Below are 121,896 nucleotides of genomic sequence, written 5' to 3'. Positions count from 1 at the left end.
GAGGGGAGGGGGAGGAGGGAGGGGGAGGAGCGGGAGCCGGAGCCGGAGCCGCCACCGCCACTGCCGCCGAGCGCCGCCGGGCCCGCCGCCCAGCGCACAGGGACCGTGTCACGGTGACGGGCGCCGGCTGAGCGAGCGAGCGGCGCGGAGCTGCGGCGTCGGCCCCGCCTCCTGGAGGAGCCGCGCAGCCGAGCGCGGCCCGGCCCGGCCCGGCCCCGATCCCTCCTCCTCCTCTCCTCCTCCTCCTCCCTCTCTCCTTCCTCCTCCTCCTCCTCCTCCTCCTCCTCCTCCTCCTCCTCCTCCTCCTCCTCCTCCTCCTCCTCCTCCTCGCCGCCGCGGCGGAGCCAGCGCTGCCCCCGCCGCCGCCGCCGTCGCCGCCGCCGAGCCCACTCCGCCCCCGCGGCCGGCCGGGACCCCGGAGCCGCCGGAGCCCGAGCCGCCGGAGCCGGAGGCAGGGCGCCCGCCTGCCCGCCGCCGCCGGCCGCTCCTTGGCCGGGCCGCTCGGTCGGTGCGGGCAGCGCCGGGGCCCCCGCGGGGACTCTGCGTGCAGCCGGAGCCCGGGAGGGGCCGCGCCGCCACCGTCTGAACTAGGATGTCCCGACATGAAGGTGAGAGGCCGGGCCGCGCCCGCCCGCCCGCCAGCCGGCCGGCGCTCTGAAGGGGGGAGGACGGGCGGGCCCGGCCCGAGGCTTTGCACTGTCATGGGGTGGCGGGGGGAGGCCGCGGCGGGGCCCGTTAGCGGAGGGGTCCGGGCCCGGCGGCCGATACCGGCCGGACGCGGAGGCCTGGGCCTGGCGGGCGCGGCCTAGCGCCGTGCAGAGCCCGCGGGCCCCGGCGGGACGGGACCAGACGGACCGGAGCCTGAGCCGCCTCCGTTGCCCCCGGGGGCCAAGCCCCGACACCGCGCTGGTCGCTGGGGAGACGCCGCCGGCTTCGTCTCGCCTCCGGGAGGGCCCGGGAAACCCCGAAGCGGCCCTCCTGACTTAGGCCGCGCCGCGTCCCGGGGCTCGGGTAACTAGCTCCCCCGGGGGACTCGGAGCCCGGCGCGGCCCTGGGCCGCTCGAGCTGCCGAGGGGGAAGCCGGCCGGCCTCCAGGTACGGCCCAGCCGAATTCGGGGCCATATGGTCGGGACGGGCTAGCAGGGAGGCCGGGCTGTCTTTGTTCGTCCACTTTGTGGCATCCCGGGGGGCCGGGGGGGCCGGGGCCCGCGTTGGGCTCTGCCCCTGGCCCGTACCCCCGGGCCCAGGCTGGCAGGCTGGTGGCGCCGGGGCCTCTGCCCGCCGGGGACCCCCCCCCCCCCCGAATTAAGGAGGGAGTAGACTGGAGGTTTCTGACCGGGCTAGGGAGGGGTCTCTTTCCCTTTGAAACTCGGATCGATTATTGCTGGGTCAGTTTGAATTTTATTTCTAGTAAGTTTCAAAAAATAACATGGGCCCAGTGCCAGTTGTTAGGTGGGCCAGGGAGCACTTTGGACCCAAGAGTCATGCTCTTCGAAAGTTTAAATTTAAAAAAGAGGGAGAGAAGATGAGGACGAACACAATCCTTTTTTTCACCCTCAGTCGATACTTACTGAGTACCTGCTGAGCATTGTGCTGGGTGCTGAGAGGATAGGATAGGAAGAGGGCCTTGGCCCCCGCCATGGTTGTGATTTCTGCTGAAGTGAACTCCCTTGACTTAAGCAGATTCAACCTTCTCTGCAACTTGTTTTATGGAGGTGTCTAGAGCCCTGAGAGGTTAAGGGATTTCCCAGAGTGACACAGCCAGAAGCAGAACTCCAGGCGGAGACCTACTGGTTTGAAGGCCAGCACCCTGTCCACTGCACCACGCTGCCTCTCAAGGGGCTGGTAACAATATTTAAGAGGTTCCTGCCATTGCAACATAGTAACATTTAGAAGTTACACTTATTTCATCAACTTCATGAAATTTTGCCTCTCAGGTCTTAGTAATTTAAAGATGGGCTATAATAAGTATTGGATTTATAATCAAATTTTAGTTGTCACCTTAAGCTTCATTTCAGACTGCAAATTTTAGCTGTATCCTAGCTATGTCAAAGAGAGCAACCATATGACATTCTCCTCACACAGCAGGCCTGTAAGTTAAAATCACGTAATCATAGCCTTGAAAGGGACCTTGAGAGGTCAAATAGTCCATTCCCCTTGCTTGGGGCAGAACTATTTTTAAAGATATTTCAAGAGAAGATTGATCTCAAATCCCCCAGTAACCTTTTCTTACCACTAAAGAGTTAGACTTAGACATTTTGTCTTATGCCTAAACTAAATACTTTGAGATCGGCAACTTAAACCTGTTTTCCAACACTTAGTCTTTTCCTGAAGAATGAGTTATAAAAATGTGTAGTAACTTTTGATTTACTTTAATAACCTGGTGTCTTAAAAGACTAAAGCTGATTATTCTGGCAGCATATGTTTCAAAATTAGCTAATACCACATACTCTTAAGAAAGATGCCATCCCTATTAATTTTGTCCATTGGTACATTATAAAAGAAAAATACCTTCCTGCTTCTTGGGATCATATTCATGTCCCAAAGTCTGAGTGTTAAGCCTATAGCTACAAAATATTTTTAAACTTGACACTCATTAAAAATCATCATTCAGTTTATGGATTTATGTTTTGTGAAATATTCAGCCTGAGCTAGTATTCTCATAAGAATTTTAGTCCATTAGTAAATTTAAGTATGATGCTCTCACTCTAATGCAGCTGCTTAAAGTTACCTCCTCCCACAATTCTTTAGACCAAATCCATTTTCTTTCATTGTTTCTCACTGCTGTAATTTTTCAAACTATTAATCAAATCCATTGCTGTTATCTGAATACTTTCTGACTCTCCTGTTCCTATAAAGTTGTGAAGCTCAGAACTGGATATAAAGATCTCAACGTTGCCAATTGTAATGAGTCTGTTAGGCTTTATTTTTCACTTATGTACATCTCTCTGCTTCCTTTTTGGCTTGGGTCACTGTATGCATTTACTGACATCCTTCTGACCATTTGTCCTAATGCCCATTCTATAAACATTTTGCTGAATGTGAGACTTCACAGTGAAACCATTTACCTTTGGTAAATAAGGAAGCTTGGAGTACTAAGACAGACCTCTCTACCTGTCAAGTCTGTCTACATACCATACCTCTTAAAAGCAGTATGTTCTCTTTCATGAAACAACAAAGGGGAGAGTTCACTGTAGCAGGAATGACTTTGAATGGCTAGTGAGAATGAAACTGCATGGCCCTGTGAAGGAAGGTGAGCTTGGCGGAGGCAGGTGATACTCCTGGTTAGGATGTTATTGCCCAGTCTCCTGCTATGGTGTCATTGACTGGGGAGCATAGAAAGTAGAAGCTCTTGGATGCTGCTGAAGGGTGAACCATTTCCTTTGAGAGAGAAGAGGCTGAGTCTTGAGGCTGACTCTCTAGGGCAGTAGTTGCTAATTCAGTTCACGGATGCTTTGTACGAGTTGGGACAGGAGGTAGACAGACAGCCTGTTCCTTTTCCTTCAAGGAGCCTCTTGAAGAGCAGTTTGTCTTTCCATCCTCCTAGTATGTAAGATGAAAGGGCTAGACTATGTGGCTGACCTCTGAGTCCCTTACAGCCCCAAATCTGTGAGCCTGAGGAATCCTGGACCTGAGCAGAACTGTCATTACAGAGACATGTGACTTCCACGATCTGCAGAGCTTGGGAGAAGAGTGAGGAAACATGTTTTCTAGTGATGCTCTTGTCTCTTTTTATGACTTAGGCACGAGTAGTGGCGGAAAACATTTTCTTTGAAGCTGACATGAGACTTTGCCTGTAATCTGTATATGTAGTATCATCAGTCCTTGGACTGTTGATTTGGAGTTGGAAGGGGCTGTCCAGGCATCTTGTCCTAGTCCCTGACAAGAAACTGAGGTCCAGAAAGTGAAGTAACTTGCAAAGTCATCTCTGTCCCAAGTAAGAGAAAGCCAGTTCCCCCACTCACTGCACTGCCCTGCCTCCCAAGCTGGTCACTTTCTTTATTCTTTTTGTATTTATCACTATTAAACTCTCAGTTGAATACATTTGAAAGAGATAAGAAGAAGGACATTTTTCACATTTCACATGAATCTCATTTCATTGTAGATTGGTAAGTGAATGAATTATTTTAAAATCATTTAAATATTTTTTACTAGACCAAATGAAATTATCGTGTATCATACTTGGATTAGTCAGCATCATCTTCATCATAACTTGACATTTAGTGGTAATAGATTGTTCAAAAGTATCTGATTTGAAGCACTTTTAGGATATAAAAATAAACAGGTCATTTATTACACCATTGATTCCCAGTGTTTTTTAAATTGTGATGTTCTCTTTGGTTACTTTTTTCATTTCATAGATTAGACCTGGCATCTAGTCGACTAAGTTCATTAGGCATAGACAGGTTAAATGCCTTGCCCAGGGTCACTTAGCCTTTAAGTATGAGGTAGAATTTGAACTCAGCCCTTCTTGATTCCAAAACTAGCACTACTACATTCTCTTCCCTCCCCCTTCCATGGGGGAGACAATATATGCTCTCCTCCCTCTCTTTCCTTTTCTCCTTCACTCATGTGTACACTCCACCCATAAACATACACTCACACAAATTAGGGATAGAAACTAGACCTATAATTTCATTGTTACAAGAACTCTCAGGTAAGAAAATGCCTCTACCAGGTTGCCTCTTTATAGTCTTACAAGAGTTTAAATGATTTGGCCCAGAGTCACAGAGTCTGTGTGTGTGTGCGTGTGTGTGTGTGTGTGTGTGTGTGTGTGTGGTCGACTTGAACCCAGAATTTCTTGGCCTCAGGGCAGTCCAATATGTCACACGACTTCAAATTTATGTTACAATTAAAATAAATTTTGTTTTGAAAACTTAGGTATTGCAAGATCAAGCTTAGAAATCAGTTTCTTCTGATGATTCCTGTTTTCCTTTTAGCATTGTAAATTGGCGCTCCCACAAAAGTTTTTCCAGCTATGTATAACAAGTTTTTAAATGTATACTTAACATTTTAGAAAAATTAACTTTGTATTAAAGCATTGTTTCCCCCTTCAACTGAGTCCTCAACTTAAAAAAAAAAAAAAGGCTGTACCAAACTCTTATCTAAGCTCAGTTACTGATGATGTATTCATACTTAGGATACTGACATTTATCAAATTAAGGCTCAGATTTAAGTTGACACTTGAAATGTCTTAAATATGATTGCAAGGGGGGAACATCAGGTTCTAATTTCATACTACTTCAGGTTTAGTCTGAGGACTAGAAGCCTCCTGTGGAAGCGGTGACTCTGTGTGTGTCACCCTGAGTGTGACTGGCAGAGCTTTGACTCCTGACTTCCCAAGCCTTTCTTAGCAACTGAGCTCAAAGCTCTCAAACAAGTCAGGGCTCAACTTTGAGGGGAAAAACAATTGTTCTATGTCTTTAGAGGCAAAGTCAGGACATGCTAAGAACTTTGTTCGGGTATAGCCACTAGTTTCACAATATAGAAGCTCAGCAGTGTAGCTTTTGCTTTGGAAGGGTCTTTGAGAAGCTTTGTATCAGCACCATCACTGTTTTTAAGCTAGGTAAATGATTCCTTAATCTCTTAGTTAAAGTGTTATTAAATTGGTAGCACAGATTTGCCAAATTTGAGGGGCTAAATTTCCACAACTATTTTGAATGGATGTTTAAGTAGTCTGGACATTGAATCTCTTCTGATTCATGTAGCAATAAATGTCCTATTTATACTGGAAATATCAGTGTTACAGAAAAGACAGTCACATGTACTTCAGTTCTTATAGACATTAGTTCTCATGCTGTTTACAAAAGGCAGGTTGTGGAGTGTTAGACCCTAAATAAAATTACTCACTCTTTAAGAAGTGAGTTGTGCCATGATTTTATTTCTTAAATTTGCAACTATATATTCCCTTTAGTCATCAGATTTACTTATAATATGAAATGGGAAAGCAGAGTAGTCTTTGTGAAGGATTACAATCATGAATACTTGTCACAATTGTTTTTATAATTTTAGGGACACTTAGAGATAATGTAGAGATTATCAGGTCTAGCAGCTGACCATAACCCAGAATTCCTCTGTAGAATGAGGGTTTACCAAAAAGCAGTTTCCCAAGAGAATGTATGCAAATGGGAAGGGAGTGAATATGCCCAGAGTATTCTGAGAAAGGTGTTCAGATTCTAGTGTTAGAGATGAGGTAGGAGAAATGGAGAAATAGGGAGGGCAGGTGCCCCCCCAGGTGAATTAATTGTAGATGCAAGTCGTTAGAAATTGGAGGTGCATAGGTTTGATGAAGTGTTGTGGGGATGAGTTTCTTATGAGCAGCTGTCTTGGATCGGGTTCTTGAGTGGAAATGTTTTTTTGGGGGGGGGGAGGTGGAATTATCTGAGATAAAAGCACTTCCAACATCCCTTTAGACAGGAATCCTTAGTCTTTTTTGTGTCCCTTTGGCAGACTAGTGAAGCCTGTGGACCCCTTCAGAAAATATTTTTAAATACATAAAATGAAATACATAGAATTGCAAAGAAAACCAATTATAACAATACTGTTATCAAAATATTAAAATAAACAAACCTTCAGAGAGCCCAAGTAAAGGAACGCCCCCTCCCCCAGAAGTTGTTGAGGTATTCCTGAGAGGATGCTTGGTATTGAGGAAACTGGCCCACTCACCTTTGCTCCCTTTTGCATTCTGGCCATCAGTGAGTTATTTAACTTTTCATATTTATCAAATGAAGATGGTTGAGTAAGATACCTAAATCCCTTCTAGCTAAAATGCAGCAAGACTGAAGTAATGTTTCAATGTTTCCATGTCTTTGAATGCCCAAGGTCCAGCAATGTTCTGCACATATGCTAGGTGCTCCTACTTCTTTGTTTGAGGGGAGCTATTAAGGGAGTGGTCCAGAACTGTGATTTAATTAGTTTGGGAACTTATGATGCAAATTATTCCTTCTATTCTTAAAGTTGCCCTCTTGACTGGCCAGCGACCACATAGCTACTATATGTTAAAGGCAAGTACTTAAATCCAGGTTTTACTGACTTCAGGGCTACTACTCTGCTATAGTGGGTTACTGACAATTTTGATTTCATTTTAGCAATTACATGCATACTATTTGCAAAAGTACTACCATAGAAACTTAGGGGACTGTAAAGAGGTGGCATATTGGAATCAGAATTTGAGTTCAGATCTGAACTCATCATTTCACCTGTGTGGGCCTCAGTTTCCACATCTGTATTATACTAGAGTTTTCAGTCTATAAACTTCTCTGATCTTAGATCTTACGGGTCTCTGCCCCTGTGACACTTAAGATTGCATTTGGAGGATGTGCCACGTGTACACATAAAATAAGGAGAGTGGTATTTGCCTTAGGTATTGTGCCAGTGAGCAGTATATGAGGAAGCCAGAGCTGTGGGTACAGGCTTTTATGTGAGATTAGCTGATTTTACTGTTCCCCAGGTGCAAACTAGACCCCTAACCCCAGCCAGCTTATCAAATGCATGCCATTTGTCTTAAGGTAAATTAGGAGAGAAGATGTGAGTGGACTGGCCCTGATTGATCACTTGTACTGGAAAAAACAATGTCTCCTGATGATTGGAGGTCAGTGGTACCGTTTTCTGACAGAACAAAAGCTCAAGTGACAACATTCAACAAAATATTTATTGTTCCATCTACTCAATGCTAGAAAGAATATGTAGTAAATATGTAGTAAACAGTCCCTGCTCATTTCAGGCTTCTCTGGGCTTGGGCCCTAATCTACCTTTCCAACCTGAAGGGGACACTAAGGAATCTGCATTTTATTTGTGGATGATGGGGACTCTCTTAAAGATATTTGAGTAGCAGTTGCTCATTGAAGCTGTGATTTAAGATTACTCAGACATGCCTAGTTTGTAGGATACACTGGGAAGGAGACACCCAGGACCCTACTGCTGCTGTACCAGGCAGAGGTAGTAAGGGTGGAGACTAGGGTGGGGGAAATGAAAATGGAGAAGAGGGAAGGAATGCTTTGGAGAGCTTTCCTGGGTGTACTAGACATTATTTTGGTGCCTGGCTAGGAGAGAGAGAGGAGTCCAAGGTTTTCACATTACAATTTGCCTGAATTGTGGGCTTTTTTTCCATTTGTATCTGCTCAGAGTAGGTGAACTCTTGTATAACATGATATAGTAAGAGAACTTTAATTAGAAGGCAGTCAAATGCTGAGCTAATGAGAGAGCTTTTAGGGCAGTCTTTGACAGGTGTTTTCCACTAAAATTTCTTGTTTGGATCTATTTTTATCTTACTATAATTCTAAGCTAGAGATCAGCAACCTTTCCTAAGTGACATGTTCAAAGCTTCATTTCTTCTCTGTTTTAAAGTTTTGTGTGCTAGTAATAACTTTTAAAAATCCGTTTTGAATTAAGAAGCTTCGTATCTGTCTACCTGGAAGGGCAGGTGAGTTGAAGTGTCATTTAGATATATTCATATTTAATGTTTACCAGAGACAACAGTGAAACCTTGTCTTTTGTGATCCAGGTGGGCCAGCAGGCCTGGGAAGTGAGGTTTGTGAGGAGAGCTTTTAGAAAAACTGAATTCAGGAGGAGAGGAGAAGCAAGAACATTTTATGTGAGCTAAATGTGGAGAAGGTACTGGAAAAAAAAAAAACCTCTTCTTTTAGAATGGAACAGAATGTGACCTTCTCTCTTTGGGGCTCTACTTTCCCATTGACCTATACCTTTCTTTCTTCAGTACTTTTACTACCATAAGATCCTAGGTCTAGAGCTGGAAAGCACTTCAGAGACCATCTGTTTCAGGCCCCTGGTTTTACAGAGGAAGAAGCTGAGTAGTGACGTGGCCAGGGTCACCCACATCGAGTCAGGAAGCTGCCAGTTAGAACTTGGGCCGTTTGCCCCCTGAGCTGCTGCTTGTTATACTGTACCATGCTTTCCTTACTTGCTAAATTGGACCAGCATTCATTCATTCAGCAAATACTCAAGTGTCACAGAAAGTTGTTTCTGATATTTGTCAGATATTTTCACCTCATGCTCCAAGACTATGATACTCAGTGTTTTTGAAATTACATTTGCTGCTTCAAAAAGTTTATTTGCAACCTTTCCCTTAACCTTTCAAGCTGTTCCTTTACCTTACATTTAAGAGTTTGTTAGAAAGTTTGTATTTTTGATAGGAAAATAAATCATCCTGATGAATATCTGGTCACTGGATTCACATGGCTCTGGAGGAGAAGTGAGGCTGGTGACCTGTAAAGCCCTCCCTCACTTAAAACAAAGTCAAGTGCAAGTCATGTCATCATTTCTCTGAGGGCATGGTCTTTTTCGGCAATGGACGAACACATTTAAGACATTTAAATAATAAATAGGGGTTTTAAGCTTTTGGGGGATCATGGACCCCTTTATCAGTTTGGTGAAGCCTCTGAACTCCTGAGATTGTTTTTAAATTCATAAAATACATAGGCTTACAAAGGAAATCAACTATATTGAAATATACTTATGAAATATATATCTATATATTTTTAAAGCAAGATTTCAAACCTCAGACTTTAATCAGTTACCCTAACATTTAGGACACGTAAGTCAATTTCATGTGTGTGTATACAAACATACATACATACTTATAAGCTTTATATATAATGTAAAAAGTGCTTATTATCATTAGTGTTTCCCATTTACTCTGCTTAGCATTCTGCTTAATTATACATTTCTTGCCTTAAATAATATCTTAGGCTATTGTTTCTGTTATCTGAAATCTCAGAGTACTTATGCATACAGAATTATGGAATTTTTTAATGCTGAGTTGGACCTTAGAGATGATCTCATCTATTGTTACAGAAGAGGAAACTGAGGTCTTGAGAGGGGAAATAACTTGCCCTAGATCACCTACCTCCTTAAAAACAAGGCAAGACTGGATCCCAGATATTGACTCTTTTTCTGCTACCTGTGGTAGAACATCTTTGGTCTTATTTATGTACTTTTATTGATGCTTAGGGGAAAAAAAGAGCAATTTTAGTGTTCATTTTGTTGTTGTTTAGTTGTTTTTCAGTTGTTGACTCTTTATGACCCCTTTGGGGTTTTCTTGGCAGAGATACTGGAGTGGTTTGCCATTTCCTTTTCATGAATGAGAAAACTGGGGCAAACAGGGGTAAGTGACCTACCCAGGATCACATAGCTAGTAAGTGTCTGAGGCTGGATTTGAACTCAGGAAGATGAATCTTTCTGACTCCAGGCCTAGCACTCTATCTCCACTGCTCCACCTGGCTTCCTCTTCTGTGGTTAGCTAGCTATATCTACTGTTAATATGGAGAAGTTCATATAAAAGTTCTGCCATGTTCTGCTAACACTCTCTTATAATGCATGGATCAGTCCAAGTATTTGTATAAAAATTCACTTACGTGCTTACCCTCTTGCCACTTTTAAACTAGGTGTGAGTACTAGAGATGCAAGTTAAACAGCATTGATAGAGAGGCAGGATTGTTGCAACCATACTTTCCCTGGAAGATTGACAAGATACAGCCTTGGAAAGCTACGGATGACTGTAGAAGGAAACCATAACCTGATTTGCTATTTTAGTAAGGCAGTAAATTTTTAATCTCCCCTGCCCCAATCATTTTAACATTTATTAAGTCTTATTAACAGCAATATACAGCTAATTCCTTCTGAGATACATGTGACATATGAAATAAGTTTTATATATATATATATATATATATATATATATATGTAGAGATGGGAAAAAATTTCATTTATTATCAGAGAAAATGGTAATCAGAACCATTTCACTAGTGACGAACACCCAACTCCTGGTCTAACTTTTTATTGGGTTATGCTGAAATTGAATTAGAGATCAGTGTACCCTTCAGTTACTTTGTTTCTTTATGCAGGCAGCTCCACCTTTCTGAGTTTCTCCGTTTGCTCCTGTGGAGAATGAGTTGGGTGCTTTTAATTAAAAAACAGTTCAGTTTCACAAACAGTGAATTGAATCGCATCTCTTAATATTCTTCTAGCTCTATGATCCTTTCTGTTCCTGTGTGGAAATATTTGTAAAATCATTTGTCTGCCCTGCCAAGTGTTAATCATATTTACGTAGCTCTGGCTTCAATTTTAATCTCAATTTGTTGATTTGCTGTTCACCTAGACCAGTCATCCTGTATGCCTTTTAAAAGGGAAAAATAAAATGTCATGAAAGCATATGTTAGAATTTTTGGCAAATTTTCATATTTAACCAGAAATATAGAAAGAAATGAAATGTGCTTCTATTAAGCTGGAAGCTGCCAGAGACAAGGAGGCCTCAGAAATCTGCATTTAAAACCGATGGGGATATCTGAGTCACCTGTTCAGACAGTTGACTGTTGTCTTTGGGAATGAAGGTACACAAAACAAAATCATCAGGTATAGGTCAATTTTAGGTCACCTAAATTTTATTTTATTTGAACAAATTTATTCTGGTAAACAGATGTCCTTGGCTTTTCTAGCAAGTCGTGTCCTCTTCATTGTACTGTTGTTTGAGGGCGATAGGAGGTGGCGTGGTGAGAGTGTGCTGGCTTGGAGTCTTTGTATCCTTTTTTTGCTACTTATGTATCCTAATCTGAGTGTAGCGATTGATCTGCACTTCCAGGGTTGTATAAAGATCTGGCTGCTCACTTTTGTTCCTCTTTGTATCTATCTGCTTGATTAAAGTTGGTATTGTGCCTTGTACATGGGTTTAACTGGCTGGTCACCACTACCTTTCTTATCGTGTCTTCTTATTGAGTTTTTCCTCTTGAGGATTTAGGATCGAACTTTTACACTATTTTCCCCAAAGGTATTTGGGCAGCTTATTTTTACTTTAATAAAACAGAATCTAAACATGCAAACAGCCATCCATCTGCATGTGTTTCCTACTTCCTCATAAAGATGTAGGAGCTAGCAGCCTGTGCGACAGAAAGATTTTTGAGGGGAGTTTGGGTTTGTTTTCCCTAAGTGTTCCATCCTTAGAGAAGTAGGACTTGTAGAGAATATCTCTGTCTTATTTCAGTCAGTATAATCAGCCCTTCTCCCTTCTGATCACATCACATTTAGCCTTATTGTCTCATTCCTGCCGGCTTCTCCTGCTTTTCTCTCCTTCCTTCTCTCCTGGATCTTTCCCATCTTCTTCCAAACTCAGGTGTCTAGAACGTTCAGAAAGCTTTCCCATGATCCTCCTAGCCCATCTCTTGCTCCTCTCCTCAGCTCTGAAGCTTTTTGAAAAAGCTTCGGGAACAACACCATTGTCTCTACCTAAAACCTTCTCTGCTCGATACTAAAGCTGTTCTTTCAGAAGTCACTGCTGACTTGTTCATCAGATCTTGCCAGGTTTTGTCTGTCTTCTCCTTGACCTCATTACTGTTGCTGAGCCCTGCTACTACTCTTGCCCTTCCTTGGCTTTAGAAACTCAGCTCTCTCTTCTCCAGCTCCAGATGTTCCTTTATTTCTTTTTCTCCTTTCCCCCTTCCCAAGGCCAAATGCTTGAAAATAGCAATCAAGTTTACCCTAAGTCTTCTCTTCAAGATCATCATTTTGTCTTTTCCTTTATCTGATTCCCTTCTCTCTTTACACTTCCTGCCTAATAAGAGCTGATACTTATAGTGTTTTAAGGTTTGCAAAATATACATACATCTTCTCATTTTAGCCCATAATTACCTTGTGAGGTATTAAAGATGTTATTATCATCCCCATTTTAGAGATGAGGACAGTGAGGGAACAGAGAAAGTGAATTATCCATGGACGCACAGCTAATCTGTGTCATAGATGGGGTTTGAACCAAAATGTTTCTCATTCCAAGCTCAGCCCTCTCTACTATGCCATGTTGCTTTCATGTTCTTGTGGCCTGGTCATTCCCATCACTTTAATGACCACCCCTAAGCCAATGATCCTGCAATCTGTCCTCACTGTTGACCTCTTCTGCTTTTCAGATCCTTCTGGGACATTTTTATCAGAAAAACTCTGCCTTGGTTATAGCTGATCATTGCTCTGAGAATGGGGGAGACGGGGGGCAGTTTAGAGAACTGACAGCAGTGAGCCAGCCGTGTCCTACTGTCTGGCAGTCAAGAAAGCCAGTGCCATGTTAGGCTGCATTTAGTGGCACAATGCCCAGGAATAGGGAGGTGTAGGTGCCCCTGTACTCTGCCTTGCTCAGATCACATAGAGAGTGCCATGTTCAGTTTATAGCCCCAGCATTTAGAAAAGACATTGATAAGCTGTAGAATTTCTAGAGAAGGCAGCCAGGTTGGGGAAAGACCATCTCAGGATCAAGATGACTGACTGGAAATGTTTATCTTGGAGAAGGCAAGAGCCCTGATAGCTTTCTTAAAGCCTGGAACAAAGATGAGGCTTGTTCTGCTTGACCTCTGAGGACAGAAGTAGGAACCGTGGGTGTGAGTTTCAGAGAGGCAAGTTGAGCTTTTTGTAAAGAGAAATGTCCACATGATGCACTGCCTCAGGAATGAGCGGGTTTTCTCTCTTTGAGGCTCTTCTGCAGATCCAGGTTGAACTAAATAGTCTCTGAAGTCCCTTCTAATTTTGAGCCACTGAAATGGTTCTCTTGGCAGGCATTCCCTTCCCTCTCCCCCCACTCTTCCCAGTTTTTGTTTTGCAGTTACAGACCATGAGAGTCAGAGTAGGCAGTGAACTAAGAGGGTTGTCACCCCTAGGTATTTGTCCTGTCTTTGACTGAATAGCTTTATGACAGCAGACAAGTTACTAAACCAGAGTCCTGTGCCCCTTCACCCCAAAACCACCTGTTTTAGGATATTTGCATCCCTGTGTTAGTGGAGAGAGTCTCCATACTAGAAGTTCCCTATGCAGATGAAATCATAGGTGTAGAGAGCTAATAGCCTATCGTTTATGCAAAGTTTGCAGCATAAGTTACAAATATCTCATTTTCACCTCAGAACAGCCCTGGGAGGTAGGTGCTCTTATTATCCCTGGGAGTACTGAGATGGTGTGATTTTTTCAGAGCTGATCCAGTCATGCAGGAAGAAGAGTTACAGGATGGAATTATAAAGGCAGTTTTGGAGGCAAGATTTGAACACTGTATATATTGGACCACTTAGATGCGTCTTCCTCCCAAATATACTCACTATATAATATGTGCATTATAGTTGTGTTTGGTCCATGAAGGCAAGGAATCTTTTCTAAATCTCTGTTTTCAGTACTGAGATAATAGCTGTCATAAGTATGTATGTATACATACATATAGATATATACATACACACACACATACACAGGTAGATTTTGCAGAGTGCTTTACCTATATTATCTCATTTGATCCTCATCAATAATCCCATGAAATAGGTGCTGTTATCTTTATTTTACATATGAGGAAACTGAGGCTTAAAATCATCATATAGTCAGGGTCATGGAGCTATATCAGGGGCAGAATTTGAACTCAGGCCTTCCTCTTTCCAGGGCCAGTGCTCCAAGCCTCCAAGCTGCCACTCTGTACACAGCAGACCCTTAATTAAATTGTTTATGAATGAGTGAATGACTATGAATGGTGAAGCACATGGGATAGTTCATCATCTCTGGTCATATTAGAATTTTGGTTCCTTGAAATAAATAAATTGAAGATGAGGATATTTTAAATGTGGTTTAATTTAAAGATCACGGTGTCACTAGTACTTATCTTACAGTGATAAACATGCCTCCTCACTGTAGGAAGTCAGATTGGCTGCTGATGTGGCATACTCTGGGACTGAAAGTGGTTTTAGAAAGCCTTGGGAAACATTGTAGATCAGCTTAAGCCGAACTGTCAACAACATCAGTTCCTTACTGGGGACTCTTTTCTTTTACCCATTGGCCTTGTTATGCTCTGTAACCAGTTTGAATTAGATTTACAATGAATTCTTTGAGACATTTGAACCTTTTGGAAGGGTGGTGCTTTAGAAATACAAAGTATAGTATTTTGCTGCACTTCTGCAAACACATGTTGCTTTGAATTATCAATTTGTACTTCACCTTCCTTGCCTCCAAAACAAACAAAATTCTAGTGGGGGACTTCAGACACAGTCATGGTTCTTCCATTTGATTGTATGACTTTAAGCAAATTACTTAACCTTTTGGGGTCCGTTTCCTAAAATTAGCTGGTGGACTAAATTCAACAGCAATTCTATTAAAAAAAAAATTGAATTGTATTGAATTGTATCTCTTACAGTCCCTTCTAGCTCTGTGATCTCTTCTATGTGCATAAGTATTTTGTAGGACTTCTTTTCCTGTTAAACGGAAAAATGTTAATCAGATTTAGAAGTCTAACCTTTTTTGATATACTAAATACTCTTTGACTTTTCAAATCATAATTCTTAAAATGAAGTTCTCAAAATTAAGGCCGAGGAGAGCTTCCTAGAGGCCTGATCTCATCTATTTTCTCTGGTAAACTGTGTCTATCCAATTTTCCTTATTACATATTTATTATAAAAGATAAGACTCAGTGATAGCAGATGAAAAGAAATAAAAAAGACAAATCAATAAAGATACCTTTTAGATAATAAAATTTGAAAATCACCGAAGACTGTACAAATTATATGCACTCAATATTAAAGGCATATAAATGTATGAGTACTTCTTAGTTCATATATATATATTTATGTATATATATATATATATGTGTATATATATATATATATATATATATATATATATATATATATATATATATATATATATATATATATATATATATATATATACATGTTGTGTTTTCTCCCCAATAGATTCTGCTGAGTGTAGACTGACCAAGTGATACACTGCTTTCTTATTACTCCTTGTTAGAAATGTCATGTACTTTTGAGATGATTGGGCTTACAGATGCATTCCTTGGCCGAGGGACAGTTTTTTTTGATGTGACACTAACCTCAATCCATGGAGCCTTGACTTCACTAGCCAAATGCTTTGAGCTCAGGCAGAGAGAGATAGAGACAGAGATAGTGACAGAGACAGCATATAATAAGTTTTCATTGAAGTATTTTTGGCCCACTACCTCCCCCTCCCACCTCGTCCTACTCCCAGAGAGCCATCCCATATAACAGTATTTTTTAAAGACAAAAAAAGGAAGCTAAAAATTAATATAACTGATCAATATATCCAAAAAGTCTGAAATATGTTCAGTGTATCCCACTTTTGGACCCCCCCCCCACCTCTGCAGAGGGATAAAGTAGGTTATCTTCTCATATTTCTTTGGAGCATGCTTGTTCTTTGTAATTTTGTAACATTTTCTTTTAAATTTTTTTGTGGTTCTTTCTGTTTACATTGTTGTAGTCCTGTATGTTTTCTTGGCTCTGCTTCCTGACCTCTGTGTCAGTTCACATACCTCTTTCCATGCTTCGTTCATCTCCTCCGTCATTTCTCACAGCACAATAGTACTCCATTACATTCATGTGCCACCGTTGGTTTAGCCATTCTCCAGTTGATGGGCATCTACTTTGTTTCTGATTTTTTTGAATCAAAAAAGTACTCCTGTAAATATTTGGTGACTATGAGAACTTCCTTAGTGTAGAAGCCTAATAGTGGAATCTCTGGGTCAAAGTGTATGTGCATTTTGGTCACTTTTTTGCATAGTCCCAAATTGCTTTCTGAAATGGTTGTACTTATTCACAACCTCATTAACAGTACATCAACATGACTGTCTTCCACAAGCCCTCCAACCTTGACCGTTCTCATCATTTTTCATCATTGCCAGTTTGCAGACTATGAGAGGCTGCTTAGATTTGTATTTCTCTTATTATTTGTGATTAGAGTATTTTTTCATATGGTTGCTAATAATTTGTGATTCTTCTTTTGAGAATTGTCAGTTCCTATCCTTTGATCATTTATCTATTGCTTAGGCACAGTAGTTTTATTTTGGCACATTTTTTATAGCAGGTTATACAATTTGCTCTTCATCTAGGATGGTCTTTTGTATTCTTTTCTTTTTACTCTGTAAATTTTGCCTTCCCTCAGCACATGTGATTTAAAAAAAAAAAAAACTTTGGGATTTTAGGTAAATGTCATCTGTCCCTGGTTTCCATGACTGTCACAGGGAGAGTTAGTTGTATAATTAACTCTTGATTATCTACAGCAAATTTTTTAATGAATGTATGTTCTCTTTATCATGTAGCAAGTTTCTGGACTCTGTCCCTCAACTGTAGACTTGATCTGGGAATCAAAGCTACTTTTAATGTTTAGGTTGAGGCAAGGATCCCCCAAGTGTCAGTCTAGGTCAACATCGTTTATTACAGTGTTGGCATTATCATACTACATTTTCCATAGTGCTTCTGTATTTCTTTTGGAGAGAAGCTGGGAGATGCCAGCATGCCCATTTGCTTATGACAATCAAGTTAGTGGCAGCTTACTGCGTATCTGGCAGTGTCTGTATTCTCCTCATTTGGGGTGGGGTATGTAGGATCTTTTTACTTTGGGGAAATGAAAAATAAATTCTCCCTTGGAAAACTTTGGGGCCTTCCTTGGAAGGCAGCATGAAATGATAGATCTCAAAATATTTGGCTCAAAGATTTATCTGCTGTGGAAATTTTCCTCACTGATGCCATTCTGTACTACCCACTTTTCTGCCTGGCTTTCCTCAGTATACCTATAGTGTCTTTAAGAGGCAGCCAAGTGGCACAGTGGGGAGAACATTGGGCCTAGAATCAGGAAGACTTGCATTCAAATTCTGCCTTAGACACGTTATTAGCTGTGTGATACTTCACCACTGTCTGCCTCAGTTTACTATAAATTGAAGATAATAATAGCACTTACACAGGGTTATTGTGAAAGTTGTATGAGATGATATTTGTAAAGTACTTAACACAGTGCTTGGAACATAGTAGGAACTTAACAAATAAACGCTTGTTCCCTTCCTCTGAATGTCAGTTAGTATTCTGAACCGATTAATGAGTCAATAGCTATCTTATTGAGCATCTACAACATGCAAGTCATTATGCCTGCCAGGCATTATAAAGGAGAAGAAACTATGCCATGGACCTTGCCCTCCAGTTGTTTACAGTATAGTTGAGGCAGTAAGATGTAGATACATTAAATATTAACTATTGGGATAGAATTATATAAGTAGTACAGACTGGTTGAGCTTAAGGTGTTCAGAGTATGGTAAGGAGGGAAGGCATTAGGAAGGAAATGAGATTTAAGGTGATCTTTAATGGCTGTCTGATTTGTGTATTCAGAGACAAAGTATGAACATTCCAGGCTGGAGGAATGGGATGAACATTGGCATGGAAATTGGAAATTAGAAGACTTTATGGAATACTGAATCAGGCAAAGTTTTATTGGAGAGAAGAATGTATCGGATTAAAGTGTAAGGGAGTAGCAAGGGAAAAGTAAATTTTAGGAGATCTGGAATGCTAGACAAAATTCTAGGATAGATTACTGACTGAGTATTGGAGGGATGTTTAGGAAAGGGTTATTCATTGTGATTCGTTGGATTTTTGTAAGAATAGATCTTTCCAAATTGACTTTATTGCCCCCCTCCCTTTTTTTTTTATTGGACTAACTGGTGATTGGAATAGAGGAATGCCATATATTATATGCTATTTTCTCCACATCATTTGACATATCTTTTAAGATAAGAATATAACATAATATAGGATTATAGATGAGACGTAGAAATGAGGGGTAAATGTTAGTTCACTTATGGAGACTCATAATTGAACTACTATCCAGAATATTAGTGAATGAATTATGTTAACCTGGAGAGAGGCCTTTGATGGCTCATTTGTATGACTTGTCATTCTGTCCTCAGCCTTGCCCTGTCCAACATTTTTTCAAACTACCAACTTAGTGGAAGGCATCTTGTCTTCCTAGAAGACCTAATTCGTGTGTCCCCTGTTCATGAGACCTCTGAGCTAAAACTGAATCCCTCCCTGAATCTCTAGTCCTTTTATGTTTGACTTTTCCTTTGCATTTCTATATGTGTTCCTACTTGGGTTGTACTAATTGGAATATCATTTCACTTTCTTCTCAGTTTGCAGGCTCATCTTTGTTTTTTTGTCCCCTTGTAAAGTGCTTTGCCAGTGGTTAATTCTGGATAATTATTTCCTGAATTGAAATAAATTGAAGTGACAAAAGGGCCTATAATTGCATTTTCTTTCTTTTTAAAAACAATTTTAAACATTTGTATTTAAAGTTTTGAGTTCCAAATTCTATCCTTCTCTCTCCTCCCCCCTCTCTAGACATGTATAGGTTATACATGTGCAATTATGTAAAACATTTCCATATTAGCAATTTTGTACAAGAAGACTCAAATAAAAGGAAAAAAATGAAAGGAAGGAAGGAAGAAAAAGAGAAAAATAGCATGCTTTAGTCTGTATTCAGTCAATATCAATTCCTTCTCTGGAAGGCAGATATCATGCTTCATCATGAGTCCTTTGGGATTGTCTTGGATCACTGTATTGATGAGAATAGCTAAGTCATTTACAGTTCATCATATAATATTGCTGTTACTGTGTGAAACATTCTTCTGGTTCTGTTCACTTTACTATGCATCGGTTCATGCAAGTCTTTCCAGGTTTTTCTGAAATCATCCTCCTTGTCATTTCTTATAGCACAATAATATTCCATTGCAATCATATACTACAGCTTGTTTAACCTTTCCTCAATTGATGGGCATCCCCTCAATTTCTAATTCTTTGCCAGCACAAAAAAGAGCTGCTATAAATATTTTTGTACAAATAGGTTCTTTTCCCTTTTTTTTTTTTTTGGATGTCTCTGAGATATAGACCTAGCAGTGGTATTGCTGGATCAAAGGGTATGCAGTTTATACAGCCCTTTGGACGTAGTTCCAAATTGCTCTCCAAAAGCCATTGGATCAGTTTGTGATTCATTTTCAGATAGCACCAAGTTGAGTATGTTCACTAATAGGTCAGATGGAAGAATCAGAACCCTAAATTATCTTAGCTTGGATGAAATGCCTGTATTTAAAGCCCCACAGCATTTAACTTTGAAAGATCAATTAGAGAAGGCAATGAGGGGGGCCTTGGCTTAGCATTTAATGTAGAAGACTTAGGAATTTGAGCTTGATATGAATGAGCAGTCATTTGGAGCTGGGAAAAACTGTGCTTTGAGAGAGGGTGCTGTATTCTTTGGGAGTCCTTATCTGGAGCATTATGTGCAGTGCTGGGGGCTCCAGGCTTGTCATGAGATGGGTCACAGGGTTATGATTTTTTTCCCACAGCAGTTTATTAAAGACTTATGTCCCAGAGAAGTTGTTTTACGTGTTGCTTTTGGAGAGTGCTCACATGGATTCAGTCATAGCTCATGGACAAACTAGAGAGTAGGAAGGTCCTGAGACTGATGTCTGAAGAATTGTTAAGGGCATTGGGGGCATCTGTTTTCTTTTAATAGGGGGTGAGTGTGGAGCACATTTTAATTATGTTATATTTGATGGGCTTTCTTATGGAAAAGGGAATAGATTTACTATGTGCTCATTATGTTCAGAGTTCTGTACCAGGATCTTGAATTGAGTATTATTATGGGGATAGCAGTTCATTTTAATGAAGAACTGTTACACATACTAAACACAGAGGTGGTCCACAGTGGGATAGACCACTTCAGAATGGCTCCTTGTCTCTGACATAGTCCAAGTAGCCCTCTGGGGGGGAATGTGGTAAAGGGATTCTGCACTGGGAAAGAAGTTGTAAGACCTTTGGAGTTGGGAACTCTTGGGATTAAAAAGGAGTTGCTTTCTTCCCTCCTACTTTAATCTGTGTCAAACACTACACCTCTCTCCTTAACTTTCCTAGGGACTCTGTACTCTAAGATTCAGTAAAGAGAATCCTTTATTTCTTGAGAAGGGTATATAAGTTGTCAGGAGGAACCCCCAGGATTCAGAGGGACATGCAAGGTTTCTTCTTCCCTGTCTCTTGCATGTTCTAAGCCTGGGGATCATATTCCTGGATTTTTAGAACTTTAAAACTAAAACAGACCTCAGACCTTGTCTAAGTTAACAATCATTTTACTAATGAGGAAGCAGAGAACTCAGGTGACTTATCCAGGATCATATATGGTCAGGATTAGAACCCAAGTGTCTTAACTGCCTAGTTTTATGCATTCCCCTCTGTTAGCACACTGAATGTCCAGGCATGTTGGGACCTCCATTAATGCCAAGGCTCCTACCCTTCTCCATGTGCTGACCCTAGAAGAGCAGTGATCTGACCCTGGCCTTCCAGCCACATATTTGAGCTCCTTTGGCCTTTTTCATGGGCAGCTAACAGATACAATGGGTGGAACTTTGGATTTATAGTCAGAAAGTCCTCTGTTCAGTCTGTTCTCAGATGTTAGCTATGTGACCCTGGGCAAATCACTTAACCTCTTTGAACCTCAGTTTCCCTCAGAGTTATTGTGAGGATCAAATGAAATAATATTTATATAGCGCTTTGCAAATTTTAAAGTGCTGTATCAGTGCTAGTTGTGAGGGCTGGGAGGGGCTGGGAAACCTCAACAAAGACTGGGGTACAGGGGCAGGTCTTCTGGAATTCACGGACTCAAGCCTTGTGGAGGTCAAGGTAAAGATCTGTGGCGCTTTTTAGTGGGCAAGGCTTCCTAGGGAGCTTGCAGCCTTAGAGGGGTACAGGGAAAGTTTACATAGGATATTCTGTAGTATCACTTGTGCCAAATATGCTAACTAGGTGTTTTGGGGTGGGATTAGGGAGTGGTCAGTTCTTAAAGTAATATGTACTTTTGGTATCTACTGCTCAGGTATTTTACCCAAAATTCATTGGAAAATAGCCCAAGGCGGGGCTACCTGCAGGTGTGGTTTTAGATCTGAAAGTCACTAAGTCAGACAGTGGTCAGGGCTGGCTCAAAAGTACCAAGTTGCTCTCATCAAAGTCTTGTTAGGCAAGATAAATGTAAGGGAGTATACATATGTCTAAATCTAGGATACATATGATTGGTCAGTGAGTGGTAAATGTCGTTGTGGCCCAGTACATAGCCTGTTAAGCCGGTACACAGCTGGTTCAAACTAATGAGTACTATAGGTGCAGCTGGCTACCATAGCAGGAATGGAAATAACAGTTGTTAGTGCAGGCTGTGTCCTTGGACTGGGAAGATGCTGCCTGGGATAGTGTTTTGAGGCTAGGGAGAAATGCGATTTTTAAAGAGAAATATGATTTTAGAATTGGGGCCCAAGCACATGCACCCAAGCACCCCATCACTAGCTATTATTAGGAGGTAGATAAGTGGCTCAGTGGATAGCACTCTGGGTCTGGAGTCAGAAAGACCTATGTTTAATTCTTGCCTTAGACACTTCCTAGCTGCGACCCTGGACAAGTGACTTCATTTCTTTCTACCATAATTTCCCGCAACTGAAAAATGAGGATAAAAATAACACCTGCTCTTGTGAGGATTAAATAAGAGAGAATTTATAATGTGCTTAGCATAGTGCCTGCCACATAGTAGGTACTTAATAAATGCTGGTTCCCTCCCCCTTCTCTTCATTGAACCATCTGAAAAAATAACAACAAACTCCTACCTCCCTTTATCTCTGTTTGAATCACTGTCAACACCAGTCCCCTGCACCACAACACAACACCCAGCACTTTCTCGTTCCTCTCCACTCCTATGCTGTTCTGCTCTGTTCTTTCATTGGGCCCTTCTTCAACTAATTTTATTCTATATTGGATGTGTTCCCCTCATACTCCTTCCATCTTCTTCAACTCAAAGAAAACTGGCTCTCTCTGGAGACACTCTATCTCTGGTCACGCTCTCCATTACTCAGTGTGTTTTCTCATGTCCTTTATAAACTGAGCCAGAAAGAGTCAAGGCAAGTCAACATTTTTTTTAAATACAATATTTAAATTTTTCCCCAATTACATATTAAAAACAAGTTTTAAAAACTTTTTTTTTTTAAAGTTTTGAGTTCCAAAGTCTGTCCTTCCTTTCCCCTCTCGCTGAAACAGTAAGCAATCCTGTATAGGTTATACATGTGCAGTCATGTAAAACATTTCCATATTAGTCAATTTTGTACAAGAAGACTTGATTTAAAAAAAGTGAAAAATAGCAGCCTGTATTTGGACAGCATCAGTTCTTTATCTGGAGGTGGATAGCGTGCTTTATCGTGAGTCCTTTGGGATGGTCTTGGATAATTGTATTGCTGAGAATAGCTAAGTCATTGATGGTTTATCATACTATATTGCTATTACTATGTCCAATGTTCTCCTGGTTCTGCTCACTTTCCTTTGCGTCAGTTCATGTAAAAGTCTTTCCAGGCTTCTCTAAAGTCATCCTGCTTGTCATTTCTTACAGTGCAATAATATTCCACCATAATCACATTGCCACAGCGTGTTCAGCCATTCCCCAATTGATGGACATCCTCTCAATTTCCAATTCTTAGCTACCACAAAAAAGCCGCTGTAAATGTTTTTGTACAGATAGGTACTTTTCCCCTTTTTAAAATCTCTTTGTGATACAGACCTAGTAGTAGTATTGCTGGATTAAAAGGTACGCACAGTTTGATAGCTCTTTGGCAGAGTTCCAAACTGCATCAGGACGGTTGGATCAGTCCACAACTGCACTGACAGTGCATTAGTGGCCCAGTTTTCCCGCATCTTCTCCAGCATTTTTCATTTTTCTTTTTTGTCATATTAGCCAAACTGATAGGTGTGAGGTGGCACCTCAGAGTTGTTCTAATTTGCATATCTCTAATCAGTAGTACCCATCAAAATTCATTAAATTTTTGCTGTGTACTAGACACTGTGCTGAGCACTGGGCATATAAATACTAGCAAAAAGAAAGACAGTCCCTGACCTCAAGCAGTTTATTCTCTAACTGAGGCAGTGAGAGCCCTGGGCCTGGAGTTAAGAGGACTGGTTCTGATCAGCCCTTAGGAACTTATGCACAAGTCACTTGACCTCTGTTTGCCTCAGTTACCTCCACTGTGAAATGGAGATCATGATAATAACCCAGGTATGTCCTCTTTGGCATTTATCTTAATTTTACCTGAGCTCTGACCAATTTTTCAAAAGTTATTTTTATTGTTGCCCCCTTTCTGCTGTTAAAATTCATTTGCATCTGTTTTAGTGAGACTGTCAAATCAGAGGAGAAGCCAGTGTTACTTTATAAGATGGGAATCCTTTCTCTCTTGTTAAACTGCTGCATAGCAGTGATCACAGCTCCATTAAATCCAACATCCTGGTGGAAGACAGAAGTCAGAGAACTCTGTTCGGCTTTGAGATTGGAAAAGGCAAAATGTAATTGTTGGAGGATAAATGGAGAGGTCCAGTTAAAACTGGTGGCCCGTAGGACCCTTTGAAACCAGTTGGAAACAGAGTTTTCACCTTTTTTGTGTTATGGGCCTAGTTGGCAGTCTGGTGAAGTCTCTGGACCCTTTCCCAGAATGTTTTTAGTGCTGAAAATTAAAAGGATTAAAAAGGAAACCAGTTATATTGAAATGTAGTTGTCAATTTTTTTTTAAAGTTCATGGACCACAGGTTGTAAACTTTTGTTTTAAAATATAGTATTAGAAGACCAGGATAGATATGTGCAAAGTATTTTTGAATGCCATTTTTAGCTTAACTTATGAATTTTATCATTTCTGCCTTCACAACATGTCTCATATGAGGAGGTGCTTCTCCCACTCACACAGCCACCCTGTTTAGCTCTTATCATCTCTAGCCTGGACTAGTTCAGTAAATTTCTAACCAGTTTCCCTGCCTTATCCACTCGCCTACTCAAGTGATTTAACTAAAGCATGAGTCTGACCACATTACCCTCCTTCTCCTGCTTAACACACTGCAGTAGCATTACTTCCAGGATCAGATAGAAAGTCCTTTGTTTGACATTTAAAACTCTTCACAATCTAGGCCCTTCCTACCTTTCCAGCCTTTTTCATACTTCACTCCCTACAATCCAACAATGCTGGCCCATTTTGCATATTTTGTTAACTGTATTTCACCATAATTGGTTTTCCTTATACTTCTATTTATTTATTTATTTTATTTTTTGTATTAAAAAGTCTTGTGAGATGGGATCTGTAGACTCTACCAGGTCACTGGAGGAGTGTGTGTCAGGAAGGCTATGACGCTTTGAGGTTACCTCTCCTTTCCTTGGTCTGGATCTTGTATGTGCAGGTCTCTCCCTCATTAGAATGGGAGCTTGGGGGCACTGCCCCTGTTTTGCTTTTCTCTGTGCCCTCCAAGTTTAGCTCAATGCCTGGGTCACACTAAGAGTTTAGTAAGTGCTTTGTGTTGTATTGATTAAGAAAAAAGTCTCAAAGAGCTGCAAGGTAGCCCAAGAGAGATCAGAGGACACATTCATCTTGGTAGGCAGAGATAAGCTGTCTGGAGGTTTAGAAAAACCTGAGGAGCATCTTGGAAAGGACTCAGACCTAGGAAGGGTAAGCTCTCTGGTGATTTAAATCTGTCCAAGGAGGGAAACCAGTCTGAGGATCAATGAGGCACCTAGGTTCCAAAAGGATTCCATGCAGTCAGGGCCTTGGTCTCAGGGTAGTTCAGTAACTCTAGAGACTGCTCAGTGGTAGATTGTCAATGGAGAATTTGTGGGAAAACAAAAAGTATTTGCTATTTACATCCTATGACCTTTATTGATTTTTCCCCCTTGTGAATAATATAAGTTCCTTACAGAAATGGCTTTGTACCCTGAAGTAAAGGTTTAAATACATAGGCAATATTTTTGTGAAATTTGAAGATAGGCACCGGTTATTTTGTTTCATAGTACCTTGATAAATGCCTAGCTTTTGTTATAGATATTTCTGTAAATTAAAATTTTGTAAATTGATTTCTACTTTCTCTCCTTAACTTTCATTGCCCTATCTCTATCTTATTGATTGTTCAACAACCATTTATTAAGCTAAGCTTTTTACCTCGTGTCATAGGGAATGTGAAGGAGATAGAAGATATATTGGCCTTTTGATGAAATTTCTTACAGCTTTCTAGAAAAGGCAAGCTAAGTGCAATAAGCAAAATCTAGTAAATTAAACCGAATTAAAAAGCATGCAACGCAAACCAGAACCATGGATAAACATCTCTTTGGGTCCCGTTGGCAGTCTGGGCAGGGCGGTGTCTACAGAGGGAGCTGGCGGGGTTTGGCTCCAGTCTCTCCTAAAGCCAGCTGCTTCCAGTTTTCTAGATTGCTTGTGTGTGACCCCATGAGCACTGCAGTGGTTTGTAAATGGGCAGATTCATTTCTTGTTAATGTGCTTGTCAGAACTATGCACAAGAGCGAAAGCTGGTTTGAGTGCCTTCTGACTTGAGGAAGTATGTATAGTTAGAACTTGGGGTACTGTTCTTTGTACTGAAGTTGTTTTTCAATGTGATTCAAGGTGTTGAATGAGAACCGTAGAATTTTAGAATGAGGAGAGCCCATAGAAGCCTTTTAAGGAGAAGAAAGGATGCGTTTGCCTTGCTAGTTTTTGTTTTTACTTCACCTAGATTTCTCATTCTGTGTTTCTCACACCTACTCTCATAAAAACCATTTCTTATAAAGAATTTTTTAAAAAGATGAAAATGAAATTCATCAAAACTAAACAGCAAAGGACAAAAAGTCTGAGGTTATAATGTATTGTTCGTCCCCCATGATCTTTCACTTCTATAAAAGAAGCAGGGAAAGATGTCTTCTTTTCTCTCATATTTGGGGCCAAGTTTGTTTATTATAATTTCAGTGTATTCGGGGTTGTTTTTTTGTTTTGTTTTGTTTTTCTTCTGTAACCTTTATTCAAAGAAAAATAGGAGGAGGAAAATTATTATTTCAAAAGTGAAATTATTTTTATTTCAAAGTCATTTGATGTGTTTGGTCCTTCTAGTGTTTAACTAAGCTCCTCTGACCCCAAAGCAGTGCTTTCTTTACTGTTGTGTAGATAAGTCAGTTCATTTCAGCAAACATTTATGAGGTTCCAACTATATGCAAAGTCCCAGGGTTGGAAGTCTCTCCCAGGGAGAGAATTTTCCAATTGTAAGCCACATACTAAATCTAGCATTCCACTTCACTTTAATCTATTCATTACTGTATTAAAGTAACAAGATGTGCTAAGAGATTTCAGGGGACCATACTTTTGGAAATAAGTGTTTTCTCAAATTCATATCGAGTGGGTAGTAATATAGTGTACTGGAATTAGCCCTTGGACTTGAACTTGAGTTCTGGAAGTTGTAGTTACTGCAGACATTGTGATCTCCACTTTTTGGATGAGGAAACAGGCTCTGGATATACCCATGTACACAGGGCCTGAGAGTGCTAGAGGCAGGATTTGTGGTTAGATCCTTTTCCCAATTCCAGCATTCTATTCAGTTTGCCCTGTTTTCTCTGTGGATGCATGAAGTCTTTAAAGGTACTGAATTTTCATTGCAAAAATGAACAGATACAATGTGCAACTGTTAGCTATGTGTCACTTCTTCATCTGCTCGAACATTTCCAGTTGTAGAATATTTACTAGTTTGGGAAGCAACTTATTCTGCTGTTGGACATCTCTAATTATTAGTGATTTCTTCCTTATGTTTAGCTGAAATCTGCTGCTGAGGTCCTTACCCTATGGATAAGCATACAGTAAATGTAATCTCATTTCATTGTGAAAACCCATGGAGTACTTTAAAGATATCATATTTGACCTTCCCCAGACTACCCTTCCCTTCTCTAGGCAAAATATTCTTAGTTCTTTCAGCTTTTTCTCATGACACCTGATTTTCAGACCCTTCATCATCCTGGTTGTTTCTCATCAAGTTTATAAATATCCTCTAATGTGGCACCCCCAAATAGTACGTAATGTCCTTAGTGTAGTTTGGCCAATGCAGTTTATATTGGGACTATTATTTCGATTTGGAAACTATACCTATCATTACTAGTTTGTGAGGGAATTTGTTAGCAGTGAAGTCAGATTGTAGTTTCATTGAGCTTATAGTAAAATAAAATTCCCAAATCTTTCACATGAAGTGAAGGTCGCACCTCTCTGATTCATACTTAGGTTTTTGAACCTGTAATTCCAGTTTGCTGATCTGCTCTCTCTCTCTCTCTCTCTCTCTCTCTCTCTCTCTCTCTCTCTCACACACACACACACACACACACACACACACACGCCCAGATTTGATGATGCCGCAAAACTGAACTAATATGTTGAGTAACAGAGTTTAGATTAATAACAATCTTGACAGGGTGCACTACTAGATGACAGCTAACAAGATGAAATGTAACAGAAGCATTTGTTGACTTGAGTCTCTCTTATTATCTATTAGCTATTGTCCTACAGTCCTGTCTGACTCTTGGTGACCTTGTGAACCACAGCATGCCATTGCTGTCCATACAGTGCTGTCTAGTATGTTTTTTTTACTTTTTGGAAAAGATACTGGAATAATTTTCCATTTCCTTTTCCAGCAGATTAAGGCAAACAAGGTTAAGTGACTTCCCCAGGGTCACCCAGCTAATAAGTGTCAGTCAGATTTGAACTCAGGCCTTCCTGACTCCAGGACTATCCACTGAGCCACCTAGCTGTCTCTAGCTGTTAGTTAGAAAATGTATCAAAACTTGCTAGTTTTCTGTCATAATCTACGTTGATAAGCATTCCTTCTCTGTCTTCATTTGAAATTGTTTGGTAAAAGCATTAAATAGGAAACTACTTCAGCATAAGTTCCTACTTGGTTTGCCAAAAAATATATGGAACTCAACATTTTATATGGAATGTGTCTTAGTGAGCCAGGCTTCCTCATGCCAAAGAAAAATACTTGCCATGAGCCAAAGCTCAAGAAGCCTTGCTAGATAGATTTCCTACTCAAATGGATCTGTGATCTCATTGATTTGGGAGTTCCCTCCAATAAAGCAGATTGCAAACCATCCTTACTTGCCAATCCTCTGCTCCTCTGGTCCATGGCCTCCCATTCATTTGTCACCAAGATCCTCTAATGTGCTGGAGGTGAGAGACCTTCTGACACCCTGGGTGGCTCCTGTCAGCTCTCATCCACCTTCTGTCCTACAAGTATTTGATGGCACATTGTATTCCTGATCCTCAGAATGACTCAGGGGTTGTCTTCTGCAGCCTGCTCAGGCTCAGATAGCTAGAAAGATTGACCAATGGACAGAAACATATCCCGGAATATCAGGAATTGGAGAGGAAGTTGGCAGCCACCTGGTTCATTTCTCACCTAGACAGGAATGCCATCTAACTGCCATTGCTGACAGTGTCATGAGGAGGTCTAGAGAGAAATCACCCATTCTCTTTCAAGGTAGTCTGCTCCAATTTGGAGTGCCTCTAATTACTAATAAAGTTTTATTTTCCTTACATCAAGCAGAAATCTGTTTTTCTTCTAATTCTGTGTATTGCACATAGAACAAATCTAATCCTTCTTCCACATGAGAGTTACCATGTGCTCCTAAGCATTCTCCTCTCCAAACTAAACATCCCCAGGTCCTTCCACCTGGCTTTGGTTATGTAACTTAAAAGAAAAAAAATCATGAATTTTTATGAATTCAGTGGATTTTCATGAAGTTCACTTCCGTTATGTCTTTTTTATGACTAGCACTGGCAGTTTCTAGATGCTTGAGATATGTTCCTTTTTTTTTTCTTCACGAAGAATGAATTTTCCCACACATAGGTTTCTAATTTCTGAAATCCCTTAAGGCATTATTTTTCAACTATCTGGTTTTTATTCTTCTTCTGAGGTTAGTAGTCAGATAATGGAAACAGCAGCCTACTGTCAGGAGATCTGAGTTCTAATACTGCTACTCTAGCTGATTTAGCTGTATGCATTCGGGCAAACGAAGTCATGTCTTTGGAGGTTGATTTCTTCATCTTTCAAATGAGAAAACTCAATTTTGGATGATGTGGTCATTTCAAGAATGCTCTAAAGGACTTTCTGAATAAAGTGTAAATGATAGATTCTAGCATTTAGGGTCTCTTCCCATCCTGGCTTCCACCTACCTTTTCAAACTTTTCTCATACTATTTCCTCATGTATTCAGCTTTCTAGAAAAACTGGCCTGCTCTCTGCCTCCTGTTCTTGGTACATCGTCTCTCTTTGGAATACTTGCCCAGACTGTTTTCCTCTGCCTTTAATTTATCACTTCCCTTCTCCTAGATCAAGTGATTTCTCCCTTGTACTTCATTTTTTCTTCCTCACACCATAGGTGTCTATGTCCTTGTCATTCCTGATTGTAGGCTCCTGAGATCAAGTTTTGTATAGTAGCCATTTAATAAATGTTGATGGAGTGAAATTCTGAGCATCACAGAAGGCACTGTGACTGGAGGAAGAGCTGGTTTGGGGGGGGGGTAGTTGTAAATTTTTTTTTAATTTCAAACTTAAATACAAAATAAGAAAAGAAAAAAGAAACATACAGAATAAGAAAAAAATATTGCCACATATGTGCACAGCAGAACGTGAAAGGATTCAAAATATAAAGCAATAAATTTACATTTCAAGAAAGCCTATGTAATAAATATTACACATTGTGTTGAAAGCTGTCCATCTTTTCTTTATTTTCCTGTAGGTTTTTTTTTGTTCTCTGCTGTGTACTTTTTACTTTGTTCTTATTTCCCCTTTCCCCACCAAGACTGAAATTAAGCTCAGATATAGGTATATAGATATAGATACCCATACATACACACACACACATATACACACACACACACACACACACACACATATAAAATACACACACACAGGAAGAGCTGTTCTTGAAACAGCATTTTGAGTTTTATTTTTGAGTCTTTAAATCTACTTTAAACTTAAATACAAAATATGAAAAGAAAAAACCATTGCTGTGTACATAGCAAAACATAAGAGACGATTCAGTATAAAGGAATAAATATCCATTTCAAAAAAACCTATATAATAAATACCATACATTATTTTCAAAGTTGTCCACCTATGCTTCCTTGTATATTTTCTTTTGTCTTTTGCGTGTACTTTTTACTTTATTTTTTCCTTTCTCCCCCTACCCCCAAGGCTATAATTAAGCACAAAGATACATGCACAGGCACGCATGCCCTCAGGGAGAAATACATAGATATCCATAAACATAAACATATATACACACACCCTCAAACGCATATGCGTAAGACTGTATTATGCCCATTTCCTCTTGTCATCTGTTTCTCTGAGGGTGGAGAGGATCTTCCATCATTAAGTCCAAATCCGTATTTTTCTAAATCCACCAGCTCATCATTTCCTAGACCACAACAATATTCTGACCTAATCACACTCTATCTGAGAGATGGTCTGTGAGAGTTTTTTCCCCCAGTTTTCTGCATTCTCTCTGTTCTTGGCTAAATAGGTTTTATTTATACAGGAAAATTTTAATTTATAATAATCAAAATTATCACTTTCATACCTCAACATTGTTCTCACCTTATAATATGATTTAAGGTCTGATACTAGTTCCTTCACATCTTTTTGAAGTTCCTGAACCTCTGCTCTTCAAATGAACCCTATTATTATTTTTCTGACTCAATAAGATAATTTTTTAGTAATTTAATTGGGATATCATTACATAAATAGATTAGTAAGGTAAAATTGTCATTTTTTTTCAGTATTTTGAGTTCCTAAGAAAATTGGGCCTAACTTTCCTTTCTTCATCAAATGGTAAAAGTAGGTTATTTGTATATATATTGTTAACACTTTTTACCATTAGGAGAAATTACGTTATGGTTATGCAAATTTTTCACAGAAATATTTGAGTACCTGCTTGAAAGTAAATAGTTTTATAATGATTTTCAGCCTCCAGGTTACACTCTCGTGTCAATAGCTTAATTTATTTGTTTATAGTGGGCATTTAGCTTTTGTTTCAATTTGAAAAAATGATAAATGAGGTTGGTGGTAGAGCATTGTGTTAAAAGGATGGTTGTATCCAATTCTGGGCATCCGAACTGCTAAGTATTTCCCTGCTAGTTTGCTTTGGTTCTAGTGTAACATAGGTAGGGGAATAGAAGACTTTGGGCTGGGCTGGGATTCCCATGTTCAGGTCCTGGGCGCAAGAGTGGAGAGTAAAGGGTGCACAGGGTGGAGATTGTGTAAATTCATTGGTATCTAGAACTTGAGGAAACTGCCTCTAACAATGCAAATCAGTACTTCCTCTTGGAGAGTAGTTGGAGGCATAGTCAGGTTCACTTAGGTGGTGGGTGTGTCAGACAGAGACTACTAAAACCTGGGACTTTCTGATTTTGAGGAAAGAATCCACTAAGCCATAGTGTCCTTCTTTTTGGAGGACTGATACCACCAGAGTACCACAGAGAATAAATCTTTCCTGTGACATTTGGGAGATTGCGGGAACATGAACTTGACTCTTGGTGGTTGGAGCAGCCATTTAAGGGAAAATGGGGAGGTGGACTTTTTCCTGGGTCTCCCTAATAAATGCATGTTTCTGTCATTACTTCTGTCACTGCTTTGTACCTCAAAACATTGTGGACCCTAGAAAAGAAAAAGCAAATTATGTTCTTAAGAATGTTTTGGACTAGATGATTGATGTCTGTTTGTTCCGATATTTCCCAGTTCTTCTCCCTTGGGAAAGAGAGAGAGAGGAACCAGATGATCAGTCATAGGGTTATGGATTTAGAGCTGGAAGAGATATTAGAGGTCATGCAGTTCATCTCCTTCAGTTTATCCAGGCTCATAGGTAACAGATAGCATTTATAGAGCACTTTAACATTTGCAAAGCACTTTTCACATGTTATCTCATTTTCTGCTCACAAGAACCTTGTGAGGTAAGTTCTATTATTATTCCCATTTTATAGATGAGGAGATTGGGGCTGAGAGAAATGACTTGTTCTGGGTCACATAGCTGATTAAGTACCTGAGGCTAGATTTGAATTCAGGTCCACCTAGCTTCCTGATGATAGATCCTAGGATCCCTAGGTGTGGAGCTGAAAGGGACTTGAGGGGTCATCAGTTCCAATTCTTTTGTTTTACAGATGAAGAAACTGAATGGCCAAATTGGGATTTGAGCCTAAGTCCTCAGACTTTCCATTGTATAAGACAGGAATTATGTAGATAATTACTGAATATTTTCATGTATGGTATGTGAATTACATTGTTGCTTCAGTAAATATTCAGTATTCAATATTCAATATTCAATCACATACTGTGATATCTTCCCCTTCAGGAGGAGCATCACTTCTACTGGGAAAGGTAGTATGCACATGATTTAGTAAGTAAAGCTTAATTTGAGAGATCATTAAAAACCAGGGGAATAAAGGAAAGGCATCCTGGAGGAGGCAGCACCAAATCTGAGTCCTGAGGGAGTCAAGGACTCTTAGCATTGGAGATCAGTCACTAAGCAATTATTAAGCACCTACTATGTGCCAGGCACTGGGCTAAACATTGGAAATGCAAAAATAAAGCCCCCTCCCCCTCAAAAATCCACCTTACTCCAAAAGAGCTCATAGTTTAATGGGGGAGACAGTGTACAAACAAAATATGGACCGGATGAATTGGAGCTAAGGCACTAAGATTAAGGATGACTGAAAAAAGCTTCTTGTAGAGAAGGTGAGGGTTTAGCTGAAACTTGAAAGAACCAGGAGGTGGAGATCAGGAGAGACATAATTCCAGGTATGGGGAATAAATCAGGAGATCCCATGTTTGTGTGAGGAGAAGCACAAAAGCCCATGTCACTCGTGAGGGCAGGAGAGAGTATGTTGTCCCCACTGGGGATGGCTTATGTGAATGCGCAGGCGGGGAGAGAGAATGTTGGGTTCAGGGAAGAGCTATCCATATTTGGAATGCAGAATACATGAAGGGGATTAATATATGAAATCTGCCTGGACCAGGTAGATGTGAGTCTTAAAAGCCAAGCTGAGGAGTTTTTATTTTAACTGAGGAACCATGACAAACTATTTCAGGGTTTTCATGTAAGGAAGTGATAGAGAATTACAAGTTATTTTGACAACTCATGGGAGACTGGGATAGAGAGGGAAGATATTGAATGCTAGGGGATCAGTTATTAGGAAATGATTATGATAGCCCAGAAGAGAGGCAATGAGGGCCTGGCCTAGGGTGCAGGAATGAAGAAAAAGAAACAGATGGAAGAGGTGTGGTAGAGTTGACAAGGCTTGGTAACTAAGTGTATATATAAAGTGGAGGGTGAGAGGAGAGTCAAAGTTAACAAACTTGGGTGATTGGGCATATCGTAGAACCATGGGTCCTGAGCTGGGAGAGGATATCTACTACATAGCCTTGTTTTTCACACAAAGAAGCTGTGACCCAGAAAAGTAAAATAATTTCCCCACTGTTTCACAGGTAGTAGATGGCAGAGCAGATGGGAATGTGGCATATAGAGGCCATAGGCTGGGATTCTGCCCCAGCACTTAACTCTGTGTCCTTGGACAAGATAGTTGATGTCTCTGGGCTTTGGTTCTTTCATCTCTAAAAGGGAGTGAATGGGCAGACTAGGAGCCTCTGAGGTCCCTTCCAGCCCATGATCAACAGAAGTCAGAAAGTTTAGAGAAGGGTGAATTTAGAAGGAGAAATGGGGGCGGAGCCAAGATGGCGGAGTAGAAACACACAAATACGCTAGCTCCGAACCCACAGCCCATGAAATATCCGTAGTAAAGAGCCGCCAATAAATTCGAGAGCAGGAGAAGCCACATAATAGTGGAGCGGATAAGATTTCTGTTCCAGAGGGACCTGCAAACCTCTTGCAAAAGGTCCGTCGCGCTGCGGACGCGGAGCCCAGCCCAGCCCTGCATCGGCCCCAGCACCGAGAGAGATCCGAGCAGACTTCAGGGACAGGATCTCCAGCAGCCGCGCGGGTCCCTCCACCCACAGGTGACGGGGGTCGGTGAGAAGGTCTCTTTGGTGGGTCGAGGGGGGAGTGGGGTGCCCCCATACTCAGACCCCCTCGGAAGGCAACAGCGGAGGCGGGAGCAGACTGGGGCTCCCCAAGCAGGCAGGAGCCCCAATCCATTGTTGAAGGTCTCTGCATAAACCCCCTGAGGGAACTGAGCCTGTGAGGCGGCCCTGCCCCCCACCTGAGCACCTGAACTTAATCTCACACTGAATAGCAGCCCTGCCCCCACCCAAAGCACTGAGGCTGGGAAGCAGCATTTGATTCTCAGACCCCAAGCTCGGGCTGGGAGGATCCGGAGGTGAGGTGGGTGTGAGGAGAATATTCAGAGCTCAAGTCACTGGCTGGGAAAATGCCCAGAAAAGGGAAAAAAACCAAGACTATTGAGGGTTACTTTCTTGGTGATCAGGTTTCTCCTCCCCTCCCTTCTGATGAGGAAGAGCGGTGCTCACCATCAGGGGAAGACACGGAAGTCAGTGCTTCTACATCCCAGCCCACTCAATGGTATCAGTTCTGGGAAAAGGTCTTAAAGAGCCCAAACAATTTTCAAAATCATGATAGAGAGGTGGAGGAAAAACTGGGAAGAGTAATAAAAGACTTGCAAGCAAAGTATGAACAACAAATCAGCACCCTGCTAAAGGAGACCCAAAAAAATGCGGAAGAAAAGAACACCCTGAAAAATAGGCTAACTCAATTGGCAAAGGAGGTTCAAGAAGCCAATGAGGAGAAGAATGCTTTCAAAAGCAGAATTAGCCAAATGGAAAAGGAGATTCAAAAGCTCACTGAAGAAAATAGTTATTTCAAAATTAGAATGGAACAGATGGAGGCTAAAGACTTTGTGAGAAAGCAAGAAATCACAAAACAAAACCAAAAGAATGAAAAAATGGAAGATAATGTGAAATATCTTATTGGAAAAACAACTGACCTGGAAAATAGATCCAGGAGAGACAATTTAAAAATTATGGGCCTACCTGAAAGCCATGATCAAAAAAAGAGCCTAGACATCATCTTTCATGAAATTATCAAGGAAAACTGCCCTGATATTCTAGAACCAGAAGGCAAAATAAATATTGAAAGAATCCACCGATCACCACCTGAAAAAGATCCAAAAAGAGAAACTCCTAGGAATATTGTGGCCAAATTCCAGAATTCCCAGGTCAAGGAGAAAATATTGCAAGCAGCTAGAAAGAAACAATTCAAGTACAGTGGAAATACCATCAGGATAACACAAGATCTAGCAGCCTCTACATTAAGGGATCGAAGGGCATGGAATAGGATATTCCAGAAGTCAAAGGAATTAGGACTAAAACCAAGAATGACCTACCCAGCAAAACTGAGTATAGTACTTCAGGGGAAAAATTGGTCTTTCAATGAAATAGAGGACTTTCAAGCATTCTTGATGAAAAGACCAGAGCTGAAAAGAAAATTTGACTTTCAAACACAAGAATGAAGAGAAGGATGAAAAGGTAAACAGCAAAGAGAAGTCATAAGGGATTTATAAAAGTTGAACTGTTTACATCCCTACGTGGAAAGACAATATTAGTAACTCTTGAAACTATTCAGTATCTGGGTACTTGGGGGGATTACACACACACACATGCACACACACACTCATAGAGACAGAGTGCGCAGAGTGAATTGAATAGGATGGGATCATATCTTAGAAGGAGAAATGAGTTCTCTTGGGGATTTGTTTAGTTTGCTATGCCATTGGAACAATCACTTAGAAATGTCCCAAAGGCAGTTTGGGGTGTGAGACTATAGTTTGGAAAAGAAATTCTGCTTATGGAGCTATGGTATTTAAACCAAGATAAGAAATAATCATATAGTCTGGGAGACAGTGTGCAGGAATCCTGGGAAGAACCTGACAGGACAGGTCTGCTTAATTGGCCAATCAGTCCATTTATTTATTTGTTTATTTTAAGTTCAATTTTCTTTTTAGTTCCAAATTCTCTCTCTCTGCCTCCCCTCTACCCATTGAGAAGGCTGGAAAAACAAAACCACTACAAATGTGTAGCTATACAAAACAAATTCCTGTGTTAATCAAAGCATTTATTTATCAGGTATTTACTTTGTGTTAGACTCTGTGCTACAAAGCATTTACCATTTTGCTGGGCACTGTGGTTACAAAGGAAAAGAAAATGGTGTTAATGCCCTTGGTGTTGAGGAGTTTCCTTTCTAATGGGGAAACCAGCATATGTATACGTAAGTTAGATACATGCCAGGTGGATAAAAGATAAGAACCCTAGAAGCTGGAAAAGATTGACAAAGACTTCTTGCAGAAGGTGGCACTTAAACTGAGCCTGAAGTAAAAATCTGGCCTTCTAAGAGGCAGATGTGAGGAAGAAGAGTGTTCCAAGTATTGGGATGGAAACTGGGAGTACTATTGTGTGAGGAACCATGAGTAGGCCAGCTTGGTAGAACTTTAGAGTGTACGAAGGGGATCTACCTATATATACAAAGATTGGAAGGATGACAAAGAATTCCAAAAAGAGTGGTTGATGTTTGGTCTTAGAGGTAATAGGAAATCACTGGAGTTTGAGTGGGATGCAGTGCTATTCGTGTATTTATTTTTGCAGGCCCTTATAATCTGTCCCTCCCACAGCCTCTCTTCCTGCCTTGAACAACACCAACAAACAATGACAGCAGTGATATATAACAAAACAAAAAACTCATCATAAACATGTATGTATAGTATGGCAAAGAATTCCTGCATTAATCATGCTTGAAAATGTCTGTCTGCATTTTAGTCATCACCTCTCTACCAAGGAAGTGAGTGGTGTGCTGCATCTAGACTAGTGGTTCATTTGTTGCATTGATTAGAGTTCTAAAGTCTTTTAAAGTTTTTCTCTATAATGTTATTAAAATTGTTCTAGTTTGGTATGTTTTTCTATGTATCAGTTCACAGGCATCTTCACAGCTTCCTCTGAAACAATCCATTTCTTATGAAATGTAATATTCCCTTGTATTCATATGCCATAATCTGTTTAGCCATTCTTCAGTAGGAAGACTTCCACCACCATCCAGTTTCCAGTTTGGGGATATTACAAAAAGAGCCACCATAAATATTTTTCTCTACGTAGAATTTTCTCCCCTTTCTTAGATCTCTGAGGGATAGCTAGGTCCAAGCGTTTGTGCAGTGGAATAAACTCTTTGGACATAGTGAAAAGGAGCAAAAATATAAGACCCTTCCAGATTGTTTTCCAAATGCCTTAACTAATTCACAGCTCCATCAGCAATGCGCTAGCAGGCCTGTTAATTTGCTCAATTCTGCACTTTAGGAAAATCACTTTGGCAGCTGAGTGGAGGATAGATTGAAGTAGGGAGAGACTTAAGGCGTGAAGACCAATTAGAAGGCTATTGGAATAATCAAGCTTATTGCATATGTGGATCTGAACTGGGGTGCAGCTATGTACGTGGAGAGAAGGGGGATAGACATGAGAGATGCTGTGGAGAGAGAAACAATGAGATTTGGTAACTAAATGGATATGTGAGGTGAGTGATAGAGAAGAATCACAGATGACAGTTAGATTTTGCATCTGGATAATTGAAAGGATGGTGGGTCCATTAATAGGAATATAGTAGGTGATTAATAAAAGTTTATTGTATTCTAACAATAAAAGAGGGTTAGTTTTGGGGGGTGAAAAATGGATGGTGAACCAGTAAAAGACATTCTGGGAAAGATTTCAGAGGAGAGGTAGGTAGGATCCCATGGAGTAAAATACTGTAAAGGAAGTCAAACCAAGAGGAATGGGAAACTCCTAATAAAGTTTTGGATACCCAAAGGAGATTAGTTCCAATGAGAAGGTAAAATGAGTTACCTGAAGAGACAGATATAAATATAGAGAAAGCTAACCACTTAGATTTTTAAACTATATCTGCAGAAGACAGAAGCTATTAAAAAATATCCCACGCAACCCTAAGGATTATGTCAGGTGATGTAGCTCAAAATGAGCTGAGTTTGGTGAGAAATGCAGAAGGAGAGGGGCACACTAGATATGTGGGGAAGAGAGGACAAGCCCTGTTGCTCAGAGTGGATGGAATGGTGATAACTGATGACAGAGGAACCTAATTTTGCTTTTGATTTCTTTGCTAAGGAGAATGACCTTTGCAATGGAAAAGAACAGAACAAAAAAATGGATAATAGGGAGTCAATACCCAAGACAAAAAAAGAGTAAAAGAACACTTAGCTGCCTAGATGGATTTAAGTCACCTGGCCCTAGTGAACTACCTCCTTGGGTACTGGAAGAACATTGATGTGATGCTTGTGCCACTGTCAATGAGATTGGAATGATCATGGAGAATAGGAGAGGTGATGCAGGAGTGGAGAAAGACAAATTTTCTTCATTTCAAAGAAGGAAAGATAATACAGTTATATTATAAACTAGTGGATTTGACTTTGATCGTTGGCACAATTCTGATATATTGTTAGAGAGACAGTCAACATCTAGAAAAGGAAGAGCTCACAAAAAAGCATTATGGCTTCATCAAGAGCAACACATATGAGAATAACTTTTTTTATTTGACAGGAATACTAAGTCAGGGGAATGAAGCAGGTCTGGCTTACCTAGATTTTAGTAAAGCGTTCTATATAGTATCTCAAAATTCTCATGAGAGAGATGGACATGGGCTAGATGATAATATAATTCGATGGATTTAGAACTGGTTGGTTGGACAAATTCAAAGTAGTTGTTAAACATTCCATATCAGCTTGGAAGGAGTTCTCAAGCGGTAGTACCCCCAGGGATCTGTGGTTGGTTGTCTGTGTGCCTTTTTTTGCCAGTGATTTGGATTGACCAATGACCAGGGCATAGATGGTCTGCTGATCAGATTCGAAGGTAGCACACAGCTCGGAGGGATACTGTATGATAGTCAGGACCTTGAAAGGATCTTAACAGGATCTTAACCTTGGACTGATTAATATGCTGAAATTTAGTAAGGATGAAGGTAAAGTATTAACACGAGTTAAAAAAAAGCTACATAATATATTAGAGGGCATTTTGAAAACGAGCTCAGGTTTTTAGTGTATTACAAGATCAATAAGAACCATTAGTGAGATGGGACAGTCAAAAAAGGCTAATACTATCTTGGGCTACACTAAGCTTCCAGGAGTAAAGGAGGTTGAAAGTCCCACATCAGTCTGTCCTTCTGTAGTCTATCGTGGTCAGATCAGATCTGGAATATTATGTTCCGTTCTGGGCACCACAGTTTAGGAAGGGCATTCAGAACATGGAAATGAACATCTTCTGACAGTGATAGAGAAAGGCAACCAGTATAATGAAGGACCTCAAATGCCACGTTTGAGGATTGGTTGAAAAAACTGGCTCTGTTTATCCCAGAGAAGAGAAGACCTAGGGGGGTGTGATAGCTGTTTTCAGATATTTGACAGACTGTCATATGTGAGAGGGATTAGATTTATTCTGTTTGGCCCCAGGGGGACTGAACTACTATCAATGACTACAAGTTGTATTGAAGTAAATTAATGTCAGAGGGAAGACTTTCTAACAATTACAGCTATCCAGAAAGTAGAATGGGCTCATTTGGAGAGGTAGTAGGATTCTGAACCCTTTATTAGAGGTGGTCAGGCTGGGACTCATCAGGTGTATTGTAGAGGGATTTTTTTTTTCCAGGATTGGGGTTAGATTAGATGAGATAATAGGGAATAGTAGTTTGGAGTGCTGGTCTTGGAGTCAGACCTGATTCAGACCCTGCCTGGGACTATTATTAGCTATGACTCGTCACGCAGTTCATTTGATTTCTCTCTAAAATGAGGGGAGTTTGATTTGAAGTCCTCTAAGGTCTCCTCCATCTCTAAATCTATGATTTCTGATCCCAGATGGTCATTCAGGTCATTTCTGGTTCTAAAATTCTGTGAAAAAGGTGGGTTTAGATTGCATGACAACCAGAACAGAGCAATATCAATGAAGTGAATGAATGAGAACATATCTAAGAGGGACTGACAGTGTCATTTAACAGAAAAGCACTAGAATAGTCAGAGGTTTGGGGTTTGAATTTGGCCCCTGCTATTTGCTACCATTTTGATCTTGGGCAAGTCAGTTAACTCTTGGTGCTTCGATTTCCTTATCTGCAAAAAGTAGGACTGCATGATTTCTAAGGTTCATTCTTATTCTAAAATTCTGTGATTTGAAGACCCTAACAGTAGTTTCAAAAGCTAGAGAACAATTGAGGATAGATTGAGGACTGAGAAAAAACTTTTAGCTCTAGCAGTTAAGAAATTGTTGGCATCCTTGAGAGAGCAGCTTTAGTAGTGTGGTGAGTTGGGAAGCCTTATTGTAAGGAATTGAAAAGTGAGCTCCGAGAAGTGAGTGGGGGTTGAAGAAGAGGCAGGGAGAGTAAACAGCTCTTTGTAGGAGCTTGGCAGTGAAAGGGAACAGAGAGGTAAAGTATAATAGTTTGAGTAGATGGTAAGGCCAAGTAAAGAGCTTTTTAAAGAGGAGAAAGACCCGGGAATGTTCATATTTGCCAAGGAAGGAACCAGCAGAAAAGTGAAAGCTGGAAGGTATGAAAGGGAGAGAATGGTTGAGGAGGATTTCCTGAAGAGAAGGGAGAGAATAGATCAAGGACACAAGTAAAGAAGTTGGTGCTGCCATTGACAGGAAAAAGGGTCGCCTGGAGGAAAGAAGGAAGGTGATATCGAGATGTTTTAAGACCGGACATAGAAGAAATGAAGGGACTGATAAATGTCTGCCTCATTTTCCCCCTCATTGTAATTCCTTATTTTATCAATCTCCTTTAGTCATCCTAATGAAGGCTAAAGAGTCATGGCCTGGAGTTACCTTATTAAGGTTCTCAAAGAAGGAAATTGAGGCTGCCTTGCCTTATACCTCTATCCTTATTCTCCCCAATACTCTTAATATGCATATATAACCATCCTAACTGAAACTTATATTTCAAGAACTCAGCACGTAGGCAGGTAATGCCTCCTTCAAAGCACAAGACAGTGGGGAATACAAAGACACAAAAGAGGGAGAGATAGAACACTTGGTGAAATATCATTGGAGGAATGAGAAAGGGCTTGGGATGGCACTGAGGAGGGGGGAGGGTGCTAGATAGCAAAAAGATGGCCCGAGTTTCTTAGGAAGATAAGGATTCAGAGAGGGGCAGATGAGGAAGGAACACACTCCAAACTGGAAGGATGGAATGCTCCTCTGCACTGAAGAGCGGATATGCCAAGTTAATTTTTGGTAACAGCTAGTCTAGTTTGAATGGAAGATGGAATAGGCATATGGAGGCGAAATGAAATAAGGTTGGAAGGGAGCCAGATTGTGGAGGGGCTATAAATGCCAAACTGAAGTGTTTTATCTGAGAGACATTAGGGAACAGCCACTGAAGATCTTTGAGCCAGAGAGTGACATGGTTGGATCTGAGCCAGAGAAGCCTTTTAAATGTCACCAACATTTTGCATTGTATACACATTCAAATATAATTGCTACGTATTTATACTTTATACCTCTATTTAAAATGACATTTTTATTAGATATTTTAGCAATAAATGGACAAAGACTTGTTAAAATACCTTTTATACAGAATTTCTCCTTAAACTTCTCTGTGTCCTCTTTAGCAGAATGTTTTTAAAATAGATTAGAGGCTAGGACATGGGAAAACCTTGTTACTTCAAGCTATATATTATCTTGATGTTCATTGTGTCTATAGTAGTAGTCTCAGTGATAAGAAATGAACTGTCTGTTCACTTTGATGAGCTATTTCTCAAAATTTATACTAATGTAAAATTGCAGGGTTTTGTATTAGCAAATGTGTGCAATGGAAAGAGAACTGATTTTGGCATTCAGTAGAGTTCAGTAGACCTGGGTTCTAACCCTGACTCGACTGGGCTGGTTTTGTCAAATCACATAGTCTTTCATTTCCTCATCTGCAAATTAAGGAAGTTAGCTAGAATGATCTCAAAAGTCTACCCCAGCTCTAAATTCTATCATGCCAGTGTTGGTACAGATCACTTGAAATGAAAGGGTGGAGGAGGGGGAGAGGGAAGGACGGAGGGGTTACTCAATAACTTAAGAGATATCAAACATGCAGCCCTCAACATTGTCAGGTGCTCTGGAATCAGTTTAAAATGTAATTGGGAGATACAAAATAAACAAAAATGCAATAAAACATAGATAATATGAACATTGTAAAAACCCAAAGACCCTCAGGAATCCTTATGTATGAATTAGTGGCCTTGGTTCTATTAGCCTTTGACACCACTGACCTAGACTGATGGCTGTGTTAGGGATTTTCTTCAAGATGTAAAATTCTTTGGCCTTATTTGGAGGATCAGAGTTATTGTATTGCATAATGGGTCCATGCGTGGAAATGGATTAATATTATCAAAGTTGTTACACTCCCGGTATGAGACAGGAATGCTTCCGTGTACCCTACTAATTTTGATTGGTTCCTGTACAAAGTTGTGAAGTAATGGTTTGAGCATTAGTGAGATATTACATGTGTGTACGGGCTTTTTTATATTCATTGTCTCATAGTTGTATGGCTGGAAGGTCAAAACCACATATCTGTGACAGTTTTTCAGAGTGTTTTCACTTCTGTTGTTTTATTTCATCTTTACAACAACTATGTGAGGTAAATTACTGTCATCCTCATTTGAAAGATAAAGATGCAAAAGTGACCTGCTCATGGTGCCCCAGCTCATTAGTGGCCATAGTGAAATTAAGGGTTTGGGCTTCTAATTCCAGCCCATGACTCTTTAGCCTTCATTAGGATGACTAAGGGAGATTGATGAAACAGAGATTTACATTTTTTTACAAATTATCTGAAATAATGTAGGCTTGAGATTGAGTTTGCAGACTGGAATTTTCTCTGTGTTACAAATAGAAGGATGAAGACTGTCTTGATAGTGAGACCAAGGGGTAGTTCTTTGTCACCCTGGTGGCTTTACTCTGATGGTTGTTCAACAGAAACCAGTACTTAGAAGCTGAACCAGGAGGGACCTTAGCAATCATTCAATCCATCCCCGTCATTTTATGGGGTAAGTAGCCTGGCTGGCTGCAGAGATGGGATGTGCCCTAGGTCCCTACACAATCCCCTTCCTAACACTACCTCTTTCTTAGGTCCATTCTTTATTAGAAGTGAGGAAATAGCCCTGCCTCAGTTATATCACAAGGGGAGGGTAGCAGAGGCGTGGTTAATATTAGAATGTATATGTTTGTTTGGGGCATGTATATTTTTATGTTGATGTTTAAATAGATCTATTTGATGTCCTCATCATACTACATATTGAAGCCTATGATTTGGGAGTAAGAAAGTTTCATGAGTTCCCCATCTCATCAGCTTCATCAAACTCCTTCCTGCATCTCACTCTGGTCCGGGAATTGTCAGCAACATGGTGACTTGCCTTCTTACAAACCCTCTGTGGAACACCCTTGAAGGAACAGGGATTCTAAAAGGTGGCGATGAGAAAGGAGGGCATTCTAGGAAAAGGGGAGTGTCTTGGGCCAGTCAGCAAGCATGTATTGAGCCCTTTATATGTCAGGTACTGTGGGCTGCTGGGCAGAGAACAGTCCTTCCTCTCGAAATGCTTACATTCTATGGTAGAGACATGTCCATGTGTAAGTATGTATAGAATAAATATCAAAGAAATCCAGGTTGGTGGAAGGAAGGACACAGGGTTCCTGTAGGTGATTCTGGAGCTGCCTCCTTGAGAGAAAGAGGAATGCTTTCCAAGACCTATAATTGAGGAAACAGTGTATTTCATCACGCCAGACTGCCATTGCAAAGGCCAGAGGTGAATGCCGTGTCCAGAGACCTGTACAACTGGACTGAATGTTAGGATGCAGGAAGGGGACCCATGTGTAAGAAGTCTGGAAAGGTAAGTTTGCACCAAGTGATAAAAAGATTTAAATTCCTAGGAATTTCTGTTTGATCCTAGAGGTGATAGGAGCACTTGGAATTTATTGAGTAGGGCATTAACATTATCAGAACTGTGCTTTGGGAGTTCTGTGAACAACGCGTTGTAGTCTGGAAAGCCTTGAGGCTTCAGAGACCATTAGAAGACTATTGTAATAGTCCTGGTGTGGGCAAAGGCCTTGATTTAGGGTAGTGGCTGTTTGAATGGAAAGGAAGGGTCAGACACGAGGGAATTCTGTGCTTGAAAACTTCAGTTAGTACTTCCTGCCTCCAGAAGCAAATCCTTAGCCTGGCGTTTGAGATTGTATAAAAACTGGCCCCAATTTACTGTTCTTAGAACCCTGTGCTCCCTAACGTGAACTTTCTGCTCTAATCCAGCTGGTGACTCACTGTCCCTGCCCTGCCTGCCCACCCAGCCTTCCCTTCGACTCTGCTCTGAAGTCTTCTACTCTCTTAACTGACGTCCATCCCCTGAGAATACTAATGGGGCAGTGGGGCATGCTTTGCTTATACTATTGTTTGATACTTAAAGACTTCCTTGTCTCCTTGGTTATCTCAGTTGTTTATTGGTGTCTTGTTTAAACAGATCTCTTCTTGAGTGAGACAGGAACTGTTATATACTGTTTTCTATCATCTCTTACTTTCTCCCTACTAGCCTTATGCATAATGGGTGCTCAGTAAATATTTATTAACTATTCAAAGGGCTTTTCTTAGTAAAGGAGAAATCAGAAAAACCTCAATGGATTGGTTGCCAGAAATAGTACAGACATCCCCCCAATACTTTCCATCCTGGCTCCTATTTTTCTATACGTAGAGTTGGGCAATAGCACAATACACCACTTAGATTAAATAGTAGTATGCAAAAAGTCTAAAAGAAAATTTGTGTCCTAGTACAACTTTTCTACATCGATAAAGGTAAACAAAGGCAAAGAGAATGGTAAACTGCAGATAGTTTGTTTCCCATGTGGTAGCTGTATATATGAAAACTGTTATGAACCCCCAAATCTTCAAATTTGAGTGTAATTAATTGGAATCCTTCTAAAAAATATGTGTATATATATATATATATATATATATACATATATATATACACACACACGTACACATACATACATATATATGTATGTATATATTAGAAATGTGATTTTTTTTTTTTTACTGTTAAAGCATCTAGCAGCATTACTTTAATTTTTTTAGCAATCCTGGATATTTCCAGAAATTGTTGACTGATAATATTCCTTGAAGTGTTTTGGGGCATCTCTTTGGATTGCTTTGTATGTGAAATGATGACAAAGTTTATCCATTCTCTGAGATCACTATACACTAACCTTCTTGTACTGCTAGGTTCCTGTTTTTAGGAATTGTGCTATAGTCTCCAAATGCCCAATGGTCTTGCAGTGTTCTACTGTGGACAGTTGGTGTAGGTGGTGGCCTTTATGAAGGAATGTATGGTGTTAGCAGAGGTGGAACCTCATCTGTTGGAGGTTTCCTCTTGCCAAGATGAGTAATGGGAGTCTGATCACATACTATTGCCTTTGAGCCTAATACCCTTTTATACTAGTGAACTTTCAACTCAGCTACAAGTTTTCTGGGACATTTACTAGTTTGATATAAGATTTAGAAACCTCTTTAGTCCTCAGTGACATATGTAATAACTAGGCTCTAGTTGTCACTGGATAGCACAAAATATAACAGAAGAAAAAAGTTCATAGGATCATAATTGGAGTTGGAAGGGACATCAGAAGCCATGTGGTCCAATACCTTTATTTTACACTTGAGAATACTTAAACCTACGAATCTCCCCAAGTCTATACAGGTAGTAAGCATCAGAAATAGGCTTGACTCCAGATTCAGTAAGAAGGATGGAGGGAAAATTAAAGGAATGAGAATAAATCATAGTAGTAAAACTGATGGTCACTATCTGTTATCACTAATGCCACAAGTTGCCTTAGTAGTTGCATAGTAAGTAGTAAGCAATTAAACTTATTTTGAATTTATTGTAATGATGAAACAGAAAACATAAGTAAACATATAGTACACATTGTTTTACATGACTTACTGCTATTAGCATACTGCTACAATGAAAACTACATTTGGTTTTGAGTAGGTCCACTATAAATTTGTGTCACATGCCTCAACTGGGCCCTCACACCTTCTAGGCAATCTGACCATGCCTCCTTTATCAACTCACTATCCTACTTTTCAGAGCAACTCCTCCAGACCTTTTTATCCCTCCTTAAAGCTCCCATGGCTCTTTCCTCACCCCCCAAACTCTCTGAACTGAGAACCTTGCCTCATTTTACAGAAAAAATTAAGGACATCCTCTGTGAACTCCCTCTACCCCATTTCCTGTCTGGTATCTTATGCCATTATCTTCTCCTTCACCCTTGTCTTATTTGATGTAGTGACTTTACTCCTTAACCTCTATATTTGTCCATACTATCCCATTCTATCCTATCTCTTCTGTCATCTTTTTTCACTTATTTTCAATTTGTCCCTCTCTGTTATCCTCTATCTCTTCTGCTCTCTGTAGCTAAACTAGAAAAGGTCATCTACGATAAGTACCCCTGCTTTCTCTCCTCTCATTTTCTTAACCTCCTACAGTCTGGTTTCTGACCTTATCATTCCACTGAAGCTGCTCCCTCCTGAATTACCAATGATCCCTAACTTGCCAAATCCAATGGTCATTTCTCATCTCATTCTCCTTGACCTCTGTGACCTTTGACACTCTTCTATTTTGATTCTCTCATCTTTCTGGGTTTTCAGAACAGCGCTTTCTCCTAGTTCACTTTGTGCCTTCTGATTGCTCTTTTTCTGTCTTCTTTGCTGGATCTTCCCCCAGGTCAGGTCCTCTAACCATAGGTGAGGGGCACCTAGGTGGTACAGTGGTTAGAGTGCCAGACTCAGAGTCAGGAAGACCTGAGTTCAGATATTTTACCAGGCACTTATACAAGCTGTGTGACTTTGGGCAAATCACTTAACTCTGTTTGCCTCAATTTCCTCATCTGTCAAATGAACTGGAGAAGGAAATGGCATATGACTCCGGTATCTCTGCCAGGAAAACCCCAAATGGGGTCATGAAGAGTCAGATGTGACTGAAACAGCTGGACAACAACAAACAAATCAGTGCCCTCAGGATTCTGTCCTGGGTCCCCTTCTTGTCCCTCTATACTACTACTTCACTTGGTGATTGCATCAACCCCCATGGATTTAATTGCAATCTCCACATGGATGGTCCTTAAATCTGCCCCAATCTTGCTGGTGACCTCCAGTCTCACAGCTTCAGTTGCCTTTCAGACATCTCAAACTGGATGTCCAGCAGACATCTTATACTAAATGTGCCCCAAACAGAACTTATTATCTTTCCCCAACCCCTCCCTGCTCCTGTCTTCCCTTTTATTCTAGAGAGTAATAGTATCCTCCTAGGCCCACAGACTCAACCTAGGAGTCATTCTGAATTCTTCACTCTCACCCGTCATATTCAAGTTCTTGATAAATCCTATCATTTTCTCCTTTGCAACATCTCTTGAATGTGCCTTCTTCTCTCCTCTGACACAGCCATCTTGGTGCAGGCCACCATCACCTCACACCTAGATTATTACAAGAGCCTGCTGGCAGGTCTTGCCTTCCTTAAGTCTCTCCCCATTTCAATCCATTGTCCATTCAGCCACTAAAGTGATTTTCGTAAAGTGCAGATCTGATCACGTTACCTACCCTACTCAGTAAACTCTAGTGGTGCTTCCTATTTCCTCCAGGAGCAAATACAAAATGTTCTGTTTGGCATTCAAAGTCCTTAATTAGATAGCCTCCTCCTGCCTTTCCAGTCTTCTTACATCTCACTCCTCAACATGTGCTCTTTCATCCAGCAACACAGGCCTCCTGGCCGTTCCATGGACAAGACTTTCCATCTCCATGCTATTCCCCAAGCCTGGAATGGTTCCCTTCTCTGCTCTGACTATTAACCTGCCTGGATTCTTTCAAGCCTTAACTCAAATCTAACTTTATACAGGAAGCCCTCCCCAACCCCTCTTAATTACAGTGCCTTCCCTTTGTTAATTATTTCCTATTTATCTTATATATAATTTGCTCACTCTATATTTGTTTGCATGTCTCCTTCATTAGATTATAAGTTCCTTGAGGGCAGGAGTTATCTTTTACTTCTTTTTGTACCCCTAGCTCTTAATAGAGTGCCTGGCACATAGTAGACACAATAAATGTTTATTGATTGGTTTCAGGAAGCCTGGGTTTGAATGCTTTCTCATCTTAACTGTGTGATAATGGCAGGAAAATCACTTCCCCCTAGGGCCTCAGTATAAGTTATTGATAAAACAAGTATTTACTTAAGAGTATAAAATTGGAAAACAAGCTATCATAGGATTAACTGTGCTCATCAGATTTGTAGATACTTCTCAGTTCTGCTTGAATGCTGATAGGTATATCAAATAGAGATAGGTATACCAAAACTTGATGGAATTTCGTAGGAACCAAGTACAACATATTAGGAACAAAAAGCAAACACAGATAGGAAATTGATAGAAATAGAACTACAATTACAAAAAAAAAAGATCTAAGAGCCACGGAGTAAAATCTGATTTTGAGTCAACTCTAGTTTTTATAAGTGTTGTTTATTATTTAAATCTATCTTGATAAAGCTTTTCAGACTGTATTAGAAGTAATACAGGGCAATGTGAGGCTGTGCCAGGCTTAGAATCATATCTCACCTCTGATGCTTACTTTCTTACTTGTCATGTATCAGAAGATTAGTTTTTGAGCTAAAAAGGGCCTTTAGAAATCATCTGGTTCAATTCTTATTTTGTTGATAAAATCCAGAGAAGTTGTGAATTGCCAAAGGTCAAAGTGACAAAATCAAAATTACAGCTCAGGTTCTCCGACTCCTAACCTAGCTCTCTTTCCACTTTGCCATAGTGCCTTTCCACCGGCATAGAAAAAGACTCTTGATATTTTGTCACCCAAGAAAAGTTATTGGTAGATTTCATTGACTATATGGCTAGTATAGCTACATCCTTAAATCATCTAGTACCCATATTGAGGGAGGAAAGAGTCCCTCCTCATTTGCATTTTACCACTGTTTTGGAGAGGACTCTAAAATCTATATTTTCATCCCCAGTATCCCTTCTAAAGTTAAAATGGGCATCTCCAACTGCATTCAGGACTTCTCCAACTTTACTATCACACCAAACTTAATATGTCCAAAACCATGCTTATCTTTTACCTTAAACTTGGACTGCTGCCTTCCGTCTTGTCTATCTTTTTCACTGTATCTCTATGCTGCCACTATCTAGCTGCTTTTATTTAAAAGCCATATGAGCTGCCAACCATGTGTGTAGGACAGTGTGCCAGGTTCCAGAAATACAAAGATAAAAATGAAACCATTCTTGCTCCCAAAGAACTTATGTTCTATTGAAGGTGATTCAATATATGTTGAATAGAACATAGTTTGAGGAAGAGGACTAGTACCTGGGGGGAGCAGGGAAGGTGGGGGCAGCTGAATTGAGCTTTGACTAAAGATAAGGATTCTGAAAAGCAGAGATGGGGATCATGCAGTGTTTGCTAAGGACACACAGTATGTGCCAGGCACCATGTAGGAATGTAAAAGAGCAAAATGGTTCCTGCTCTCAAGGACAACATTCTAATGAGGAGACACATATATGCATATACAAAATAAATATGACAATAGCTATAACTAAAAACAAAACAGATAAATGCAAGGGGGGAGGGTACTAGCAGTTTTAGGGAGGTAATCAGGGAAAATGTTATATAGGAAGTATCTGGAAGGGAGGGATTCTGAGAGGCAGATAGGAGAAGGAAATGGATCCCAGTCATGGTGGATAGCTAGTGCAGAGATTCAGGGAGACAAGATGGAGTATCCCATGTGTGAGAAACACAAGAAAAGCAAGTTTGGCTAGATCACAGAGTGTGGAATGGGTAGTGATATACAAGCAAGGCTGCAAAGATAGGTTGGAGTCAGTATGTAAAGGCTTAAAAATGAAAGGTATAGCAAATGCGAGGAACAAGGACATGGAAGATTGATTTCATGAACAGCTAGTAGTGTAGTTTGGCTGGAGCTTAAAGTTTTGAAAGAGAGTAATGAGAAATAAGGCTGAGAAAGTAGGTTAGAACCAGATTGTGGATGACCTTCACAGTTCTCGGACTGAGAGGTTTATATTTTATCCTAAGTTCTTTTGAACAAGGAAGTGACAAGGGTAGAACTTACCTTAGAAAGGACTACTTCAGCAGCTTCATGGAAAGTAGACTGCAAAGGTTATTGAGTAGAAACAGGGATTGTTGTTAGGAAACTGTTAGAATGGTCTGGGAGATTCGAGGCTGAACAAGGATGACGGCGGAGCAAAGAGAAAGGGGATATGTGCTAGAAATGTTGAGGGCATAGAGTCGACTTCGTTTCCCATGTTCTCAAGTTTGGGGTTGTCTTTGACGAGTGTCCCTTACCTCATCAGGAGAGTTGAATAAAATTTTATTCATAATGAAAGTGATTGTTTTTAGAATTCAGTGTACTAGTGTATGTGGTAAAGATATCATGAGGAAGCAGTCAGAGGACTTGACCAGCCCTGCCTTCAGAGAGCTTGCCCTCTAATGCCACCTTTTTTATTTGTTATAATTTTGAAGATTTTTTTTTTGGGTTTTAATGTTTCATTAATGGATTTAAAAATTTTTTTGCTGTCACTCCCAATACTTCATTGCCTCCAAGAACTCTCCCTTTTAGCAACAAAGTATAACTGAGTATAAAATACCCAAATAAACCCTAAAACTGACCCCATGACCATACCTGATTTTCCCTCCTTGTTTAATGCACCATAGTCTCCACACACACACACACACACACACACACGTTCATCCTTCCTCAGAATGCAACAGACTATTTTCTCTTTTTTTTTGTTCTCTTTTGTTTTTCTCATGGTTTCTCCCATTCGCTGTAATTCTTTCTATGCAACATGACTAATGTAAAAATTGTTTAATAAGAATGTATGTGTAGTGCCCATATAAGATTGCATGCCTCCTTGGGGAGGGAGATGGGAGGAAGGGGGAGAAAATTTAAAACTTATGGAAGTGAATGTTGAAAGCTGAAAATAAATTAATTAATAAATGGGGGGGGGGAAGGAGACCTTTCTATAGGGTTCAGTAGTGTTAAATCTTGTGGACTCTCTTTAGGTATAGTATCTTTTGCGTATCTATTAGTCTAGGGACTAACTGCAGTGAAGTCTTTGAGACTTTTTGGGGAGCCTGTGAAATAACTGGTTTGAAATGTTTTCAGTTTCCTTTCTGAGGAGGGAACCCTTCCCATCAGAATCATTGTAATAATTTATTAAAAACAGACTGTTAAACCAACTTGGTCAGCATGTCTTAAGGGGGTTATATTAACTGACCTGTCCTTGGAATTTACATAGGTAGCATTGTACTTGATACTGTGGTCCTGAAGAAGACCCCAAAGAAGTAGATAACCAAGAACTGGCAGTGCTGTTGGGTTAATCAGACATAAGCAAATGATGGAGCTTGAAAATCCAAATGCAATCCTTATATATGATGATCTTCCAGAATAAGAGACATTGACCAGAGTTGGGGGGAGGGGAGGAGCTACTAGATGATGGAGCCATGCCCCCTTCTCCCTGTCGGCCCATGTTCCTTCGTACCAAGGGAACATGACATTGGCATTGTAGCTACAGACTTCGCAGTAGAAATGGAAGGTTAGGTTGGGAAGAAACAGGCAAGGTGACCAGGCGCCTTGGAGATCTTAAGGCATTGAGATTGGAAGCCAGAGGCGGTTCAGTGACTACCATCCTGAAAAAAGATGTGCCTAAGGAAAGTCCCAGGCACCCAGGAGTGTAGAAATAGTGGTGATGAGAAGCCTGAAACAAGACCATTTTGGACTTCTTCATGGGATCATAGAAAGTCAAACGATACATGCTTCTATGAGAAAATATAAGGGCCACAGAGCAATTATACTGTAGCCTAGCCCTCCTGCCTTCCCCACTGGATTGAACTCTGGCTCTCCCAGGACTGCAAGTGCGATGCTGCCCCCTGAGGGCTAATCTTTTCTGAGCCTTTTCAGTTACAAGGCATTACAAAAATCAGCAGATTCCATTTAAAATATTATTATCATGTCTGCACATAGTAGGTATTTAATGAATAATTGTTGTTTGGTGTTCTCTGATTTAAGGTCAGTTGTCTTTAGTTCGTAAAAAACTGCTATACTATGAGTAATGAAGGAATTTAAGGTATAGAATATTTTCAACTAAGGAATATTAGTTTATTTTGTTTTTTTTTTCTTTTAAAAGATTGTATTGATATTCCTTCTTTAAAAAAAAATACATTCTTGCAACTTCCCCATGATTCCTCCTTCCCTAATGGAATCTTTCCTTTTAAAACTAAGTACAGTCAAGCAAAATGAATCTACACGTTGGTCCTATCTAAACATGTATGCTTTATTTCAGACCTGTTATTCTGTCAAGAAGTGTGAAGTCATTCTTGTTCCATTTTGCATTTTGTGGTCACAGTATAAATTATTCTCTTAGTTCTGTTTACTTTTGCAGAGTTGGCTCAGACAGGTCTTTATAAATTTCTCTCATTCGGGTTTTTACTCAGCCTATCTATCTATCTTAAGTACAACCTGGTTTTATTGAGTCTGCCTTTCATCTGCTTTCCCTTATAGCATCTCATTTGATTTCTGATAGGAAGATTCTTTTCTCTTCTTTCTTGGACTTTAGATCTACCACTTGGCTTTCTGTTTGAAGTTGTCCTAATATGCTGCAGCTTCCTTCAACACAGCATGATTTGGGGGGTCTCATGAAATTCAGACTTAGGAACTTTCTTTGCCTAACCTGATATTCTTTGATATTTTGAAGAATAGATGATTTCACCTCTCCACCATTGCAGAGGGCAGCTCCTCCTTGCTTTTCCTGCTGCATCATTTCTGTCAGCTGTTCTGGTGATCTCCATCCTGGACTCTCATCTCTAGATCCACTATGCTTTAACCTTCCTTTTTTCCCTTTTCTGCCACCTTAAGTTTTTGCCTCTCTGTTGCCTCTCCTACCTGTTCCTGCTCTCTCTTTGCCCCACTTTTATTGTGGTTCCCCCTTCCCCCTCCAAGACAAAGCCCTTTTCATGGTTGGGTCAGTGTTTGACTTTTTTGTCCCTAGTGCTTAGCACAATGACTTGAACACCATATGTGCTTAATAAAGGTTTGTTGGTATTGTCCCTATTTCTCTGCCTTATACTTAATATACCTTTTAAAAAGGTGTTGACTCTGGAAGGCATCTGGCAATCAAATCCCCTTTTCAGAAGTTCCCTCCTGACAACACAATAGCACATATATTTTCATAATACCTATTTATAGTACTATTAAACTATCTCAGTGCTTCACAATGAAAAAAAAAGACCCATCTTTTCAATAGAAATGTCCATCTTATGATGTTATATGGTTACAAATCTTAGAACATTGGGCTGCAAGGAACCAAAATTGTAGATGATCCACAAGACAATGAAAAGATACATAATGGGAAAAAGGCTGCCACATATTTCCTGGGTGGTACTTATATACCACAAGTGACATAGAAGCTATCTCAGGAAAAAAAAAATAAGTATGATAGAAGAGGAAGCGGGGTGGTCACAAAATGAAAATGAGAGACTATGGACATGTCTGAGTGCTCTTCTAGTGCCTAAGAAATCAATCAGGGAACATTTATTAAGTTTCCATAATATGCCAGGCACTTAGCTAGGCACTGAAGAGACAAATCTAAAAGTAAGGGAAAGAATCCTTTGTGGAGAAACTATTGGAGAATATTAACAAGAAGAGCAAAAGGTCTTGTGATCTACCCTGATGGAAGAAATACATTCATGAAATTGCAGATCCATTTAAGTAAGTAAGATTGCACATTTATATTTTAACAGAAAATACATCAATCTCCTTAGTAGGATTGTCTCCAAGAAAGAGAAATATTATCCCTTCTATTCCACATTCTCTCCACATCTACTTTTATTAAATGTCTATCATTACTTTCCTTTCGCCAGCATTCTGTTTACCTAGCAAGATACACACACACACACACACACACACACACACACACACACACACACGAGTGGTCATGTAGGAAAGAGAATAATCCACTAATTCACAAGAGACAAAATTCCAGAAAGCTGGCAATAAAACTGCTGACCTTAGATGCACGATGGAAAGATAATAGATGAAGCGAATGAGAGGTTTTTCTTAAGACAAGGAGATGCATTTGACATAAGAGACACAACTGAGACATGGTTGGATTCAGATCTGTGGCTACAATGGTTCTAAGAAGAAATGGTTCTAAAAGTTGCCCTTTTTTAAAAGGAGAAGATAGTTAAAGGGGTAGAGTATCATGGAATATCATTTATTATTAATACTAATAGACATTTTATGGTACTTTAAAGCTTGCAAAGCAGTTTACATACGCTATCTTATTTGAGACTCACAACTACCATTTGAGGTAGGCATCATTATTCCTATTTATGGATAAGGAAACCTGAGCTCAGAAAGGATAGTTACTTTACCGTGGTCACTCCAGTACAAAATGAAAGAGGCAGAATTTGAGCCCAAGTTTTCCTGTCTCCAAATCCAGCAGTGACTTCATTATGCTAGGAAGAAAATATCCAGGAACCAAAGAGGGCAGCATAGTGGAGAGCCTTTCCAATGCTGTCAACAGAGTATCACAAATCACTGAGAGAAAAAGAAAAGAGAAAAGTTCTAGAAACAGATGGCTCCTGCAGAGACACAATGTAAAGGGACGCAGTTATCCATCCTGTGCTGGACGTCTACCTGTCCAAAGCTAATTTCTTGATTTCCCTTCATGAAAATTCTGTCACTTTGAAGAAGTGAAATCAGGTGAGGAATTTCCTTTCTAGTCTTGATTCTTATCAAAAAGAAGGGAGCCAATTATTGGTACGAAAATGATGGGCACCTTGGTAGGCAGGGGGAAGGAAAGTAACCATTCCTCCTTGGAATTTGTGATCCAGGTTAGGAAAGTTGGGAATAGTCCTAGGTTACATCCTAGGTTTTGGAAAGGAAGATTTCAAACAGCCCTGAGAAGGGATATGTATTCCTATCCCATGGTCTAAAGGGTTGTAATAAATCAGTCTGAGAGAAACAGGAAACGCAAGAATGAAATCCAGAAGGCCCAAAGAGCAATGATTCCAGCCTAAGAGGAAAGGGGATTATCTAATGATAGCAGTGAAGGGTGCAGAGAGAACTTGTCTTCCAAATTGTGTATTTTTAAAAAAGAAACACTCAGAAGATGAAAGCAAGGGTAGATAATGGAGTAGAAATGCAAAAATGTGGTATGGTCCCGTAAGAATAGTGTAGTTTCATTTCAGTCGTTTTTAGTCACATCCAGTTCTTTGTGACCCCATTTGGGGTTTTCTTAGCAAAGATACTGGAGTCTTTTGCTGTTTCCTTCTCATTTTACAGATGAGGAAACTGAGGCAAACAGGGATAAGTGATTTGCCCAGGGTCACACAGCTAGTAAGTGTCTGGGGCCAGATTTGAACTTAGGCCTGGTTTTCTAGCTTATTATTGTCTGTCTGTCCCAAAAGCATAGTTTAGGGAATGTGACAAAGCTCAGAATGAGCTGGTTTTGGCAAGGAAAGCAAAGGAGAAGAAAAAATAGTCTGGATTTTAAAAGTTGTTTTGGGGGGAAAAAGGAGTGTCAAAAAGGGATAGAACAGTTGGTCAGGGTTGCTGGGATGAAGATAATTGATACCAGACAAAAAGTAGAATTTTTCCAATTACTGTTTTGTTTCTGTTTTCTCTGTGAAGAAGAATGATATTTGAACTGGAAAAGTCAGAATCAAAATGTCTAATAGGGAGTTGATACCCAAGACAAGTATGAAGGTAGAAAAAGGTCTTCCAAGTCTCCTTGATGAATTAGTCACCAGGTCCAGATGACAAATTGCCTTTCTATCTATATCTTTATTTCTGTATCTAGCTATCTAACAGAAAGCAGAAAGAATTGTAGGATAGGATTGCTGAGCCACTGTCAGCAATCTTTGAACTCTCTTGGAGTGTAAAAAAGTTCCAAAGAACTGGAGAAGGCATTGATAAACTTGAGAGGAGGGCAGCAAAGATGGTGAAGCATCTCCAGATTCTTTTATATGAGCATCATGTGAAGGAATTGAGTATGTTTAGTTTAGGAAAGACTGTGTTTGGCCCTGTGCTGTCTAACTTTTTTTTTTGTTTCAGTAACATTACATGGTGTGCTCATCAAATTTGAAGATAACCACAAAACTGGGGTGTATAGTAAATACACTAGAAGATAAAGATCCAAAAAAATCTTGTCAGACTGCAATATTGCACTGAAATTAAATAGGAATTCATGTAAAGCTTTACACTTGGGTTCAGAAAAAATCGCCTTCACACATACAAGATAAGGAAGGCATGGCAAAAGAGCAGTACTTTGGAAAAAAGATGTGGGGCGGGGAGAGAGAAGGTTGTGTTAGTTCACTCCAATCTAAATATGTGTTAACAATGTAAAGTGGGTGGCAAAAACTTAAGAGACAAGGCAGCCCCTACAAAGGCTCCTTGCAGAGGGTGGGACCTTCCTTAGGTGAGACTTGAAGAAAGCTTGGAGGGAGAAAGTTCCAGGTGTAGGGGACACTCAGTCAAAGTGCTTGGAGTGGAGAGATTGAGGACCTTGTTCAAGAAACAAGAAGCTTAATGTCACTTGATCACAGAATAAGGAAGAGAGGAGAATAAGGTGTAAGAAGACTGGAAAGGAAGGCAAGGACCAGGTTAAAAAGGACTTTAAAAGCCAAACAAAAATTTGTGTCTGGTTCTGGAAGTAATAGAGAACCGCTGGAATTTGATTAGAGAGAGTGACATAATCAGACTTGCATCTAGGTAAGATCAGTTGGACAGCTTGTCTCTTTTGTAGCCAAATGCCTAGAAAATGTTTACCTTCATCTCCACTTCCTATTCTCTCCATTTCCAACACCTTTAACTTGGCTTCCACCCTCAATATCAAAATGAAATTCCTTTCTCCAAGATGATCAATGATATATTAATTGCCTATTCAGTGGCCCCATCTTAGTCCTCTTCTGTCTTGACTTGTCTCTATCTCTTGAGGCTGTTAGTGACCCTCTCTGTCCTAGATAATCTCATCTCTTGGTCCTCACAATATTGCTTCTACCTGTCAGGCCATTCCCTCTATCTGTGGGTATATTGCAGGACTCTGCCCTGGGCCCTTAACTCTCTCTACACACTTGGATTTCTCTGTCATCTTGTTGGCAGTGACTCTATCTGTATAGCCAGCCCTGGTCTTTAGAGCTGCAGTTCCATATCCTTAATTGCCTACTGAATATCAAAAGGTATGTAGGCCTCTCATATTCAACTTGTCCAAAAGACACCTTATTATTTGCACTCTTCTCCCTCATGTCTCAGGAAGCTCATTATTGGGATGATCTCAGTAGCCTTAGTAAATTCCCTCTCTGCCTCTCTAATCACAGTAAGGCCATGAACTCCAAACCTCCATTTAAGAGAGAGCTCTGCTCAGACATCACCTCATTTCTTACCCACAGTATTTCTTTGAGACTTAACTCCTTGACATTGGACCCCAGTGGAGGTTGCCTTCCCTTCCCCTTTTTAGCTTCCTTTTGTATTTTGTTTGTCTTCCCCCATTAGATTGTAAGCTCCTTGAGGGCAAGGACTTCTTTCTATTCTCATATGTGTATCCCTGGACACACAGTTGGTGCTTAATAAAAGTTTATTGATTATTGACTTCTCCACCCCTTTTCCCACACAAAACAACTTCCTTGTCATCTATTTCTTTTGAGTCCACCATCAACTGTGCAGTTACCCACAACCTTGGAGTCGTACACCATTTTCCATTCACTCACCCTTCACATTCTTTACAAGTCTATAAATTCCACCCTCACAGCATCTCTCCAGCCCATCTAGCCACTTAAGCAGCCACCACCCTAGTTCAGGCTCTTCATCTTTCACCTCCACTAGTCCAGCAGACTCCTCATTGACCTGTCACCTCTTAACTGATTTCTCTACCCAGCCTCCCTTCTTCCCTCTCCAACATGCCCTCCACACAGCTTCCAGAAGGGCATTTCTAAAGCACCACACATTTCTAAAGCTGAGTAGCTCCCACATGCCTCTGGATAAAATACAGATTCCTGTAGTAGATATTTAGAGCCCTTTGCGGGCTTCCTGCACTTACCTCCCCTTCATGCACTCTCCATTCTCTGACAGGCAGGCCTGATTGTCATTAGGTTCTCACATCCTTGGGCCCTTCTTGCCCTCATGCCCTCCTTCCTGTGCTTCTTAGGATCTCCAGAACTTCCTTCGAGGCCCAGCTGGAGTCCCATATCTTATAGGGAGCTTTCCTTATTCCTCTATCTCCTAGTGCCCTTCCAATGGAAGTTATTTTGTCTTTTCTTTGTGTATACTTCCTACTCATACATGCACATTGTTTATTCCTAGTACAATGTTGTCTTCTTAAGAGAAAGGGCTGTTTGGATTTTTTTTCTTTAAGCCCACAGCCTTGAACAGCTCCTGACACATAAGAATTAATTATTGAATTCAGATGATGGCTGAATAACTATTTGTCAGTCATGATGGTCTTCAGTTATAGTGTGGACTAAGACGCTTCCAACTTGGATGATCTGTGATTCTCTCATTTAGACTTACCCCCTTATTTTACTATACTATATGAGTAAACTGAAGCCTAGGCAGGACTGCATTTAGGCCAAGGGATCCCAGGCCCTGGGAAGATGAGATTCAGTACTTCTGATAGTTTTGCTTCCAAGTACAGTAGGGCATAAGAATGCCTAACCTCTTGTGAAAATACTTAAAGGACTTTTAGTGGCCTGAAAGGCCAAAGTAACAGGGCAGGCAGAAAAATCAATGCAGTCCTGGCACACTAACAGTATAGTAGCCAGAATGGGGGTGATGAGAATCTTCTGGGCCCTACCCTCATTGCAACACACCTGCAGCATATTGTTCAGGTTAGGGCACCAACAGGCTAGAGCAAGATCAGAAAACCACCTCATGGAAAGGAAGGAGACACATGGGAGCTGACTGCCGGTGTTTGGAGGGTTGTCATGTGGCAGCAGGTGTTAGAAGAAATGGGTAGAGTTCAGCTGACTATAACAAAAAACTTCCTATCCATTAGAACAGGGCAAAAAACCAAGAAGTGCTGTCTCTGGACGTAGTTGAGGCCTAAGTGACCATTGGCTCGGGATGCCTTGATCACGTGACCTCATACACTCCTAAAGCAAGTCCTAGCTTCAGCACGATCATTATGACTAAGTATGACAAAATATTGACTGATTTTGGAAGACTTAAGCAGTCAGGAGTGTAAAATTCTAACCATCTGGGAAAATTGAACCCATATTTTGCATTGGAAAACACTGAGAATAGTAATATAAGTGGGTTTCCATTCAAATAAGGGAAACTGATTAAATTTGACAGCAGAAGTAGAAATATGGAAATATAACCCTGATCAAATGAATTGATGATTTATCTAAACTGATGAAGACATTGGGTTTATAACCTCTCTAGTCATCCTTGTTTCATTATTTCCTTCACACACACCTGCCCTGGCCCCTCTCCCCCCACCCCCCATGCAGCTAGTTGCTAAGTCCTGTGGATTCTTCCTTTCCATTCTCCCCCCTTCTTTTTTTCCTATCTGGGATAACTCTGTGGTGCAGAGGAGGGACTCTGAGACAAGGAGCCATTTAATTAAACCTCTTCAACTTTGGGAGAGTCACACACTCCTTTGAGTCTCCAGTTATCTCATTTGTGACCTTTAAGGCCCCCTTCAGCTCTGGGTCTGATAGTGTTTTTCTCTACTCCCTATTCCACCTCCATAGCTCAGGCCTTCCTGGTCTTCCTTACAATGAATGCCTCCTCTTATCCAGTCTGCCCCCACCCTCCCACACACACATACACACACATACACACATGCACAGCTGTCCAGCCTGCCTTCCGAAGGACCACACGCAAACTTTGGGTGTCTTATTGCCTCTAGGGTAAAATACAAACTCTAGCCTGGCATTTAAGGCTTTCCCCAGTCTGGCGCTAATGTACCATGGCAGCATTATTTCACGTTGCTCCCTTTTAGACTTTCTTTGGCACTGTCAGATTAGGCTGTCAATTAGCTGTTCCCCGAAGTTAACATTCTACCTCCAACCTTTGTACATTTGTGCAAACAGTTGTCCATCCCTCCTTTTCCACCCTCTCAACTTAGTGTCTCAGAGTCCTTTTGATTCAGTTCAGATTCTACCTGCTCTGACACACTTACCTTTGTATGGGTTCTGTTGCCCAAGAGAAGATAAGCATGGTGCGGTGGATAGAACGCCACGCCTGCAGTCAGAAAGACCAGGTCTCAGATGCTCCCTAGCTGTGGGATCCTGGGCAACTCACTCAACTTCTTTTTGCCTCAATTTATCATCTGTAAAATGGATATAATCATAGCACCTACTTCTCAGGGTTGTTATGAGGATCAAATGAGAAAATAGTTGTAAAGCACTTAGTGCTACATAAATTTTACCTATTGTAAGCTGTTCTCTTTCTTTACGGGTCCAATAGCATGGTGCTCGCCTCTCACTGAGCAGGCGTCTAAGTAATGATAATTGAATTGAATGCTTTAGCTCCAGAAAAGTCATCAGTTTAATTCAAACATTGTATTTTATGTTTATTGTATGTAAAGCAGAGTTCCTACTCTGATTGGGTGTGGGATGTATACCTCGACAGTACAGAAGAAAGGGTGCTTAGAAGATATATAAGCAAAGTGTGTGGGGAGGAGGGTCTTATTAGGAAAGCAGGTTGGAAGAGATTGCTTTGGAGCTGCATTTTAAAGACTGCGTCAGAATTAAGCAGTTGGAAAGATGATTTGTCCAAATGCCCAAGCCTTGCATTTACTCTAGCTTGTTGTTTGCGGTTTGTATTGTATATGTTCAGATTTATAAACAACGTTATTGTGAATGTAACCATAGATTCAAAAAATCATTTTCTGTTTAGTACCAAGTGTGGACTATTTTGAGTCTGACATTTTTCTTGTAGTGTTGGCTTCCTGTGTTTTCTTGTATTAATATATAATTTTGGTTAAATAAAAATTTTCTTATCACTAATTTCTTAATTGAAGGTGTCTTAAGCATGAAAGTGCAGAAAGTGATAGAAAATTGAGTGAGCATAAAAGGAAGGGAGTCCTCGAATTAATCAGAGATGCGCAGGAGAGCATATCTCAAGAGAGACCTATTTTTGATTTAAGATTTCTGTGCATGTAAAAGGAAATAAGTTATCTAGTACTTGTTATCTATTATTTAAGAATAACTAAAAACAGATTGAGTTTCTTGTTCTTGGGGGAGCAGTATTCCAGAATGCAGTGCTGCTAGACACCAAAATTCCTTGTTGAGTTCTGTCTTGATTATTTGCTTTTTCTCTGCAGAAATTCCTGACTCATGGTCCTGACAGTGCAGCTAAACACACACAGATCCTCAGAATTGGAAGGAACTTCAGTGACCATTTCATTTATTCCTACCCCTTCCCCCAAATGAATCTTTACTACAAGACTGATGCTTGATCAACAAGTCTATATTAACCACCTACTATGTGTTAGGCAGGCACAGTGCAAAGAAAGAAACAATTCTATAAGCAGTCAGCTTACATTCTAAGTGGGGAGACCACAAGTACATATGATGAAAATATGGAGAGCAAAGATAGAAAGTTAATTACCTACAAATCTGTACTAGCAAATATAAACAGAGTTGTTTAGAGGGAGAGCATTAGTCATTGGGGAGAATTGAGAAAGGCTTCACAGACAAGAAAGTGCTTGAACTGCCATTGTCAAAAGATGACCCACTTCTTTCTTAGGTAGCTCATTCTACTTCTAGGTAGCTTTAATTTTTCAGAAAGTTTTTTCTTTGTTGTCTTCTTATTAATCCTTTCTGATTCTTCATGACCCCATTTGGAGTTTTCTTGGTAAAGATACTGTAATTTGCCATTTCATTCTCCAACTCATTTTCCAGATGAGGAAACTGAGGTAAACAGGGTGACTTTCCCACTAACTGTCTGGGGCTAGATTTGTTCCTGACTTGAGGTGGCACTCTGTCCACTGTACCACCTAGCTGCCCTAGTTTTTCTTTCCATAAACTCTAAGTTAACTGCTTGCAAATTCTACCTATTATATTTCTGGGAGCCAAGCAAAAGAAATCCAGTACCTTTTCTGTGGGACAGCTCTTCAAATACCTGAACCACTGCACGTTATTTAGGTCTTTTCTCCCCTGACTTTTTCAGCTGATCCTTCTACAGCGTCATCTTGAAGACTTCTTCCATCCTTAGAATTCTTTCTCTGAACTCTTCTTGGCTTATAAATAATGTCCTTCCTAAATACATGAAAGTTGAGTTTTTAGGACATTGAAATTCATATGCGAGGCAAATTTGCTGTTTGTGGCATTTAGGAGTTTGTGGAGGAGGAAGTAATTGACTTTATTTTCTTTTATCCATTATGATGATCATTAATTATGATTCACATAGAACAAAACTAGAAGAACTTTGTACACAGTAACAGCAATATTGTTCGATGGAGAACTGTGAATGACTTAGCTATTCTCAGCAGCAATGCAATGATCCAAGACAGTCCCGAAGGATTAATGATGAAGCATACTGTCTCCAGAGAAGGAGCTGATATTAATTGAATACAGACTGAAGCCTGCTATTTTTCACTTTCTTTCATTTTTTTATTCATTTTCTTGTACACAATGACTGATATGGAAATGTTTTACATCATTTCACATGTATAACCTATATCTGATTGCTCACCATCTCAGGGAGGGTTAGGGAGGAAAGGATAGAATTTGGAACTTACAACTTCAAATAAAAACATTAACATTTTTTAAAAATAGTGGTTCACGTAGCACTTTAAGGTTTACAGAGCATTTTTCCTACAACCGCTCTATGAAGTAGGTAGTTTGCAGATGAAGAAACTAGGCTTCAGAATTTCCTGTGATTATCACAGCTAGTGTTACTTTTGATGCAAATTTAATTTGACTCCAGTCTAGTTGTCTTTCCTCATTAGCACCAGTACTCTGGGGTCAAAAGAATCATAGTTCATGCTGCACTTGTATTTTTACTTGTATATAAGGATGATGCTGAGCTTGTTGTTTCATTGGTAGTGTGAATATGGTTTTATGTTGATTCATTCAAATTCCCTCAATAAGTTGCCATTGTGATCAAAGATAGATGTGGTGAAGAGGGCTAGCTGAGTTTAGGCTTATGTTCTGTAGCTATTATTAGTTCGTGTGGTTAGGGAAACTCATAAATGAAGCTGAATTTGCAAGTGGTTAGTTTGGTGGACATTGAATTGATTAACTAGTCCTCCTACAATTGAATTTTGTTGAAGGAAACTGAGTGAGAAAGCTTGGGGGTGGTCAGTGCGGTTCCATTTGTACTTCTGGCAAAACAGCATCCTATAATGGTAAGTCAAAAGCATCTTTCTTTTTGAGAAGTACACAGACATATAGAAGACCATAAACTAAACAAAATTAAATTTCTGACTCCTTGGGACACCTTAAGGACTTACTGATAAAAACTAACCAGCAGATCCTTAAGCCACAAGTTTAATCTTAATTCTCCCCACTTCCTAATGTCCCTATTCCTGTAGAGAGCCACACTCTCCTCCCACTCCCCTAAGCTTACAACCTGGGAGTCATCCTGGATTCCTTATTATGTCTCACCCCCCAGATCCAATCAGTTGCCAAGGCCTGTTGATTTCACCTCCTCAACTTCTCTTGAACACAGCCCCCATTCTAGTGCAGGCCCTCCTCACCTCATGCCTTGACTATTGTAGTAGCTGCTAATAGGTCTGCCTGCTCCAGAGCTCTTTCCATTCCAGTCCATCTTCCATTTAGCCACTACAGTGATTTTCAGAAACCTCAAGTCTGACTGTCACCCTGACTCAGTACACTCCAGTGGTTCCCTGTTGCCTCAGAGATCAAATACAAAATGATGTGTTTGACATTCAAGGCCCTTCATAAGCTAGACAACCTCCCCACCCCACTCCCATCACCACCACCTTTCCAGTCTTCTTACACCCTTACTCCCTGACACACTCTACAGTCCAGTGACCCCAGCTTCCTGGCTGTCCTCAAACAAGACACTCCCCACCCCTCACCCCGCCCCCATCTCTCAGCTTAGGGCATTCTCTCTGGCTGTCCCTCATGCTTGGAACATTTTCCTCACCTCAGTTGCTTGGCTTCCTTTAAGTCCCAACTAAAATCCCATCTTTTACAGGAAGCCTTTGCCCATTTGTTTGCTTGTCTCCTTCTTAGATGCTAAACTCCTTGAGATTAGAGGTCTGCCTTTTGACTGTTTGGGGGTCCTTAGCATTTAGCACAGCGCACTTAACAGCTAAACGAAGTTAGTATCTGCTCTGTGCAAAGAATTGTACTAGATACTTTGATTAATAGGTTTTCTACTGTCAAGCATATGTTGTCATTAGCATTCCTTCATATTACTGAGCTTGTCAACTTTGCTATAAAAGGAAATTTGAATCCTGGCATATTGGCTTTGGAAGAGACCTCAGAGGTCATCTTGTCAAACCCTCTCTTTAATAGATGAGCCAGCTGAGGCCCAGAGAGGTTAGTTCACTTGGCTACAATGGCAAAGTCAGGGCTAGAGGCCCTATCTCCTGACTCCCAGTCCAATGCTCTAACATTCCACCATTTCGAAAGGAATTCAGACTGTGTGCAAAGATTGGGGGCCGGCCCAAACCTCCTTTTAAGTGCTTTTCAAAATAGAATAACCATGATGAGCTTTATACTGTCTTTGAAAAAGCTTGTATCTTGTTGTCCACTGAAGGGTTTGAGAATCTGCCCTTTCTTTCCTAGTGGAAGGAATGTGGAACCCTCCTTGAGACAGTGCCATTCTCAGGCCAGGGGCCACCTGCTTCTTCCTCACCACTTAATAAGGTAGGGATGGCTTGGGGCGCTCATTTATTTCTTCTTTGTGTCTAATAGGACTTTTCAGGCAGTGCTGAGAATAAATAATGATAAAGGTGACAGAAGCAATAGTTCTCTTACTCTCCAGGGGATTTAATGGAAGTTAAAGGATGGAACTACTGTAGCTGGTCCTTAAAATAAGCATGCAAGTGTGAGGCGGTGGTGTGGGGAAAAGGCAGAGTGTTCTTTGCCATCACCATCCCATGCTGCTTCAGTGCTCAGTAGTTACAGTGGTTCTTAGGAGTTGTTTGGACCTCCCCCTTCACGTATGGCTTGGGCTTTTGAGCTTCATGGCTTGTTTGCATCATGATTCTGTTCCCTACCTGTTCTGTAAACTCATCAGAGGCAGTTGATGCAAAGATTTTTTTGCCTTCTTTCCCTTGTCAGCTATTAAATTTCTGCCCATCTTCTGAAATCCAACTCAAATGCCACTTCCTCCAGGAAGCCTTCCCAGATCTGCTTAGTTGGAAATAGATCTATACTCTCTCAGACCATATATAGCACTTTATTCTGCACATCTCTGAGGACACTTATAACATTTTTTTATAGTTATATGCTATATACCTTTGCTAAACTGAGCACACTGAGGGTAGTGGCCCAAAGTGAGTGATCTCAGCTTTTTACCTCCCTCAGCATATCATAGCACAGTGCTATGTGCACAGGAAGTGCTTACTTCATGTTTGCTGAATCAGAAATTAGGAAAAGAGAGGATTTTAAGAAGACTTGTTTATTTTCATTTCTGCAACTAGAGAAAGAAACTATACAATTCTGGCAATGTTAACCATAAAAAATCTCCAGGCTTGAAGTTTTTCTTCAAATTTATTCTTTTAAATGAATAATACTGAGTCAGTTAATTAGCTCTCAGCCTTTTTAGTGCTTCAACTGTTACACAGAATATAGTTGTCTGACTATAGACAAAGCTATGCAGGTCTGTGGTAGGCTCTGCCTTTTCAGATGATGACCCATCATTATATGAGACATTAGCAAAAAAATAAAGTGTATTCAGTAATGGTTTGGGGTAGCCCTTTAAGGTATAGTTTTGTCAAGAACTGTTTTTGCTTCTTAAACAAAGAATTTTGGTTTTGTTTTTATTTTTTAAGAGAGATTATATCTAAGGATAAACACCTTAAACAAGCATGTCATTTCAGAACTCTTCCTGTCTCTCTGCATCATTGCAATGGAAGGGTTCACAGACTTTAAAAATCATCCAGAGGAGCTTTTTCTGTTGTCAGATGACCTTCAGTAACTCTCTGAGCTAGTTAGGTGTAGTGCAAATATTATCTGCTTCCGTTTGATTAGAGAAGGAGATGATATCGGAGAAATAAAATGACTGGCCCGTCAGCATCAGGAAAATTACTTTTAGGTCTTCGAACTACAATGCCTGGGCTCATTCAGTTGCACGGGACACCCGTGCAGATGTTCTTTGCAACCCACTTACCTCCCCCAGGCCCTTCCCGCTCATACCTCAAGCTTAAAGCCAGTCAGAAAGGAGAGGTTTATGTCTATCTTTTCCCCCCATGGGAGAAAAGAATCAGTGACAGAAACCATGACCTTGGCTTGAGATTACCACACATAAGATTCATGCTTGTGTCCATGCAAGATGAACTATGCAAAGAGTTAAATTTGACCTCATCAGTATCACTGAGACTTAATGGGTTTTAACTGATAGTTGAGATTTATGACTGGAATATGATGCTGGAAGGACATATCTTATTCAAAAGAAAGAGGATAGGTTAAAGGGGACTGGATGGCATTGTATATTAAGAAAATGTTCTCGGGTGAAGAAATACAGAAATTAGAAAGGGAGTGAAGATTGATGCAGACAGAAGCAGAAGTGGTATTGTCATTAAACCACCTGGACAGGAAGAAGAAATAGTTGACTTTAGGGAGTAAGCAGATCACGTAGCTTGGCATGGACCCATGGTGTAGCAGTGGCTTGGAACTGAAGTTTCCCCTCTCTATAAAGTAGAGTAGTTCATAATCTCTTGATTTCTCTTTGTGATATTTTCATCCTTTAAAAGGTGGTGAAAACAACAAAGGAAATTTTATTCTAGATCAGATTCACATTGGAACTGAATTCTGGGATGGAAATAATGGGAAGGCTAGGGGGAAATGTCTGGAATGAACTCTACGTTTGAGGAAATTCTGGATGTTGGAAAAGCAGATCTTAAAGGGTTTTCAGGTAGGATTCAGTGAACTACAATTCTGTAAATGAAGTTAGTTCATCAGAGCCAGAAGCTTTCAAGAATGATGTTTGAATAGAGGAATGTGAACTGTTCTATGAGGAGGACAACAGAACTTGAATAAAGAGACTAATGTAGATACATAGGGAATTCCCCAAACAACTTAGTTTTTTTTTTTTATTTTCTTTTTTTATAAAGGTACGTACAGGAAACAGGATGAACTCAGAAGTGTGGCATGGTAATGCAGGAATAATGATGTCAGGAATTCTTTCAGAATTATCTGAGATTGGCACGGAATGCAAAGACAACATGGTTTTGTTGCAATTTTTAAATAATATTATGGAAAAGAGGAAGATTGTAATAGCTCTTTGATAGTTGTCTTTGCACTGTTGTCATTATTGTATGAATTGTTTTCCTTCTGCTCACTTCACTCCACATCAGCTCATACAAGTGTTCCCAGGTTCCCCAGTTGATAAATGGTCAAAGGATATGAATAGGCAATTTTCAGAGGAAGAAATTAAAGCTATCTATAATCATATGAAAAAATGCTCTAAATCACTATTGGTTAGAGAGATGCAAATCAAAACAACTCTGAGGTACCACATCACACCTATAAGATTGGCAAACATGACAGAACAAGAAAATGATAAATGCTGGAGAGGATGTGGGAAAATTGGAACACTAATTCATTGTTGGTGGAGCTGCGAGCGCATCCAACCATTCTGGAGAGCAATTTGGAACTATGCCCAAAGGGCTACAAAAATGTGCATACCCTTTGACCCAGCAATATCGCTACTAGGACTATATCCCCAAGAGATCATAAAAATGGGAAAGGGTCCCACATGTACAAAAATATTTATAGCAGCATTCTATGTAGTTGCCAAAAACTGGAAGTCAAGGGGATGTCCATCAATTGGGGAATGGCTGAATAAATTATGGTATATGAATGTAATGGAGTACTATTGTGCCATAAGAAATGATGAACAAGAAGACTTCAGAGAGGCCTGGAAGGACTTATATGACCTGATGCTGAGTGAAAGGAGCAGAACCAGGAGAACTTTATGCACAGCAACAACCACAGTGTGTGAGAGTTTTTTCTGGTAGACTTAGATTTTTGTAATAACACAAGAACTTCTTACCAAAAAAAAAAAAAAAAAAATCCCAATGGAGGATCTCAAGGCAAAATGCCTGCCACACTCAGAGAGAGAAATATGGAAGTCACTCACATATTGTAGCAGATCATGTTTGTGTATGTGTATGTGTTTGTGTATCATGTTCTGATTTGTTATACGATTTCTTTCATTTATCTTAGTCTGACTACATAGCATGACTATAGTGAAAATATACTCAATAGGAAAGTATATGTAGAATCTATACAGAATTGTATACAGTCGTGGGGAGGGAGGGGGGTAGTGGGGAGTAGGTGGGGAGGGATAAAATCGCAATTGTATGGCAGTGATTGTTAAACATTACAAGATAAAAAAATAAAAAATAAAAAGTTACACATATCTAAAAAGAAAAAAAAAAAAAACAAGTGTTCCCAGGGTCCCACAGTTGTGCCAGCACATGGTAATCCAGGTGTAGGCTGATGTATGATGGCACTGTTGCCTTCTTGGATGGAAGTCTGCTTATGACAAGCAGCTGCCTTGGGAGGGGCTGTCTTCAGTACTAAGAATTCAGCAGGACAGTTCTAAGAAAGGTCTGTAGAAGAGTGTGAATGAAGGGTCTGATAAGAATCTGATAAAATGATTCTATCAAAAAAAAGGGAAAGGGACCTATTTATACAAAAATATTTATGACAGCTCTTTTTGGGGTAGCAAAGAATGCCTACTAATGGGGGCATGGCTGAACAAGTTGATTGTAATGTAATACTATTGTACTTAAGAAATGACAAGCAGGATAGTTTCAGAAAAACCTGAGAAGACTTATTTAAACTGATGCCAAGTGAAGTGATCAGAACCAGAAGAACATAGTACACAGTAACAGCAATATTGTAATTGTCCTTATTGTAACATTGCTACTTTGATCAAGATATTGATCCAAGACAATTCCAAAAGACCCATGATGAAAAATGCTATACCTCCAGAGAGAGAGTTTATATACTCTGAGTGCAGATTGAAGCATACTTTTAAAATTTTTCTTTATTTTTCTTGTTTTACTTTATGTTTTCTTTTGCAGTGTGACTAATGTGGAAATATGTCTGACATGGCCTCACATGTATAATCGAAATCAAAGTGCTTGCCTTCTCAAGAAGGGAGAAGGGAGAGAATTTAGAACTCAAAAAAAATTTTTTTAATGATTTTTGGACTTTTTATACATGTAATTGGGAAGTGTTTAATAAAATAAATAAATAATAATTTTAGAAATATTTCAAAGCATAGTAAAATTATGGAAGAATGAAAAATTATGAAAGTGAATAAAAAGGCTTTAGGAAAGTGAATTTTGGAGAAATGATGTTTATAGAATACTTGGAGCAGTCAAAACTTGAGGTCTCTTTCTTAAGTGTCAGATTTATGGACCATTCTTGAAATTAATTATAAAAGATCCTGCTTCCCCATTCTTCAGTTCATCATTCTAGTCTGACTGGCCAAAGACTGTCAACCACTACTTGTGCTCACACCTGAGCTGTGTACAAGTCAGAAGATTTATGTTCAAAGACAGTATTATCTCTGCGAGTAAGAGCCTTTTACAGTTTTATCTGGTAAAAATCTTACTATTTAAAAATGACTGTTAGCTTGGCTTATAACAGAACAATAGTTGTATTGTGACATAATCTCAGAAGCTTGCATTTTAGGCAAATACCCTTAGCTGAGTTCCAAAGAGACTTAGTTATTCTCTGGGAAAATTAGTGGACAGAACATTTTATGGAAGGGTGTGAGAGATGATGTCCCAAACCCTTTTTTATGCAATCTGTGGCTCTAATTTCATGGATCTGGTAGCATAGTGCAGACATTTCTTCCTTCAACCTATGCATATGAATAATGTTAGGTAACTGCTAACATTAGAGATTTGTCAGGAGCACTGAGTCATTATAAGAGATTTGTCCATAGTCACAGGGTTGTTGTGTCTGGAGCAGGGCTTGAACCCAAGCTTTCCAGACTCCAAGGCCAGCCTGCCCTCAAGCTACTATCCTGTAACACACTGCTTTTCACATAGTGTTGACCAAATGTAGAAAAAATAGGCACTTGAGAGAAGAAGGGCAAAAGGGTCAGACGCAGAGGAACATGGGCAGTGAAAGGCTGAAGGGAAAGCACAGTAAGAGGTGTTTGGAGTGATCTGAATGCTTCTCTAAGTGTCATTGTTAGTAAAGTGGCCACCTGACCATCGGGTGAAGTGAACAGCTCTTTATTCCCCTTAGAGGGAATGAATGCCAGGATCTTCTTTAGGCAGAAATGCTATCCTGGCTTGGTATTCTTTGCCTCGCCACCTATGGCATTTGATGGCATCACAGTGTATTACTGTTTTTATTACTGCTCTCAAGGACCTGAACATTTCCATTTCACACCCTATTTTCTTTATTTTCAAAGTTGAATTATTCTTTCCATCATGTTTCTGAAAAAGTGTGGAAATTGTGTAACTACTCTCAGAATCCATTTCTCTATTTTATGACATGTTTTGGTCATTGGGGCTAGAACCAGAACTCAGAAGACATTAATTATTTTCATTTCTTACCCCATCTTCAATAATAATAACTCACATTTAAAAGCACTTTGCAGTCCATTCCATAATACAGTGCCTTACTTACATCAGGAGGTGCTCAGTAAATATTTTTCTATCCGCTTCATGCATAAACCCTGTGGACCTGTGGACATCACTTAATACTTAGACAAAAATTGTCATAGGTTGTTTTAACATTTGTGATTTAAAATGAATTTAATATAAGTTTAAAGATTGTAATATTTCAGTTAGTTTTTTAAAATATATAGTTTTTGCTGTGTGAATATAAAGAGCAAGCATGAAGACAAAATTGAGAAAATGTATACCTGCCTACAACATTCCATATGCTTTCAGACGAGGCTAAAGTGTTGGTTTTACTGAACTGTTTATGTTTTCTCTTTTTTATTCTTTGTTAGAAAGGATTCCTTATTGGGCAGGGGAGGAGGAAGGAACATATTTAGAAATAAAGTTAATATGAAATGAAAAATAACATTTTTTAAAAGAGAGGTTTTACCGGTTTAAAGTGGTTCCAAGTGTCCTTTTTAATGGACTTTCTCTAGTCTTCTCCCCTCGTTTTGCTGATGACCCAGAGAATCGAAATGGTTGACCCAACTAGGTGGTGCAGTGAATGGAGCATTCTTATTAGCTGTGTGACCCTAGGCAAGTCACTCAACCTCTGCCTCCTTCAGTTTCCTCTTCTGATAAATGAGGATAATAACAGCACCTACCTCTCGGGGCCTTTGTGAGGATCAGATGAAATAATGTTTGAAAAGCACTTTGTACACCTTCAGAGTGTGGGGGTGACCATGAAAGGGTTCAGAACATGGCATCTGATGAATGGTGGCTCTCATTAATAAAGTTAGTGAGATCAGAAGGAAAACACATTTAGAGCGAAAGGTACATCAAGCTTGAGGAAAGAATAGCCATGTGGAGCTTCGATTTTATATTTGGGCTAATTAAAACTGTTTCTAAAGTGCTCTGAAGCTGCCCTGTTTCCTGAGAGTAGAAGGCTGTGCTTTCCCTCCCTCCCTCACTTTCAGTCCTGGGGAAGGGAGCTGTTAGCTTTCTGAACGTGCATTGTGGTCCTCCAACAAGTACTGGATGTGACAGCTAGACGTGCTGCCTGCTGTCCTGTAGTAGTCTTACGTGCTGGCCGTACAATCTCCAAAGAAAGGTTGAAAAGTAGACTTCACCCAAACTCTGTACAAAAAGTGTTCCAGAGAATTTTCAACATTTTGTTTTTAGGACTTACTGTATATTTTTTTATTTCTGCAAAGAACCAATTCTTTTTTCAGTGCACATTTGTGTACCCAGAGATCTTCTCCCTCTGCTGTTGTTACTGTCTGATAAAAGCAGGCACAAGGCCAGGGAGACTCTTGTGGTTCTCTGTGGGATACAAGCTTTCCTGCATGTCCCAGGGCTATCCATGTGTCTCAGAAGCAACCTGGCTTATGGAGGGGCCAGCTCAGAAGCCAGGAGCTTCCCAACTAGCCTTTCCCTCTCAGGGGGGCAGTGGACAGCCTCAGTAGAGCAAAGTGAGGAAAGGAAGGGAGGCCCAGACTGGAAAGGAGAAACAAATGTTGACCTTGAATTTTACTTACCTTGAAATCAGCACTTACTTAGTAGGGAATCCCCTCCGTTTCATCCCAGGCCAACTCACTTAGAAGCCAACCTGCCTCCTTCATCTTTCCTTCATTCCATTTTGAGACTCTGTCCAGTAAGCTGTCCCACAGGACATTGGGATCCTCTTCTCCCCCTTGCTCCCCAGATGCACAGGCTCCCCTGTGTAGATTTCTGTAAATACTTCGACTGGTAACTCTGTTTTAATGCATGCTATAAAACCTCACTTCTCCAGAAGCTGATTTCCAGCCATCTTAGTATTGGAAGGGCTTTGTAGGAAAGTTATTGGCCCTCACTTGTTTAAAAGGAGGTTTGAATTTCCCTTGAAGTGAAATCAAATTGCTGATAAGCCTAGAGCGGCAAGTTAGGATGACTACCTGTGAGAGCACGGCTCCATGAACTTGCATTTTCGCAAATCTCTAATTGAAATTTCACATTTTTCCTCAATTGTCCATTTGTTTAGAAGAAATTCTGAAAAAGGACCCTTAGTTTTCCTCAGACAATCAGAGGTATGCAGGACGGGAAAAAAAGAATCCATAGCTAGAAATAGGATGGGAAAAATAAAAAAGGCCACAGTGCAGCTGTCCCTTAAGAGTAGAAAGAGCCCAGCTGTGCCCGGCATGGCCCGACCTGACTGGGGGCCACATGACCCTTAGGGCAGCAGGCAGACCCCAAGAGTTTGCAACAACATGCATGAATAAATGCCTAATTTTAATTTTTTTGTTATACTTTGTACTTTGAGTTCAATGAAATTGTCTTAAAAAAGAATAAATTTATTGTAAGAAAAATTACTTGTGTGATTCCTTGATAGTATCAGAAAAAAAGAGTGCTATGTTATTTTAAAATTAAAATAATTTCTAATCACCAACTTTGAATCAGTTGTGTTCCTGTCTGTGTTTACATACCCATATTTACATTTATATCTTTTATATATAATAATATTTTGATGCCAGCAGTTTCTATTTGGAGCTAATAGGCTTGAATTAGAACCTGAAGAGATTTTCTAATTAAACTTCCTTTACTTTAGAGGTGTGATTTTTCCCAGTCACACAGTGGCAGAACTGGGCCACGTGATTATGTTCTTTTCAAATTCCTAGTTAGGAGCCAAGCTGACAGTTATTTGTAAGTAGTAATATTTTTTACCACCTAAGATTGTAGAAGGTCCTTGTTCTCAAAGATAATTCTGTCTTTGAAATTATACAAATCTTCTGACTTGCACACAACTCAGGTGTGACTACAGAGATTGACTGCTTCAGTCTTTGACCATTCAGAGTAGGATGAAGAATTGGGGAATGGGGGAACATGATCTTTTATCATTTCCCAGAATGGTGCGTAAGTCAAGAGCTTGACCAGGAAGCCTAAGGTTCTGGCTTCTCCAGGTATTTTAGAAATATCATTTCCCCCAAACTCGATTTCCTAATCCTTTTCTTTATTCCCATTCTTTCATAATTAGCTTTAGAATCTTTTAATCAGATTGTTCTTATCAGACCGAGCCCTTCCTTAGAATTGTCCTGCTGAATTCTTACTCCTGAAGACAGCTTCTCAGTGCCCCAAGGCAGCTGCTAAAAAGGTTAATGCAGTCATAAGCAGATTTCATTGAGGCAGTAATGTTCTCATCCAGGAAGGAAATAGTGCCGTCATGCCATCAGACTACACCTGGATTATTGTGTAGCTTAGAGAAGTAATAGCTTGGTTGGAATACGCGTCTTCCAAAATTTGAGTGATTATCTTCAGTAAACGCATTCTATGTTACTCCTGAGCCCAGGACCACTGGGAGATAGTGATGAAGAGGAAATTTTAAATAAAGTAGAATTTAAAATTTCTTAACAGCTAACGTGAACTTTTTTAAATGGTCAGCTCCTCATTTCTAGCAGTGTTCAACCTGTCCTGGTTCTGATTTTATCATGGCTTTGTGTGAGTCCTCCCTCTTGATGATGCTGACTGCTAGTTCAGGAGCTGGCTATTCATCTTCTGGCACATAATTAGGAGTAATCAATTCTAGAGCTGGAATTTTCCATATTAAGAATTTCTAAGCAAGATATCCAGACCCCCCTTTTCCTAATTGAATAGACTCTGATCTCATAGACAGTGGCATATAAGGTTTTACGACTGACTTGAGGTGAGCAAGGCTGAATGTTGGAATTTTAGGGCACAAACACCACTCTCATCTTGATGAGAAGGGAAAAGTAGCCCTGTAACATGGCTGCCAAATGGAACCCAAGTCCAAACAGCACCTGTCCCTTCAGGTTGTTTAGATCACACCACCAATGACAGTTCTTGTACCCAGAATCACCTGAAGCTTTCTCTATCTATGAGTGGATGAGGCCTTTCTGTGAGGAGCTGTTATCACTTTGCTTAGTAAGTGTTTCTCCATGATCTTTACTTCCATCTATTTGATAGTCTTTATGTGACTTGAAAAATTCAATGTTCTAAGAGAAAATTTGTAAAAATTGTTAATAATTTACTGGAGAAGTTAAGTTACACCCAATTAAAATCCTTTTTTACTGGAAGCCTTACACAGCCCCACTTAATTCTAGTGCCTTCCCTCTGTTAATTATTTCCTGTTTATCCTGATTAGAGCTCACTTTGTATACATTTGTTTGCTTCTTGTCTCCTCATTAGATTAGAAACTCCTTGAGAGCAGACTGTCCTTTGCCTCTTTTTGTATCCCCAGTGTTTTGCCTAGTGCCTAGCTCTTAGTGGCCACTTGATTAATTGATTGCTTAATCATACACATTTTCTAGTATGTGTATTCCATGCTAGGAAATGTGATAAAGTAATTTCAATACATATAATGCTTGACATCACAAGGAGAAAATCATGTTGCTTTGTTCGGGTGGTGCTGTTAGTCAATACTTTATTTTCCAGTTCAGACTAGTGACAGAGCTTTTACATAAAAATAGAAAATATTGACCAGGCTGTAGTAATTCCTGCATTTGTGTAGCATGCTATGGTCTGCTCTTTGATTCTTTTAAATTCCACAAGGTAGACAGCATTCCCCTTCAGCCGGTGAAGAAACAGTAATATTAGTTAGTAATAGAGCCCAAAAGAATGAGAGCTCAAGTCTCTAGAGATCCCTACTGCTTGAGCATTTTAGAAAGGTGAATAAAGGAGAATGATTTAAATGTTTCCTGAATTTTTTTAGAGAAAAAGAAGATCTTTTCTCTATACCTTCTCTGTGCTCTCTTTTTACAGGTGTCAGCTGTGATGCATGTTTAAAAGGAAATTTTCGAGGTCGAAGATACAAGTGTTTAATTTGCTACGATTACGATCTTTGTGCATCTTGTTATGAAAGTGGTGCGACAACAACAAGGCATACAACTGACCATCCAATGCAGTGTATACTAACAAGGGTAGATTTCGGTAAGTATCACCTCATTCAGCTTCTGGTAAGATAACCATTGGGAATTTTAGGAGCAGGTATGTAACTTTGTTAGAAAACATGCATTAGTGTATCTCCTGGCCTGCCGTTTATTTCCCTGGCTGTCTCCCATGCCTGGAGGGCTCTTCTTCCTCTCTGGAGGCCTTTCCCTGTTCTCCCCCAAGGGCTGCGCCCCACCCCCCCCTTCTCTCTAGTTCACCCTATCCAGGTGTCTTGTGTTTATCTTCCTTGTTAGAATTGAATTCTTTGAGAGTTGAGACCATTTTTGCCAGCACATAGCAATGTCTTCCACATAGTAGGCACTTAAAGCCTTGTTGATTGAGTGACTGACACCGAATGGTGAACATTCTAGGCTTTATTTAGGGTTGAATTCCCTTCAGCCATGCTTTCTTTTCTTTGGCACTATGGGAAAACCAAATGGCATGGATAACTGTATCTCAAACTGTCTCCTGGACATCCCACTGGATATTTTGGCAAAACCTCAAACTTAACCTGTCCCGTATGAACTTATCTTTCCTGCCTCCCATTTCCTCCATGTCAGTAGCACCATCCAGCTGGTCATTAGGCTCACAACTCTACTTCTGGTTGGTTCTTCTCTTCTGCCGTTCAGTGAGGGGCCAGATTCTATTGGTCAGGCCTCCCCCTTCCCATTTCCCACCTTCTTTCTATTTCTACAGCCACCACTCTAGCTTAGTTTCCTATATTTTCTGAAATAGGTTATTGTAATGTTCTCACTCCATAATTTAGCATGTATGTCATGCCTACTATGAGCCAAACATTGTTCTGGGAGATGGGGATACAAATACAAAAGGAAAACATTCTTTGCCCCCAAGGAACTTGCAGTCTACTGTGGGAGATCATATTTACACCTATCAGAATATAAAAAATTAGTAAATGTGAAATTGCCGTAAAATAAAGACAAGGTGATGGGTGGGGAGAGCAGGAAAAGCTTCATGGGAAGTGGCATTTAAATTGATTTGGGAAGGAGACTAGAGAGAGACTAGAGATGCTGAGGCATAGGTAACAGCCTGCACCAAGACTTGTGGTGGGTGTCTGGCCTGAGGAGAAGCCCCGTGTGACTGAACCCTCCATTGTGTACAGGAGTGCAGCCTAGAGTGAGATCTGAAAGGCAGGTGGGAGCCAGGCTGTGAAAGGCTTTACATGCCAAACAAAGAAGTTCGTAGTAGGGAGCCAGTGGGAGGAAGAGCTGGGCTTTAAGAGGGTGGATTAAAGAGGAGAGCCCTGAGGCAAGGAGCCTAGCTAGGAAGTTGCTCTTTATGTGGTATGGACAAGGGGGAGGAGGCTCCACACTCAGGTGGGCCTGCAGGAGTGTTCAGATGGTGACACGAGAATGAGGTGTTATGGAGGTGGGATTGGTAAGATCTGGTCATCAGTTAGATGTGTGGGTGAGAAAGAGCATGTGCAAAGTGGTAAGTGACATTCATACAGTGTTTGAAGGTTTTCAAAATGCTTTACATGTAATACCTCATTGGAGTCTCACAAATCCCTGTGAAATAAGTTCTGTTGTTACACCAATTTGTCACTGAACAGAGAGGTTGAAGGACTTGACCAGGGTCACACAGCTTACAGAAGTCTGAGGTAGGATTTGAACTCAGGCCTTATTCACTCTTAAGTCCTCTACTCTATCCATGTACTTCCTAGCTGCTTCAAGCTATGAATCTGTGTGACTGGAAGCTTATTGTATACTTGACAGAAGTAGGGAAGTGAGGAAGAGGCCTAAGATTGGAGAGGGAAGAGAATTCTTTCTGTTTCAGACATATTGGGTTTGAGATGCCATTGGTGAGTCAAATCAACAAGTATTTGTAAGTTCCTGGTGTGTGCCAAGCACTGTGCTGAGCTGAGCCCAAGAAGCTCACAATTTAATGAAGACACAATATGCAAACTGTGTGTGTGTGTATGCATATATACATACATACATACATACACAGACACATATATGTGTAAAGCAAATTGGAGATAATCAACAGAGGGAAAGCAGTAGTATTAAGGGGGACTGGGAAAAGCTACTTGTAGAAAGGGGTGTTTTAGCTGGGACCTGAAGGAAGTTAGAAAAGCTAGGAGGCTGAGATGAAGGGGCAGAGAGTTCTGTGCATGGGGACAGCTAGTGTAAATGCCTAGTTGTGAGATCATGTGTCTTCTTCAGGGAACTGTATCAAGGCTGGATGGCAGAATACTTGGAAGAGGTGGGGAGAAGACTAGAAAGTTAGGAAAGGGCCCTGAAAGTCAAACAGGACTTTCTGTTTGATCGTGGAGTTTATTGAGTGAAAAGGGAGGGGAGCATTGTCACACCTGCACATTAGGGGTGTTGTTTTGGTACCTAAGTAGAGAATGGACTGGAATAGGGAGAAGCTTGAAGCAGGGAGACCAGCCGGCCAGCTAGTGCAAATATCCAGGTGATGTGTGCCAGCACCAGTATGCTGGGGCAGATGTGAAGACTGAGAGAGTGGAGAGTCAAGGATGGCACCTCAGCTGTGAACCTGAGTGACTGGGCAGATGATAGTGCCCTCCACAGTAATAGGAAAGTTAGGGAAAGAGGAGGACTCAGGAGAAAAATTAATGAGTTCTGGTCCGGACATGTTGGGTAAAAACTATCTATGAGACATCGAGTTTGATAAGTACAATAAAACTTAATGTTTGAACTGTCTAATAAGCATTTGGAAAGGCAGGGCTGAAGTTCAAGAGAGAGGCTATGATTGGGTATGTAAATGTAGGTGTCATCTGTGTAGAAGTAATTCAACTTAAAGGAACCGTAGAGGTTACCAAGAAAGAATGTGTAGAGAAAGAAGGGAAGAAGGTCCAAGACAGAGCCTTGGGCCATGCTCACCCTTAGGGTGTAAGATAGAGATGGTGATGAAGATGGAGGACACCAGAAGAGGAGAATCGGACAGGCAGGAGAAGAGCCAAGAGAGCTCAGAGAGACGGGTGTAGCCAGGAGACAGGAATGTCAGCACTTCCTGATCCTGCACAGGAGACAATGGACAGGGAGTTTTTAAACCTAACCATCAGATTTGACAGTTAAGAGAACATTGGTCACTTTGGAGAGACCACCTAGGGTGAGTGATGAGACCACCATTCAAGGGATTGAGAAGTGAGGGAGGGAGAGAGAACAGAGGAAATGGTGACAGTGGATTAGAGACGACTTTTGCTGTGAGGCTGAGAGAGAGAATGATGCCTGTAGAAGAGGGTCGGATTAAATGAGCATCGTATTAAGGCTGGGGGACACCTGATTGCTTTGAAGATTAGAGGAGTGTGGGGTCAGTCTGCCAGAAGAGCCAGGAATGGGTCCATGGAGAGGTCTGACTCTTCATGCACACACCGGAATAAAGAGACAGAGGAGGTTAGAAGGTTTTAAGATGTAGAGTAGGGAAGAAGAGGGAGATCCAGGCTTCTTTGTTCACTAAAGTTGGGGTTCAAGGTGTTCTTTTGAAAGAGTGAGGTTATGAGAGGTTGTCAGAGACTTGAGGAGAGAAGTTTGGAATGACCTCTAGGGAGTGAGAAAATCAGTTGGACCAGAACAAGAAAGGATTGCCCAGGTGGAATGAGATTCGAGGTCAGGCAGTGGGATTGCACTTCTGGCCCCTTTAGCTTACACACATAGGAGCAGAGGAGACAGATGGCAGGAGGACCATCTTGACAACCAGAGTTAGAGCTGTCAGGAGGTGAACCATGATAAGATAGAGACAAAGGATTTGAAAATAGAGGCTGGAGTAACATTGAACTGGTCAAGATGGGCAAGAGAGTCAAGTTAACCAATGTGCAGAGGTCATGATCTACCTGTCTATCTAGTTCTACAGATACAGATGCAGGCAGAGATATAAATGTGCTCCCATTCCCAGTACAGCCCTCGGAGCCTTCTTGGATGCCAGTGCCCATGGACCTTCTGTAGGTGCTGTAGCTAAGTTACCAAAGGTTCAGAAAACAAAGTTCTGGCCATCTAGTATAGGAAGTTCTCAACAAAGAGCTCCTAGAGTAGAGTTGGAGTGGATGAGGTGGCGTTAGAGACAGAGACTTCCCAGACATTTGGAAGTCATGAAAAAATACTTGGAGAGAAAAATTATGCTGGGGGTGGGGATTAAAATATAGATAATGCTTCTGAAATACCCATCATACATATAGTAACATTATTAGTTTAAGAACACAAAACTACATTGTGTATAACTTGATTTGCTCCCAAAGTGATCATTTAAAAGTTTAAGAATGTAGTTTATTTAGGCAATAATATCAAATATACTAATTAATATTAATTTTAGATGTTTTTAATTTTTATTACAAATGGAGTTGTAAGCCACCAAATTTTAAAGTGTCCAGCATTTCTTAATTTCCACTTTGTAAGAAACAGAAGAAAATTTCTTTTCATGTGAAAATACCATTACCCTCTTGGGCAAGAAATCTGAAAGATAATTTGCTCCCCTATTTATGAGAGGGTTCATGTGGACTTCGTCAGAATCACACCTGAAAGCAGATCTCTGTAAGGTGAAATCCTGGCTGCATACGGCCTGTTACTTCATGTCTGTGAAAACTCTGGCAAGAGCCACAAAGTGGGTGTGTGAGTGAGACTGCTGAAAAATGGAGCATCCATTTTTGTTGGGCAACATCAAATCCAACAAAAATGGGGAACCACCTGCCTCTACTATACTTTTCATGTGGAGGACCATCTAAATAAATATCTAGTCTGTCCCTACTGTAGAGTTTTTAGAAATGTTTGGTGGGTAAATATAGACCTAACAATCAAAACATAAACCTTCTTAAAACATTGTAGTTATCCTTCTAAAAACCATCCCCTCACACGCATTTAGGGGAGAGAGTAGAACCCTCCAAAAATTGCCAAAGACTTTTATTGCACATTTCTTCAGGTTTTGGCCAGCCTACACACTGAGATACGCAGTAATATGAGAACATATGACTGAACAAAATAACTCGATGTTACCTTTGTAACTTGAAAACAATCACTTTTCATTTCTGGAATTCTTGCCCTTCTCTCTTCAATTGACTGTTCTAACACTCTTGGATTTGCCTATATACTTAAATGTATTTACATGTAGTTTCATATTTTCCAGCTACCATCTCCATTCTTAAAATTCTCTAATTTTTTTGTATTAAAAAAACTCATAACATATTCGTTACTAGAGCAAAAGTCCAAGGTTGAATTTCTGTAGCAACTGTAATATGCCAGGCCTGAATCAGGCTGCTTCAGTAGTTCAGGTTTGGCTTGGAAAGGTATGAGACACTCATAGACCAACAATTAATAAAAAGAAGTTTACTTAGCCATTACATGGAAAGGATATTCAGGAAGGATTCTGTATGCATTTGCCTTGGTAGGGCTGTGTGTGTCCCCACTTCTTCTGCTCTGGCTTTTGTACTTAGGTCAGTAGGAAGTTATGTCCATGGTTCTAGCTATCCTTAATCCCTTTTCAGGAAAAATTAGCCTACTCAGCATGCAAGTTGAGTTACTCCTAGGATACATGACCAAGCTGGAATTACACTACCCTTCTAGATGTGGTACAGGAGACATTTTTTAGGTTCAGGAGATAAACTAATCTGTATTCATATAGCCAGTACATTTGAATGGATAAAATAGTATTAGGATCCTCAGGAAAGAGATTTGTGTTTTAAGAAGTTGGTTTGTACTGCACACCTTTAACTTGAAGGAGTAACTCAAATACTGGACATGTGAGTACCAAGGAAGTTGATATAAAAGAAATATTCAACTAGGCTTTGTTGAATATGTTTTATATGCTAGCCATAATAGTTCTGTGCAAAAGAACTTTAATTTTTGCAGTTTAAGACACTTTGCCTCCCCTTAAGGAACAAACTGTCTCATGACTTGAGTATTTCAATAATAAATCTGTGATCTCCTCCATGTGAGTCCTCTTAAGTCCACCAGCACTGAAGCCTCAACTCCTATGTGACTTTGTCTATTGTGTTCTTACAGTAGATCTGCCTAGGGCATTGGAGGGCTTCCTCTAGCTCTTTACTGTCTTGTGAACACCACATTCTGCTCTCTGTCTTTCATCAGTACTTGATACATGGCCAGCCTGTCCTTTCCCAGCCACACACGTTTTGATGTCTTTTGAGCCTGTCTTTTCATTATTATTTAGGTCATAGTGATGAGGCTTTTATTAGGCACCAACTGTGTGCCAGGCACTTTGCTAAGCACTAGGAATTCAAAGGCAAAACAACAGTCCTTGGCCTCCAAAAGCTTCTGCCAAACCAAGGATTTGACAGCTCAGTCCTGGAGAGTTTATGGGATAGTCAGGAGTTCACTTTAGGAGAATTACTTTGGTAGTTGAGGGATATAGACATTGGAGGTAGGAGAGGCTTGTGGCAAGGAAGCAGACCAGAACACTCTTGCCATTTTAATAGTAGCAGGGGCCAGGGTGGTAACTGTGTTAGCAGAGAGAAGGGATGTGAAGGCAGGAAGGATACAACTTACCGCCACAATGGATATGTGAGGTGCATGTAAGGGAGGACCTGAAGGTGACCCCGAGGCTTCCAGCCTTTGTGATTAGGAGGTTGGTGGAGTCCTAGAGACAGCATGCAAATGAGCTATGGACCTGCCAGACACAGGAAGAGCAAATGGAAAGTAAGCTTAGGGGGCTAGTATTAACAGTGGGAGGGACTGGGAAAGACCTACAGAGCTGTATTTTTAAAAAATTAATAAGCATTTATTATCTCTCCCCTTTTCCCTTCCCCATGTAGTAGGGGAAAACTCTTGTAACAAATAAACTTAGTCAAACAGAACAAATCCATACATTTTCTAACTCCAAAAAATATGCCTCCATCTGCACCTTGAGTCCGCTCCCTCTTAGGAAGTGGGTAGCATTTTTCACCCTGGGTCCCCTGGAATCCTGGTTTCTCATTGCATTCATCAGAGTTCTTAAATCTTTAAAAATTGTTTGTCTTTGCAGTTATTCTTCTGGTTCTGATATGAGCTGAGCCTTCAGGGCAGCCAAGGAAGCTTGGAGGTAGAGGTGAGGGGGGAGAGTGTTCCAGCCCTATTCTTTAGGTAAACCACCTTGGCAGCTAAGTGGAGGATGGATTGGATTAGAGTTTGGTGAGACCAGAGGCAGAGTCCAGTTTGGGGACTATTTGTAATAGTATAGACACAAGGTGTTGAGGACCTCGCCACCAGCATGGTGGCTGTGTGAGTGGAGAGAAGGAGGATGTGTATGAGAGGCATTTTGATGGTAAAAATAACAAGATGGGGGCAACTAGGTGGTGCAGTGAGTAGAGCACTGGTCCTGGAGTCAGGAGGACCTGAGTTTAAATTTGACCTCAGACACTTGAGACACTTACTAGCTGTATAACCTTGGGCAAGTCATTTAACCCCAATTACCTTGCCTTCCTCCCTCCACAGAAAAAAGAAAACAAGATGAGGGATGAGTGAGAGGGAATATTGGGGTATTTGTAATGGGAGAATGTCAGTGTGAAATGATGGGCTTTTGCAGTAACAAGTAACTTGGAATCATAGAAAACACTGTGGTGTAGCCCAAATGCACGTTCTCATCTAGGAAATGTTCAGTTATATCCCAAGGAGAAAGTGACATTAAAGAGATAAGGATGGAATACCAGGAAGAAGTACAGCTGAACTCCTCCCCTCCCACACATGCTAGAAAATGCACTAGATAGTGTCCTGAGCAGGAAATCCAAGGGTAAAAAACCACAATGACATTCCTAGCCAAGGGCAGCATAAGATGATAGAGAGGCCTGGGACAGGTTCTAGGCAGAGACATGCCCATGGATTTTCCCAGCACATAGGAACTGAAAGAGGCCTGAGATTGCATCAGGACCCAGAGAGGGAGATGCTGAGCTTGTGGAAGCTGTGGGGACAGGTGCCACCTGGCAGCTCTGTCCTTCATTACCCAGTTCTGGGTCACAGATCTAGGACAGACTGGGGGGTGGGGGGTGGCTTTGTCTAGCCATGGCATTCCAGGATGAGGAGCAGTAGGGGACCTTAGGCTGTGTACTAAGCAAGGAGCAAGTTCAGAAGCAAATGGCAGCTCCATGATTCTGACCCCAGGAGTTCAGCACAATCTGAAGCCTTCAGCAGAATAACCAGAGTAAAACTCCCAGACCAAAGGAGAGCCTGCAGTTCTGTCATTCTGAACCAGCTGCCTGATAGCAGCTGAGTCTAGCAGCAGTCTGCTGGAACTTCCAACCAGGGCTGAGCCAGCAGGGCTGTTAGGCAGACCCAAACCTACATCAGACCCAGTGGGGAGCAATCAGATTGCCTGTGGGATCCAACTACTCTGAAAACGCTGAAAGCTCACTGGTGTACAGCCCGAGCTGGCAGCAACAGTCCTGACTTCCTTTAGGTTTCAGCTAAAATCCCACCTTCTCCAAGAAGCCTTTCCTGATTCCCTGTTAGTGCCTTCTCTCTGCTGATTATCTACAATTTATCCTTTACATGTCTTATTTTCTCCTTGACAGCAGGGACTAGATTTTCCTTTCCTTGAATCTCTAGTATTTAGCACAGTGCCTAGCATGTTGTAGGTGCTTAATGTATATTGACAACAACATAGTCCCTGCTGCTGCAAAACACAAAATACGATGATCTGGAGTAGACCGCAGCAGGTGGAAGACCCTTTGGACAGAATGGCAGTATTTAGGACTTCATCATGCCTTCATGGTGGTAATCATGACAGCCTCATCCTGGAATTCATACCCCAGGAGCACCCTCAGCCCCTTCTACCGTTCCCACTCCCATTGAACGACTCTTTCCAGAATTTTCATTTAAGGAGGGTACCCAGGACTATCTGAATTTAAATCTAGCCTCAGACATTATTAACTGTGTGACCCTAGGCAAGTCACTGAACCTCTGTTTGCTTTAATCCATTGGAGAACCCACTCCATATCTTTGTCATGAAAACCCCATGGACTAGATGGTGGAGAACAGAAGGGCCTGGCATACTGTGGTCCACAATATCACCAAGAATCAGAAACAACTGAACACCACCACCATCCAGGCTTAATAAGCATTTAGTAAAATGCTGGTTGATTTGTCAGCACTTTCATCTTACCATCTGGTTATACAAAGTCTTGTTTTCCTCCCTATGTGTTCCCTACTGGACTACTAGACTATAAAGTTTTTTAAGGTCTAGGAAAGATCTTATACTTCTCATCTGTCCAGTATTGGACATAATAAATGCTTGTTGATTGAGCAAATAATTTTGAATTTAAAAAACTTTAATATCCATTTAAATTATCGCTATTTTAAAATTTTAATCACTGTTCCCACCATGGAAATTTTGCTAATGAAATGGATGTGAGATTACTATTTCATCAGAATAAAATGAAGTGTACTGCCATTTATTAAATTGACCACAAAAGCAATTGTATCTTCCCACATTTGGTTAACTATATCTTGTACTATTAGTGGATAGTTCTTTACCATGAAAACTCTCCGTTTGTACTGCTTATGTTTAATTATGTCTGATACTATTTTGATTTAGGGATAGTAGGGATACTAGATGTTCAGAGTTTTCTATGAAGCAGTTAGACTTGCTGTCTCAGCTCTCATCACTTAACCAGCTCCATTCTTTACACCGAGTTCTTTTTTTTTCCTCCTTATCCTCTCAGACATAATTTTGTAAGGACTGGTCCAAACAGCACTTCCTGTACAAAGGAACCAGGACAAAATGACTTTTATCCCAAGGTCTTTGGGTCTAATTCAAAATAGTGAAGTCACTTGTTCTGGTATTTTCCCTTAAGCAGCTGTATATTAACAATTCTATATTAACTACTAGGATCACAGGACAATATTGTGGTGAAAAGGTAAAAATAACTACCAATGTCGTGTGCTTGAGGTTTTTAGTGTATGAGGTATTTGTTGAGTATTGGCCTCATAGGAGCGTGGGTTGTTTATTTTTTGGAAATTTCAATCATCTGCACTTCCACGTGCGGAAGCAAACTAAGCCCTTCTCCCGTTTTGAAGCTAGTCATTACAAAGTAATATTAGGACAATACTTTGGTCCCACCTGAGTGAGAAACTCTTATTTGTCTTAAATAACAATTCCAAAAAAGATGGGCCTAGTCAGTTAGCCTGAAGGGCTCATCCCTTCAGTGATTTCAGTATGGATCCAACTAAGAGAAGGAAGAAGGTTATAGAAGTATCTCTTGAGGTCACCTTTGATAAAATTAAAAGAAAAATCCTTAGAGGGAATGATCAAAGAGGGATTGAATATCTTAGGAAAATTATTCTTTAGGGAACAGCTACATTTTAAGTGATTGTTAAACTATTGAGGCAGCTAGGTGACGCCATGTGCAAAACTATGGGCCTGGAGTTGAATGTGACCTCTGACACTAGCTGTGTGACTCTGGGCAAGTCACTTGGCTTGTTTGCTTCAATTTCCTCAGCTGTACAATAGGGATAAGAGCAACAGCACTTAGAGGAGTTTTGTGAGGATCAGATGCCATAATAATTGCAAAGTGTTGAGCACAATGATTGGCAAGTCGTAGGGATCATATATGTGCGTGTGTGCATGCATGCGTGTGTGTGTGCGTGTATGTGTGTGCGTGCGTGTGTGTGTACATGTGTGTACGTGTGTGTGTATGCTTGTTCCCTCCTTACTGATTTTATGTATTTTATACATGTAAAAACATTATTATTCAAAAGGGGTCCATAGGCTTCACCAGAACTCCTGTTCAGGACAGAGATATTTAGAATTGTAATCAATTAATAAGTTGTATTTAGCAGGCTTGTGCCCAAAATATTTTTCTTCCACACACAAGACCATAGATTTGGAGCTAACAGGGATCTTTGAAGTAGTCTAGTCCAGCCTCCTCGTTTTACAGTTGAGGAAACTGAGGTCAAAGGGAGAAATAGAAATATTGCTTTTCCTTAAATGGAAGAGATACATATGAAGTGAGACTTTAGGTCCATTTAGGATCTGTTGTAGTGATAGCAAAGAGTTCTTGATAAGCAAGATAACCAGATATAGGCAATGTTAGGGGTGGGAATACTGAAGAAGGAATGAAGAGGCTTAACCATAATGAGCTAGGGTTAGGTGTAGACAGTGGAAACAGCTTTTTTCCCTGACATTCCACTACATAAGCAGTTTTCCTGTTTTAAAATTAATTTTTAGTTACTATTTTTTGGTGACATTCAACCATATTTTTTCAGATTTGTACTATGGTGGAGAAGCTTTCTCAGTAGAGCAGCCGCAGTCTTTTACTTGTCCCTATTGTGGAAAAATGGGTTATACGGAGACATCTCTTCAAGAACATGTTACTTCTGAACACGCAGAAACATCAACAGAAGTGGTAAGCAGAAGCAATGTTGTGTGGAAGTAATGTTCATGTGTATATGACTTGTGTTGGAAGCCGTCTTCCTTAGTGCAAGAGAACGCTCTCTCAGCACTCGTGTCAGAAGTTCTGCTCTTGTTCATCACACAGTAAATTGTCTTTCTTTTAAATGTATCTGAAGGCAGCATGTTTTTCTGTTGCCAATTCATGTTAAATGTTACAATTTTCTGAAAAACCAAGGAGTTTAGTCATTGAATATTGGATCCGCCTAAAAGTACTGTTGTACTTGAGTTCTGTTTGTTAAGCTGATAAATTAAGCCACCTGTTTGAGCAATTTTTGTTATGAAAAATAAATTTCACCCAAAAAATTTTAAATCTGTTTCAAAATGATAACCAACGCAAAGCTAAAAGTAGCAGACTGTTCTGCCTTATAGTTCCAGCATATTCCTGACCTTATTCTGTTTTCCTAAGGCCTGGACCACTTGCTTCCAAAGATCATTAAAGAAATTTGAGAACAGTAGTGCCTGAAAAGGCTTATTTGTTCTTGCTAATAAATCTTTGTCTTTCAGTTTTAGTATGAATGAGATCTCCCTGTTTAGCTCTTTCTCCTTATTCTGTGTTCTAACTCATACATCTTTGCTGTGTTTTCCTTTTCCAGGGTGTATTTCTGTGTCTCCCTGCAGAACTCCAGGGTATCTTTGTTCTAGCCTGCATCTCTTTGGGACATTCTCCAGTGGGGTTGGCATGGGTGGAGGATATCCTGTCTGTGCACATGCCTGAGCAGGCATTGAGTGGTAGAGATAGAATCCGGCAAAACGTGCTCTTCTTCTCAGCCCCCCTGGCCCCCACCCCCAAAGGAGTCTGAGTCATTACTAGTGAATATTTGCCTACAGCCTCACCATGACACCTACCATAGTTTACACAGGCAGCAAGAAGTTCTGATTTCATCTGATACTTAAAGATATTAAATAGATGTATAGCCCATTTCAATCATCTCTTGCTCTACTCTGCTCATCGATGTCTGTTGTTTCTTTCAGGACCCCAGCTTCAGACTAACTTCAGTTAACCTTAACTCACACTTGTCACTTCTTTAGCACAGAAACATGTTTTCTGCTTGCACTGGTTTATATTTTCTCATTGTTTCTCTGTATATGTCCTGTCTCCTTGCCCAGACTGGCAATTGCTTTTATTCCACTGGAACCTTAGGCTTCTTTCTATTCTCCTGCATGGCTTTAGCATGGGTTACTTTACAGCAGGAACCTTCCTTCTTGTGGATCCTTCTTGCTTTTGTGCACAGAGCTGGATGGACACATGAAGAAACCTGCGTTGGTCAAGAACATATAAGCCAAACTTAAGAGTGAAAAGGCTGAAGGGAAACTGTGAGACCAGAGATGGCACTTACCTAGGCAGCCCTGGTGATGGAGAGCAACAAGATGCTAGGCTTGGAGTCAGTTGCCCTTGGTTCAAATTCTAACTTTGCTGCTTCTTACCTGTGAACTTTGGGCAAGGCACTTAACTCTCCATGTCTACTTTTCCTTATTTAAAAAAAGGAGGGAGTTGCCTCTGTGATCCCTTCCAGCTATATCTGTGAGCCTGTGAGTACTCAAAGGGAGAAGAGGATGTGAGAAGTATAGAAGCTGACATCTCTGCAATGCCACATACACAGAATCATGATCAAGTGAATTTAGAATTTTAAGAAGATGTATATGAGCTCCTAATCCTTCAGGTCCAGTTCAGTAGATCTATATTAATCATGTATTGTATGCAAGACCCTATGCTAGGTATAACTGAGATGTAGGAATACAAGACTAGATTGTTAATGAGAACAGTCCCTTGGGAAAGCAAGTGTCCTGGGGAGAGGAAGACCCAGCTCTGAGCCATCGTAGATACTTAGCCAGACGTGGGACAGTATGCAAATCAGTTTGGTTTTTTGGAACCTTAATTTCCTCCTCCAGGAAATAGGAATATCAGGAACTCATAGGTTTGTTTCAAGGTAAACTTTGAACTAATGTGCAAATATCAGCTGCTATTTTTATTCAAAAGAAATAAATCTCATGGAAAGAGACAGACTTAAAACATCTCTCTGAAAATCTGTCAGCCTTAAGCTAGGAGCACAGTGGGAACATTTGGATGAAGGTGAGAGGAAGGAAGCAGTGCCTGTATGGCAGTGGGCAAGACTTTCAGGAGCCTCAGGGACTAGTGTGACCATCAGCCAGGCAACAATAATAAAAATAGCCAGCATTTCTGGCACCAGTTCTATGCTCAGGCACCTTGTAAGCACTTCACAAGCATTATCTCATTTGATCTTCACAGCAACACTATGCTATCATCATCCCCATTTTACAGACAAGGAAACTGAGGCAGAGGTTAAGTATCATGTGAAGGGTCACACAGCTAGGACTATCTGTAGCCAGGTTTGAATTCAAGTTATGCTGACTTTAGGCCCAGTGCTCTATCCATTGTGCCATCCAGCTGCTTCAACCATTTATAAAGTGCCCACTGTATGCTCGGCACCATGCTTAGCACTGGAATCAGGAATATACAAAGATTAGAGCAAGGAGAGAAGAAAAAAATCCCTTTTTTTTTGTTTTGTTTTCACTCACCTCCTTCCACTGTGACCCCTGAGGTTGAGTGTGACCTCCTTGGAATAAATTAATCTTTGCCTCAAATTATACATGAGCCTGTGTATGTAATATGTGCGTCCATTCTCCTTTGGTTTGGTAGTGAATCCCTCGCTGTTTGTATAAAGAACGGCTTGTTGAAAGAAAAAGGACAAGCAAATACTTGGGCTTATTGAACCCCCTTTGCCATTCCTGTACCTTGTGCTACATGAGGGTCTCCAGATGGTTGCATTTGTAGAAACCTGTTCTGCCACACATTTTGTTGGCTGTCTCAGCTGTCCTTTGTTGACCAATGGCAGTTTGCTTCTACTCCACAGAAGACTGGGCTTTTTTTTCTTCCTACCATGCTTGGCATTTAGTAGACAGTTCAGTGCTTGTGGCATGGTTGGCATGTTGGCATAGATTGCCTTTGTTCCTTTCCAGAAAGAGATAGCTCAGTAACATATAGATACACTTGGCACAGACCATAATTGACACGCACACTGAGTTGGTCAGGGGCATCTAAGGAGGTTAAGAGAGTTTGTGTTGGAATCATTTTCATTTTTATCCTGTAAATAAAGACAATTCTAGATTTATTTGTATCCTGTTTCTACCAATTAGATACTGTTTTTTAAAAGGAGAAAGGAATGGATTATCAACTTTGACTTTCTCCCCTTTTAGCATAGAACCATTAAATCTAAGGTCTTAAAAACTTTTTTGTCTCAAGCATTTCCTTCTGTTAGAAGAGGTGATGGCTTCTGTGGGCCACAGCTTCTGCAAATCTTCGTTTGGATAATCCAGTTTTTCTCTGTAATTCTGAAGTTCCTCGGTACGCACACTGTTTACCTTGCAATTCGCTATCCGTACTGTCAATCAGGGAAAGAAAAAATGGAGACTGAACGAGCAGCCGAAAATATTACTTTGGTTTTTACTAACAATGTATCTCTTGTTGAGGAAAGCAAATTGATAATATTTTTGTGCTTGTGAGCTAACAGCATACTTTAAATACACCAGATTCAGGAGTTGGACAATACCATTGCCAGGGGCAAGCCCATTTTTTTCCTGGCTATTCAACTTTATGCAGCTGGGAAGATTGTGGAGAAAGAAGGCAGGAAGGCCTGGTTCTCGTGGACAAGATATGTTCATTGAAATGGGAGCCCCCTTTTGATGATTAGCCTAAGGCAAATAACAGTCTTGCTGGGTTAATTTAGTTAACCTTAATTTCCTTCATTTTACTAGGCTTGACTGTAGCATTTGATCTCGCACCTTAGTCATCTTCTTCAGAAACCACTTTTCCCACCCTTAGTATTCTCACCAAGCATTTATTAAGTGAGAGCATAGGGTCTGCCAGCACTGTGGGAAAGCCTGTACATACAAGTACAGATAAGCATGACCTCAAAGAGCATTTGGTTTGTATTTGTGACCCCATTCTGTTCTATTATTGTTCTAGGATGTAATTTTGCATATTTGATTTGTGGGACTGCTAATTTATATTGCTGCATTCCCTGTACTAGACTGGAAGCAAGATGAGCTTATTCTCAGGTACTATATCCAGTTTATCTAGCGTGCTGCATTTGGATTTGGAGTCAGTCACCAGGCATTTCTTCAGAATTATTGCTGTCCTGCAGACACTGTGCTGAGCCAGGCCTGCAAATAAGGCACAGAAAGACATATTAGCTATGAGACCCTGGTGAAATCATTTTACCCTCTCTACAGCCTTTTCCTTTTCTTCTTCTCTAAAGTAGCATGGTCCTAGCAAGAGTGAGTGGCATTTCTCTAACACCTCAGTGTTTGAAAAGTGCCTGCAGACACTATCTTGTGTAGGTGTCCCATCAACCCTGTGGTTGCCATAGGGGTTACTCGCCCCATTTTACAGATGAGAAAGCTGTGACTCAGAGGACTGACTCCATAGCTAGGACATGGCAGAGATGGGATTCAGATCCCACTTGTCTCTTCTGACTTCCAGGCCAGCACTTTCTCTGCCTCCCTGTGAAACCTGCCTCACCAGGTTGGTGAGAGGCTCAGATAAAAAAATTGTAGCTCAAATACGTTAGAAACTTTAAAGCGCTCTCCAAATAGCAATGTTGATTAGTTTCCACTTTCCTAGCTCCTCATCCAGAGTTCTGAAGGGTAATGTCCATGAATAATTACTATTGCTGCTGCTTCTAATGTGTTAGATTTGTTTTCTCCAGAATGATGATGATCCCAACTGAGAACAGCAGCTCTGAAAAGATGTGAGTTTAAAAAGTAGTAGCAAGAACTAGATCTAGTCTCTTCCTTCCTTTCACTTGATTTTTCTTTGGGTGGATGGTTTCCGGTTTGCCAGGCCAAATTTGGGGTTAGCATAGGTCAGTGCCCAGACACTAATTTCAAGAAAACCATATGGAAACAGCTTCTATGCCTTGTCCTCATGAAGGAAATATTTGGAAGAATTAAGGTTGTGTGGCAGGAGATCCCAGGCAGGGAACGGAAGGTAAAGAAGAATAGGCTGTCCAGTGTGTGGAAGCCCCCAGAAAGAATCCAAGATTGTGGTATGAACAAGAGAGTTATGGGGATCTTTTATGGAAAATACACTTCCCTGGCATACTGTTCATCATTTTCATCCTGAGGTAAGGGAAATTATCGCCTGAAGGGAATTCTGTTAACACCAGTTCTTATTTGAATACTTTCAAAAGGGTAGTGTTTTTATGGGGAACATAGGTTAAAAAATAGTAGGCAACAAGAGATGGTAAAAATCATTAGTAGATTTGGAAGCCAGGTCTCATCTGAATTTCTCACTTTCAAACTCTGGAAGAGTTGCCGTTGGGTCATATTTGATTGCCCCTTATCAGAGTGCTATATATTTTATCTCATTTGTTACTTATAACAGTCCTGTGAGGTGAGTATTAGACACTATAAGTTTCTTTGTTTGTTTACAGATGAGGAAACTGGAAGTAAAGGAGGCAAGGGGGCCTGGCCATGGCTCCATGGCTAGGAAGACACACACACTTAGACCAGTCTCCAGAGTGTGGCTCCCATACCTTAATTTGGAGATCGTAGTACTGTAATAAAATAGGGTAGGTTTTAGTTGTCAGCACTGTTTCTGATTCTTTTAGATCTCACTCCTTCATGTAGCCTAATGAATGCTTAATTACTTCTCCCAAACCATGAAAATTGAAAGAATAATGATAATAAGAAGATTATAGCCATTTAGCTCAGTGCTTATCTTCAGTCTGAGAGGGGAGCATGGAGTGAAAAGCAGTAGGCAGATTTAGGAAGCTAACCAACTTCCTTCCCATCTTGTTATGAGTCAGTATTGCACATAGTGGCTTCATTTTTTTGTTTGAAATTTGAATTCCCAGAACACCAGACACACCCAAATTTCAGTTGTAAGTCTGAAACAGGACTCAAAGTCAAAACGGAATTATTTGGGGGTTTCTTTGATAGTATAGGAGATGTAGGAAAGCATAAACTATCTTGCTATATGAATGGAACTTTAAGATATTCTAAGGCCACTTAGAGAAAGAAATGAGGATTCCAGAAGTGTTGTTGAGCTGGTAGTAGCAATGGTTGGTTGGTTGGATGGTTGGTTATTGTCTTTCATTCTCAGAGAAGACCAAAATGACATCACTGTGCTAGAAACAAGTTACGGTGTGTCCAGCTGCGGCCAATCAGCTAATTTGAGCTTAGAATGCTTTACCACAAGTCAGGCACCAATAGTCCATATGAACATTTGGGCTGGACTCTAAATTTGTGCATCTCACTTCCCACGTGCCAGGTACTGTGCTGAGCATTTTACAAATGTCTCATTTGGTCCTTATACCCAATCTGGGAGAGAGGTCCTGGAGTTGATAGATGGAACTGAAGAGAAAAATGAATCAGAAAACTTGCACTATTGGCAATAAGAGACATATAAACATGCACTAATTAGATGAAAAATAGGATTTTAATCCAGAGTAAGGTGACTGACACCTCGTTTTGCTCAGGCATAGCTTTAGCTCTGATGACCTGAAACCAGTAAATTATCCAGGCAAACCTCTACACTGACGCAAAAGGCTTTGGTATGATGGCTCAGAGTGTAGACGGCAGGGTGGGCAAGGCTGCAGGAAGGGGACCCTGTTGGATGGCCCGCAGCTGAGCGACTTATATAACCCTGAACACAGTTTACTGATGAAAGTTACAGTCAGCTTTGTGGGGCTATTCAGAACAAAAGCACTTGAATTTTCTAGTATTCATTCATAGGCTCTCCAGCCTGCAGCTTTTTAACTACAGCTTTTGACTCCAGCACTTGTCACAGGGCCTGACGTATAGTCTCTGCCTAATAAATGCTACTTGATTGCTTCCTTGACTAAGACTAGGAGTCTCAAGATCAGAAAATGTGGCTTCTGGTCCCAGTTTGTCACTAACTCTGAAAGATGTTGGGCAAGTGCTTCTGGGTCTCTGGACATTTGTTTCCCCTTTTGTAAAATGAAAGTGGGTTATATTAGATCTTGGTTTTATAAAGGAATAGTTATATTATTCACAGCTGTTGATTAAGGAAGTACATAATGGCAAACGAATTTACGTTTTAGGAATCACAGAAGCAGTAAGACAGTCTTCAGAAGATAGATTTTGCCTATTGTGATACAGAGCCACATGATGAGATGGACCCCTTACGTTGACTCTGCAATGTCCCATTGAATAGATGATCTCAAAGGTTCTTTGTAGCTCTAAATTTGTAAGTGTTTCATTCAGGGACAAGGGCCATACGTGCTTCCCATTTAAAGTTCCAAAGTATTGAGTACAGTGCTCACATAACGGGATCCATGAAATGCTTGTTGAAGTAAATTTGTGGCAAATCACTTAACTTTTTTAGGCCTCAGTTTCCTCATCTGTAAAATGAGGGAGTTAGATGTGATGACATCTGAGGGCCCTTCTAACTCTAGATGTATGGTCCTATGAGCTTAAAGAACTTTATGTATAAGCATTAGCAGATAACCTTAAACTAAATAAAATGCTTCGGCTGTACAACAGATCTGGATTTTCCATTCTCTGAGTTCAATTCAACAGGAATTTTCTGAGCACCTCCTTTGTATAGCAATGTGCCAGGGGCTAAAGGAGGAAAGTAAAAATAAATTTTAATAGGTTTTCAGCTCATAAGGAGTTTAGCATGCTGTGGAGAGAAAACTAAAATGGATGGTGTAGCGAGCTATCAAAACAAGGCTATTCAGTTAAGGAATTCTGTGGCATGGAGATATCTTCATGGACATGAATAGTCAGGAGACTTTGCATGGGAAGGTGGGACCTGGGGTGGGCCTTGAAGCCCAGTAGGCTTTGACTGATTGGAAAGGAGTAGCAAGGGTAATGATGAAAGGCATGAAGGTGGAAATGGCACCTTGATAGACCAGTGAAATTAAACTATTACATGAGTTTGTATTGAATTTTATAAAATTGGAGAGGGGGAGGTCAGTTTAATCAAGGAGGAGGTAGAGCTATGAATAAACTATGGAGCATCCTTATGGATGGGGAGTCACTGGGAATCACACACTTGTATTTTAAATTACAATATATGTGTCTCATTTTATGTAAGGGAAAACTTCTGGGATTAGAGTTGAGGTACCTTGGTTTCCAGCTCACTCTTCTGTACCATGGAAGAATCAGAGATTCTTAGTGTTAGCCCCAGCCTTGGAAATTATTAGACAGGCCATTGTTGCCAGGAGGTAGAGTCATGTCAGACTGGATCAGCCAGACCAAATCATGTCTACAGTGGAGAGAAAGCTTTTCTTTTCCATTGATTAGGGAAGTAACCGATAAGTCCTCTTCACAGCCACCACTCCTCATAGCCTTATGGTGGCTGCCATCGTGAAGCATACACTCGGTGACCACGGACCATCTCTCTTCCTGTCCCTGTCACAACCATTTTAAGAAAAGAATTTATTGCTTTCATCTTCTTAAATTTAAGCTTGACAACAGTCCTTATACAACACATTACATCATTGCGCTTTTATTGTCTTGGAATTTTTTCATCAGAGAGCCTAAGGACAAGTAAAATAGTGAAATAAAATGTACTGTCATTAGAAGTTAAGCTGTATTCATCTTAGAAATAGGTTTATATTTTGTCATGATCTCATGGTTGTGCTTTTTCTTTGACATTCACTAGACAGGATCCTGATGTAGTGCTTACTTCTGGCAGCAAGCCAATCTTTCCCAGAAGCTCTGACTCCTTCACTGCAGGGACTGGCTTTACCCCCATAATTTTGAGTTCTTTTTGCCATACTTAATCAGAACCCTGGGAAGTCTGCCCTACCTCTTCTCCCCATTTAGTACTGGAGTTCAGCACGTGACTGTGGAGAATCACATTCCTTCTCCATCACCACCTGACTTGGTCACTGAACCCAGACACGCAGGAGCTGCTGTCTTCATGTCCTGGCCTCCCTCTTAGCAAATGGGTTGTGGTAGACAGCTGACCTCCCCTCTCTTGGGATGAAGGGAGGCATGGAGCACCACCAAACATGGCCTGTTCCTGCCTGCCATTGCTGTTCTGATCACTGCACTCAGCCTAGCAGTTTCCTCTCATCTTTCCACCCCAGAGGCAAAGCTTGTACATATATGGTCCGAGATCTTATAACTCTCCTACCTCTTGCATTCTGAAATGTTCTTAGAATACACCTGGGAAGAACCTTGTTTCATTTGCTTTGTGGCACGTGCATGTCAACACGACAAAATGCTGACAGTAGTGCCCATTACCATGTTTTGAGGAGTTCTTGGTAGAAATTTTGAAGTGACCTTTGTCAGGAATGTCAAAGGATGAGTAGAGGGCTAGCATGCCAGTCACCAAAGTGGGGCCACAGTGCATGTGCCAATCCACAGCAAGAATCCAGCCAAGGCAACAGTTTATTTATCAGCCTTCTGCTTCTTCCTTTGTTAGGTAGAAACCAACAGAACTGTAGTGATGTTTCTTGATTATAGGTGACCAGATAAGAAGGTGCTGGTGTAGTGTGACTCCCTCTTCTGAAAAGAGATGGGAAACATGAAATCCAAAGTCTCACGATTCAAACAATTCCATGTGCTAATATATATTCATGTCTTTATTGAAAGCAAAGTAATTTAAACCAAACAAATAATTAAGCTTAACAGTAGAAATAAGCCTTAGCTCACCATGATCCCTCTTTCTAGGGATCTCCTTGATCCCAGCCTACTCAGTTGTATGTCTCATGTCTGCTGTACATACTGAGTACTTCTTACTTCTCTGCCTTTGCTCACACTTCCCTAGAATGCCCTGTCTGCATATTTTGAAATCCTGCCTACCTTTCAAGACCCAGCTTACATGCCATCTCCTACATGCAACTGTCATGAAAGGGCTTCACCCTCAAAAATAATCTTTTCTTCCTCTGAACTTAGGTAACACTTTGCACCTCTTTTGTAGTTATTATGTCCTACTTTTCACAATAGCAATTGTATAATATTATGTATTGGCCTGCATATATCAATGGGACATCTAGGTGGTGCAATGGATGGAAAACTGGGCCTGGAATCATGAAGACTTGAGTTCAAATCTGGCCTCAGACACAGAAAATAAAGTCAAAGGACAATTGTATTATTAATATCTACTGATAGTGGCAAATGAATTGATGTTTTATGAATCACAATAGCAGTAAGAAATTATTGAGTCTTCAAAAGGTAGATTCACTTATTTGTTATACAGATTCATTTAATGAGATTGACTCCTTACAGTGACTCAACAGTGTCCCATTGAGCTGATGATCTCAAAGATTCCTTTTTTTTTTTTCCCAAATCTAGCCTCAGATACAGTAAGTAAGATAGTAAAGTTGTGTGACCCTGGGCAAGTCACTTAACCCTATTTGCCTCAGTTCCTCATCTGGAAAATGCGCTGGAGAAAGAAATGGCAAAGCACTTAGTATCTTTGCCAAAAATCATTCCCAGATGGGGTCAGCAAGAATTGGACATGACTGAACAGCAACGGAGTGTGTGTGTGTGTGTGTGTGTGTGTGTGTGCGTGTGTGTGTATGTGCGTGTGTGTGTGTGTATGTGTGTATCTGTCTATCATATCCTTCCTGCTAGATTGTAAATTTGAAGTCAGGGACCATGTCTTAATTATCCTTCTAACAAAGCCCAACACAGTTACCTCACACATAGCAGCATCTTGATAAATGGTGGTTAAATGAATGAATGACTTGAATGAATTGACTTTTCTTTTGTAGACTTAGAGTTGGGAGGAACTTCAGAAGCCATCTAGTCTTCATTTTATAGATGAGGAAACTGAGGCCCTCCAAAGACAGAGTGAAGTGGCCAGGGTCAGTCAAGTGGGCAATGCCAGAGGTGGCATGGAAACCCAGGGCTTCCTGCTTCATTGTTTTTTCACTATACCAAGTTGCCTTTGGTTTGCTTCTGTCATGGTGCTAGGCATTGTATGCAAAATGAGTTAAATAGAAAGAATCACTCCCACCTAGAACATTGTACCAGGGCTTTGCCATGTATTGGATGCTCACTATCATAATGACTTGAATATACAACAAGGTTTTTTGGTTGTTGTTTTTTGTTTCTGGTTTTCTTTTTTAAGAAAGATAAATATTTATGAATCTATTCTTCTCATTCTTCACCTATTAACCCACAGACATGTACTCTCAAGCACTGTTTATGCTTAGAAGCCACTGCTTTTGCACCACCTGGGCCTCTGTATCCCTGGCCTTTAAAACAGCGGCCAAGATGTTAACATAGCACTTCTGAAAACTCCCTGACTCTTGGGCTGTGGTATTCAGCTGCTGCTCTTGGAATGTGCTTCCTTAAGACAACTCACAGATGTTATTTCTAAAGAAGAAGAGAGGGAAGGGACGAGATAGGTGAGAGGAAGATGCCAAGTGTGACCTCTGCTGCTGACCTGGGGTAAAGGAGAACACAGAGGTCAGTTTAGAAGGAGGGGAATAACAGCCATTTTTGAAAATGGATGAGCCTCCCCAAGTGATTTTGCTGATCACAAAGTTGATGGAAATTGTGAAGTTAGGTCAGGTTTTTAGATCAGAATGATAAGGAAGCCGAGACTCCAAACACTTACCTTTTTTTTCTCTGTCAAACCCTGATCACTTGTTATGTCCTTTTCCCTGTGGTAAGCATCGTAGGAGATACAGAGAAGTATGAAACATTCCCTGCCCTCAAGAAACTTGTTATTGCAGTCTAGCTGAGGAGGTGACACTGAGTGCTGGACGGCTGTGAGTCCCAGGGCAGCATGTGATCAGGGCCCAGGTGGAGAGCAGAGCCCACGAGCCCGGGGTTCAAAGGGAAGATTCTATCGTTCTATAGTCGCTGACACTGGCGAGAGTGCTCCCAGGACATGTTAAAGACTTTCCATTAATGAACAAACAAACATCTGTGACTGCTTCCAACCCTGTTTCCCCAGGAGATGGGTTTGAGTGCCTCTTGACAGATATGGGAAGGGAGAGAATATTAATATTTACTGTTCAAATGCACCTCTTTTAGTTTGGAGGGGTTGCTCTGAGCTAATTGCATCGCCGACTTAAAACAATTCCCCAATCAGTAGATTGAAACACTGATCCTCCAAGCCCCTCAGGTCCCACCATTTGTTTTTTTCCTCACTTAAGGAGCACAAACCACAGAAATGTCTTTCTCTGTGTGTCCACTCTCCTGTGCCCCATTCATTCTGTGAGAAGTCCCACCCCAACCCTGCTCCTTCACCACCCAGGGGAACGTGGGCAGGCTATTCACCCTCGCTGGCCGTCAGCTTCCCCATCTGTAAAGTGACTGCATATTCTCTCAAGTCTCTTTCAGGGCTGAATAGGTGATCCTATGATTTTGGTAGTTGAAGGCCATATCACAAAAATAATAGAATTTTGAAGTTCTGAGAGATCTCAGTGGCCTCGTAATCCATCCCATACCTTTAAAAATATGCTCTCTTTATAAAGGGTTCTTAACCCAAGGGGGGAAAATTATGTATTTATTTTTCCTGAGCTCTCACTGAAATTTAGCATTTCCTTCAATTCAGAATTTAGGCTACAGATCACAGTAGCATTAGGTCCCACCAGACTGCCAGAAATGTTCCATGACACAAAAGTTGAGTTCCTGTTATCATCACAGGCAAGTGATCATGCAGCTTCTTGAAGACTTCCAATGGAAAGGAAATTGTTGGTACATCAGGACACCCGTTGCACTCTTGGGCAGCTCCAGTTGTTAGGAGCTTACACCAGAGCTAAATTAAATATCTACAGTTCCTTCAACTGGTCCTTGTGTGACATGACTCCAGTGCTGGGAATAACTTTGGTTGTCATCCTTTGGGTACTCTTCAGCATATAAATGTGGCCCCCCCAAACTGAATGCAGAGCTCCAGATTGCAGTCTCCTTGCTCCTTAATGTACCTAAGAGCACTTTAGCTTTTTTGGCTCCTGTCTACATAGGGGTCCTATGTAATTAGGGATAAGCCAAGTATGATGGGTTAATCCCTTCTGATTTGGGATACAGAGAGAAATGATATGGATAACACTGTATATGGCCTTTCCTGTACCCCACTAGATTCTCATTCCTTGCACCCAGATTACTTTGTATACACTTACTTACATGTATATATGCTGCTTTCCCCTGTAGCTGAGTTTTCAAGGGAGCTCTTTATTTTTAAACTTTTTTGTGTGTTCTGGACCCTTTGGTAGCCTATGGAGCCCTTCTCAGAATATTTTTAAATGCTTAGCATAAAATACTTAGGAATACATACATAACCACTAAGGAACTAATCTTATTGAATTACAGTTATCAAAAAAACCAACTTGTTTACAGTTTCCAGATTACGCCCTTTGGTGTTCAGGTCTTTTCATTTTTGTTTCTATACCTGTGGCACCAAGACATTGTTTGACCCCTGGTAGGTGCTTCATAAACGCTTCTGATTACTTCTTTGGTTGAAATAGCAGCAGCTTTTCTTACGGTGGACCTTTCCACTTGATGTGTACCCCACTGAAAAGACAGGATGTCTTTGCAAGCTTGCATTCCAGCCTTATGTACACATCCAGAGTCACCGCAAAATCAGACTTGAGAAAAGCTAGAATCATGGCAAAAGGGAATACTGTGCCTCAAGAATCTGAGCTATCTTCTCCCCACCCCCTTCTTCTTAGGTCTTGTCTTGTCCATCTTAGCACAGTACAGCTAGTGCTGGCAGCTGGTATAATAGGAAAAAACAAGACAAGAGGCACTGTCCTGGTTGCAATAGGATGGAGAGGCATCCGAGGTAGGCACTCTTTTCTGCCCCCAGGGCTTGGCACCATGCTGGGCACACTTGTGATTTAGTCATGTTTCAGACCTGTCCGACTCTTTGTGACCCTTTTGGAGGTTTTATTGGCAGAGATACTGGAGTGATTTGCATTTTCTTCTCCAGCTCATTTTGTAGATGAGGAAACTGAGGCAAGCAGGGTTAAGTGACTTGCCCAGGGTCACACAGCTAGGAAGTGTCTGAGGATGAGGAGTTTTCCTGACCCTAGGTTTGGCATCCACTTGGCCATCTAGCTTCCTAAAGCTTTGCACACAGCAGACAATTAACACTTGTTGCATTGAACTGAAACCAAATCGTGCCGTATGCTCCCTTCAGGCTTACAGAGATTTGAGCCTCCAAGTCAAACTGGGTGGTTTCTGAGCCCCCAAAGCCTCTGTGTCCTGTCATCATAAGGACAGCCTTCACTGATAACTGACTCCATAACAGAACACCCGATCTCATTGACAGAGGCTCTCTTTCCAGTCATTTGAAGCCTACTTTCAATACTTCCTAGCTTCTGTTTGACCTTCTTGGAATTAACTTATAGAATCAGATATTTAAAACTGAAGGGGGGCTCATCCCTCTCAATTTACCTGTGTGGAATCTGAGGCCAAGAGAAGTTTTAAAGGACTTGCCCATGGTCCCCCAGGTAACAGTTTTGAATCTGTGTTCTCTGGTGTCAAACTCAGATAGAACCATGGCCACCAAACCATGTGGAAGGAGCCCTGGGGGCCACCTATTGACTTAGTTTTGAAATGTGGTCTTATCCGCATTTTTTTTAAATTTATCTTGTTAACTCTTTCCCAATTACATCTTCATCTGGTTTAGCTGCATTTGTGGGCTGTGTGTCTGACACCTCTGTCTCATATTGTGCTGCACTATTTTATTAAGTACCTTTCTCACAAGGTGGTTCTGAGGATCAAATAAGACAAGGCATATGAAATACTCTGCAAACCTGACAGCGGTCTATAAAATGCCAGCTGCTTGGCAAGAGGAGAGGAAGGCAGAGCAGTGCACTGATATCAGGGAAGGACCCTGCCACCCTATTTAAACCTTGTCAATTGGCCATCTTTAGTTCTAGAAGAGGTTTCATCACCAAATAAACATAATCAGACTTTTGTTACAAAAATAGATAAAATGTCAACTGTCACAATCCTATTTGCAGCTCATCCATGGGAATCATGTGTGGGACTTTTCTTTGTGTTCTTCAATAAATTCTTGTTGGGGGATCTCCCCAACAAGCCTTATTTTGTGGGTACCAGTGTAGCCCTGGGGCTGCCAATCTTTTTTTCCTCATTCTTGATACATGACTGGTCTGAAGGATATCTTTGCTACTTTCTGTGGGCCTGTGCCCATCATGTCTTTAGCATTGTCCTTGGTGTCACCTACAATTCAAATTCTTTGGAGATTGGTGTTCCACAATTCATAGCAGTCAAGCATCACTAGAAGAGTATTGGTGTTTCAAAGGTGGGATTTTGTTCAGGGAAGCAGATTGGGGTTGCTGAAAAAGCCATTTGTTTTCCTAAATAAAGACCAACCAGTTCTCTGCTTCATACTCATGGTATTCAGTGGGCTCTCCATCCCACTCTCTCTCTGGATGATAGAAATTCTTCATCCATTTGGTTTTCCTGTTTGGATTGTTGAGCAAAGCACTTTGGAAAGTGGCTCTCATTAAGAAGGCACTGTAACATTCTGGGGCTCATTGCAGTGAATAGGTATCTCACCTGAAGGGTATCCCCAGCCATAGAAAGGTCAGGAAGGCTCAGCTCTTCACAGGCTTCACAATACAGGTTGTGTTGTGGCTCTGAGCCCTCCTGCCCCTCTGGGTTTCTGATTCAGTCTCTCTCCTCCCAGCTCAATGGGCATCCCTGGCTCTGCCTTCTAGGTCCTTTTTGCTTCTCAGACCCTTATTCTTTGACCTTATATGAAAGCCTTTTCCCCCAAACTCCCTGCACTCTGAGTCAGAGAGCTTTGGACTCTAAACTCTTTGCCTGTTGGTCTAGATTCTGACTCCCTAGCACTTGTACCTTAGAGGAACATTTCTTGTATTTTTATTCTTATGTCTGTGTGCCTTTTCCTCTCTGAAGAACATTTTCTTAACAGCTGGTATCACTGAACTTTGGTTCAGTTCATCTTATTTACCCTACAGGAGTTTACAGTGTATATTTGTGTTCCTTTTCCCTGGGAAAACCTTATTTATTTTCCCTCCCTGCATTTAAATTACTTCAGACTCCACATTCACATTTTAATACTGGCCTGGCCTCTTGTCCAGGTCCATACGGTTGCTCTCTAGGGAGGGGTCTCTGGATCTAGCTCTGGCCTTGCTGGTGTGAAAAGCATCAGATGTAAATGGGTAAATCTGTGAGCAGATACTTTCCAGGATCTTCCAATGGCCATGTAGGCAGGTGTGTCCAGCACCAATCTGGGTCTTTGCTGGGATTTAAACCTCCCCTTCTTCATACCCAAGTTCCTCTGAAGCTAGCAGTGATATCAGAGGGCTCAGACACTGAGAGCCAGAATACCTCTTCAGGATGTTTCAGTTGTGCTCTTTGTCGTGTTTTGTTTGCTACGTAAGTTAGAATGTGATCATTGATGACTAGCTAGTATGTTCTTAAATCCACATTTTGGTTCTCATTGGCGCATGTATCTGTTGTTAAATAGCTATTTCCTTAAACCTGTTCTTCTGCTTTCGTTGCAGATTTGTCCGATCTGTGCGGCATTACCTGGTGGAGATCCCAATCATGTCACAGATGACTTTGCAGCTCATCTCACACTTGAACACAGAGCCCCTAGAGATTTAATATCCTTTTACGTGCCAGCAAAGGAAGGAATGGCATGGGTCACTCTGGGCTCTGGCTACTACCGTATTGATTATCTAAAAAGCCAATCAGAGAAAAGACTGAATTTCCAAACTGTTTATTCACAATGGAAAGAAAAAACAAAACTCTTTTAAAGATGGACCTCAGTGCATATTAGTCCTCCTGCTTTCAACATTATTCAGAAATCAGATGGCATGTCATACATAGACAGAGCTTTAATCATCTGGCCATTCCATATGGAATATGTCATGGGATAACTGGGCTAACCTCCTTGGGTAGAACTAAAGGTCCCATGTCACCCATTAACCAAGACTGTGAACATTTCATTTCTTTGAAAATTGATCTTCTCTGGATGATAAATAACAACTGTTATGACCAATATGTTTTATTAAAACCAGTCTCCTCTCTGATACTAGACAACTAGCGCACTGCAGTAACACCTCAGTTATCCCATGGCCCTGGAAACCAGACTTTCAGGAATTCCAAGCATGCAGAAGGAGGCCAAACCTAAATATGGCAAGGGGGAAGGGAAGTAAGTGGAGGGGAGGGGAGGAATGAGGTTAAGCAGCACAACCTGGGAATCCACTGCCAAGGAAAATAACAAAGAAAACTGGAAGAGCTAAGGATTACCCAGCACACTCTCATTGTTAGCTCTTTCAGCAGAAGGAAAGAGGCACTTGGAATTCATATTGGTGATGTCTGAAAAAACAATTACAGACAAGACAAGGAAGTATATAAATGGGAGTGGAATGGAGACATGTGGAGCAGCGGCAGGTAAAGCAGAGGGCCACCTGCAGTGGAGACGTAGATGATAAGAGATGGAGAGAGGTGAAGCTCTTTAGGTTTGCAAGAGGTTAGTCACAACGTTATTCCCATTTTGAAACGAGAAAACCAAACCACAGGGAGGGTGAGTGTCACTGCATGTATGTGAGGCAGAAAAAACTGTGTGATGCAGATGGAGTGCTGGATATACACATGTAGCAGAACAGAATTGGCATACTTTAGAAGCCATCCCCTTGATAGCTAGGGATTCTAACCTAACTGGTGAAAGATGCAAGTAGAAGAAAGTTATGCGTACCTTAGAAAATAAAAATCTATCCACAGCTTGAAATGGGAAGCCCAGTAATACATTGATTGGTACCTGGATTGGGTTTTATTTAATTGTTTCTTAGCAAAAAAAAAAAAAAAGAGGGTGCTCCAACTCAGCGTTAATATTTTTCTGAGCAAAGGCAATGAATTGAACCATGCGGGCTGTCTGAAGATCATTTTGTGTTAGTTTGAAAGTCAGACAAGACTTTGGAAAACTAGCTATAGGTCATTAAAAAAAAAAACAGTAAATCATGAGGTGGCAGAACTTTTTTTTTCTCTTCAACATAATCTGTCCCAAAAGATGCCAATGAGGCCAGTCTATTTTGGTGATGCCTGCTAGTGAATCAAATACTCTGCCCTCTGAGTTTGAGCACAGTTAAAGATAGGCTGGCTGTTTTGTCATTTCCTAATAATGATTCAGAGTGCCGCCCAATCAAACCTCAGGCTTCTACAACAGCTCAGCATCCCCTCAGAACATAAGCTAATTCATGAGTGGAAAAATATTTTTTCTGACTAACTCTGTCATTCATTTTTTCACTTTCACTGAAAGATAAGCTTATAGCAATAACCCAAACCAAAAGGTTTGCCTACTCTGGGGGGCACTGGAGATAGAAAAGAAATGAAAAAGAGTCCCTTCCCCCAAGGAGCATACATTCCACTCAGGAATAAACATGTGGTTCTGAAATGAATGTAGCAGAAGTTTTTTCTATAGTTATAAGGCTCACTCCTGAGGAAGTTAGTGTCTTAAATTTGTTTTTATCATCTCTCTTCCTGCCTAGCCAACCTCCCTTAACCTGTGAGCCAGTTCAGAATATGAGATGTCATTACAGAAAAAATGTCATGAGAAAGTTGATCCTTAGCACCATGGATTTAGAGCTGGGAAGGACCTTAGAGATCATGTCATCCAACTCTCTCCCCTTCCTTTTTACAAGTGAAGAAACTGAGGCCTTGTGAGATTAAGGTTCCACAGTAACTGATGAGCAGTGCTACAACTTGAACCTAGACCCTCTGGTTGTGAGTCCAGTTCTTCTAACGATACCTTTGATGTCCGTATTTGGCAGGAGGTTTTAAAGGGAAACAGCAGTGCTTTGGGGCTGAGCCAACCTGAAGATAAACCTTGGTTCTGCCATTTACTGCCTATGTGACTTTTACCAACACATAACTACTGTGTGCCTCAGTTTCCTCATTTGTAAGATACAAGAGTTGGAATATATGGCTTCTGGATCCTTTCCAGGTCCAACTCTATAATCCTGTGATCTTGTCCTTAATTTTGCTCATACCTGGAGTTTTCTCCTAACTTAAGAGAGAAAATAGAAAATAGAGAAAATTGGATCATAGTTTTATGTTCCCAGAGTGTAACTGGAGTATGAGGATGAAGCCTTAAAGTAAGCCCTCTCTGAAACCTCTTCGCACAAATCCATGTAATAGTAAGATTACAATCAGTGAATAAATTTAATGCTAATCAATTAGAAAAGTGGATACAGGCTGACCAGAGAAGGTACCAGTGGTTTGTTGTGATCATCAAATAGATGGAGTGTTTTAAATGATTTTCATGAGTCCAAGAATCTGATGGCAACAATCAACCTGAAGATTTGGTGGACAGAAAAACATCTAAGACTTTGATTTATTAATCTTATAGAGAAATAAGCTCAGGAGATGCTTGATTCAGTCTCCTATTTTGAGAAAGAAACAGATGATCAAATATAAACAACCTAGGTGAATTTAAAGGGTTAGCACTTTACCAGAAAACTTAATTTACCCAAAATGATTCATTTCTTTTGAAAAACCAAGTTGTAACCATGTGTCTTAATTATAGCACTCCATTTAACCAGCTTTGTCTAGGGCAGAAGTTCTTAACCCAATAATTGGTTTTCTTAACATTATGTGTTTTCTTTTATGCATTTTAAAACATTATTGTGAGAAGGGTTCATAGGCTTTGCTGGGCTGTCAGAGTGTCCATGGCATAAAAAGATTCAGAGTCCGTGCTTGATTTGGTCATACCACCTGTGTCTGTATAGCCTGTGAGCTGAGTGCTTTTTACATTTTAAAATAAAAGTTTTAATGAATTTTAAAATGTAAAAACCATTCTTCCCATACAAAAGCTTACTGATTAAATCTAGTTTTCCTTGCTTGTAAACCCAGTATTACAAAGCTCCATCCACCTTGGACTGGATTTAGCCCTGAATCTAGGGAGAAGGCCTTCCCTATGAGTGAACGAGTCATTTGTAGGGGCTTTAAGTTTTTACCATTTTTGATTGAAATGTTTCTAAAAGCCCTCATCATCATGAGTGTGGAGTAATAGGAGTTTAGCATGAGAAAGGATCTTTTAGGTGATATAGGCCAACTCTGTCATTTGATAGATGAAAGCCCTTCAGACCAGGAAAGTCTAGGGTTTGCGGAAATTCAGGAAGAGTCTAAAGACTGACTTCTTACGCACTCTCTTACCAAGAATTCCCCCAAAGGAAGCCAAGATAGGGTTAGGGTTCTCTGCTCCTGGACTTAAATCGTCCCACAGATATGAACCAAAGAGCGAGAAAACAGGCTAAGAAACTTTAAACCTGCTTTTAGTAAGTAGCTCATTTGTCACTTGTGTCTACAGATTCTGATGCTACAATCCACTGCTTTATTTTTCATGCTATTGTCTGGAAGTAGTGAGAGTTAGACATTTCTTATGGAAGAAAGTATCTGAACCTGATGATAAGTCTCTGCCGGTCAGCCACATCCTTGTCTCCCTTCTGGGAGGCTGCTCGAAGTCCAGAGTGAGAGGTGATCCTGTATTTAAATGCCAACATTTCATTCTTTACTGGTTTCAAGCAGAATGTAGCAGCATGGTTTATTCTGCGTTTGAGTTGTAATTGAAAAACAGGACAGGACATTTCACTCAAGTGCCAAAAGCCATTTTAGAGGAATCTGTTTGCCCATCTAGAAAAGATTAAGCTTGTATTTATTTCCACGAGACATTTGGCTTATTTTCTTAACTTGTGAGTTACGATGAATCGAGTGGTGTTCGACACGTCCGTAGAATGTTTCACCCTGGTCGGGGGCTAGGAGGTCCTCGGGCCCGTAGATCAAACATGCACTTTACTAGCAGTTCTACTGGCGGGCTTTCTTCTTCGCAGAGTTCGTATTCTCCAAGCAATAGGGAAGCCATGGATCCTATCGCTGGTAAGACTTTTCTGGATTTGCCTCATAAAGAAAATTGCTTTGTCTTTTTCGTTTTTAAATTTTGATTCTGATATGTATGTTTTGTTCTCTGATCATCAAACAGCTACCAGTTTTTAGTATATTTTCATCTAAAATTGTAAAAATCCTTAAAATATTAAATGGTTGTGATATATACCATGAATTATTTTACTTTACTGTAGTTTTTTGTTTTTTTTCCCAAGCAGAGTAAGTAATGGAAAAAATAAGTAACTCTCTTGATGACATTTTCTTTTATATTTTTATGCCCTTAAAGATACTTTAAAAATTAATATTGTCTTATACAAAAGTCAAACAAGAGCATGTTTGCCTTTGTGTAAAATCACAGGAGGATCTTGTGAAAACACAAGAATATAAAGACAAGATTTTGGAAAATGTATCTTCTAATAGCTTGTGATGGTATAAGTGAAAAAATATTGGGGCACCTCACTGATCCTCCTTGTCCACCACTCTAAAAACCAGGAACCTATAATTCTGCTTGGAACTCCAAACTGCAGTTAGCAATAACTGTAAATAGTTTTGTTTAAAACTGGACTGTTCTGCTGAAGCATTAGGTAAGAGTGAAAGCTTGTTACAATAGATTGGAAATGTCTGCACACTCAGACTTCTTCCCTGCTTATGCCTTTTGTAGTCTGTGGCTCCTTTGTGGGCCAATTAAAAATGTTTTAATTTTTAAAAACATGGTGCCTGCTCTCAAAGAGCTTCTGTGCTTCTAGACAATAAAGAGGTAAATACAAATGCATTCATCAGTACAGTGGAACTTGAAGAGAAAGGAAAGTATTAACAGCGGGGAGTAGTGGGACCCCTAAATGGAGACCTGAAGGAAGATGAGGGTCCTCTGAGGGGAAGATGAAGTGGGGTTCGAGTTTGTGGAGACTGGAGGTGGCACAGCAGGTGATGGCCTCTTCTTACTGTAATGTAAAGTATGGCAAGTAGAGGCATGTGAAATAAAACCCACACTTGGATGCCTTGGATGGGAGGCTAAGGAACTTGTACTTGGTCCAAAACATAGCAGGAGTCACTGAGATTCTTGAGAGTAGCACAAGGACATCCGAAGACCTGCCTTGCAGGAAAGTTATTTGATGACTTTGTGACTGATTGATTGATTAATTGAAGAAGTGAAAAATTACTAAGAAGGAGAATCATTAGGAGGATATTGGAATAGTCTAGCCATGGGGTGTGGCTGTCTCTGTGAGTGGACACAAGGGGCTCAATACAGAATGCATTCCAGAAGTAGAATTAATGTGAGTGAGAGAGAGGGCACAATGCAGGTGAGGGAGAAAGAAGAGGCAGGAATTACTCCCAGTTTACAAATTGGTAAGTAGAAGGATGGTGGGGCATTTAGAGGAGAGTATAGAGTTGTGAGAGCAAGATGAATTCCATTTTGGACCCGTTTAATTTATAATGCCAACAGGAAGACATCCAGGTAGAATATGTCCAGGCCTGGGCTACAGGTGCTTTTATTATTATCCCCATTTTACAGATTTGGAAATTGAGAGGAACAGAGGTGAAATGACTTGTCCAGGGTCTTACAGCTAGTATGTGTCTGAGGCAGCATTTGGGTCTAGTACCACCACTTTATTACCTAACTTCCTAGTGAATAACAGTTAAATACATTCTCCTTCATTAATCTACCTGAGTGAAGGATAGATGACCAGCACTTGCAGAGAGCAGCAAGAAAGAGAGAGAGAGAGTGAAAGGTGAGCCATCCCAGCAAGAGGCTTCTGAAGATCAGAGCTGACACGGAACACTTGTTGGCACCTGCAGTGGCCCTGGGAGGTCTTTGTCGGGTTAGGGCCAACATGGTGGTTGCCACAGGACTACGTCTACATAGGGGAGCAAAGACCCTCCCTATTGGCACAATGCAGGGAGATAAGTGAGTAACCAGGAGGAAACTCACCTGCCAGGCCCAGGGACCCTGCCTGATTCTGCTGTTTTCCCCAGATCTCACAGCACAGGGTTCTTCCACCTTGGGCAAGCAGCACGTTTGACAAGTACTTCTGTTTCCTTTTACTTCTAAAAGTTAAAAAGGAGTTGGATTAGCTGATGGAGATGACTTTTCTTTGTTACCTTTAGGTAAATCAGAATTCTGTGATGGTGGTAAATTCCCTCCCCTCCCTGCAGAATGCTGTTAATAGTTAGGGGAGGCCCTACTCAAGTAAAGAAGCTCCCTACAGGACTGAAGGCCAGGGAGTAATACGGTGGTTCAGCATGCATTTCTGTGACCCCTATTTTGAGGCATTTCCACCTGAGTGTGAATTAGGACCAGGCAGTTCAGCAAGGCTTCCTTAGATGGCCTCCAGCTCTGGGCTTCTGTGATGGCTCCATGAGGCTTGGAGACTTGGCAAGTCCACATACGCATCCAGGTAAATGTAAGCTGGGAAGAAGTAGGCAAGATCGAGCAGGCAGCAGGGCATGAGCAAATGATAGGGATCTGTTATGTCGAAAGAACACAGTCAATGTGAGAAGCTCAGTGAAGGAAGCAGGAGTCTTCTCTGTCCCAGCAAGAAGGTCATGCCTAAAACTTCAAGGGGCCTGGACAGACGTCTGGGCTGTGTCAGAGTTGGAAATGTAAGGCAGAAGTGAAGCTAGCAAGATCAATCTGCGCCTGGCAAGTAGTCGAGATGGCAAAGAGAGCTCCAGATGGGCAGTCACTGTCCTTGGACTTGAATTCCAGGTCTGCTGCTGCTGAGTATGTGTTTGTCCTTGGATAGGTCACTTTATGTCTCATCTGTTTCCTGGCCTTTTATTTGTGAATAAGGTAGACTAGATCCTCTCTCCAATGATCTCTTGTCAGAATGTCCTCTCCTCCTGGACAGCCCATTTTAGTTCTGAGCCTCTCTAGTGTTAGAAAAATCTGTCTTATGTTGAGCCAGAATTTGTCTCCCTCGAGTCCTAGATAACTGAAAAGAACCCTCAGTGGTGGGCCAAGGAAGGTTGACAGCCAGCGTTCCAGAAAAAAATATCCACAAAGGTCCATCTGGAATATGAACATTTTTCTCCATCATTTTAAGTTTTAACAGTTAACCAAACAATCACTCAAGCCACAGTTTGTATTGTTTGCTGCTTGTTTCTCCAGCCAGTATGAGCCGACTGAGAGCTGAGCACAATTAGGGCACATTCTGTTTTCTGTGCTGTAGGTTTAAATAGTCTGAGTTTCTTCAACTTGTCCTCTTTGCTATGTTAGCCACCTTTTTTGTGGCCAAGCTTCACATGTGGTGCCCATTCCTGGGCAGCCTCCTGCACCACTAGAGAACCCAGTAGGGCCCAGCTCTGGAAGCAAAGATGGGAAATGACTTGCCCACAGTCACATGGGGGTTCCTAGCAGAACTGGGACTAGATTCTCAGATCTGAGCTTCTCAATGCACGTACTCTCAGATTCATTTGCTGTATTGGTTAGTTTTTTTTGAACTGGGGTTTTCTCCTTTTGATTCTCCATTGCAAGGGGATGACTCACCTGGTAAGAAGGGAGAATGAGAAATATCCAGAAATGAAAGTCAAATCATGTTATGCCAAACTCAGGGTGTGAGTGATGTAAAGAAAAAATATCAGTACCTTTTTTAAAACTTTTAAAGCACATAACGTTGTTTCTGTGTGCTCAACTGATCTGTTTCTCTTTAGGAGACCAAAATGGCGGGGAATCAAAAAACATTTCTGATGGGTCTTTTGCTTTAACAAGGCAGTCTTTCATTCAGGGCTTTCCAGCCTTTTCAAGCTTAAAAAGGTTTTTTAACATTAATAGATTATTTTTTAGACCTCAGCTTAACAATAATTGTACTCTTAGTATCCATTTATTGAGAATTCAGATAGTTGATTTAAAAAACTATGATTTTAGAAATGTTCTTAAATGAGTTGTTTTTATTGGTAACACTGATATACATTTGTCAAAAATAGTAGGTGTTTGTATGAGACAGTCAACAGAAAGTCTGTTTGCTCATTGCACATGTTTAAGTCACATCAGAGATTCTGTTTAAGCTGAAAAACAAAGTGAAAGTGGCTTCTGTGTGTGCATGTGGGTCTGAGGACCTCTCCTCCCCCGTGTGATTCACAGACTGAGAACCGCCCTTCTAAACCAGGTTTCTTAAACATCGCCTCAGTCTAGATCACCTAAAGGTACAAGGGGACAACCCGGAAGTGCTGAGTAATGTTTGCCCTGAATAATCAGAGCAGTGAGTCATCGACGCCGGGCATCGTTGGCTCTGAATTAGCAGGGGGCCTTTATTCCAGGCATCTCTGGGTTTGATGCTGACATGTTTTATGGCACTTTTTCTCCAAGTTATGGTGCATTTACTTTGTGCACATTTAGGTGAACTGGCTTACAGCCTTTCTCCATTTCTGTTGGCAGAGCTTTTATCTCAGTTATCAGGAGTGAGACGTTCTGCGGGAGGACAGCTCAATTCTTCTGGCCCCTCAGCTTCTCAGTTACAGCAGCTGCAAATGCAGCTGCAGCTAGAACGACAGCACGCACAGGCAGCCCGGCAACAGCTGGAGACCGCCCGGAACGCGACCCGGCGCACCAACGCCAGCAGCGTCACCACTACAATCACACAGTCGACAGCAACAACCAACACGACAAACACGGAAAACAGTCAGCAGACCGTTCAGAACTCCCAGTTCCTGCTTACGAGGTAGCTGGCTCTTTGCCATTCTCCTTGGGTTTTGTCTAGACATTGAGTGTTGGAGAATTCAGCTTAAATTCACTTTGCCTTTCCCCCCTTCCATCTGAATGTTAAAACCTTAACGTTCATCACTTGGGAAACCCACAGCTCCTAAGGCTAAGTCCACGTCTGCTGCCTCACCCGATCATCTTGGACAGTTAGGGCCTGCTTCTTGCTGAGTGGTCTGGTCTGACAGTGATAGAACTTCTCTTTCCGAAATGCTGCAGGGTTCCCAAAGCCCTTCACATACACTATAGGTGTTACCATTATTCTCATGATCACATTGAGGTGTTATGATCCCATTTTAGAGATGAGGCTCTGAGAGGTTGTTGCAGATCTCACCCATCAAGGTCTTCTATGTTACCAACTCAGCAAGCGTCCTTTTTACCATTCCGTGCTGCCTTCTTAAAGTAGGGTTGGCCAGGGATTTTTTCTTTATTGTCCAAAAAGCTCACTTATCATGATAGTCCACGTACTGGTAATTGGGCAAAGTTGTGGACACAATTCACATTGCTTTCTCTTTGTTATCTTTCATACTGCTGAGAGCTATTAAAAGTGACATGGATATTATAGACTTTCCCTGCAGGTCCTACACACCCAGGCCTTACCATGTCATCATGGTTAAATAACAGGCTACAGCGTCAGGGTGGGCAATGGTGACCAACAACCCAGCCGGTCTCACTTGCAGCTGAAGCTAGCTTTGTATGGCTACTAGGGGATTGCCTCCTCTCTGGACTCAAATCACATAACCATTAGAGTAGGTGATTTTCAGAAGGATACAGGAAAGGGAAGAAAATGAAATAAGGAGCTGTGGATTTATTTTCTTTTAACAGAGCTTAAACTAAAAGAAAACTGAGCCTCTTCAGAAATTGGAGAAAGGTAGAATATAAATTGGAAAAGTGAATTGGGAAAGTAAGACCAGCATCTGCTTGAGCTTAAAGCAGTGACCATGCTTGGGTCACCTTCCCAAAGTCAGTGATGGTGTCATCTTATTCCACAGGTCCTGTTCTCTCGACTTATCTCAAATAAACCCTCCAAGTGACAGCCACCATTGCCCAGACGTGGGTGCATTTCTTCAGACAGCAGGCTTGTTGTCTCCCAAGGCAGAGGTCCTTGTGCCTTTTGGGGCCCTGTCTCAGGCTTCCTCGTTCAGGTGTGTGTTCACCTGGAACGCTCTGGTCTAAAGATGGGGCTTCTTCACCAGGGCCCTTGGCATCTTCTGAAATACAGAATTGCTTTGCCTGAGGGGCCTACCACATATTCATAAGACCCAGTGTGCCTTAACAGTATTCCTACTCCAATTTCTACTCTTCAAAAGGTTTTTTAATTGGGCCCATTATTAAACACAGTTAGTGTATGGTTTACCACAGGCTTTTGCCACCATCTAGGAGAGATGATATGCCAGTAATTACCCAGAGCACCATTGGGAACACAGCCCTCAGGCTTCAAGACAGACCCTAGCCTTTTAGTTGGTCAGGTGCCCGCAAATAATGCCATGTTCCTTCTTCACCTCGTCCAGGGCAAGTGTGTCTTCAGGTGTCAGAATGGGTCAGGCCTCGGGGCATGCTTATTTATTTTTCTGACCTCACCTCTTCTTTCCTGGCCTTCATGGTCCTGCCAGGCAGTGTGCAGTTACCTCCACGTTTCCTAATGTTGCCTAGTTCTGGAGTGTGGCAAGCCATTTCCAGGTACTAGCTTAGATTTAGCGAAGCCTGGATGGTTTTCCAAAGAAAGAAACGATTTCATTCCTGACCCAGCGGGAACAGGGAAAATCTTTTTCTTCAGGCTAAAGGTTTCAGCTTTATTTAGGCTTTAGACTCTTTTTTTTTTTTTTTTTGAGTGAAAATTTACAGCTTACCTCACTAGGCAGTAGCTTGCCATCATACTGGTTCATCGCTTCTGTCAGTTCCTTTGATTTGCATTCTTATCACAAAGAAATTACTCTGTGCCCCCGAAGTCCATTCTTTAGAGCCTCATCTTAGCTTGCTTTCTTACCTTGAGAACAAGTCATTCCAGAGGAGATATAGGAGTTATTCTCTATCTCCCAACTTTGATCTGACTCCAAGAGCCCATGCCCTGCTGCCTTGGCCTCCTGGGTCTATGCAGCGGCCTGGCCACAAGAAAACCAGTTGCTAAAGGAACCTTGGAAACAAAAACTGCTCTTTGTTCTTCTGGGGGTACATTGGGCTTATTTAATGGTAAAATCTCTGTCTTACCACTTCCTCATTTTGTCTCCCACTGCACTTTCCCCAGTGGTCCCTTTTCCAGCCCCCATTCCCTTTGTTGCTTTGGAGCCCAAACTAAAGTCCAATCCCTGCCTACAAGGTGGACAGCTCTTAGCTCTGAGCGAGATGCCTGGGAGATGCAGCCCTTGTCTTGCCCCTCCCCTCCTCTACCTGTAAGGAAAAAAATGTATTCAAATAGTTAAAACTGGTTTTGTAGTGGCAAAGAAATGGGTGGAGTAAGGGCCAGAAAAAAAGATGTCTATGGGAAATACTACTCAGTTAAGCCTCTTTTCCCCAGACATTTAATTACATTTAAATCAGGTTTCATGGAGGATATTTTTCTCTAGCCTTTCAGTTGCCAGGTGCCATTCCTGCAAATCCAGCTTTCTATAAAAATATCTGTTTACTTTTTCATGGCCTTTCTTATGGAATCATGCTAAGTACATGTACTTCTTTCTCAGCATAGGAGGGAAGTAGGTTCATTTGTACTTGCTATTTTATAATGAAGAAAATGAGACCCGAGGAGTGTTTCTATTCAGTCCTTGTGGGCACTCCCTCCAAGGACACAGCAGCCATTCTCAAGGGCACAGATGGAGATGGTTGGTTTCTAAAAGTTGCTGTGGTTGAGAACATCATCGACCTGTGGCCAGCCTTCTGAGGAGCCTCTGACCTTCTGTAGTCTTGTCTTCAGACACCAGGCATCCAGCCTTCCTGGAAGCAGCCTGTGCACTTGGGAGAACCTACTGGAGCAGCACGTGAGGCATGGGAGGGTCTAATGGCTGGAAATTGGAGTGAGCCATAAGTTTCAGCTTTTGAGTGGCTGTTCTTTTACCACGTGAACCCTGGTTTTAGACCAAGTCTTACCTTGGTTTAGCACAGATCTCCATCATACCAAAGAAAAGAACCATCTGCCCATGTGAGAACAACAAAAGCCCCTGAGCTGCACAGACATTGCCAACTCTTGGCAGAGGGACGCAGGCATGGCACTGCCTCCTGGCCTCCCTCTTAGGGCCTTTGTACATAACATCATCCACTGACTTTGACCAATTCTGTTTTCTTTTGCTGTCCTCCAGGTTAAATGATCCTAAGATGTCCGAAACAGAGCGTCAGTCGATGGAAAGCGAGCGGGCAGACCGTAGCCTGTTTGTCCAAGAGCTTCTACTGTCCACTTTGATGCGTGAAGAAAGTTCCTCCTCAGATGAGGATGAACGGGGGGAAATTGCCGATTTTGGTGCTATGGGCTGTGTAGATATTATGCCTTTAGATGTTGCTTTAGAAAACCTAAATTTAAAAGAGAGTAATAAAGGGAATGAGCCTCCACCTCCTCCTCTTTGATGACACCCCAATTCGCAGACAGTGTCCTCTGTGCTGTATTTGCCAATGAAAGTGGACAACAACTATCTTGGGTTTGTTTTGGTGATTGTAATTTCAGGTCTGTCACTCTTGTTACATTGTGTACATTCAAAAGGAAGAGAGAAAAAATATATATGATAATCATTTCCACTTAACTAATTTTTACTTCTAGCAGGTAAATGTAGGTAGCAGTGCAGGGTAATCCTGCTTCCTGTACCTTGACATGCAAAAGGCTCCTAATACTCCACATTCAAACTGAAGAGGAAAATTGAAATCTCTAATGAAGCTGCTGTGTGTATTTATGAATATTAATGAATAAAAACTGCTTGGATGGTTTACCTTAACTACTGCATGAGGTTTTTTGCAGCGTGCATGAGTTTTAGTGACCTTGTCATTTAAAAACTTAAATACAAGGAGTAAAACTATATGAGACCCAAAGCTTTCCCCAACATTATTCAAAGGTTACACGACCCAAGAGTGAGTGTGCGCTAGCTGTTTGTAGCCATGAAGTAGCTTTTGAATAATGTCCTAACATCTGACTGAATTACCCCCTTCCTTTCTGTGCCTCGAGCACGTGACGCCAGCCGCGCTGTGGAGTGGGCCCTTTGCAAGGTGAAGCCCCTCGCCCTGGGGAACCGCTCCGCCTGGCTGTCCACGTGGAGTTCAGCCTCTTTAATGCATCCAAGAAGACACCACAGTAAAGCTACTGTCGAAATCTGCTGCAAGGGCGTCTGTGTGCCCTCCAAATCCAATCCTGTTCATATTTGTTGAAAGTTTTTACTTTTTTGTGGTTGTTTCAAATTTTTCAATTGTTAAACATGTTTTATTCAGGTATAGATGAATTCATTTATTCACTGTTCAACAGCGTTAACCTGGATTATGTTGTCTTAGTTTTTTAAAAGCCTCACCTTCTCAGTCATATTTTGAGTTATTTATGTATTTGCTTCTAGTTTGCAAAGACTTGTCAGTGCCAGGGGAGCTTGAGGATGTGACTTCCCAGACTTTGTCAATATATTACACTGAATTCTTAATGCCAACCTTAGCACCTTTTATTTATTGGGGTTTTCTGGCATCAAAAGTAAAAGCCTTTTCATTGAATCATGCCACCTATACGCCTACGTTATTAATCCTCTGTAAAAAAAAAAAAAAAAAAAAGGAAAAAATGTACAGCGGGTTTGGGTGTTTGGTTTTTTTTTTTTGTTCATAGACTTTCATAATTTACCTGAGGCAGGGACAGCAGCTGGGACGGGGGTGGTGGGGTTGGCACAGATGGGGAGGGAATTGTTTGGGATGTAAATTTAGGACATTAAAACAAAGTTCGCACAGCTTCCGAGAAATTGACAACTAGGCTTATCCAGAATCATGTTTTTTCCAGTTCCCTTTTCTCTCTCCCTTTCTCTCCTTCTCTTTCCATTCTTTACTCACCTTCTTTTCTGTGTCCTTCCATTTCTGTAATGATTCAAACATTTTAGAATTAAATTGCAGACTTGAATACCCACTGGTGTTCTTAAGAGAACTGTGACGTGTATGTTAATCTAAAGTAACCAAAAAAAAAGGTCATCCCACATGTCCAAAAAAAAAGATTTGTTTCATTTTCATTTTCCTAAAGAATCTTCAGATTCCGATGGTTTCCACACAATAATAGGTTTGTTTTCTTTAGTCTCTGCAACAAAAAATGTTTTAAGGGAAAAATTTTACACCAGGCCTCTGGTTATCCTGGCAGGTAACCCCAGCAGGGATTTTTTTATTGATTGTTGAGGATTTTCAGAAACAATTTTCAAGCTGTAGTCTTTTCAAACACATCTTCTGCACATTACAATAAGACACACAGTTCAATAAAGCATTTTCAAGACTGTTGTTCAGTTGAGTTTCTTTGGTGTTGGTGAACTGTCCTGACTGCTCTACTCTAGGATCTCAGATTGGGATTCTCCAGCCCAGGTATTTGGTCCCCTTCATCCTAAACAGAACATTCTTGGTTTTGTGAGAATTCATTCCTTTGGGGGGTGCAAAGGAGAAACGACCAATACTCCTTTTCCTCTGAATTTCTTTGAAAATGAAAAAGCCATTTTTTGTTTGTTGTTTTTGAACATTGGAGGCCAGTGTACAGGTCTGTTGAGAACAGTCTCAGTGCTGATTTAACATTTCAGATTATCCAAAGGTGACGTGGCATTCCTTAGATTGTTTTTAGCAAAGATTTTACCAATATTTCATCCGCTGTCTATCCGGGATAAATGGAATATGTTTAAGATAGAAGAACTCAGTGTGCGTGTGTGCATATGTGTGTGTGTCTAGATTTAGCTGCACATAGATGGAAAAAGTTTTCATAGCTTAAGCTGTTCCAACTCTGGCATCCTCACTTCTTTTTGCTTTGGTTTTTTAAATTAGTGTTATCACACTGTTTGATTTCTCTCATACTGTTGAATGAAAATATGCTGCAAAGATTGATGGGGGAAAAACAAGCAAATAGATAGACCTTGACATTGGTTTTAGCTACATTTTCATATTACTGGTCTAATCCTGACTCAGCTTGGGAGATGACTGTCTTAGCTATAATTTTGGAATATTTTCAACATTTTTCATTTGCTTTCTGTTAGCATGTCAGTAAAGGTGTGTCTTGTTCCGTTTGCACTAGAAGGCTTTCAGTGCCCAACGTTTCCCAGTGAAAATGAGGTGGGAAGGGTGATTGATTGTCCAAGGTGAATGTCCCCTTTACTGTCTCTGCCCCTTTGTAATCTATATCATTGTGTACACAGTGACTTCTAGTATCCCCAAAAGCTAATAGCAAAATATAATTATAGGAGTGATTTTCCCAAAGATATCACTTTACTCTTAATATGTCTAAAGAAGCACCAGGGGATTTCATTTTTTAAAAATAGCGCAGTTCCCTCAAGGAGCAACAGGGTCATGAAATAGAAATCGTATGGGTGATAACAATAAAATCCCAAACTGCATTTTCATTGCATTGGATTGATTTAAAGACACTGCAGAAGTAGAGCTGAGATTTTTTTTTTTGTTACTAAAGAAGTAACTAACTTTCGGGGGTGGTTGTTTGTCTTCAAGTATTTCCTTACCAAATCTTAAACTGAAATGGAAGCAATAATTGAGGCAAATCCTAAAGCACAGTTTTACCTTGTGGGTTTGGACCTGGGTTTGAGTCATAGCTTTCTGCCCTATGACCTTGGGCTGCCTTGTGACCTTGGACAAATCATCTCCCCCTATCCTCAGATTCCTAACCTGTTCAGTGAGGAGATTGGACTACATGACCTCGAAGGTCCCTTCTAGTTTTAACTCTATACAACTTCAACCTTCCTCTCTCTCCCTTCCCCCTAAAAAAAAAAAAAAAAAAAAAGGCATTCTGATGAATGAAATATCCTTTTTATTCCTAGGAAGGACTGGTGAAGATCCTCTAGAGCCACCCAGTCTTGAAAAGGCATACATTACCTGTGCTGTGAGACAGAATTGACCCATGGAAAGGGGGTGGGGATCTTTGAGAAGTTCCTGATGGGAACAAGATTTGTTCTTAGGGCTTTCTAGAGCAGCAGAAAAGCAGGGCCTTGGAAACCTTCCACTTCCCACTCAATCTATGGAGAGTTTTATTGAAAACTGGAGGACTATAGAAGTGAATGAGACAAAGTCAGAAACAAAACAGGAAAGTGGCGGAATGATGTAATTGGTGAAGAAAAGCTTTGATTTCTGGTTTGTGTTGGCTAGTATAATTTGGAAACAATAAACATCATGGATACAAAACAGTCTCCTGAAAATCCCAAAGGAATTTGTCCTTTCTCCTTGTGTAGTATCTTTAATACTTATTGTACTTGAAGAAGCATACAGCAGTGGTCTAATCATCTGCACTAATGAAAACTGCTTTAAGGAGATATTCTCAAGTTTTAAAGAAGATCCAAATTAGGGTCATTTCTCTTAAGAGTCTGCCAAGTTTTCATTTATGCAGGTTGTCTTCTCTGAAGATAATCCAAAGGCCTTTCCTTTTAATCTCTTTGACTTTCACTTTTCCCTTTCTGAAGCTTGCCTGGGAGCCTTTTAAGCCCAACTGCTTAAATTACCTCTCCTCAAATGTAATTGTGGCTCATTCCGATGGATGTTTTGCACTAATCTTGAGAACTAAATGCTATAGCTAATGAGCTCAGAGACAAGAGTTGGGGGCGAGGACGCAAGGTAGAGGAAAGGAACTTGCCTACCTCTTGAATCAATTCTTAATAGTGTTGTTTCCTTGTTTCCACCAATGTGGCATCAATTCTCAGAAGAATTAGGCACATCTGTGTTTGAATGTAAGAGGCCCTAGTCTAAAACTAAAGTGTTGATATGTCTTTTTTTTTTTTTAAGAATAGATGGCTCCCTAAAATTTATCATCTTTTTCCCAAGACTTTCACTATAATTCACAATTGTCCTTAACTTCTTTTCTAATTGGTCTTATGGGACCTTATTCCAAGGGTTCTCCATCAAGTAACAAGTGATTTGTAAACAAACTAGGGAAACTCGTCATTCCTGGAACCCAGTGGCAGCCCTTATATGAAGGTGTCACTTCTTGCCCTTATTCAACTGAAGGATAGGAAACAGAGGATAGGAAGAGGAATTGAGGTTCCTATTTGAGTATACTCCCTCTAATCCTGGTAGGTAGTTCTGCCACTTAGCTGGTCTCTTGGTGAAACCTTGGTAAACCAAGATAGATGCTTGACTTGGAATTTGGAAGGGAAACTCTTCAAAGGCCACAGATCTTTTAAACTGGATTTAAGTTGTCAGCAAAATAGATAATGCTTAACAAGGTTTGTGAAGAAGTTATTAGGTACCATTTGATTCCTTACTACTCTTTAACTGTTGGCAACTTATTCTACATATAACTTTATTAGAATGTTCCTGGCTTTCCTCATCTTTCCAAGCTAATTACACACACACGTATCTATGTATGCATGGAGCCAAGTCTTCAAAGGCGCTATCACATTGCCTCCTTGATGTTTGTTTCTACTTTATTGAAATAGTTCTCTCTAAGTACTTAATACCATGAGGGATTGCCTTAATTTTGCTT

At 40.8% G+C, this 121,896-nt stretch overlaps 1 protein-coding gene and 1 non-coding gene across 2 annotated transcripts; both read left to right on the top strand.

The window, feature by feature from the left end:
• The first annotated feature begins 480 nt into the window (after positions 1-480).
• Positions 481-117,199, top strand: KCMF1 (potassium channel modulatory factor 1). The gene is made up of 7 exons (XM_072637639.1): positions 481-608; positions 76,235-76,402; positions 87,565-87,704; positions 104,209-104,310; positions 108,409-108,583; positions 112,965-113,247; positions 116,576-117,199. Exons 1-7 carry the CDS (start codon positions 593-595, stop codon positions 116,835-116,837), a joined length of 1,146 nt encoding a protein of 381 aa, XP_072493740.1. The 5' UTR covers positions 481-592; the 3' UTR covers positions 116,838-117,199.
• LOC140521875 (small nucleolar RNA SNORD17) lies at positions 45,855-46,099 on the top strand. The gene has a single exon (XR_011973153.1). It is a non-coding gene; the product is annotated as a small nucleolar RNA SNORD17 (small nucleolar RNA).
• Positions 117,200-121,896: the final 4,697 nt, after the last annotated feature.

The sequence above is a fragment of the Notamacropus eugenii genome, chromosome 1 (assembly GCF_028372415.1).
Source record: "Notamacropus eugenii isolate mMacEug1 chromosome 1, mMacEug1.pri_v2, whole genome shotgun sequence".
Lineage (NCBI taxonomy): Eukaryota > Metazoa > Chordata > Mammalia > Diprotodontia > Macropodidae > Notamacropus > Notamacropus eugenii.
This window is presented reverse-complemented; position numbering and strand designations above follow the sequence as displayed.

Coding starts and splice junctions, on each gene's coding strand:
- KCMF1 (XM_072637639.1), top strand. Junction 87,705..104,208: donor CAGAAACATCAACAGAAGTG/GTAAGCAGAAGC, acceptor CTTTCGTTGCAG/ATTTGTCCGATCTGTGCGGC. Junction 104,311..108,408: donor ACAGAGCCCCTAGAGATTTA/ATATCCTTTTAC, acceptor CTTGTGAGTTAC/GATGAATCGAGTGGTGTTCG.